The 125,608-nt window shown below is 40.5% G+C and overlaps 1 protein-coding gene across 6 annotated transcripts; it reads right to left on the bottom strand.

The window, feature by feature from the left end:
* Window positions 1–11,160: 11,160 nt before the first annotated feature.
* TNRC6C (trinucleotide repeat containing adaptor 6C) lies at window positions 11,161–120,980 on the bottom strand. 6 transcript variants are annotated; one of them, XM_074922294.1, is made up of 24 exons: window positions 120,761–120,979; window positions 100,866–100,965; window positions 99,930–99,951; window positions 70,324–70,647; window positions 49,626–52,211; window positions 41,818–42,027; window positions 40,458–40,624; window positions 39,693–39,797; window positions 39,163–39,243; window positions 38,466–38,523; window positions 38,110–38,255; window positions 31,369–31,542; window positions 29,961–30,107; window positions 29,413–29,535; window positions 28,272–28,355; window positions 27,721–27,952; window positions 25,829–25,996; window positions 24,509–24,700; window positions 24,237–24,380; window positions 21,483–21,599; window positions 18,914–19,108; window positions 17,439–17,509; window positions 16,558–16,697; window positions 11,161–12,788 (listed from the first exon to the last, which is right to left on the bottom strand). In XM_074922294.1, exons 2-24 carry the CDS (start codon window positions 100,926–100,928, stop codon window positions 12,428–12,430), a joined length of 5,910 nt encoding a protein of 1,969 aa, XP_074778395.1. In that variant the 5' UTR covers window positions 100,929–100,965; window positions 120,761–120,979; the 3' UTR covers window positions 11,161–12,427. The 6 variants fall into 6 exon arrangements, with proteins under 6 accessions (XP_074778395.1, XP_074778397.1, XP_074778396.1 ...); XM_074922296.1 differs by having other exon boundaries at window positions 31,369–31,518; XM_074922295.1 differs by having other exon boundaries at window positions 41,818–42,024.
* Between the last annotated feature and the right edge of the window lie 4,628 nt (window positions 120,981–125,608).

Genomic DNA, 125,608 nt, shown 5'->3' with positions numbered 1-125,608 from the left:
TGGGGTGGGGTTTTTTGGCCACTCTCATGAAATTCTGTTGCACGGGACTGCTGAGCCGGGGTTACAAACATCTGCCTCCCTTGAACACTGGAGTTAGCAAGCTTTGGTCATGAAGGGATTCTGGCAGGCCAAGACCCTCCTCAGATACCTTCTGCCCATGGCTATGTGCAGGATGAAGGGCAAGGGAGAGCAGCCAGGAGCCTGCCACCCTACAAGACACCATGTTTTGCTGCAGAAAGGTTGTAGCATAGCTGTAATAACAAAATGTGAATAAAGCAGTGTGGTAAGAGCCCCCGGTGCCTGTCACACAGGGCTGTCCTGCGAGGCAGTGTGAGCCAGTCCCCATTTTCTGCCCATGCTGGGGCTCACGCAGTGCTCCTCTTGCAACAGAGTAGGGCAAGATGTGACCCCACTGCAAATGTGCTGAGTGAGGTTAAAACCAGGCAGGTCCTATGTCCCATGGCCTGAGATGTGTGTGTCAACCTATGTTCAGCCTCTGATTTATCAGAAAAATGCAGCTGCGGGTACTCCCAGGGCAGCTGGGTCACACAGGGGTGCTAAAGCCCTGCTGAGGGTGAGAGCTGGCGTGGTACTTCTGTGCGTTGCTGTACAGTGTGATGTGGTGAAGAACTTAAACACCTGCAGCTCATTTTCTTTCAACAAGTGGCAACAGGTAAAAGGCTTTTCTTTCCCAAACACCAGTCGCAGCCACTGAACACCAACCACATAGCGCAGCGTGGGAAGCCGAGCCTGGGGAACCGCAGGCAAGAGCAGACGGAGCATGTGATAAACAGAACCGTGCACACAAAGGTTGGCTAGAGCTGGCCCTGCAAACATCCTGCAGGCACATGCCCAATGAGAGGAGCAAAATTTACCCTTCCTTCTGCTTCCCCTCGCAGGAGGAAAGGGCAGCTGGAGCTTGAGGGGAAAGCCTGGGGAGAGCAGGATCCATGCAAAAAGCCATCCGGGTCCGCCCCGGCTCAGCTCTGCCCTGAAGTGCTCAGTTGTCCCCAGCAGAGCTGTGGGGACAGAGGAGTTAAAGGTAACTCTGGGCACTTACATCCTGGACACTTCTCTTTGGGTCAGGGAACAGCTGATGAAGGGGCTCTCACCCCCAGAGCAGCTGCTTGAAGCCCCCCAGCAGGCAGGAGATGCAGCAGGTAGAGGGAAGGATGCCTGTGACCATGGCCTGGGGGGCTGAAGAGCTGTCTTCTCGTTAGCGGTGTGCTGGGGGCTGCTGCAACACCCCTGGGCACAGGGTCTGGGGAAAAGCCTCTGTCCTCAGTGAGCCACACACAGGCAGGAAAGCAGGACACGGCTGTCCCCAGAGTGGCATTCCAGGCAGCAGCAGCGCTTGCTCTCCCCATCCCATCTCTGGGACTGGAGAGGTTTCATTGCACTGGTCCTGTTAGTCCATTAGCTGTGGCTTGAGTTGGTTTTTCAGAGGTTGGGCTGTCATGTCCAGGGAAAAGAGATGTTCTGCTGGGCATGACAGTGGGACCAGGACATGGGGGTGACCAGGGACAGGCCACTCTCCCTTCCCAGGGCAGCTCTGTAAAATCACAGCCCCTCAGAAGCAGTGAGGTCTGTGCCAGGACACACACCTTTAGTGCTGCCCTGACTGGTGCTGAGGTATCTGGTGCTGCTTTTCTACAAAAAACATTGCACTGAACGTGCAGAACCAGGGGCTGCTCTTTCCATCCCCAAAACACCGGAAAGATTCTGAATGTCTTTCCACTGCAACTCTTTCCTTTCCCCTCTGCCTCCCCCTTCCCTCAGTTGGACCATTTTACTCCAGACTCACCTCCAGAGCAGACGCCAGCCCTGTCCCCGCGCTCGCACACGTCACCCCCCGGAGAAGGGCTCCGTGTGATCCCTCCTGTTCTGTTCCACATCATGTAGCACATCCCATCAAACTACTGCGAGATGCTCCTGCTTAATTTGTGTACACAAACAATCAGGGAGAATGAAGATGCTGCCTGCGAGAGCTGCACACCAGTGACAGCCGCGCTGGCCCGCGGGGGGGGCATCAGCTGCGAGCCCCTGATGTGCCTAATTGGTGCTGGCTGCTGCAGTTTGCTCCGGTCTTGATTGATGTAAAGCTGTGGCACAAACACTTAAACCAAGGACACCGAACGAGAAAGCAAACCATTTTAAAACGAAAAGTGGCACTTACTCTTTGAGGATATAATTAGCTGTATTTGTCTTTAGGGCCTTTTGCTAAGCGAGGCTCAGCACCGGGGAAAACAAGCCGACCTGCTAAGTGCTCTGGAAAGAGCAAACCTGCTGCCCTCACATCACATGAGTCCCATTAGGGCTCTCCCAGCCCGGCCCAGCAGTGGCCGGGGTTCAGCTGGCCCCACACTGGCCACTGGCTGTGGAGGGCTCAGGAACATCCTCGGTATTGCATCCTCCTGTGGATTTCAGTCTCATAAATACATATACAGGACATGGCGCCTGCTTTCCTCACTCACCTATGGCTTGCTCTATGCCAGCTCCGTGCAGTGTAGACCCTGGGAAACACTCCTTGCTCTATAGCTGTAACGACCTTCCAGCAACGCAGAGAGCCTCTTTCACCAGCACAACACAAACTCGACCTGAAGCTTTACTGACCTGCAGTGCTGGGTCCAGCTCTGCGGGCACCAACAGCAGAAGGACACGTACCTGCTCGAGCGGAGCCAGAGGAGGCCACAAAGATGCTCAGGGGGCTGGAGCACCCCCCTGTGAGGACAGGCTGAGAGAGTTGGGGGTTCAGCTGGAGAAGAGAAGGCTCTGGGGAGACCTTAGAGCGGCCTCCCAGGGCTGAAAGGGGCTACAGGAAAGGTGGGGAGGGAGTCTTTGGCAGGGAGTGCAGGGATAGGATGAGGGGTAATGGTTTTAAACTGAAAGAGGGCAGATTTAGATTAGATAAAAGGACAAAATTCTTCCCTGTGAGGGGGGTGAGGCCCTGGCACAGGTTGCCCAGAGAAGCTGTGGCTGCCCCCTCCCTGGCAGGGTTCAAGGCCAGGTTGGACGGGGCTTTGGGCAACCTGGGCTAGTGGAAGGTGTCCCTGCCCGGGGCAGGGGGGTGGGACCCAAACCATTCTAGAATTCTATGATACAGTAAAATCTCTTTCAAGCAAGGAACTTTTAAAAATCTATGGCTTAATTCAAACCGCTTTTGGGAGCGGAGCCTCCCCTTGCCCACGCGTGTGCGGTTCCCGTGGCACACACCGAGCTCCTGCTGCCCACCGGGACCGTGTCAAAGCCCCCGGGCAAGGGCCCCCCCGGGCAAGGGCCCCCCCGCCGGGCGCTGCCCCCCGCCCTGACCGCTCAGAGCAATTCCCTGCCACCATCTCGTGGGGGAAACTGGGAATTACAGCCGAGGACATTTTGTAAAAGGAAAGGGCTTTCTCCCATTTCCTACTGCAAGGAACGTTTGAAAAGCGATTCAAGGCGGCCCCCGTATTTTTGACGAGATGGGAGGGGGCAGACGGGACGAGCATTACTGCTGCTCCCCAGGGCTGCCCAAGTAATGCGCTTTATTTTGACCTGGTGCATAACAAACACAGGGGAATGCGGGCAAGACCAGCTAATACTTGCTTTGATTGATGCCCATGTGACTGAGAACTGTTCGGGCAAATGGTTCAGAAAAGGACTTGCCTGAGTTCTAGGCAGTGTCCAGCTTTTTCTGAGAAGAAATGTCAGTATATGGAACAGTATATATGAGAGAAAAATGTTAGTCTGCCACGCTTGGAAAGCACAGAGCTGCTCAGCATCAGTATTACTCTTCCTGTGAACTCTTTGGGGTGCCCAGGGCTCGCTTACGACCGACCCGACGTGCAGCTCCACTGCAGATTTCTGTCCGGGTAGAACAGATTGCAAGAGCTCAGGGATCTGCCCACCGCAGGACGTGAAGCATTTGCAAAGAGGATTTACAGTACTTTGCCTTTTAATTGACAGCTCAACCAATGGGACAAGTGTACAGAACTTTGCTTGATATAATACAAAAGCTTTACAAAATCAAAAGCCTCTTTTAGGAGCCTAGAGACCTGAGTTTGTGCCCTGCTGCTTTCCAGTGCTGAGTATCCAGACAGCCCTCAGGAAAAGACAATGTAAGCTCCTGAATGCTCATACGTTAATAAAACAGGGCTGCTTGCCCAGACGGGCAAAGAGAGGAAACGTGGGGTTTGTTGTCCTGGTATGAAGTTGTGTCACCAGCAGGGAAATGGCAGCGCCTCTCCCTGCCGAGCCTTGGGAACCCGGCCTGGCTCCCCGTGCGGAAGGAGCTGGGCAGAGGCTGGCTGTTCTGGCTAAGGGAAGGCCCAAAGCATCTCCAAAAGAGCAGGAATCTCCACTCTACACAGTGGCTTCCCAGATTTTCTCTGCTCATCCCTGTTAAGGCTCCGGCTCTTAACCACAGGGCAGTAAATTCCAGCATTGCCCGTGCCTCCAATGTCCCTTGCGTTACAGTCTTGTAACCAGTGGGGAGAAGCTGAGGTGCTGATAAGAGATTTCCTTGTTTTGCAGACCATGAACTTCTGGCCTCTGCCATGATGCAGAGTAAAAGACTGGATAAATCCTCTAACTTGGTATTTCCTCTCTCTCGGGTCCCATGTAGGACAGAAGTCGGACACACAACTGATGCCTCTCTGGTCCTACCACTGACTATGAAAACAGCAAAGCATTTTTAAGAATGCATCAACCACTTGTTATGCCAGGTGGAATACTGCCATTTAAATGCCCTGTATTGACAAGAACACTAAGAATAACCCCATTTGGAAAATGGGGTATTTGGCTGCCTAGCCTTGTTGAAGGTTCAGGTGGAAAAGGAGACTTCAGCCATTTCCCTCTAGGTTCGCTTCAGAAAAGTCTCCCTTTCTTCTCAGCTAGAGATGGTGCCCACAGTGGTAAATCTCCAACATCTTAGAATACCTGGATTCTATAAAACAGATAGAAAATCAGTGTTTGAACTATAAGGTGATAAAGATCACTATCTTTACTTGGAGGTGTCTGTACTAGAAGATGACACAACTTCTCACCTATGTACTGGATCTCATTACTCTCCGATATTTCTTCCCTTCCCTATTCCTCCTGCCCCCCCATCTAGGGACAACAACAAAACTTATTGACTTGCACTGTGTCTTAAATTTCATATTATGAAGGTTTAGCTCTTCATGCTTAATCTCCACTAAATGATAAACAAATAGTGTTTTGCTGGAGACAAAGTATTAAGCTTTATTCTGCATCAACCCCAGTTTTAATCTTTCATGGTCTGTGCTTGAAGGCAACACCAAGGGGTCTCCGAGGCCCCGTGCCAGGCTGGAGTCACTTTGCTGGTCCCAAGCACACCATGTCTTGCAGCTGTGTTTCAGGAAAGCCCCAGGAAAAGATATTTTTCAAAGATGCTAAAGCACCCTGGGGAAATGATTTTAAAACTGCTTCCAACTACTCTCCCATCCAGGTTATTGTGCAAGGCAGCAAAAGCTTAAAAAGCAGTTCAGAGAGACAGCACCAAAACATGTATTAGGCATACTAAATAAAGGATATGAGGCTAATGCATAAAGGATATGAAATAAAGGATATGAGACTAATGCAGTTAAGTTGGACATAGCTTTAAAACTGCCTTGCTATGTGCTTATGTTTACATATTGATGCTATAAAGAAAACCATCACTAAGCCAGAGCTATCAGGGAAAACCAATTTGCTGGGTTTTTGTTGGGCTTTGTTTTGTTTTGGTTTTAATTTGAGCAATTTCTAGCTATTTCAGAAATGAAACTCACCTTCAAATCAACTAGATCCTTGTACGCTTCCTTCTAGCCCTGCCCCTGGGCTCTCTGCCCTCCTCACCAGCTTGCCTTTCCACCACCTGTCTCCTACCTTTGATGCTGCACACTTGGACACGTTGGGAAAGTGCAACTCTCCCCCTCCTGGTAGGTTTTCGGAAACTATTCAGCAGTAAAAGCATCGCAAGGTAATCAGAGCTATTTGCTAATTACCACTCTCCTTACAAGCTGCTCCTTCTGACTGCATGATCACCTCAGAAAAGAGAGCAGCCAGGGCTGCTTAGCTAAGGGGACTAATGTCTGTCCCCTCTTCCCTATTTCAGATACTTTATGCTTGTTCTGAATCTCCCACGGAGCACAGGGATTATATTTCTAAGTTGTCAACCTACATACTTCACACTGGTAGAAGCTGCAGTTCTTTACCTGCAGAACAAACATCTTCTCTGCTTTTATCAAGTTTCCTGCCATCTGTAGGGAGAGAAGAGATGGGAAGGAGACAGACAAGTGTCAAAGAAAAGGCAAAAAAAAGTGGGTCCTTGAAATCAGATAAAATAATGAAAAATCTGGGTTTTTTTCCTGCTCTGGTGGGGTACAGACAGTAAAAAATAATTGTAAATGATGAATACTGTAGCAGAAACAAGGAGACCTACTGCAAAAATGCAAAGAGAATCTGCTCCTTTCCAACACTATCAGTAACAAAGGTCTTCAGTCTGCTGGAATACATTTTTTCAGTATAAATTAAGAATAAATTAAGATATATTAAGAAGTCAGCAAAGGATCCAGGAGATAAAACTACAGGGAAATTATAGAGGAAGCTGCCACAGTTTTGAATATTGTCAAGTCCACTCTCCCTGAACAAAACGAACATTTAAAACAATAAACTATTTCATTAACTCCGGACAGATGCAGGCAGCTAGAAGATGGGGGGTGAGGGGGTGGGAATTTCTCATCAAGAGTCAGCAGCCTCGCAGCTAGTTCAAGGCAAGCCACCTTTACTAATAATAGTATTTATTGAAAGCAAAGCAATCTTTCAACTTTGTGTGTTTTATAACATTTTAATAACCCTGAAATCATGACTGCACTGGGACCACGTTTTCATCAGAGAAAATTTACAAGCAACTTGTTTCCAATGCATCTGACAGTAAAAAACAAACACCGGGGGCACACACAGGACAAAGTGTCATATTCATTTCTAATGAAACATTTTCATTAGAGAGAAGAAAACGGTGGGAGCGCGAGGGATTTAAAATGGTCAACTTGACTGTCTTTGCACAGGCTGGATTGGCCGTTAGAGGATGGAGTCTGGCAACTTGCAGCAAGCAATAGTTAACCTGAGAGATTGGGTGTATCCGCTGGAGGAAGACACCTAAACCCCACTAGAACATGGGCACGTTAGTAGTCCGTCCTCCCTCAGGAAAGCTACAATGTGGATGAGTGTTGGAGGTGCCTCTCCCAAATTCCAAGAGCACGCGTGTATTACTGGAAGAGACCCCTCGGGAACGAGGGGGAATGTGAGAGGACAAAAGTTAGGCCGCTCCCATAGACGTTAAGGTTTCGTGGGTACGTTACCGCCTTCGAAGCAACGCAAGGACCTGGGTGAAACAGTCCAAGAGACCTGCAGGGAGCTAACATCGTCCTGTGCGGTCCGTGGACAGGCCCATGGTCTCCTTCGAAATCCCGCTAGAGAGAACACCATGAATCACAGACATTTCCAGACATTTACGGAGCTGTAGATTACCTTGGGGTTTTGCGGGGAACACCAGGCATCCGTACAGTTTACATACAGAGTTCGTTTGAGCTCGATAATCCGATTTTTCAGAACTCCCCTTCCCTGAAACTGGCTATGCAGGACTTGAGCAGAGATTGTACATTCAGCATCAATACAGTGATACAATTAGTACACCTGTCATTTGTACAATGCGTGAACTCTAACAGACATTTAGCAGCAGTTCATATACAATGTCAGGAGATGATCCTACAGGTCACCATGGCAATCTTTGATCTGGTACCACAGGTATGCTCCACACTATAGCTGCCCATAACCCAAATCCTAAAGGCTTTTTTCATTCCATTTCCAGACTCCTCCAACTCCAGTAATTCTTAACATATACAGATATCCATATACATTTTTTAATTAAAATGCTCCTTCACATACACAATCATATATTGAATTATCAAGAACAATAATATATTTCTGGAGCAGAATAGCAAAATGATCTGCTCTGCCAGTGCCACCCACAAACTAGACAAGTAACTAAGAAGAAGTTTGACAGTTTCAGACCACTTAGGAAAGAGAAATTCTCTTGGCCTAAAGACAGGGGAGCCATGCAGTGCAAGTGCCATGGAGGATACAGTAAATGCCATATACAGAAAAACACAAATTGTTAAAAATGTTATCTTGTAAAGATTCTGGAGCATAAGGAGAATCCTTATCATCAGGAGCTATCTTTACAATTTCAGAAATATCGGAGAGCATTAAAACACAGAAAGAGTATGACACTGAAAATAAAAAGAGAAACACAAACACTAAAAGATTGATATTGGCCAAAAGCAACATTTCCTTTAATACACCAGGGTGGATACTAAGTTTTAAGAGCACATCTGATTTACAAAAAGCCATCTCTGCCAACCTTATGGAAGACAAAAGCTCTTGTTAGCTAAAACATCTGACTCCATAATGGCCTTTGATGCCTAGGCAAACAAAACCCAGGGACACCGAAACTGAAAGCCCTCCTTCCTAAGGAAAAAAAATACAAACCCAACAACAACAACAAAAAAGGAATGAAAAGAAGGAAGGCAACTCTCTTCTAAGAGTTTCATTATAAACACCTGAGGGGAAAAAAAAAAAAAAAAGGAGATGAGAGGGGAAGCAGTTCACAGTAAAAAACAACTGTGGCAACAGCTGTGGTGCAACTTTGGGGCAGTATCAATAAAAAAATGAGCAGAACAGGCTTCAGACTGGATATTTCAGCTATTTGGTAACAGAACTTAGCCTACTTTTTAACTGTATCCTATCTGCCAGCAAACTGCAAACTCCCAAGAGTTGTTGGGGTCCCCCCGCCCCACGGGTTTTCCTTATGAAAAGCCCAGGTTTGACAGAGTCGCGACAGCACAGGGCTGCAGCCGCAGCGCAGGGAGGGTTGATGGGGCTCTGAACTGCTTTCTGAACCCAGTTCTTCACGTTAGTTCTATTCCTTCTCAAATGAATTAGTGGAATGAGTTTTGCTGTGCAGACTCGTACCTACCGGAGCCCTGGGGCAGAGCCGCTGTGCACCACGCTTTCAGCACGGCTCACCCCAGTGCCACCAGGAGGTGAAGAACTGGTTTGATGGAGGCAGGAGCAGAACGGGAGCTCGTCGTTAGACAAGGGAGATGGAGCAAGTTTGGGTCCCTCCACGAGCCTTCTGTGATTTGCCTCCTATGCCTAATGTTAGCCACTGTAAATATCCTCCTTAATTTCAAAATTTGAAAGGCCAAACATGAAAATACTTTGGTGTTTCGACCCTATTTACGGGCTATTTGCCCATCTCATAAAATTTAGTGGAACTGGCCATGTAGAACTAGAGACACCCAGATCCAGAAAATGGGAGGCTACGAGGTGACTGAATGCTAGAGCTAGAGAGGAGCCTTCAGCCTCGCAATAGTCCAAGTGTTAACAACTCATCTACTGCATAACTAAAGACATGAATAAATGAGAAAAACATAATTCTAACCAAAAAATGATTACTGCTTTTTATGCATCACTCTTTTGGATGCGATACACAAAGCGTTCATGGTACAAGCTTATGAAAATGCCATCACCAACAAGCACAAATCATGTGACTACACTTACAGGAGTGATTTGCCTGGCTGTACACTTAATTCTCATTAATATTGAAAAAGTTAAACTTCTTCCATGAAATACCTTAACAGATTTAACAATATATATATTTTTTTAGTATCCCCTGCACAAAAGAAAAGTACACATTATTTGAACAGCCAAGAAAAAACTGCAATTTATTAAGTTTCAAAGAATCTTCGTACTCTTGAAAGCAACTTTCGGTGCATGTTCTTTAACAATCACATTCTATGAGGAGAATAAACATTAAAAGCCACAATTGTTGTTTTTTTTTTTTTAAATCTCAGAGTTACAGACATCTTTAATTCAAAAGGAAAGGCCAAAAAAACCAAAACCCCAAAACAAAACCCCACCCACCCTTAAACAGAAATTTTCATTCCCAATTTTAAAATATCAGGAGTTTTTCTACAACTCAATGCTAAACTTCAGCATGGAAAATTGTATGTAAACACGCACATACACACATACATATTTTATATAAGCGTGTGTATATATATATAAAATATATATGTAGGAGGCGTGTAATGGCAATGAGATGCAATTACTCTGAGGAAAGGTTATTCAGCTAAATACACTACTAAAACTTGAGAAAAAAAAACAAGTCTTGAACCCAGTTTGTGCATAGTTCATGATCCTCTATAAAACCAGCTTTTGTTAATTTGCAATCTTGCAGGACCCTTTAAATCTGATAAAACCATTAAAAAGCTAATCTTAAAAAAAAAAAAAAAAAAAAAAAAAAAAAAGTAATGCACAAGTTTCCTGATCCAAGCAGGCAGGGAGCACAATGTTCATATAATTTTTAAAACATACTTGAAGTGTATGTTATTCCATTGTCTTTCTTCCTTTCAAAACAATCAAAAACATTGATCTTTTTTAAACATAAAGCGATTTTTTAATATATAAAGCACTCTTCAAACATCTATTTCTTTTGAGTCCATTATTTGGTAAATATGTAACTGCTACACATTAGATTAGGTATTTTCTTCTTTCTTACTGTCTTTTTTTATTTTATTTTGTTTTTTAATAATATCTTCAGTGCTAGGAGTTGGGTTTTAAAAATACATGAAATGGTGTGGAGTTGCTCCTCGGGAAACCCGGCTTTCCTGAGACATCTTCCACCATGTGCAAGATAGTGATCACAAAGTTTTCGCCACTTTGACGAAGAGGAGGAAAACAACAACAAAAATAGTACACAGCAATGGCCAAAGAAAAGAATAATACAACAACACTGTTCAATCCCAGAGCTCTGAAGTAGCATATCTTCATTCTGAAAATAGTTTTCTTTACGATGGAAGTCTTTTTTTTTTTTTTTTTTTTTTTTTAATTCCTTTTTTATTTTAAAGTTTGAATGAGAAAAAAAGGTCTGTAAACAGGTGGGAGCCAAAACTCCTGGCTCCTCCAAAAGCAGTCAAAACCTATGTCCAAGTGCTTGTTTCTGTTCCTGCTTGCAAGGGAACTATCAACTCTTTACAATTATCTATGGCCACAGTTCAACAAGAGTATTTTTTTTAAACTTTATATTCCGAATGGAAAAATGGTGCAATACTCCGGTAATAATTTTCTTGCATTAGTCCACAATAAAAAGCCGCTAAAGGTAGATATACATATTATTCTCCAGAGATACACACTGTAATTTTTAAAATGCGATAAGAGTCCTTGAGTAAACATTTACACGTGAATTGTCGCCGGCCCCTTCTATCAGTTTCTTTTTTTTTTTTTTTTTTTTTCATTTTTAACATTATAGGATTAGCTACAAGAAGGGCTGCGGACACTCAGTGCAAAGTTAGAAGCTAATAACAATTAAACATTTGACCAATGAGCAAATAAAAAGCATATACTGAATAAAAGGAAAAAATTCACACTTTTAGTTAAACCACACATGGGCACACACATACACGCACACACACATACACACAAGCACACTCACATACATACATCTGTTCCAACAAAAACATATAGTCTGAACGTTAAAAAAAATTCGTAGAGCCTGTTTTTTTGTGTACTGATGCCGACCTGGAAGTGTAATAATTAGACTTAAAAAGTGTTCACATTTTGTTATTGGCCTGCTGGATTCAAGTATTTGCATGTTGATATGTTTTTTTTTTTTGTCCTTTTTTTTTTTCTTTTTTGTGGTTTTTTTTTGTGTTTTTTGTTTACTTTTTATATTTTTGGGATTAAAAAAATGACATGAAAAAGTAATGAAACAAGGGTAATGTGCATAGGCAGATCCATGGGAGTAGTGGACACAGAGATACCCCAACCCTGCCCTCCCTCCCCCCCGCTCAACCTGTACAGTCAATAATTACCATTCAGATTCATTACTTTTCTGTACCAATGGTAAATATCACACTTCACCCTTTCTGATTACTGGGTCCGCCTCTGGTAATGTGCATAATAGTCACAGGCTCATTTTAAATAGGCTTTCATTTCCCCTTCCCCCCCCCAGTTGATAAAATAACCCTTTCCAGCCCAAATTCTGAAAAGTGCCCTTCATGATAGACCTATTCTAAGCAGCTTTTTATACTTTGTTTTGAAAATCACCATACAAACATAAAAAGACAACATAAAACAAAAAGCCATGAAAAAAATAAAACCTGTCATTAGCATGTGACACTGACCAAAAGTAGCCCATACTGTTTCATGAACAGTTCACAAGGACTTCTGCAGTTTCATATTCGATATTGGACAGAGGTACTAAAAAAGGGCTGCCAGTCTGATCTGTTAAAGCTGGATTCTTCATCAAGCCCGGGACTGGAAAGGGTTACAATTTTTATTTTTCCTTTAGTGCTGATGATTGTTATTTCCATTTTGTTTCTCTTGTTTCCTAGATGGACTCCCCACTGAGAAGATCACCCGGAAGAAGAGTATTCAAAGGTGTCGGGCTTCCGATAACTCTGCCGTCGTCGGTGCTCGGGGGTCCCCAAAGGCTGCTGGAGTACTGAGGCACCCCACCCCACAGCAGGTCGCTGCTCCCCTTGCCCCCCAGGCAGGGAGTGTTCCAGTGGCCGGCGTCGTTGCGCACCAAGCCATGAGAGCTGCTCGAGGAGCCCAGGCGCGTCTGGTTGGTTCCAGTGTTGGACTGCCAGCTGGAGGTGGGCGGCAGTGGCTGGCCTTGTGCTAAGAAACGGTTGACTTCTTCTTCACCAGCAAACTCGGCCAGGATGGTAGTGTTTCCCAGGACACACCTGAGGGCAAAAACAAAAGGTGCAGCGACATGAAACGAGGGGTGCAAAGGGCGCTGTTGGACATATCCCAGATGGATGTAAATCCATGTTCCCCCAAGCTGAACTGGAGGTGACGAGTTATGCCACACCTGCTCACTTTTAGCAATCCCAGTCTCTTAAACAAAGACTTTTCATGAAGTTCAATAAGGCCGAGTGCAAGGTCCTGCCCATGGGTCAGGGCAATCCCAAGCATAAATACAGGCTGGGTGATGAATCGATTGAGAGCAGCCCTGAGGAGAAGGACTTGGGGGGATTAGTGGATGGAAAACTGACTGTGAGTCAGCCAGAGAAAGCCAACTGTGTCCTGGGCTGTATTCAGAGCAGTGTGGCTGGCAGGGTGAGGGAGGGGATTGCACCCTTCCGCTCCGCTCTCATGAGACACCCCCCCCCACCCCCACAGTGCTGTGTCCAGCTCTGGGGGCACCAACAGCAGAGGAGGCCACAAAGATGCTCAGGGGCTGGAGCACCCCCTGTGAGGACAGGCTGAGAGAGTTGGGGGGTTCAGCTGGAGAAGAGAAGGCTCTGGGGAGGCCTTAGAGCGGCCTCCCAGGGCTGAAAGGGGCTACAGGAAAGGTGGAGAGGGAGTCTTGATCGGGGGTGTAGGATAGTACAAGGTGTTACGGTTTTGAACTGAAAAAGGGCAGATTTACATTAGATATTAGGAATAAATTCTTCCCTGTGAGGGTGGTGAGGCCCTGGCACAGGTTGCCCGGAGAAGCTGCGGCTGCCCCCTCCCTGGAAGGGTTCAAGGCCAGGTTGGACGGGGCTCTGGGCATCCTGGGTGAGTGGAAAGTGCCCCTTCCCACAGCATGGGGGTTGGACTAGATGATCTTTAAGGTCCCTTCCAACTCAAACTGTTCTATGATTCTCTGTCCTATCTTCTATTCAGCTTTCTACATCCATAGGTAAACACATAAAGCCCTATGTGTGGAAACCACCTCATTTAACTGACATGCATCATGGGAGACTGTAGTCTATTTAGGCATAAAGATATAAGCATACCAGCAGTATCAGTAACAAATAATGCAAATAAATTTATAATACACTTCCAAAACCTCTTCACATTAATTTGTCATCAAAGAATATATTACAGTATTTAAATCCTGCAACAGATTCAATCATTTGCTGTGTATTTTTAAATCAACTAATCAGGAAAAGAAGTCTCTCTCTGGGTTGGTTGGTGTTTTTTTGTTTGTTTGGGGTTTTTAAAAAAAATATAAATATATGAACAGAATAAAATTCAGACATCTTGCACCTCAGGATGTCTACAGCCACACACTTGATGGTAACTTTCTAGTTACAGCAAAGGCTGAAATGCTGTTTCTCAGTCTGTGCTCAAGCACCTGGTAACACTGCTTCCTTTCTCCACTTTTACTTCTGCATAAATGTTGTAGCTCTTCTTTCTGAGCACTGGGCAGTGGGATCTGTAGTAATTAAGGCACTTTGCTTCACTGAGAAGATACAAAATGTAGATCCAACAATGCATCATATAATGCAGCAAAGGGAAGCTCCAGACCATGAGGTCCTTTTTAAAATATTCTCAGAAGGCTTAGGAGACTCAGAAAAGTTAGAGAATCCTTTTTTCACATGTAACTTACAAATATGCTTTCATACCTTTAAAGGTCTTAACTCCATCACAATGCTTAACTCTTCAATGTACAGTTCAACTCTACTGCGCCTAATGCTTATTCCTGATTTTGTTTTAAAAATATTCTTGAAATGCACTGGTTGTGTTGGGAACATAGTCTCAGCATCTGTACTCCAAAAATTGATTTTTACTTCAATGCAACTCACCACTCATCCTGCAAAGTCGAAGATTTTGTCTTTCCTCCTCCCCCACCCTGTTTCCTGAAACCTCACTTTTTTAAATAGTATGCTTAAAATTAATTTCCTTTGTATATGTTTGACGAGAATAACTGCATGACTAATGCCATGGATGTAGACTTCTTCCAAGAACCTAATTTTATTTTCTTCTAGAATGCATTTTGCAACCCAAGATCTTTTAAAGAAGAATGGAAAATAAATCTACCTGGTACTGTGCCTAAACCTCCAGGTTCTCTGTGTTAGTTCAGTCTCACCGCTGCGTGGCATGTAAATCTGAACACAGACACGAACAAACAGCGCTTTCGTTGGAATACAACTGTGTTTACAATGGCCATTGCCCCTCACCACCTGACCACAGCCACTGGTTTGGAAGCACTCAGTCCACAAGCTGGGTTTGTGCAAATGCTCCTTGCTGAAAATCACTCCTCAAGAATTTCTACCTTTACTAAATATGTAAGCGAAGAGATCCAGAGTCTTTGAAAACTACTCATTCTTCATAAAATTTTAAATTATTTTCCAAAAAGTATTAATCATTGCTGCTCCTAATTTATACGCCAAAAAAACCCCTCATAACCAGAGATAGGGAATGTGAGCAAGCTATTCTCCTGTCAACCCAGATGGAATCTGAAACTTGGCTCTGCGATGTATTATTTTGCAGTGATCAAGTCGATGTAAACATTTATCTGTGAAACTGATAGTGGCTGATACCTCTTGGAACTCTAATACTGTCCTGTTGGCTTCCACAGATCCCATTGTGATTTACCACTGTCACCCTGCCAGCAAACCAAACAGAGAGAACTCGACCCTTTTCATTCAGGGAGGGCTGTCCTGTCCTTGCCAGCAGTGTAACTATAGTTATGCCACAACCTATTAAAAAAACAATTTAAACAGAGGCCTTCCAGATCACTGATATGCTAGGAAATTTACATTTACATATCTGAAATAAGCACTTATCTTTAAACTCATATATTAATTTTGCCTTTGGCATTGTTTCTTTTACTTGATGCCTGCATCTAAACTGATATAACTAAGATGGGTCAATTTTTCATCTCCAATTGCTCCAAATGCTGCTTTGGAATATTTAATTAAGGAATGGTCAACAGTTAAAAAAGCAACACAGGCATTAATATAATTATTATTACTACACTTTCTGTTAATCGATTTCACAATGGGAAAGTAGTTGCAACTTTACACATGGAGTAACCATTGCTCCTAAATTTCTAAGTATAGGGAAGGTAATCAGGCCAGTAGTACAGCTAGTTCCAGACAATGTTTCTGCTATGATCAGTATTTTTCTTTATACTCATGCTATAACCTGTTGAGAAAGAAAATTGCTTTCCAACTCTTAAGCACCTATGTATTCTTTTGAAACATGAGCATTCTTAATCCTCCCTCTATTGTCACTGATTTTATCTACGCCAGGTCTTGCATAGTATGTCAATTAGTCCCAAGGATTTAAAAACACCTAAAAAGCACATTTTGTTATCACACATTTCTTCAGTTTCTTTCATAACTCCTTTTAAAAAGGTGACCACCATTAACACGTTCATTATTTATCATCATTTAGTCCTTTCCGTTGCTCTTTAAAGCTAAAACCTTGTCTCATGTTCTCTCAGCTTCCTTTGGAATTCTTATCACACCTTACAAATTCTTTGCAACCTTATATGAGAAATCCTTACTGACCACATTAGTAATGACAAATCTAGTATCAAGTTTTGTAATGACCTCTTATTCAGTAGTATATGAGTATCTAGTCCTCAATTACTTTTTCTCTTTTATCATTACATAATTTTGAAAATCAGATTAAACTAGTGATCAGTTCCAAGTCCTAGTAAATAAATGCCTAAGAAAATAGTTTCTGAGATAAACCTGGGTTCATAACAAAGGAAAGAGAAAAGAAACGTACATATGCAGAGACTTCTGGGCCTTGGCTGCTTCTTCCTTGGAACTGTATCGGACCACAGCATTCCCTTGCGTCAGGTTCAAGTGGAATGTTATCAGAGGGCCATGTTGCAAACACAGTGTCCGCAGTGTGGAACCATCGATCTGGTAAGAGGGAAGGCAGGGAAATGGTTATCTGTATTTTTGTGATTTTACCTTAAATGCTTGTTAACTAAATAAGTTTTAAAAGCTAGAGAGTTAAGTACAGGTGAAAGGAAAAAAAAGTTTTTCTTCTGTAAGAATTTAATTACACGTTTATCAGTGTCTTCACTGAGTGAGACATCCTGTCTTTTTAAGGCTTCTCTACAGTCCAGTGCACAAAATTTCCCAATTTAGGTGATAGAAATTATCATTAGTCCACAAAAGTCCAGAAATAAGTCAAAGGAAAAACACACTGTTCACAAATATAACTAAATTTTCCCCAAGATAAAATTGGATGTCTACATTCAAGGCTTTGTGACTTATGTTTTTCTGTGAATGATACTAGTGGAGGACTAGAGGATTTGACAGACTTAGGAGAAGAACAACAAAAAAACCAAACCACCACCCACAGGAAAAGCAGATTTAGTATTTCTGTATCTGCTTTAAAAAACATCATTCACCTCCATACTTACACATACATAAATGATGCACACTGAATGACTCATTACAGTCTTAAAAGTTGATACTTGATTTGACAGCACTTTGAAAACTTAAAAAACTCCCTGTAGAAGACAGACACTTGTAATCAATACAGAATAATAATTTTCCCTTCAAACGAACCAAATGACCAAGGCTGATAAATGTTCTTATCTCTTAAATGTGACAAGTCTCTTTTCATAACTAGTTATGTACAATTCTATTTACCTGGGGTGTGAGGTTTCGAAGAACCAGCCAGCTGCTTGTTCTCCCTGAGCTGTCAGTACTCCATGCAGAACCTACAATACAAATTCCACAACAAAACATTTTATCATGGTGTGGAGAGCATGTTACAAGAAGAAAACTTATCTGGAATCACAACATACTAGCAAGCGTTACTGCTACTGAAAACAAATCCTACAGCGGTTTCCTCACGTCTTGATTTATTGTCATCTTTGGAATGAAAAGCTGCTGAGTGAAAACCTGCTTTTGTTACATTTAAAAGATCTGTGGCATTTTTCACGTTCCCACAATAACCATTAGAAAACTAGCAGATGCAGGTATGACACTGCAACAAACTGCATCTTCAAGTTACGTTAGAATTAATCTGGAAGACACATTTTAAAAGCAATTCAGATGTCCAAGCTCAGATTGCTGCTTGCTATTAAAGATTTTTACAGCACTGCAGCATTCTGCTATCTTGCCAATGATAGATTAATGCATATGACTTATTCAAAACATATTTCCGCACTGACAGTGTTCTGATTAAAGATACAAGGACATAACCAACAAAACCTGCTTCTTCAACTTCAGCCTGGTGTTTTACAATGAGAAACTGTACAAGCTTGGTATTTATGAGTGGCATTTGAGAAACCGCAGTACTTCTGTAGTCACAGGCGTGACCACACTCAGGCTCCAGGGGGAATCCTGGCATCAGCAATATCTGCCCACCAGGTGGGGTTTTGTGAAGAAAACAGAGACAAAATAAATGGCAAGAGGAGGGAAGAACGTTTAATTCTCAAGTAAGTGGAGGCAGATTAATAGTCAGCTTTATAAAATAGGTGTCATACTTTAGAAGCTGACAGTACTTCATAAACAACCATTTTATATATATATATATGTGTGCATATTTATATTGCCAGATCCATGGTTTCTCCTATTTATATTTAAACAACACAACACCACCTGAGAAAAGAGTCTGCATGAAAAAATTAAGACATTCCCTGATGGCCCTGCAATGCCATCAGGTCCTAAATGCTTCACATCTACGCTCCAAAAATGTGTTCCATATTACATTTCATGGGCTGATTCACTTATCTTGTACACAGATCATACCACAAAACAAGAAACACGTTTAAAATATATTTTTAGAAATTGAAGAAATGGAAAAAAAGTCCTAGTTGGAAATAATTTGGCAATTCCTATGTAAAACTGCTAATATGACCACCTGAAAGATGACAGCTTCATTTACAACTTATCCTAACTAAAATGAACAGACATGAACTTCATCCCCAAAGCAGACACAATCTGATGATCCTGAAGGTCTTTTCCACCCTAGATGATTCTTTGATTCTGTAATACTTGCATTAAACCTCAAGTTTCTGGAATCTAATACACAGCTATGGGGTGCCTCACAGAACAAAAGCAAACCATTATTAAAAAGGTGGCACTGCGGTGTTACAAAACACAGAAGTCAAGAGTACCAGAGGAGTAAGAGCTGGTCCAACCCAGGGGACTGGCACCCCATGTAGATGATGGCTTGGTGTTTGTTAAGCCTGGAGGTGGTCTCGTAGGAGCAGTAGTGTTTCTGGGTACCTTCCATAGTTCATGGGACAGAGAGGCTTGTGTGTGAGAGATTGGGCCAGAGGACCACGTAGACTTGATGTCTGACAATTTACCTGAAATAGAAAAACATAAATTTGTGTATTTTTAGTTAGCAACAACTGTTAAACCAAGTTGGATGGGTAATCATCAAGCTTCTGCTCTGACTATATTCTTCCAACTTTTCGGGAGAGAAAAGAATAGCATCCAGTGAGATAAATCCTCTGTCCCTTGAACCTACTTACCCTAGTATTTACACTTTCAAAGAATTTTGTATTTAATGAATCTCACACCTGATACATATACACTTCCTTTTTTAAAATCTCCTACTATTTTGCTTTCATGTAAAAGACAATACATGAAAAAAGACCAGGAAATTACTTAAGTATTTGAAATTGAATTTCATCAAAACTATAATGAAACACTTAAAGATTCTCTCTCTCAAAGGTTTAATAGAACTTAACCACTCTTTCTTACTCAAGTCATTTTATCTAATATAAAGTAAGCAGTGTATCAATACGTTCTTCTGATATATTATTAAAATTCCAAAGATCAAAGACCAACAAAAACTGTATTTCTGAATATTCAAAGTAACAGATACTCTTTTTTCCAAGTGTCTTTGAGAAAAAAGAAGTCTTCAGAACATTAGGCCAACGCACAACCTGTCACTCTTCGTAGCTTTTTACTGTTCAGCTTGTTATTTCCCTAAACAGTTTTTAAACTATTTTACTACAGTTTCTGCCAAATCAGAGTTTTATAAAATAATACAAAAACTAAGAACAACAGTTTAGCATTCAGAGTGGCAGACAAAATTGATTCCAACTATGGATACCACAACAAAATCCTTTATTCACCTTTAGACTTACACATCCCTGCCTTTCTTCCTTGTAGTACCAACATATGTGGAGAAATTTAAGAGTCCAATTTTCTTGGCACAACACAGTCCCATGGCTACTAACAGCAGCAGCACATTTGACTGGAATGGACAGTCACATCACTGCATCTTCTGCCAGAGCAAATGGTATTGTGATTATGCTGCCTTAATGCTTTAATGTTGATTGCAGACAGTAAGAAAATATTTGGTCTGACAAAGTCCAAGATGCAAAAGTCTTGTGATTTCTTTTTAAAACCAGATTTGAACTGGGAGATAAAGCTTATCCTGAATCAGTGCTTTGCATGAGGCAGACACTGAGGATTTTTTATTAGTCCTTAAAGCCAAATTTACCAGTCACCAAATCACAGCCTCAGTTATATACACACATGCATTCCTCAAATTGCCTCCACTTATTTGTATCATTTAACTCAATGTTTTTATACCGAATCGTAACAATTTAAGTGAAAGGGCAACCACTCTCCCATCTTCTTGCAAACTGTAGCAACAAAAATAATTTGACGATGATGACAAAGACATTAACAAGGGTAAAATTATGGGGAGGAATGGGAGAAAGTCTGAGTTTTACAACTCAGAGCAGCTCAGCCTGTGATGCAGCACATGATACATGCACATTACCACAGATTAGACGTTGCTATGTCACGACTTTTTATGGGGTTAACACAAAGATTAGATGACACTGCAAAAAAATAAAGAGCAAATAAAGCAGAAATGTACGCCAGATAAAAAAAGCAAGCCATTCCTTTCTTTTCCTTTCATTGGAGTAAACCATTTCAAACAAACCGTTTTTGTTTTGCATTTTTCAATACAACCTGGAGGCTGCAGCTTCATTTATTCAAAGTGAAAGGTTTTCATTGATTAGATATGAAAATGCTAATGCAATCCATACAACGGTTCCAACACATTTTTATAATGGGACAAACTGGATATTTAGGCAGCCAAGTTCACAAGCAGTTTCCATGATTTGCAGACAGAAATGCTCCAGAATGCTCATTAAAAAGAATGGGGTAATTATTTAGACCATCTACAAGCTCAGCCATATAGGGGAGCATCAGACTTTGGATTGACTTTTAGAAGACATTTAAAGAGCCCCCAAACCCAACCCCTCCACAGCCATGCAGAGTGCCTCCTTGAGGTACTACTACTGTTTTTCCTGAGCTGAAGATGGTTCACTTTTAACAGTGAGTTTATTAACAAAAATTTTCTACCAGCTCTCACTGGAAGGGTCTAGTAGGGGAGTTTCTACTGATGTCCTAGATAATAGAATATTTCTCCTCAAAGTTCCAATGGAAATGAGTCATTCAGAGATCTCGATGCCAATACAGAGTGACAGCATGTGGCACCATGTGGAATAAATATATTTTTCCTTAACACAGTTCCAGGAATACCATCCAACACTCACCACCAAAGAGCTGCCAGGAGAGCTGCCTACCTAACACAGGACTAAAAAAATATGCTTCTGTCTATAGTAGCACTACTGTAATAACTGGGAAAGCACTTTCTAGGGCCTTTTCTCAGAATGCAGAAGGATGTGAAAGTAGAAAGGCCATGTTTCGTACCTGCAATGCTAGGTGCGGATGCAATGCTGCTGAAAGAGCTACTGTAGCCGGAGGCACTAAGCGGCCAGGCACTCGATGAAGGCAGCGTGGCATTCTGAGATGATGTTGGGGATGACCCTGCAGAACCAGCAGAGAAGCAACTAAGAAAGATGGGCATATGATGTCTGGTGTGACATAAGCAAATCTATTATGTGAAAATACAAACCATGCAAGGCATTTTTCCTTAATCAGCCTGGTCTCTGAAGTCTAGGAATGAAATGTTATAGAAAGCATGATAAAGGAAGCAGAAGTCTTTAGTAGGAAAGAAAAGAAAGCTGGCACAGTAGCAAATGTACTAGCGCCTGTGCAGAAGATAAATTCTGCGTTTCCTTTAAGATACGTGACTCTCAAAAAATCAGCATTAAACTGTTTAGTCTCAAGGAACAGGCTTCATTTACAAAGGTGCTCTGGTGGCTGCCTTAAGCAATGGCAACTGTAGATGAGCATAGATGTATATGATAAACTAACCTCTTACCATGGGTGATTTGTCCTAAATTACTTGAGGTAAGCACTTCTCCTGCAACCTAATGCCCACAAACATTTTTAGATTTTTGCAGACTTTCAGTAAAGCACGGATATATTTTAGCAATCTCTTCTCAAACTGATAACATGAAATGAAATAGCTTGAAACCGTCGTGGTAAATCACTTACAATCTGAGGAGCTATCTAAGCATACGTACAATTTTCTTACTGGCAGCAAATGAAAGAAACTGAACATAAAATCAAATATCTTCTTTATAAAGACCAGAATAGCTGGAAGTATTCTCTCTAGATACCAACAAAATTAAGTGTGTACCCTAGGTGACTTATCATTCCTGACATACAGAGATGAACTGTGATACTGGAACATATTTAACTGACTAATAAAAACATATGTGAGTTCTTCGGAAAAGAGCGTTGTACTGAGGTAGAACGGAGTAAGTGAAAGGACAATCTCGTCCCTCAGCTCAACAAAAAACACAGGCTGTATTTTCAACTGGAACAGCAACCAACCAAACTTTACCTTATCCAGACTCACTGCACTCCAAAGGACACCAATGCAGACTCAGTCTCAAGCAAAATAACTCGGTATCAAGGCCTTCTCTGGAAATAATCTATTTCCCAGGTAGGAATTATATCAGATTCAAAGGCCCATATGCTCACAGAGCTGAAACGGTTCCTGGTGCCACATGGCTAAGACTTTCAGCTCATGGTGGCTGACCCTGCAACGCTTCATTAGCAAACAGTGTAAAGCAAAAATCAACCCAAAAGCTTAGGTTTTGTCTCTTTCTAAGTGTACAGTGCAAGGATGCTATACACTACTGTCTAAATGGAGATCAGCTCTGTTAATACAACCCGTGTACTTCAAGCTGCAGTATTCAGAACAGTCTTTTCCTGGCAGCATGTCATTAAAGCACCAATCTCATATGGAGCGGTACTGACAATAACAGGTATTTTACCTAGAAAAAAACACCTAGGTTATACAAGCATAAAGAAACAGGTTCAGCAACTACACTTTTTATTAAAATTATATTATTAACAAGATAAAAAGCTAATCAGGACCCCAACAGTCACTACTTTTCAAAAGGTTTTGGCTCTTGAGTGCCTGTTTACTTCTCACAGTAAAAGCTAGGCTTTTGACCTAAAGGGACTATTTCTTGGGTGCACCATACCTCAACTGTGACTAAATTATGTCTTTATGCTTTTCTTATTATAACTTCAAACCATCCAGGCTGCCTGCCCCTTGAAGTACATTTGGGTCATTAGAAGTTAATTCAACATTACTCATGCACACAAACACTTCATGTTTCAACTTAAAGATTGCTTTCTGGTAAGAGACAACTAAAATCATTCAAGACAATGAAAACCCTTGCTTCCTTTCCCTCATGTTTCACAGCCCTTTGCCTGAGTTAACAAGCCCAGAGCTGCAAACAATTTAGATTTACAATCTACACAGGTATCACAGATTTAACTACTAGAACAAAATCCACGTTTTTAATCCCGACAGGTCCTTCTTTACAACCTGATTACACTATTCCTGTGCATATTAAAGTGCTCTATCAGAGTGCAGATAACTTGCCCATCTTGGCACACTGATCACAATTAAGCCAAGCCACCTTTCCCTTGATCCAGTTTCAGTACATCTAGTTAACAAGTAGCATAGTCCCAATGGTTTTCTGTTTTAGAAAGGACCTTTTTAATTCTGGAGTAAGCACTGCCAAGACAAAAGCCATGGAAATGGCACTGGGAAATACTAGTTTGCTAGTCAATTCCCTATTCTTTTCTTTAATGATTTTGGGGATAAACAGCTCTGATTCATTTTGCTGATTGATCTTCTAACAGAGCTACAATAAATTAGTGCCTCAGCAACAACTGTGCAACTTTTGTATTCTGTCTTCTGAGTATTTCGCAAGGTGTCTGTAAGAGGTTAGTCAGTATGGAGAGAGAAATCTTGTTCAAAACAAATTATTACAGCTTACAAAAACTTCCAGTGACCACAGAAGTTTATATTACGTCTCCAATATAAAAATATTTACATTCCCATGGAAACCCAGAAACTTCTTAGTCCCGTATTTAAATCAAGTATTTCTGGATTTTCAGTGAAACTTAAGAGCAGAATAATTATTATATTAGGATTACACGCAAAAATATACTACATCTGTTAATATATGATGTCAACTTCCTTGGAAAGAAAATGAAAGTATACACAGATGTGAAGGTCATTTGTGTGTTTACCTCCACTCTTGAGAAGATAGCGATTAACATCCTGTATTGTGGTGTTTATAGTAGGCCCAGTTGGAACACTTCCAGGAGTAACATCGGGGTCATTTTCAGGATCAATATTCTGTAGTCCTTTCCATGGCACTCCTGGATGGAACTCTGTTTAAAATATAATAAAAAGAAGAATATATAAAGTTGTAATTCTCCAAAGTTCTTCTGTATTAGAAGGTATGAGGATTCAAGAAATAAAACCAACAATTTAACACAAATGCTTTGTATTTTGTTACCTGGTGGCCAGTTTATGCTGGAGCCATTGGAAATTTTATCACTATCGGTTTTGGCACGTGACCAGCTGTGAGGAACAGCTACAGGTGGACTGGCGGGTGACTCACTGTTTTGAATCAGATCATACCGGCCATAAGAGTCATCAATGGAGGACTTTCCCGGAGGACCAATACTTAAACCTCCAGGTATAGCACCTGTAATGAATGAAATGGAAAGGCTTTGTTTAGGAGTGGGACTAATATTGGGTATGGAATTTCATCAGTCCCTAGATTTTGTTATTATTTTCTTTTTTTCTTTCTGCATTACAAAGATAAAAAAGAAAATTAAAGTGTAAACACGTTAAAACAAAGCTTAACAGCTGCTGAAGCCTTACTAGGAATTACAGCTGAAGAGATACATTGCTGGTACAATCTAGACACTCAAGTTCAAGAAATTTGCATTACATTACTGCCAAGAAGAGACCAAGTAATTCAAATCATTACACTGATGGTAAACAGGAATTTGCTCAGACAGCATACTAAGGAATATCACTGCAGGCAAGCCCTCTTCTCACCCTTCTCTAGGTATTCATTGCTGATGGGATGGATGATTTGAAATGGCCATTCTCATGTTCCTACAAATTATCAAACAACAATTTGGCACAGGCAGTACAGGTACTTGCAGAATAAAAAACTATTGTAAAAGAAATAATTCACACTGCTCATAATAAAATCCAGGATACAATGAAGTTAACAGAGCACCATGTTCTAACAGAATAAACTTGGTACAGGAAATAGAGGAATAAACGACTCGGGATACTGGAGGTGTTAGGGATAAAGGTGTTCAAACAGATTAGCAATAACTTCTGGAAAAATACGAAGTTTGTGCTCCTAACTCCCAGGGTGGGTAATTATGTAATCCATCATGCCTTTATACAGGACTGACTGTGAAAGGTTGATGATGCTGGAAAAACTGTGGGAGAAAGCCAATGTAAAGTTTTTTTGGATTGCAGGTATGCAGATCTGGAGTAAGGGGAAGCCTGTGGGACTTGTTTTGCCAACACTAATGGCTTGTTTTACTTGAACTCCATGTTCTGAGCAACAAAATTTAGCAAATGAGAAAAAAACATTCCTACATTGCATGTAGGAAGTGATAGCAAAAGCTTCAGTGCATTGCTGAATGTGACTGCAGAAACCATCTTAAAAATATCACAGTCTCAAAGGGCACTTTGTACCAACCATTTATGAGCACTTACTGAAAATAGTAACATGAGAGAAAAATTACAATTGCAATATGACTCAAGTCTCAAAAAGCGAGACTGACAGAGATTAAACGCAACATACCGTGCTTGCTGGAGTTCTGGTCAAGCGAAGAAGCAGCACTAGACAGATTATCCATTGAGTTGGGGTGTGTCCACTGAGGAAGGCGAGACTGGGACTGAGAAGTGTCCTTCACTGACAAACCACCAGTAATGTCCATGTTATTTACATTCATGTTCGGGTTCAGTCCAGCTAAGGGGAAACAGGTCATTAGATATCCATAATATACTGGGGGGTTAAAAGATGTGTTTCAAAATCCAGCTAAAGAAATTACTAGACATCGATTCTCAGACATCTGTATGTATGTGTGCTAATTTACCATGCACATTTTCACCTGCTGTCAAGAATTTTTTGCTTTTATGGGAACACCAGTATAACTCCCATGTATTCAGAAAACGTTAAAACTGTGCTAAAAGGAAAAAAGATGTAGGGCTAACATTTCAATGCTGTCAGTACTTCTACTTGCCAATCTCCTCACTTGTTGCAGAAAAGGCATTCTGGAAGAACGCACTGGAATGCTACGTTTAAATCAGTGAACAATTTGCAGCATTCCACTGCCAAGCCAAAATATTCCTAATGTCTCACCAGCACGCCCCCACGATGTCTGCCATTTTACTTTGCTAACAACATTTTAAAAATCCCAAACAAAGCGACTGATTAAAAGGCCATACAAACAGCTGCTATTCATCAGAGCTGGTATTGTACTATTTGGGCATATAGTTTGTATACTCACAGCAAAATCATTCAGGCTATATCTAAGGAATAATTTTGACATGCTCTGTGACACGAATCTGGGTCCTTTTTGATATATAATCCTGAATGTTAGCAGATCACAGGAAGCTGAGATATGATAAGAACCTCTTAGACTTAGGCCTTTAATTCATCCATTCTTTTGCCTTCTGATGCTCCCTGCTATAACAGCTCACCATAGCAGTCAAAATTACCTTAACTGCTGCATGCTAGATAAAGCTTGACAATTCTATTGTATACAGTATAGAGCGTCACAAAGAGATTAAATTAATTCCTTTATGTCATAAATGAAGTCTGTAGCATACATCAAACAGTCACAGAAAACAGGTCTGAAAGGTTGTTCTGCTCACCCCGTCTCAAGGCTGAATCGATTATTTTGACATCAATCATATTTGACAGATCTATGTCTAACCTACCACAAAATGACTGGTGAAGATTTCAGAAACTTTCCAGATAATTTATTCCAATACTCTACTTTGCTTAAAGCAAATAAACGATCCTTAATATTTAACTAGATCTTATTTTATGAAACAAATGTTCATTACCTCTTGCATCAGCCACATGCAAGAAAACTTATTTGAAGCTATCTTTCACATTTTTGAAGATTCCTGCATGTCTCACGTCTTCTCTTTAGACTAAAGTGAGAAGAGGATTTCATTTTTTCCTTAGCAGCTATGTTTTTGAAGCATCTAATTGTCTGCACAACACTCTTTCTGCATTCCTTTAAACTGATCCATATCTTTCTTGAAATACTTACCAAAACTGATGCCTTACCAGTGCTGATTAGAGTGGAAAGATGACTTTGCACGACTTCCACATGATATGCCTACTTATCAGTATGATATCTGTGTATTTTATATTATTTTTAATATTATGCTGTTCATTCATGTTTAGTTCATAAATAGCACCATACATAGATAGCTAATTAAGCACATTTTCTGTTCTGGTATTTGCAGGCAGGTGAGCAAACACAGTTCACCTGAACAGCTACCAGATAGGCATGCAGTACTGTGATTTTGGTTTAGCATTTCCACATTACTGAATACACGTATCTTTTGTATTTCTGCATTTGTTATACTATGAAGCAAAATATTTAGATGCTGAATTCACATAATATACTCCCTCTGTCTTTTTCATATTGAACTGTTTTAATGCAGGACACTTACCAAGAGGGTAAGGAGCAAAGGTGTTCGGTGAAGACTGTTGCTCTTTGGTCTGCAGGTCAGGTAGGCCGGGAGCCTGGGGATGGGGTGAAAAGCTATCCATGGCTGATTTGCCTGCAGAGGGGTGCAAAGATAGATGTGGAGGGGGAGGCTGCTGCTTCATAAGCAGGGCCTGGGCCAGCTGGCGCTGGTGCTGCTGGATCTGCTGCTGCATGTTATTGATTGTACGTGCAACCTGGCAAGAAAAAGAATCAATAAATGCTCAATTGAACAAAAAGCCACTAGATTTCTTCTGCCTTTCTCTACAGTGAAATAACACAGTAGATATCTTCACAAATAAAAATTGACTGTATTAATTTGAAGAGGTTTCCTCCAATAACTGAATGCTGTGAAACAGCTTTATTACTCCAGCTCTTTCCTTTTCAATACTCAAGCCATGCACTACATTATTGTTTCTAAGGATGCTTTAGCCGCTTTGCTATAATGTAGTACAATCTCTTTAAGCTATTGAAACCAAACTCTAACGGGGAGATTGAACTGGCAGGCAAACCTACTTGCTGCTCCTGTTGTCTCATGGGTCCGGAAACATTACGCTGAGCCTGTAACATCTGCTGCTGGATTTGTAAACGTTGGTACGCCTACAAGACAGAAATGAGAGGTCAGAGGTCCAAACGTACACAGTAAGCCAAACAAGCGTGCTTGAACTGCTCTGGTACATTATGAAAAAGACAGAAAAGACCGAAACATTGGAGTTTTCTGAAAACAGACAATGAAGCAAAAGTAACAACTGTGTTACAAATGTATTTTATAATACATTTAAGTCCAGTTTTCAAGGTGTTTCTCTGAAACTCGTGAATTTAAAATCCAAAGCAGTTCTGTACAGATATTTTTCAAGTAGTTGGATACTGTTCAATTATTACCATGGCATGGCATCAATGCTGTGCTCCACTAAACTAGGAGACATAACCAGAAATGAATAATAGTATCAAATGCTGTTACTAATAAAAGAGTTTTGACCACCACATTAAGATCAGCAACTAAGGTAGTCTGTCATCCTCAATTTTATGTTTAACCCTAGCAAATACTGACTGTTAGCGGTACCTCTTTTAAAAATATTCTTAAAATCCAATTCAGTATTTTCATATACACACTCACATGATATATATATAAAATATTTGCAAGTATAGCAGAAGTACCAAACTTTTCATAAACAAGCAGTTCTTGTTACATATGTGTTTAACATACATTCCCTTAAGTACAGGAAATTTACCCTACACTTTATTTTTTAGTGAGGCAACTGAAGGAAGTTCTCCAGGTAACCCAGGTCACCAGCACTACCGAAATTTCTCTCTTGTTATGTTGTGACAAAAATCTCCCAGCTGTTCGTACGTTGGCAGGTAATACACAGATTAGTGCTGTCTGAGAATATACTGTTACTCATACCAGTACAAGGACAATTGAGTTTTCAGTTTCACTGATCAGCTGTAAAGAGTAATTACTCCACAAATGACTATAAAGCTTGAGGCAAAAAACATGAATTTGTTTCTTTAAAAAGAAATTCTACCAAAGAAATCAGCATCTGATTGTTTTAAAGATCTGTCATGTCCATTTAAAAATTTAGTTAGCCATTCTCTTATTTTATCTTCATGCTTTCAATTCTGATTTAGAGTTTATTTGCCATGTCTTTTAACTTACCAGCTGCAGCTGATAGAGCTGGTTCAACATCGTCATATGCTGAGGATTATTAATTGGCGAGGTTAACTGTGCAGGGCTGAGACCAATGTTTTTTGCTGCAAACTGCAAAAGCTGTGCTTGAACCTAAGGAAGAGCAGTGTATTTTAATTGTACATTTCCTTTTAACACTGGCAACTGTATAAGTCATTAATAAGACTCACAAGACGTTAGCTGGAACACATGAACTATCAAAAAATTAACAAGAGGCTCTAGAAATCTTAATAACCACACTCAAACATCCATTTATGGAAGAAGAGCTGAGAACAAACTTTCAACTCTCTAGAAACACTACTTTTGGCAAAAAGGAACACAAGAATGTGCCCAGATAACATACAGAATATACACACGAGAACCCCTTACCCATGTAACATGCTTACTGGCTAGTAAATACAGCAACACAGACCCAGACAGGCAACAGGAGCATGACAACAGAATGCATATGGAGAGAAGAGTGCACATGGAAGAGTTCCAGGGAAAAGGGAGACTCATGAGTGGAAGTGTCATCTAACCTGAGGGGATAGAAACTGAGGCACTTGAGCACGAAGACTAGGCTGGGATGAATTAAGAGGTTGCACTGGCGGTTGCTGCGGCTGTTGCATGGTCCTGGCTTGTGCTGCTCCGCTATTGCCAAACATACCCAGATTGCCACTCGGTATCTACAGCAGGGCAAGAAATACATTGGCATTTAAAGACATCACTCGACATACAGCCTGGAAGTTATTTACCTGTGCAGTCTTTATCCTCAGTGATTATGACAGGCATGGATAAAGAAACCAGTACATGCAGACTGTATTGACAATCAGGTTTAGAATCAGGCATGGCAAAGATCGTCATGTACCCAACATCCCAAACCTCCAAAACTTTGTACAGATGCCTGAACAAAGGGTGGCTGAAGTTGGAAGATTGCTTTCTATAAGGATGCATAACCCTAGAGGGTCACAAGATGAACAACAAAAAGTACTCGCCAAAAAGGTTTGTATTTGTGTAGCAAGGGACAGGAGAATGCAGTCATTAAACTCACAGCATCCTGTGATCCTTAAATTAACTAGGCAGTTTTGATACTTCAGTCATTTTACAAAACTACTGATAATGGACATGCTATTAGGGCAGTCTCCGGTTCTGAAAGATAAGCTTAACGGGCTGCAAGTGCTGGACAAGTAATGCCTTTAGAAAACTAACTTTAAAGGAATATACGTAATAAAAACCACCATAGAATGATATCTAGAGTTTTTCTGTGTTGTTATTTCTTATCTTTGATGGAACTTCAATTTCTATGGCAAAAATAACCTTTTCATAATCAGCAGTAGTTTATGGCCTCTCAGTCTCCTGTTTATCAATCTCCCCCTCCATCTCCTTGCCTTTTCCTTTCAGCATGCTCTACCCAAGGGCCAAAACATCCCTCTTGCCACAACGCTCTCTTTGACCAGAGGCGCTAGAAGCACAGTTGTTTTTTTACCACCTGTCAAAGCTATGAGTTGCCTTGACACTTACAGCAGGAATAAAAAAGCCCCCATCACTTCTCACCCATCTCATCACTGAGTAATTATGCCAACCAGGAAAGATGAATTAGAGTAATGCCTCTGCCTTAGAGTCTGTGACAATTAGCAACGCCTCAGAAAAAGAAACCTCACATCAATCAAGGCAGGGCTATACCAGGGTTCAGTGGTATAAATCCATAACACTACAGTCTCTTCTCAATGGATGCATGTAATTAGCAGGCTAATTACAACTAAGCAGTTGTTTTATGTCTTATAACGTGAAATGTTTACACAGCAGGTAACTTCTCTACTGATATTTCACGTGAACATGGATGCACTTTCAGTTTAAACCACCGTTTTCCCCTGGGGAGTGATGGGCACTAGCAGCAGAGTCCAAGAGAGCTGAAATTCAACTTGTGATCTCTCCCAACAGCCTTACCTGTCTAGAAGAATTCAAGTTTTGCATGCCCAGCCCTGAGGCAAGCCCGCCCAGGGTCTGATTAGGGAGTGCACTGTTTGAAAGGGGGAGCTTCAGGCTTGGTGAAGGCAAAAATGGTGAAGTAGTGGGCTCTTCCACTAGGCCGCCATCCTGATTGGAGAAAGAAAGGGTGAGCTGTGTGCAGTGCCCAGGAGCAGACAGCACACAAAACAGTGTCCCATGGAAATATAAAAGGGTATGGATGAATAAAAATATTTTTGAAAAAAAAAAAAGGTATGAGTAACAGGGAATGAAAAGTATGGAGTGAAGGGAGAAGAAAAAGAGAAATAGGATTAAGGTACTGTTTTTCTTTATTTTGTCACACTTAATCCACAACTGTACAATCACCCTCACCCACCTCTCCAGAAGGAGGGATTCTAGCAACAAATCGCAGAGCTATCATGCGGCCATCACCTCCTTAGATTTTCTCCTCTCTTCTCCACCAGATTGAAAAGTGGAAAGGGAAGAGAGACCCAGCACATTTCAGGGAAGTCTTCTGTTAGATTGCTGAACTCTCAGCAGCAGAGCACAGACATATGACATTCCACATACCACTTTTGCTAACCCAGAACTCGGGATCAGCTTATTTGACACCAGTCTGTACTTGGTTCCACATCATAGCTCTGCTCTTAAAAAAGCATTTTTGCATTAATCCCCCTTCCTAACTGAGACACATGAGCCTCTTTTAATATTCACATAGCACTGAGTTATTATTATCCACTATGAAACGCTACACCCTAACGCACCCAATGAACACAAAAATACTTAAAACCAACAATGATAATGTTGTCTGTGCAGCCTTCCTAGGAAAGTGATTAAGACACTGCCTGAATGTCCCCCAGGAGGAGGCAGACTTTAGCAAGATATAAGGGGCCCCCTCTGATAACTGGGGTGTAAGGAACCACAGTTGAACATGGATACAATGTACAGAAGGCAGCACCCGTGGGGGGCAAACAGCAAGGCAGAAAATAAAATAAATCATGTAATCCCCAGTCAAACAGGTAGATATCTAGCTAGTATTACAGTGGGGTACCAAGTTCTGTTTCAAACTGTGCTTTGATGTCTGGGAAGCCTGCGGCAAGCATGATCAAGTAACACTGTGTACAAAGTAGAGCTCCAAAAACGGGTAAAGTGAAAAATCTTTAATTTGCAATATGCTGGACTGGTGGTTTTTGGGCAATAGATTCACTGCAAAGAAAGGCTTTTAAACAGGTGAGGAGCTAGGTTATTTCAACCAATAAATTCAGTGCTCCAAAAGATTGTGAGATACCTATAAACCTCCTTTGTTAAAAAAGCAGCCCAGTCCACTAACCAGATACCCAAACAAATGACCTAACACAGCAAGCACACTCAGTAAATTTTGTGTTCTAAGTTAACCCTGCAAAATACATTTTCAACAGCTCTCCTTTGATGCAAAGAAAAAGTTTCTTTACTATCAGGCAAAGTGACACTTGACATGCTATCTGACTATCCTGAGGGGGACACTGACATTTTCTAATGATATCCCCAAGGCCTTTCAGCTCAAGATATTTTACATTCTACTGGACATCAGTCACACTCCACAAACAACTGCAGCTTGCATGACAGTAACAGGTTCAAGGATTTCTCCTTAGATCACAGACATATGTTTACAATTCTACCCTTCCCCCTTTAAAGTGAAAATAATTTCAAGCTTCATGCATGCTCTCTCCTTCAGATGCCATTGTTTCCTATGTGAACAGACCCATTGACCACGAGAGACCAATGCAATCCCTCCCTGCCCTCAAAATTTATTCAAGTCTAGTCTCATTGACATTGTTTTTTCTCATTTTGGAAATAAGCAGTGCCAGAGATGGTGGAGGACAAGCCACACTGAAGACTCGGGCATCTAATTTCCAGAACAGGCCGACCTGCTGCAAGGCCACCTTCACAAGTGTGTTGCTTGTCTGAACTGCAGCAAATGTGTTTTGTAGCAAGTTTATAACACATTGTCCACATTCACTTTGTCCTGGTTTTTTTTTTTTCATTTGACCTTTGGTAAGGTGCCAACTGTGCTGCACAAATCTGTGCTCTAAAGTGGAACTGAAATCAATTCATTTAACAAAGTATCTGAGTTGGTCAACATAAAGTACTCATCAGTCATTCTCAGCCTAGACTAAGGGATACCTTTACTGCTGACAATGGTTTGTGACCCATTATTTTTCAGGCTCCTTTATGTAATAATTGTTTCCTGAAGAGTAATCTTTTCTACCTAACCTTTCCTCTTCAGTGACTTCCTTACAAATTTATGTTATATTTCTCCCTCAGGCTAACCAATTAGACGAATCTCCTACATCTGAATCATCAAAATCATGCCAAATCCAGCACTGCTTTTAACTTTTTGAAGGCATTTGACAGAACTGTAAAATGCTACTGGTAGCAGTATTCCCTTCTACAGTTATCCAACACAAAGCACCACACTAGTGCCCAACAATGTATTACTTTTAGGACTTTGGAAAGTCTTTCACAACGGTCTCATGTACCAAATATAACAGAATGCAAGCAGCATTACTCAAAGACTTTTTAGCCCTGTGAGATACGGACAATTTAGCAGGGGACTCCTGGACACTTTGGCAATCGCCTGCCAACAACTGTCACTTCATGAATCAAAATGTCCCAACAGACAGATGCAAGACTGATTAATTTGCTAGAGGTCTTCATAGAAAGTCAGTTACAGAAGTAGTTAGTAGAAAATACACATTAATAACTTAGAATAGAAAAAACCCCCACTTTTCCAAAAGAGGATGTTAAAATAATAAAATCTCACCGCAAAGTAAGTTCTCTTCAAATCTGACAGGAGTTTGGTTCAGGCAAAAGAATCTTGCAGGAAATGCAGTACTCAAAGAAGTACTCATCATTGGTATTTTAAATTTTGAAAACATGGGCATATGAAAGAGGTTTCAAAATTTGGAAGTTCAAAAAAGAAACAATCACTGGATCACAGGAAGCAGAGATGGAGTAAAGAAAAATAATTTCAAGTCAACCTTAAAATTCTAGTGATCATCATCTAATTGCAAGACCTTCAAAAGTGTTTTTGCATAATGATAAAATATCCCATTTGTTATCCCAAAGACAAAAACCAGTCACACTCACCAGAGACAGCTGGCATCAGAATGCGAAGGATGAGGTTGGAAAAACACCAGCAAACACTATGTATGAATTATAACCAAGGAAAAAGCCTAGTCAGAATATTGATGAAAGAACATGACTGCAGCCAATGAGCATAAAGGCTCGTACACCTGGGTTTCTCAACAGTAGAGAGGAAGAGCTGATCAGTGAATAAGACACTAGTGGAAAGGAGACCTAATTCGAAAGGCGAGAATTTCACAGTCTCTTACATGCTCAAGAATTTGGGAGAAAATTTGGAAGCAATATCAACGCAAAGGAAGACAGGACTCTCTGCTGGCAGTAGGGAGAAACCATAAAATCCAGAGATAGAGAGCAGGAGGGATAACGAGTCTGCCATGGAACTAACAGAAGCCTCACAGAAGGCAAGCTTGAGCTAATGCCAAAGCAGGCTGATGTTACCTTTCTTCAGAGAGCTGACCTGACTTTTGATCACATACATCTAATACAATGTTCCAGAGTTCAACACTTGCATCCAATTATGATAAAAAATTAAGGGATGTCTCTGTACAGTTCAAGATTTTCAGTTAGGCAGTGGTCAGTGCAAGTCAGCAAATCACCACGTTTTTCTTCTGAGCTTAGTAGAATACTTGATAGATGCAGTGAGAATACACACCAAATTTGAGTCCCAGTACTCAGGAGTAGTACCCAAGACAAATCTCTACACTTTAAGGAAAGAACCTTCGAAGCCCCCTGGGCTTACTTCTGATAATTTTAAGTATGCTTCCAGGAAAAGCTTACGTGCTTTTCTTACAAATGTGATGGTTCCAGAAGACATCAGGTAACATCTTCAAGCAAACCTGATACCTAAATACAGTGTGCTCACCAGCCAGTGTAAGATTAAGTGGTTGAGATGACATATCAGGATACTGCTAGGCTGGATCTTTTATTTCCTTGAAGCCATTGGATTTTTCTCCTTTCTCTTGTTATGGTGTTACAAGGCAAAATTAACATCCTAAAAAAATAATACAATTAACAAAGCACTGAGTGACAAAGATTGACTCAGTGCAACACAGAATAAAGAGTATCTGCTGCAAGCGTGGAGGAACAAGTGAAAGCAAATATTCAAAGGTGATGTTCAGTTGCACAGACTGCTTACTAGTCCAGAGAGAACAGGATGTTCAATGGATCCAGAAGCAAATGTCAGAGCTGGAAACTCTCTCTCCTCAAATGCACAAGGTGGTTTTTTTTTTTAAAAAAAAGTAAGTTCTGGCTTTATTTGTCAGAGAAAATGCAAGAGAAAAATCACGGAGTCTCAACTCAGGTGAGCTGGAAGAATCAGCTGAGAAAGGAGTGGTAGCAGTGAGCACACTAACACAACTTATTGAAGACTCAAAGCCAAGCAAAAAGGATAATGGCTCGATAAGACACTAAGTAAAACATGGAACGCTGGGTGGATGCTTTGTGCAGCTGTACAGAGAGCTTGTTCACCGACCGAGGATGACCTAAGCAGGAAGCAAGACAGCTCCAGGCTCATGTTCTGAAAAAGTACCTCCAAGGGCAAAAAGGTTTTGGAGGAGTTACTCTAGCAGCCTGGGATGCAAACCTGGAGAAAGTTTTTCTTAGAGTAGGAACTGTATTTCTTTAATTCACTTAGCAAGATGCTCAACACTGTTAGCTAACAAATATAGTTTGGGGTTATTTCCTTTGTTATAGTAAAGTCACTGTGACAGATTATGCCTAGACTGACAGATTTTACTTGCTTTATGAATATTAATTATTTTAGTACTCCCTTCTCAATAGCTGCATTTAACATATGTTTCCATAATTATGCATCATGCTGAACATAATGCACCTCCTTCTCTGGCAATAACTTTACTGCTCAAGATATTGTTACCTTAGCAAAGAAAAGGTTAACTGGCATGCATGCATGAATTTTGTGACCTTCATCAGTAGAGAGATCTTTCAATTAACATATTCTATAAAGTTTGCCAGAAGCAAACAGATTTGCCATAGTTAAGAGTGAACTTTACATAGCAGGAAGAGAAAAAGAAGGAAGAAGAGCCAGGTTGAGCCTTACACTGTAGGAAACACAGATCCGTTTAGTCTGGTTTAAGAAACAACAACATAATGGACACCACATCATTCTGATAGAAGTAGGGAGCCCAGAAAGAACAAATGTTATTATTCTCCAAAAGCAGAAAAGCCGTTTTTAAATATATAATCTTTGCAGGAAGCTGCCCTAAGACTAGACTACGCAGCACTGTGGCAGCATTTGAACCATTACAAAAACTTCTGATACATAAGGACCCTCTAAAGGAAATTTTGTAGAGATGCTAATTTCTGCTTATTAATATAAATAACACATAATTATGGAAGATGCATTTATGTTTAATCAAATTAACTTGTTTATGATTTGCATCGTACCAGCACTAAAACTGAGCAAACTGTTTAGACTGTGATGACAGCAGAAATAGTAATAGCTGTTATTAAAAGGTCAGTATTTATCAGATGTCCTAGCATAGCACCACACTAATTTTCTTAATGGAACACCTAGGAACCTGTCACAACACAAACCATAACTTTAAGGATAACGCTGTAGTTAAGACTGTAAGAAAACACAGGGTGGAGGACTGGAAAGATAATAATTACTCAGGGTTGGCGAAGTTTTTAATACAGTGTGTTAACAAGACTAGATATCATTACTGTCTCACATCATGTAAATAGCTTATGTAAAATGAATTGGTTTCAGCACAGTTTGTGAAAAGTACGGATTTCTGCACTCAGAAACCACCACCTCCCATCTTTATGAACATTTCAAATAATCTGTGAAATAAAGAATGGCACCAGAAGATTGTTCTTTCCTTATTAATTCTGGGAGGAATTCTGAGGTGATTTGGTAGGTCTCTTTGTAGGACTTTTTGTCAGGTTGTAAATCTCATTTCCTACTGAAATCTGGCTGCATTTTTCCCCACATCCTTTTCTTTGGTCACTTTGATTCTTGGCCACCATGAACTTCCAAGGCCTTCTCCTCAATGGTGCTGGAAAATTTGTCATACATGATCACAGAAAAGGAAGTTCATTGAAGAAGCTATATATGACTCTGTGTGCCTACTCTTTGACTTAACAAAAATACCTCAGCTCCTCATTCCTATTTAAGTACTGAACTTCCACTGAAATATATAAGGAGCTCAAAACTGAAACAGCAATTAGAAGCCTAATTCTTGAAGATTTTGGCCTTAGTCCTGCCTGGTCATTAATTTGGGCAAAGGTCACTGACGCTCTGGACTTTTACAGAGTAAAAGGCTTTTTCTGTGCTCTGTTTCTTTGTTCTTCTCATTCCTAGTTCCATTGCATTACTGATTTCTTAGTAAGTTTTCTTTTCCAAGTGTAACACTGGGGCTGACCGTTGTTTATTTCTATGTGGGAATCAAATCATTGGTTCTTTCCACAAAGACTAAATTTCCCATGAGATTAAAACAGAAAAAGAATAAAGCAATATGTAATTATCCATCACATTTCTCTCTACAGCTTTCTAAACAGACAGTGGAAAATATCAGTATTTCTACACAGTGTACAATTCTGACTTGTGTATCACATTTGTATTTCTGAACTCACCTTGTCAAGGAAGGTGGGGCGGTCCATGGAAGACTCTTTGGAGATTGGTGGTGGGCGGCAGCCAAGGGGTTTGGTGACCATTCCATTATAGTCGGTCACTCCCATTCCACGCTTGTCCATTTCCACCTTCTTTTCCAGCAGAGCACCTTCACAGAAAGGGGAAATATATTGAAAAAGGTGATGCAAAGACAGTGAATTTGGCAACAGTAGTCCAAAGAAGTAGGTCTTGCTTACAAAAGCAAAAGCAAGAAAAGAAGTATTATCCAATTGATCTGGATAAGATCAAACTCTCAGAATCATGAATGGTTCCTGTGTTGCTTTAAAGAAAAAAACAATCTAGTTACACACATACTTACTCATGGCCTGATCGAGATTCATATTGTTGCTCTTCAAGGCCTCTTCCGCTGGCTCTCTCTGTCAAAAATATGGATTATGTTAAGAGAAGAAGTAATCATGCAAACTGAGAAAACAGGTATGTGTCTTAAATACTGGATTTAGTATTTACTCAGCTGCACAAATAATGGCTGTGCACATTTTTTTCTGCTCTTAGCAATCCCTACAATTCAGTTAGTTTCAGTTTGTCAAGGAAGTACCAGTTCTACAAGGTCAAATCATATTGTTCTGTTTAAATTACTTCCTGTTTTCTAGGGAGAATGTAAGTATCACTATGGCATGCCCTTCTCTTAAAAAAAAAAAAGGGGGGGGGAGATATACACTAATTTCACCTGTATAATAAGAAAAGGGGAACAGGAGTGGAATTATTACTGAAGTTCAAAGTAACAACTGTTGTTATAAAACACTGACGTTCAAAAACAAAAATCTATAAATGTCATTACACAAAGTCTATCACCAAGTAATCTCAGAGAGGACTCTACTAGCTTACAGTAGATTTCTGAAATTACAGTAAATGTCTAAATGCGGGTATCAGAACTACTTCCCAGCCTGACGAGGAGACTGAAGAGCTTTTTGTAGCTACAGTCTGAAACATCGGAAGTCAGAACCACAAGCTACAAAAGCTAAGCCCCAGGTGTGCCAGCTATGAGCACTACTCACAGGGAAGCCCATGTCTGTGAGCTGTTTTATCAGACGGTTCATGATCCAGGCCTCATCCTGCTTGCTAGATGTCTTCATGCCCTTAGTAAATAAATGGGAGATTCCATTAATGGTCTGGTTCCCACAGTCATATTAGTGAGATGTACATAAAATACGTGGTAAGTTTTTGTATTAATAATACATGCTACTGAAAGATGTATTAGTACATTAATTTAGAAAGTATTGAAGAACCCTCCGAACAACGTAACTACGATTCTCTTCCCCCACAAAGTGTATAAATTTTATCTCAGCTGAATAGGTGTTCAGTGTACTATTTAGTATTTGATTTGCTGACCACTGAATTAAAGCCACCTTTGAATTTACATATTTCATTTTAATCCTTGGCAGAAAAACATAACAAAATAAAAGTTTCTGAAATAGTACAAAACACTTCCTGAAAAACATTCCCAAAAACAAGTTTGCAACCTTGAAGTTAAGAATGTTACTCAGTGTATTTTCTTAAAAACAAACAAGAGCGTCTAGATAAACACCTTTAAAAGATCTCTGTGCAGCTTTTCTATCACAAAATCCTTAAGAAGTCTCTTCCTTTCAGTTCTCCAGAAAGTACCAAGGGACAAGCGTGGATTTGTTTTGGGCTGCGGACAGTACAAGAAACAACCATACTTGATCAAATCACTGGCCTAACTGTTGGCTAATGGAATAACAAACAAACTGGCTAAATGCATTCCCAATTCCTTTAAGATACAGCCTGGCCTTGTCCTGAAATAAAGGCTGTGCAATGGAAAACTTAACATAATTGTCTATGTTTTCGATTGAGCGCGGCATTAATACAAGTTTGCTTTTATCTCATACCAGTACACAACTTACAATTATCTGTTTGTTCCTCACAAACAGAAAATAGCTATTTATTGTTGAACCACTTCATCACAAACTATTGTTTGCTTTTCTACCACCACAGAAAGTCTCTGAAAGCCCCCTTAATACCTTTTCTGTTAATACATTATCATTTCTTTAGAACATGAACACTTATAAAACTTAGACAAAACAAAAGCAACAACAACAACAAAATTCCCGAAGCATCTGACATGCTTAAAGTCAAAGATCTCCCATTTTCCCCTGGAAACAAGGTAGGCTGTACTTGAACCACTGTAGTGGCAAGCTGTGTTTGTGTTCAGGTGTCAGAGGTTTAATTTAAGAGTTCAGGTGTAACGCAACAGGAAATCTGTAACAACTTATTCTAAAAATGTTATACTAATTCCACTCTTTTCTACACAGTATCCTTATTTTTGTCTTACCTTTTGAAGTCCTTTCTTCGGGGCGTTCCCCCAGGAATTACAGGAGGAGCTGCTCTCTTGTGAAGCAGTATTATTCCACATATCTCCTTCCTCATCTTCCCACTGACTAGTACTGAGATTCACTTCATCCCCACCACTGCCCCAGCCTTCTTGCATAGATTTTGAAGCTGGAGGGAATGAGGCAGAAGAAAAATCTTACTCAATTTCCTTCATATTTTACAGATATATCTTCTTATGCCATATCTAGTATGCTAACATTTGAGTATTTTCAAGAGACATAAAGGTTCATCAAGTAGCTTAATTGGCATTAAAGGGTAAGTACACCTTCTTTGAAGCCAGCAAAAAAGAAAAGTTCTCTGAATATTTTATAGAAAGAAAAAGTCCAGCAACAGCAAGTCTTGCTTTCTCCTGAACAAGTAAGATCTGTAGTCACGGTCATTCCAGTCTCCTAGGAACAAGGAACCAAAAGTATGACCACACACTTGCTATTTTGCTTTCAATGAATCTCATCGGTTTAGCTGCCACATTCTTTCAATGAACAAAACCAAATTTTGAGGTAATTAACAGTCAGAAACTCATTCCCATCTCAGAAGAATGGAATCTGAAAGGAGCACATGGGCTGCAGGGCACCCTTTACATTCAGTGACAAGATTGTGTCACCTCATTCTGTTTTATTCTGTTTACTCTGTTTTTAGGTTTTCTGGGCCTTTTAACTATCTGTCAGTGTAGCAGTTTGCAGAAGCAAAACTTAAAAGATTTCCACAGCCAAAACAGAAGTCTAAAACAAGCACTGTAGCCATTTAGAGATGGGAGGATTTTTATCAAATAACATTAGTTAGGAATCGTGAAGCAGCCAAGTAGTTCAGGATGTTCCTGAACCTGTGAACAGTTTTAGTAGCTGAAGAAGATATCTACTCCCTCAGTTTAACCGAACAGTGAGGTTACGTCATTCTCGTGTGTTGCTTTTCCTATCAGAATCAATCCTGTCTTGACTGAGCTCAGTTGTTTCTCTTCCCAACACAGGTTATTTTAGGCACCTAGGGTAAGTACTATTCACGCTCTTCTGCAGTTTCAGTTTCCTGCATCTCTACTATACTGCTTTCAAAATACACAAAAACACTCCAAATAGTACCTTTAAATTTACTGATTGATGTACTATATTCATTTTTTTGTATGAATTTGGTATCTGGAATATCAACATTTTGAGACAGCTAATGTAGTTTTAAGAATTAAATTATTAAGACAGTCTCTGATTCAAATGCACAGCAAACGAGAAGTGCTGTTTAGAAATAACGTCAGAAACACACACACTTTGCCTTTTTTCCCCAACCTCTTACGGCAGCCACATCCACGCACGTACCTGGTTTGCACAGTGCTGGGGCAGCAGCTGGAGCATTTGTTCTTCCATATGTCCCTGCTGACTCGGCAGGATTATCTCCCCACCCTGTACCACTGCTGGGGGGTTTCCCCCATGCTGAAGTGCCATTATCAACTGCAGCAGAAGGGGATGACGGCTCTCCCCAAGAAGCTTCGGTCTTTGTGTGGACAGTAGGCATTTCTCCCCAGCCTGCTGAAGCAAGGAGAAAGAGAGAAGAACAGTGATGAGAGGAAAGGGGTTTTTTGTCAATAATTTCAAAGACAGACATTTTAATAAAGTGTTATGCTTAAGTATATTTTTAAAAGTATATGCTTAAGCATATTTTTAAAAAATCCCTTTGATTTGGTCTCAGAAGTCTTTTTCTTAATTGAGTATTAAGGCCAAGTTGTCAAGACAGAAGGAGTGTTTTCAGCGTAGCCAGGAGCAGTCAGGCTGCCACAAAAGCACCAGAGCTGGCCCCAAGGGAGCCGTTCCTTACACAGCACACAAACAGGGCTCAGGGAGCACTGGCAGCACTGTGAGCTTTCAGGGGACCAGGACCCAAATCTGTGCTGGGCCTTGCTTCACTGAAAGATTTTAAGCTATTTTAACTGTTTCCAAACTATGAAATGTCTCTTCTCACAACCTACGAGCAAGATATTTGCTTGCTACCACTTTCAACGCAGGTTATATATGATGTATGCATTCCTTAAAGCTTTTATTACAGCTTGTGGTTTGTGTTCCCTACATACCCCTTCATCACTGAGCCTCTACTTTATAATAAATATGATTTTTAAGGAGAACTAGACAAGACTGCAATTAGAATCTACAGTCAAATCGTGAGGAACAGCAGGTAGAAGACATTGTTTTCCAACAGAATATTATTTTGACTCACTGAAAGACGTAAGCTACTATAAAGAAACGGTCTTAGTCTGGCTTGGCTTGAACATAATGCGCTTAAATCCATATGACACCGAATTTAGCACTGAAGTTGAACGTGCCAGAACAGCCATATAGCTTCTGCGTCCTAAAGAACAACATGGACCAACACAGCAAAATTGCAAATTGAATTTAAAACAACTGTTACCTCTTTAAAAAAGTTGTTTCTGAAGAGACAGATTTGGATCATAGATTGAGTTCAAGGTACTTTTTCAAAATATGCAAGACACAGGCAAGAAAACAACATTCTTGCCTAACAGGCAAGAAAACATTTTTACATCTACCCGATATTAACCTATTTTTCTACAGCTACCACAAAAAGCATTCCATTACATGATAACCCAGATCTCAACAAGTACAGCAGAATTCAGTCTGCTTAAAACTGCCACTGTTCATTAGCCTGCTAATTCAGGAATTTGTTCTCTTTTCACTGGAGATGAATATTATTAAGTCCGAGTATTTTATTTCGATCAACTATTGCCCTTCCAAATCTGCAACTTCTGGCAGCTCACAACATGGAACCAGATCCGGTAAGAAAGAAACTTTGTTTTGCTACTGCCCAAAAAAGACTGTAATCTCTGTTTTCAGCCAATTTTTGTAATTTAAGGACTAGATGTCTACTTTGCTGCAGCACTATTCCTTTTCTGCTCCCCAATGCTACTCAGGAAAGGTTTCAAAGAGCAGAAAAGTAACATTTTCTATACAAACTGACACCTAGAGTAGAGAGATGATGGCAAGGCAGTCATCACAGAAGAACTTAATATTAAGAGTGCCTTGAAATACATCAAACTAACTAAGCAATAGTGTTTCACTAAGCAACAATTCTTTGCAGAACTTACCGTCTTCAACAGAATTTCTATTACTAGAAACTGCAGGCAACATACACCACCAATAATAAGTCAAACACTGGCTAGCAGAGAAGAAAATTCCCTTCAAATAGATGGGCTCCTATCTGTCCACCGCTCTAGTGTTACCATATTACATATTTATTTCAGAGTCTGTTTCTTAAAGCAACTGCAGTTCTCTCAGATACTGATAAAAGTACATATGACATAAACCATATCCGAACTAAACCTACATGTCCAGGAACACGTAGCTTAATGGAGCTCCTTCGCTACCAGCAAGATTCACTGTGTTTTAAAACATACTCCTGAAACAACCTAAGATTTCACTGTTTCATTAAACCGATTTCCATCTGAAACAAAAATACTGTGTTCTAAGCTCTATCAACCTATCTTAAATTTCTAGTTATTTTGAAGTGTGTACAGAGAGAAACTCGCAGACACACACATGTATGTATATAATTGAACCTCTTCACATGAGAACTTCCTTGGCGTTGCACCTATGATCAAGATTTCTGCTTGTATCTTTAAGCCAACTTTATTTAAGGAACGCTTTATTTGAATTTCTGCCTCACTACTCAGGAGGCAAACTTGTCAGACAACTGTGTGTATTTAATCATATTGGCATCTGAAAAAGATTAACTGCAGGCAAATGAAACAGAAAACAAAACATCTCCAAAGCACCAACTAGAATACAAATACAGAGAGTGCCAAATACTAATATTTTTCCCTGAGTTCATGCAACCTATACTGGAAACTCTAATTCAATTTATGAAACCAACCTTAAAAAACAACTCATATCTTGAAAAGGCAAAGTGTGCTAGGCTGTAGAAGAGAAACTCAAACTGGTCCTTCTGTTGCTCTTTACTATAAATTCAACAACACTGATTAAAGACCACAGATGTGTAATGTCCAAGTTATTTTGAGTTAAGTGCTTTAAATGCGCTGAGCAGTAAATAATACGGGATTACAAATAATGAGGGAGCCAGCCTTTACTAAAAGAGACTACTCTCAAGAGCATAAAAGCAAATGAAACGCATCAACTCAAAGTTTTCAAAACTACCTTAACAGGTCAAATTAAGCGCAGGAAATTAGTAAATCAAACCTGAAAGCTGTTGGAGAAGTAACTTGTGCACTGCAATAATTAAATGGTACCTGAATTCCAAAGTACTTGTCAATTACAAACCTGTTTTCCTCTCTGTGTTAAGTACCTGCTGTCCTAACGTTACTATCTGTGCTACTTTTTTATGACTCCATATAACTATTTTAGAAACTTTAAAAGGTGAATAAAGTTACATTTTTGAATGAATGATGCAGAATTCTACAGGTGAAAGAAGACAATTACTTTGTATTCTCCAAAGGACTCTCTTTTTAAAACAATGTTTTTCCTCAGTTTTTAAAATAGCCAGTATGCTGCTGGACAGAGATGAAATACCAGTTCAAAGAGTAGTCCCAGCCACTTGCCCCTGCCAGAGTGATGCTTTCTAGTACTATCATATACCTTGCACTACAGGCAGCTCACAAATGGTGTTGCACTGGGTTCAATGAACACAAGAAGCTACTTTTAAGTTCCTTTACACAGCTGTTTGGGAGGAAAACATCTTCAAGGTGGTCTCAAAATCTGAACCTCCCTAACATTTCCAAAAATTCTGCTCAGAGAGAACTTACTATTTTCTTTAAGAAAATAATATGCATTTAGGCTTTCCTGCGAAAAATCACCATGCCTTAAAAACCACCCAGATTTGCATGAATGCTGTTTTGCAACAGAATGAGCTTCGTTAAAGGGTTCTTTGGCAAGAAAGTGAGGTTTTAATAGTGAAGTTTTTAAACACTGTTAGAATTGCAAGAAACAAAAAGATCACAGTGAGTAATAAACATGGACACATTGGCAGAGCTTTGTTTTATAGAAATAAAAACATAATTAACATTGGGCCACAGCCAACAGGAAATCCTCAAGGGAAAGTGAAATGTTAACTAAGCTGTGGCAGGATGCAGTTGTTTTCCCTCAAAATAACCCTATAGCCATTTGGATGGCAGAAATTGTTTTCCTTGAAGCTGTTTGGTCCGTGACAAATAGCAGAGCATATGACTACGAGGCAGGCAAACCTTAATATTAGTATCTTATGCAGATGAAAAAGGAAGAAATTAGGAAGAAAATATATTGTTTACTAAATCGTCACTAGTTAACAGAAAATAAATGGGGTGGGGTGGGGGGGGGGGTGAAAGGGAGGGTTATTTTAAGAGTCACCTGTAACACTTAACCTTTAAAGACTTAATTTTCTGAAAGGTATTTCAATTCATGCAGTGGAGTTCAATGCCTTCTTATATCGCTCAGCATTAGGGAAGCTCTCATTCGGCTTTCAGCAATGAGATCAACTTCATGTGAAAACAGAGGGCAGGTTTCTCAGTACCACCTGGCTGTCCCCCAGATTTTGGCTGTTTAGAGGGCTGAGCACCCACAACAGGAATTTAGATATTTCCATGAGCATCCTAAAGGAGCTCAAAGCTGATCTGGTTTCAAATCCACTCTGATGCAAGTTAAAAGTAAGGAAAACACATCACTTGCATTCTCCGTTTCACATAAATTACACACTATGAATGACACTTAAGGTGCCACTGAGACAATGGCACAGGATTATAAAAGGAACAGAGACACTTTCAGAGTTCAGGCAGGGTTCAGTTTTTAACAGCTTACGCTCCTTGCTCTCTAGGAACCACAAAGACCTTAATTTTCTACCTAAAATCTCCATAAGGAAGCCTACACTGTCTTTTGTTGATTCTTTTCTCAGCTGGAGGATAGGTGGTTGGAACCCTGCCAGGCTCTACCTAATGAGAACAGGACAGCATCAAGCCCACTCCTCAGCATTTGGTGGAAGGATCTGATCCGTTTGAGATCCAAAAATCTCTCTTTTAATCATCCCTGTTTGCATAATCTTTTCTCACTTCTTATTCCCCCGCATCGAAGTTGCAAGAGTTAAAAGTGCTAGTAAGAATTATGCACAAGTAATTTAGATAAAAGTTGAATCTAAATCAAAACAACTAGCTTTCTGCTCTTCTTTCTAAATAACTCACCAGTGGTTTGGAAGCAAGCTCCTATAACCAGAAAGGACAACATTTATCACATTATCTATCCCCCTCCTTTTTTTTTTTTTTTTTTCAACAGAAGAAACCCCTTAGAATATCATGCATTTTTATCAAGTGTGCACCAACATCTGTTTCCCATCCATAGTTTTAAAGTTCTGTATTCAAAGAATTTTTAGAACTTCTGGGGATGGGCGACAACTTGAATAACAAGACTGTAACTTGGCCTCCATTTCTAAACTAATGTAGTATAAACTTAAAACCCAAGAGGGACTGCTGCTCCTTTGGGAACAGCCAACTAGTGCTGTACAGCAAAATTAAAATCCACTTGTTTGCTTTCAGGATACGTGACTCTGCTGTCTTACAGCTACACCACACTTCCCTACTTATACAGGAACAGAATCCATAATTCCTTATTGATATTCCCTGAATAACTGGGAATCACAAAAATGATTGGCAAAGCACATTATGACCCGTGCAGAAGGCAAAATGCCAGTGGTAACTGCTTAGTTCAACAGCTGTAATATTTTAGATTAACCTTTAACCTGTGCCCTATGGCACAGCCTTTAATTATTCATGGCAATATTGTACATGGAAAACAACTGTTGTTGGATGAAATTTGGTTGTGGATTACAGAAGTCTCCTGGCTATAGGATTCTTGTCTCCCTTATTGTTGGCTATGCATTTCCATCCTCTACAGGACAGGGAACTGGAGTAAAAACCAAGGAGGTTAAACAGCATGACAACAAACTGCAAGCCCATGTCTGTCATAGGAAAGCTGTTCATTACTTGCTTCTCATCTTTTCACTGTCCCAAATGGGACACAATTTGTTGATGTTTTAAACCTGCGTAAATTTCCACAAAGACCAGCAGGATATATTGCTCTGCAGCTGCTATGTGCTGTATGCAGTCTCAAAAACTGGTCTCCTACACTCTGAATGGGGAAGCTAGTACATGTCATTTTAAATGACATTTTCTGTTCTCTGTAAGATAAGCACAAGACTAGTCCCTCTCAAACAGTCAAAATTAAAGATGGGCGCAACACATAAAGACACAGGGGACTGTCCCTAGCTTCCATTAGACAATAATTCTTCAAAATATTTCCATGTATGGCCTTTATATCTGTATCTATGTACACAACTGCAAGCATATGTAAGCAAAAATACACCACAAAAGACCTAACTTATGCCCTCTATAACTAGATCTAAATTTTAATATCAGAACTGCATTTTAAATTGTCTTCACTATCACTCAGTTCACCCTCTTTCTTGCACTCTGTCTTAAGTACATTCCAAGAGCTGTTTTTGCTTCTAGTATCTTTAGAATATTTCTAATTAACGTTTTTGCAAGATGCACAATAGTGTCATTTTAATCTAGTCAGCTTCAGTGGATGGTTACAAATTAATAAGCAGTTCTCTGACTGCATAAACATATTACTTCAAAGAAACTCTTCCTTTGCTAACATCTATTCTCCAGAGGAATCACTGTAGATGAACACCAGTTTTTAAATTCCATTTCCAAAACCTGAAGGACTCAAAACATAAGTTTTTCTCTGCAAGGTGTTAGATTATTTGAATAGCATTAACAATGCACTGCTGTATATGAACAGTTTTACAAGCACCAATGTCACCATCCAAAAATCAGCCTAATGAAAAAAAACACCCAATACCCCAACCAAAAACCAACCAAAACCCCACTATCATGGTATCTCCAATACAATTCAGAAATTGAATTGTCAGTTTCATAAGTTTTAAATATGGATGAAATAAGTTAAATGTAAACAAACTATAGATCATGTATGTCGGACTGACCAAGTACAAACCTATTTAAAGATTTATCTTTCTGCAGCACATGTTATTTTATCAAAATATGATACTCTCGACTGTTAAAATACTTGACCAGAGTAGGGAACATGAGCCTACTTATACACAGACATTACAGTAAGTTTCAATTATTTCAAAACATCAAAGAGAAAAATGATGGAAATAGGAGAAGTAGAACAAATCCCACTTGGAAAAAACCATGGTTAAAAATTCAATATTTAGCCATGACCAAGACGAAACAAAAACTTGGAGACAAAAATCAGATTAAGAATTTCAAAGAGCACTGTAAGATCAGATTTATTCTGAGAAGTCTGTGGTCACGATATAGAGCAGGGCTGCTACTAGGGGCTTCTATTTAAATACCTCCTCCCCTAGGCGTTTTTCTAATTTTTTTCTGCATTTTTATTCCTTGCTGCTTGTCTACAACTGTACCTTGTCTACAACTGTACCTTGTCTTTGAATTGAAAAATTCCTAGATGCCTAAAAACTTGTCTTTGGAACGTAGCTAAAGCTAGAATAACTTCTCCCAGCCACTCTGAATAGTAACATCTTTAATCAGTCCAGCTTTATGAGAATCACATACAAGTGCAGGATACTACCTGTTGCTTGAGACCTGAAGTATGGAAGAGAACCATTTCTTCATAAAAGGCAACAAACAGAAAACAGAGAAACAGCAACAGCCTAGATTCATGCAACCGTTAAAAAACACGTTGCCAAGAGATATGGCTGCAGAAAAGAAACAGATGCATGCTGTCTAAACAAGAACAAAGACTGAGCAGTGGTAACAGAAGACAAATAAGAGAAAAAAGGTTAGTAAAAAGACCCCAACTCTCAAATGGTTGAAATAAAAGAAGGTGTTAAAGAACTGTTGAAAAGCTGACAAAATATATAGGGATCAACAACCTATTTGAGCCTTTCTTAGATTCACTTGGACAGCTTGTGTCAGGTTCCATGGGTTCTGTCCTCAAGACAAGATTTTAACACTGCTTCACAGTAAATGAATAAACTTATCCTGTGACATAGATAGATGTTTTCTACATTTAATGTGTAACTACACACTGATCAGACCAGACAGCATTCAGTAATGAGTACTGGTATAAAGTATCTTATAAAACTATTTTCCTACCTGGACCAAGCAGCGGGGACCGGTTCGGCTGGGCACTTGACTGGTGCGATGGCTGAGGTTCAACCATATTTGTGTTGATAATGGTGCTAGTGGTGGTGGTATTGGTTGTGGTACTGCTCTGAATTATAGGATTATTTCTATCCCACATGTTTACAGTCTTGTTGTTGTTGTAATTTGGGTCGCCCCAAGCTGAGGTACCATCATCGATTTCCATCTTGCGGCGAATGGACGGTGGAGATGGCTCTTCCCAGCCAGTTGCCTCACAGTTCTCTTTTTGTTTGGCTGGCACTGGCCCACCAACCCACCCTGACCCCGTCTGTTTTACAGAAGCAGCTCCTCCCCAGTTACTCACATTGTTGTCCTGGGGTTTATTAGCCCAATTTTGTTGGGGGCCTGGCTTTAAAGATTCCCCCCAACTTGTACCTGTATTAGCCTTGCTGTTTGTGCCATTTCCCCACCCACTGGTCCCAGACCTTGTGGAATCATTCCAACCAGACCCTGATCTATTGTCAGAATCCCATCCAGATCCATTCTTCTTCCCCTCACCCAAGTGTCCAGGAACAGATGATGAATCTGTCCAATCTCCACCTCCTGAAGTCCAGCTTGGATTTGATTTCTGTCCATCTGCCCAGTTTTGAGATTTGGGTTTCTGAGGTTCACCCCAGGTAGGTGATTTGTCCTCCTGATTTGCGGTCCCACTCCAAGCGTGGCCGCTTTTGGCAGCAGCAGCATTATTAACAGTAGTAGAGCTTGCTGACTCTCCCCATCCCCCTGGGCCATTTGGTGCTTTGTTGTTATTGTCTCCCCAACCTGTATTTGTTGGAACAGCTGCTGGTGGAGAGTTGACCCACCCAGATACTGAAGAGGTATTTGTACTGTTCATGATGGACCCATCGTTCTTCCCCCCTGAGTTTGAAGATTGAGTAGCTGCACAACCCCAGGCCTCTGTTCCATTGTCATTCTTTCGTTCAGACCTTGGGGACTCTTCAAATTCCCAGGCAGTGTTTTGCTTTACAGGGGTCTGTCCCCACCCTGTATTGGACAGGACCCTGGGGTCAAGGTCATTTCTTGGTAACTGAACTTGCCCTTGGTCTATCATCCCTTTGTCTCTCCTCCTGCCCTCTCCAGCCCCTTCCCTCCCAGTACTGCCTTCATTTTGACTCCCACCGCTGTCGTTACTTCCTTCACTAGCTGTGGTGCCAGATGCTGCAGCTTTGGCCCAAGAGTTTATTTGTTCGCTGCCCTGCTGCATGGCAGGATTCGGACTGGTAACACTAGAGCTATCCCACCCTGTTGATCCTTTCCCGTTGATGTCGCTATTGGAATGCTGGTTTGGGGCCTTGCCCCATTCACCGTTCACACCGTTGCTGGTGTTACGGTTGGGGTGGCCCCAAGCTCCAGAATGCATACTACCACTGTTGCCACTGCCCCTGCCCCACGCTAGTACCCCAGGACCTGAAGGAGGCCCCGAATCCCATGCGCTTGCTCCGTTTCCTTCCTTTTGCACAGCACTGCTGGATCCATTTTGTTTAGCACTTAATGCTGAGTTCACAGTGTCTCCATTCCCCTGACTGAACCCAGAATTGCTGTTTCCTGTGGCAGGACTACCTGGGGACATCCCCCACACTGAACTGCCCATTCCTTCACCACTGCCCCCGCTGACTTGAGAAACTGATGTTCCATTAGCACCAGGAAGGCCTTGCAGGTGGGGCGGGATGATGGCCCCCATACCAACAGCCATCCCCCAGTTCGGCAGTCCATTTGTCTGCATTGCATTGATAGGGTTTGGTGAAGAGTTCATGGGGTTAGTGTTATTTGGTCCATCAGTGTTAAGGTTCTGAGGTTGTACGCTGAAAGACACATTCTGAGAAGTGGACGTTTGTGGTTCTGTGCTCTCTTGCGGCAGCAAGTTTCCCCAAGCACCTAAGGTGCCTGTTGGGTTCCCATTCTGGTTGCCCATGTTCTGACCTATGGCACTGACTGGACTGCAAATACTGGAAGGGTTGCCTGCTCCCACAGTTCCTTCATGTCCAAGTACAGGCCAGGCAGCCGGATTGGCATTAGGGTTAAGGTTAAGATTAATGCCAGCATTCGAGTTGGAAGCACCCCAGCAGTTCTGACTTCTACCATCTCCCATCATGTTGTCCATCTTTCCATCCCCACCACTGGCAGAGCAGTGAGCTAGGCCAGAGCTGGAGCCCGCAGCCACACCCCACACTCTGGCCGAGTTGCCGTTACCATTTGCTCCACCAGCTCCAAGGGCACTCTGGTTAGAAGTGCTTTGGACGAGTGCTCCGTTGGCGCCATTATTGCCATTAGTTTTCTTTGTATGTCCAGTGAAGTTGCCTTGGGCACTCCCTGTAGCCATGCTACTGTTCTCTGAGCCACAGTTGGAGGCAGAGTCAGTGTCTGTAGTACATTCTGAGGCAGACTCAGTCTCAGCTCCGGTAATGGAAGGCCACGCTTCCTTGTCAGTCCTGTCTATTATCACTTTATCCCAGCTGCAGTTGCCTTCACTCCTGAAAGCGGGCTGCTGTCCCCAGTGGGAATTCTCATAATGGTCTCCCAATCCACTGTGGCTGAGATCTGAAAGGATCCAACAAGTTTAAAAATGAGTCCACTGTTCAACCACTGCAAAAGCCCTCTATTAAGTGCTATTTTACATTGCTAGTTACAACACTGCATTCTTCTAAAATTTAGAGTACATTCTCTAACATAACACAGCAATTTTCCTCACTACAATAAAGCAAGATGCTCGTATTTAGGGTTTTTTTTGTGTTTTTTCTTTTTTCTTTTTTTTTTAATCTGGTGAAACTCTCAATTAAAATAATGGAACAATTCAGTTTTAGAACAGTAACAAAAGTGTTTTGTATCCCTTAGTATACTAGTAAAAACAATAAGCAGGCAATAAATAAGGATAGCAAATGCACTAATCTATGTGAAAAATCTAAAAAGCAAATTTGGAAAAAAATGCAGAAGAGTATGTAGCAGACTCTTACCATTTGTTTTGAGTCAATTCTCATTCTTCAGAGAAACACAAAGAAAGAGCATCCAATAAAAAATTTATCTTCCTGTCATTAGATACTACATACACACGCATGTCACAATTAAACACACTAAATTTATACTGCATTTAGGTTTTCAACCCTTCCTGTAAATAAACAAATACCGACACCAGCTTTACTATCCAGTGTCAATTATTTAAACACCACTACTGCAACTTACGTTTTAGCAGAGAACTTGGGCATTTCTAAGTAACAGAAAGTTTGATCAAGAAACTTCTCTCTTAAAGGATTCACATGTGGTTTAAACATTCTTTTGTGCTTCCACATACAGTTCAGTTTCCCCCCCTAACCAATGAAAATCAACATGTTGCACAGATACTCAGAAGACAATCTTTTCAGAGCACTGCCCACATCCTCAAACATATACGCTAAATCAAAAAATAAAACAAAAACTATTCAGTATCTAATTGCTTGCTTAAAAGGTTAAACTGAAAGACACGCTTCTCATGCTAAGAATTCAAGTTTAGTTCAAGTTTTTGCATTTAATTTCCATCCTGACTGCTCTCTACAAGATTTCTAGTACAGATTACTCCTTTTAGTTTCTGCTGATGGGAATTTTATAGGAAGTAATTCAGTCTGATCCTAGGAATACATACTAGAGATGATCTGCAGAAAGTTCCTCTTAACTGGTTGTCTAAATAAGGGAGAAAACTGCATATACTTAAGTTATAAATTTTGGATATAAATTATTTTTATTTGCTGTAAATCTGCAGAATCATGAGTTTCATTTTTTATTATTTGAATAAGAGTTATTTTGTGGGGGAAATGGATCTAACAAATCTCCCAAGTAAGCTGTTAACGGTGGATGCCTAATATCCATTAATTTATATCACAAATAGTTTGGTGTGATTAGCTCCTCTAATCTGCCAATTAGAGGTGTTCTAATACTGAAAAAAATTGTTCCAAGAATGAGAAAAAGCTTTCTCTCTCTTTGACAAAGTAGCCTTCTTCACACATTTCACCTGTAGCTCTTCAAGAAAGAGGGAGAATTTCTGGGTTGCCTCATGAAGATTTATCAAGATGAAGAAAGAACACAATAACGCAGGACAGATTGCCCTTTTTTTTTTTCTTTTTTTTTTTTTTTTAATTTAAATCAATTGAGGCAAAAGTATAGATGTTGGAGAAAGAAAGGGAAAAAATAGTCTTAGCTCATCACCTGTCTTCTCATGACGCCAGAAAAAGCTTAAGAGCTAAATAATTGATGTGCATATGACAAATCCGAAAGAGAATGTGAAAGGAGCCACTTGGATTTACGTGCATTCTCTCCCATATGTGCAGTTGCGAGAAAGGAAGAAAACATCTAAAGACAACTGGTTACATTACAGAGCTAAGGAAGCAGGTTGAAAATTTACCTGATAATCTAGGTTTACTACACAGGTGTTAAATAGAGACCAGAGTCCCAGATAAGACATGAAGGGAAAGGAAGACTGTGAAATGACTTAAAAAGGGTCAACAGGGTCAGAAAAATGAGCCAAGCAGCATTCTTAGCAGAGCAGGAATGAACAAAGAAAAAAAAGGCAGCAGCAGGCCAGGCCAGAAGATAAGAAGTTGAAGCAATGAAGGAATCAGATAACAGGAGAGATTTTTTTCCAACACTGTGGGTGGTGAGATTCAGCACTGCATTTCAGACATGACAGAAAGATTTAAAAGTGGCTTGAAATACACTGTTCCAATAAAAAGGTCTTGTCAAAGCCAAAACCTAAGCTACATGTGCAAGTGCCTGGGAGAACGATGGTGCTGCCCAAGGCAAGTCAGTCTCTGTGCAGGGCAGGTTTGTGAAGAAAGGATCAAGAGCACAGTGCAAGACATCTCAATGCTCACAAAAATGGCACCAAGACCTACAAGATGAGATGAAAGGGAGTTGCTTGTTTAATCATTTCTTTTGCTTTCTCCTCTCCCCTAAAGATGATGGTTAAAGCAATGCTCAAGTTTGAGAGCACTTAGACAACAGAAAGTAAAGGGAAGGGGTGGGAATGGAAGAGGAAGATGACAAAACAGCTTAGAAAGATTCCTGAGAGTAGGCAGCAAAATGGTTCATTAAATAAGATACTAGGATTTTGAAGAGCAGTCAGAGAAACAAGAAAAAAATAGTTATGAGGGGGAAGAACTACAAAAATCAAGAGATGTCCACACTAAATGTAGAAAATGGCCAAGTGCCTTAGCTTGGATAAGCACATCTACCCCAAAGAGTATCAAGTATGTTCAGCTTGGAAGCAGCACACACGCAGCTCAAACCCTTTCGTGCCTTTTTTTGCAACTCCACAGTTACTCCCTTTCATGTACCATCAGCATAGTTCCTCTTACTGAGGTTCAGATTATGCCCTCAGCAATAACCACTGACTAATCTGAAAGTGGTTACTTTGATAGGGATTACAATAATTCCATGTAGGTGACATAAAATAAGCAAGCCCTCTCTTGAGCAGCAGTGTACCCGTGTTGCGCCTTCCCTGTTCTGGAGTCAGTGGGACCATGCTGGTACCTTTCAAAAGTCATAGATTCAAAAAAAGAGCAAAACCAGATCTGCAATAACTTCACAGTGTCCAAATATTTACTGGAACAATTGGTTCTAACACTAAAGGCTGCTGCTATAAAGCCTGTAAGAAACAGGACAGATAAAATAAAGAGAATGAGAGAATGGGGGGGGGGGGGGGGGGGGGGGGGGGGGGGGGGGGGGGAAATCACAAAATAAACAGAAAGCTGCAAAAACTGTGACTTTGCTGCTGGACAAACATAACAGTTTGAGTACAGAACTGATGCTGAAAAGAGTAATTTTAATATTCTTGTCTAAAAGCAAATAACCAAAATACATTTCTCCATTTCCTCTAGACTGAGTTAATTCCTATAAATTAAATAACCAGTAGCACACTCCTACTTAATCCACAAGGACTTTAAACATTTAAGAAAAATAATGAAAGCAAAATATTTTATATGATTAAATATAGATTTTTTTGTTTGTTTTTCTTTTTAACACAGATTTCCTCCAACTTTCTAGGAAATCAACTCTTCACAGAAATTGTGAATATTTTCTTTTCAAAGCTGTTAAGACTGAAATGGGAAACCTATTAAAAAATTCTTAAGAATCAGTTCCTCTTTATTTATGCAAAGATCAGAAATAAAAGCACTGCAGTCCAGCAGAAGCATTTCTATCCTTCCTCCGTGAACTCAGCAAAGATTTTAAACAAAGCATCAGGAACAGGAGCCACGGGTATTTTACATTAGCCAATCCTAGTGCTGGTACACTGCAAAGTGAAATAACTTTTAAATTAATACTTTGTGTTTGAAAATCTTAAATATTCATCTTTTATAAAAGAACTTATGATTCCCTTGATTAACAAAATGTCTTCAGCAATCAGGAAGTAAAAATTAATCTAATACCACGAATAACAGCTCAAATTTGTTTTAAACAAACATAACTTCTATCAAACTGTAATCATATATGCTACCTGAAAAAAGCACAGCCTAGATCAGTGTTACCAATAAGCATGAGGGTTTGGTTGTGTTTATAAATGATATCCTTAATGGGATGGGAGGAGACTGCTGGTGTTATTACATACTGTACCCAACATACTTTACCAACTTCAGTTTAGCACTTATTAAAAATAGAAAACATTTTTGGCTATGTTTGATAATGAATATGAATAATTAGTTGCAAAATCAGTTTTAATGTTTAGACAGATTACAAATGTAAAGTATGAGTGGAGTGAAAGGGGCAAAGCTCTTGCATGCATTTCTTAGAAAAGCAAAATACTTTGCCTGCACAAGCAGTTCACTCAAAAACTTCAGTCCATCTCCTCTGAAAATGTAATTTACAATAATATTATTTCTTTTCATTTTTATTCAGCTGAGTTAAAAGTAACTGTAACCTCCATTGCAGTAATTAGTTCAAATGCTGCGCAGTAGAATTATGTACCCTGAACTATAATATAACACTCAGCTGATTTAGGAACCGAAGTATGGAGAAGGCACAAAGAGGCAAAACTTGGGATAAACTTTTAATGAAAACCACATTATTACTAAGTTTTGCTCATCCAATTTTAAATCAGATCTACTTGTGAGTCCCTCTCTTATTACTAGTTTTATTTTTCAGTTCATGTTAGTCAGCGTAACAACCACCAGATTCATTGGCTCGCCCTGTCCTGCCCAAAGGACAGATTACAGACAACATTGTTCTTCGCCTTGACATGCAGAAGAGAGAAAAATCCTAAAAGCCAGTGACAGTCCTACTGGGGATTTTTACTTGTCACACAAAGGTTAGTGATTCTGAGTGGGAAGTTGAGAAAAAGGGCAAATTACTTTCTCCCCCCAAAAGAAATAGTTTTTAATTCAACACCAGCAGAAGACTATATAAGGAATTTTTCTAAATCTAAATAAAATAGAAATTGCCAGAAAAAATTTTAAGTGCTAGACCAAATGTAGCCTAATTTTATAAGAGAAAAAGATAGCACAAGCATCTATTCTGAAGAACAAAATATAGTAAGTAGAAAATCTGGGAACTTTAGTGCTAATATTTCAGGTTACCTGCTACATCCAGCTTTATGCAAATGCTGAAACAGAGGACAAATTTGAAAACTGTCATCCATCTGAAGGCACTTACAAAGCTAACTTACAAGTCTCAAAGATATTAGGAAGCTGAAATCTTGAATAGCGTACATAATGTGGAAAGACAGAAAAGAGATGGAAGCATTGAATAAAGCAGCTTTATTTATTTTAAAACTAAACCATTGTTAAGTACACAAGTGGAAAAGCCTGTTATCCTGTTTTAATTTTCTGCACTACGACATTAAAATGTAGTTCCTTTGCTCTGATGCTGAAAGCTTTTAAATGCATTAAAACAAGCAAAAACAAACATTCTTCATTATTAGTAGAGATTCCACTAAATGCTACCTCTCCAAAACAAAAGCAGCAGTAGAAAACAGCAAATAACTGCATTTTTCTGCTCAGTGCAACATATCTTTAGCAAGCAGCTCACTGCGAAGACGCCATTTTATCAAACCTGAAATGCAGCCAAAAGCTTAGGACGCTGTGCTGCTGCTCTCTCTCTGAAATGTTATGTAATAAATTGATTTAGCAGAAGCAGATGCTATTTTCTCAGGGTTAGGGTTACTTTCTCTTTTTTTGGCTCTAAAAAGGGCTGATGGGTAATAAAATACCTGAAGAAAGGAGCCGCCCAACCATCCTAGGAGACGCTACATTGTGTGCAGAGCTGTTTCTACTCCTGCATCTACGTTCTCCAGGGCTCTCGGCTTCAATATGTCGGCTGTGTACAGTGTGAGCCTCATCCTGTAGAGCTGCCAAGAAAATCTCTCTGTGCAAGCGTGCGCCCAGACAACCTGCAAGCTCGGTCGGGCCTCGGCTGCACTGGCTATGGAAATGCCCTTTCCACGCACAGCCCTCCTCCCCCTTCCCCTCGCTCCGCTCCTTAACTCTAGGTGAAGGTATCAACAGAGTAGGATTTTTAAGCTTTGATTATCTAATTGCAGCTGACACTAAACCGATCTTCCTTCCTCTTTAAATTCTTACAACTGTCACAAAACATTTTCACTTCAGGACCCAGCTACAATTAGCACCCTAGCTGCTTTTCTCCCGATTTTGAAAGTCAGCCAAGAGAAGACGCGGGCGCTGCCGCCCGCCCGCACAGGCAGCAGCTCCTGCCTCCTGCTCGGCGTCCTGCTACCTGCCCCAACGCCAGCTCCTGCCTCCTGCCCGAATGTCAGCTCCTGCCCAGCGTCCTCCTGCCTGCCCCAACGCCAGCTCCTGCCTCCTGCCCAGCGTCCTCCTGCCTGCCCCAAAGCCAGCTCCTGCCTCCTGCCCAAACGTCAGCTCCTGCCCGGGTCCTGCTGCCTGCCCCAACGTCAGCTCCCACCACTTGGCAGGGGAGAGTCAGACCAAGTCCCAGATGTATATTGGTGTGCTGCCAAGCCCTTAATGACTTCTCTGCCTCTATCTAAAAAGATCTAAGTGACAAACATGAAAGCGTATTAATCAAAGGCGGTGCTGTTTATAAACGCAGGGAACAACTGCCCCAGACAATGCAGCGCGGATCGGGGCACGTTCTGCCTCCCGCAGCAAGGGGGAACGACCATCTTTAACCACCGCAGGCTGGAGAGCGCTGGTTCTCTTTAAGACATGAACACACAGAGTGTGAACAGAAGGGGGGGCAGCTTAACGTTTTCAGGACCTAAATATCAGCACAAATTCTGAGAACACACCTAGAGAACTTCTGTCGATGCATATATACAAATCTCAAACGATAATTTACACACAAAATTCCAGTATGTCTGATATGTTCCTTCACAATTATTTGCCTTTCTCACCCCTTTGCTCTTCCTCCTCCTCCCATCTGCCCCAAATACATATTAATTATGCAGTAAATGGAGCACGTTTTAAATTTGCTGTTTCAGTTCTTGTCAGGTGTTCATCTGAGCAGTTTCACCCTTCTGCACTGGATTGCACACAACTGATGTCTCTTTAAAGGTTTGGCTGCATTCTCAGAATTGCTGCCACTTCACTACCAAAGCACAATCGCTGCTGCTATTCTTGGCTCAAGAACTGTTCCACTAAAGTACTCCTGAAAATAGTTGGTTTCCTTCTGAAGACATTTGTTCTCTGTCTCTTTGCAATAGTCTCTGAATACTGGACGGGTTTAACCTCATTTTAAAAACAACAGATGAATGAAAATCAAATGTTTTGTTTTGTTTCCATTCAGAAAACTATTTCAAATGCAATTAGAAAACTAATCTTGAGAGTCAATTTTACAATAACTTTAAAGTCAAAATATTGTTGTGGATTATTACATTACTTCAGTATCAGCTATACATGATTGGAATTTTCATTAGTTTAAGTGATATGTCAAAATTGGAAGAGAACATAAGATACATTCCTATGTTCCTTGTATTTTTCTTAATAATAACATCAACTTTGTGTAATCAACTTTGGCTACAGGAGGCAGGAGCTTATAAAGGGCACCAAATGAAGGGGGCTGTGTTTACCAGACAGGGGTACATAGGAAGGCAATGCAGAACCCCAAAGAGAAGAGCCCACACCAAAGTTGGGGGGCAAAATAAAGCAGTTTCCACTGCAGCCCATGCTGGCAGAGAGCTACTGCTACCTTCCATGTGCTCTGTCTTGTAGGAACCTCAGCAGGTATATGTCTGATAAATTTTAAATCTTTATGCATACCTGAAGACTAAAAAAAGGGGATTTGAGAGGTTATGAAGACCACTCACCTGACCTAAGCAACTATTCCTGATATGCACTAAGTGACATTTGCCCATCCCACCAAGGAAGCCCTCCAAGCAACAGAGACTGCACGTTCCCAAGTGCTCTCACTTAAGATAGCTTTCATACTGGCATGCTTTCCCTAAATGTCTAACCTTAACCTTCCTTGTTGAAATTTAAGCCCATTATTTCTTATCTGATCCATCACAGTCATATAGAACATACCATTTTCTTCCTTGCAGCAGTCATTTAGGTATTTCTGCATTTCTAATTCCAGCCTTCCTTCCAACTCTACAGCTCCAATCCCTTCTCTCTGGAAGGCTTGTTTTCAAGATCTCTACTCATTCCTGTTGCATTCTGCTCTTCTTCCAGCAGGTTAAATTCATTCTGAAGGCACAGTACCACAATCTGGACTCAATATTCAGAGGCCTTATCAGAAGCACCTCATGGGAAGCAGTACTGTTTATATCCCTCAGTATGTATGTCATCTTTTCAACAGTATGACACCATTAATTTGGTTTACCCTGTGACCAATTCCAGATCCATTTTTGCAGCATGATACTCATGTAACCATATTTGTGTACAGAGCTGCTCTGGCCAAAACAAAGAACCTATACCTTTTCTTAGCCTCATATTCAATGACACTATTTTGTCACCACTATTCCATATTGCAATTTTGTCTTCCAGTTGCCTTGCACTCTTCTCCAGTTTAGGATCATTCAAAGAGTACAAATTGGCACTTTCACTCAGAACATTCTCATTCTGCCAGTCAGGACTGATCGCTACTCTATCTACAGCTTCCCCAGCAGCTATGACACGTCTTACCAGTTTCTTCCCACTTCTTTACACCACCATACGTTCATCATGAGAAAGGCTTCTGAGGCACTCTCAAAGGCTGTACAAAGTTGACTTCTAGGACATGATTTTCCCTCCCATTTTGCAGAGCCTGTCGCACTGCTGACAGGGAACTGCTCTCCTTCAGCACGACTGCTCTCCACAAACCCACATTGGTTCTGGCCGTACTTCTCTCTTGCAAAGTTCTAAATGTACAGAAATAGCTGCTCTGGTATTTTTTATAAGTATCATTCTAGCACACTACTCTGACTGATTTGTAATTCCTCAGTTTCTCCCTTCTCACCTTTTAACATCAGTTGTTTTATTTTCTGTTTTCTAGTTCTCACATTCTGAAAGAAAGCCAGAGGGCCAGATTGCTCCAACCCATCTTCAATGTAGTCTACTATGAATTTCATCATTTTCTGACAACTGGAGACATTTTATTTCCTTAAGTACTCTAACTCACTGTAGCCTTAGTTCTACATCAATCGTTAGGTTACAGATGAAGGGAAAAGGCATTTAAAGTATTCCTGATGCCATCTATCGATGGTCCTCCCTGCTGAACATCAGACCATTTCCACTGGCCTTCCTTTTACTACTAATGGGCTTATAGAAGTGTTATCTTTTTGTTCTTTTTTTTTTTTCTTAACAGCTACAAACAGCTTCTTTGTTTTTTGTTTCTTGTAATATCATACTTGTATCCTGAACTGTACAAATTCAGCTTTTCAATAATCTTCATATGATGTTACTCCCTTTCTGCTCTTCCCAAGGACTAAGTTCCTATTTCCTGGTCGCTTTGACCTTAGTAAGTTACTTTCTACCTTTTACAAGAACACCAGAGACAGGTCCTGCTATTCCGTCTCTTCACCTGCTCTGTCAGAGAACTGCCATCTGCACATTGTAACAACGTGCCAGACTCTTTGTCTCCTGACCCTTTTTCCCCACTGAGGCCTGGGCAGCCCATGTGTCTGGCTGTCACTAGAGCACAGCGTCTACAGTGAAGCTGAGGTAGGACATAGGTCTACAGATGCTAAAGCAAAAGCAGTGGCCTTTGAGTCATCAAGCTTTCACACAGCCCCACTCTTTGAAAGGACAGTGAAACTATAAAGGCACCTCAGTTATTTATCCTTTACAGATTTCTATTTTTCCTTCTCCCAGTGAAAAATTCTAATCACTGTCAAAAAGATTGGAAGCAGCAGATTTATTTTTCACAGCCTGCTGCCTGATGTCAGACAACATACACAATACAGAAAAATTCATTCCAAAGATTAGTTTACTGATGAGTTTTTAACATCATTTTTCATTCATAATGCCCATATTTGTGCTACACAGCAGTTGCTACTTCTCTATATTCAAAGCATTATATGGAGTTTTTGAAAATCGACATAGGAGACAACACCCTTTGCTAGGCAAGACTCACTTCTCACAAACTTTCCCATGACTGCATTTCAGGAAGTGTTCATTACTCAGGAGTACATCCAGACAGTACCTACTGGCCAGATCCCATCTCCACCTTAACTGCTGTATTATTGTCCTTGTACGATTTTTTTTTTTTAAAGAGGTCCTTTTGTCTAAACATATACTTGTCACTAGTGACTTTTGGTAGCACTGCCTGATTTCCAGGGATATGCACCCGACTGCAAGAACTACCAAATGCTACACAAAGCCCTGAGGAAAAAAAAAAGAAACATAATCACCACTCATACAACCTCTGATGGTACCTGAATATTCCTTTACAACAGTAATTTGATAAGACCATTGGCAAAATATTTAATCAAAACAAAATACTGATAATTTCCATATTTTTTAAAAAACAAATAGTGTAACATCACATTTGATCCCACTAATAGGAAAACTTTTTATATAGCCACATTGCGGAATCCTTGTGTGTAATGATGAGCTGTAGAGTGAACTGCTCTGCAAATTATGGCCAAACACACACCCAGTCAAGTGATGTAAAAATTGAAAACTGTTAGGACTTTTATTGCAGATAAGCATCATGTGCTTGCTACACACAGTTATCTTCTACAGAAGTAGTAGAAATAGCCAGTTCTGGTGTTTACAAAGAAACATCACCATGCTAGCTCCTTCATTCAAGATCAACAGCCAACTTGTGTCAGTGCCAGCAACAGATGCCCAGAGCCTGCAGAGGGGTCACAGAGCAGCAGGAGAGCACCTGAAGAGCAGCACAAAGGAACTTGAGCTGAGGGTCAGCTTCAACAGGGGCCCAAGTTCACTGCCTCTACGCAAACACACCTAACGTGGGGAACAAACAAGGGCAGGTAGAGATGTGCGTGCGCCTGCAGGGCTACAATCTTACTGGCATCAGAGACGTGGTGGGATGGCTCCTGTGATCCAAGGGGTGGCATGGAAGGGTACATGCTCTTTAGGAAGGGCAGGCAGAGGAGACGAGGAGGGGCATCTCCCTCCATGTCAGTGACCAGTGCATGGAGCTCTGCCTGGGGATGGGTGAGGAGCCAACAGAGAGCTTATGGGTCAGGACTAAAGGGAGAGCAGGGACTGGAGATGTTATAGTGGGTGTCTGCTACAGGACCCTGACCAGGAAGACCAAGCGGATGAAGCCCTCTATAGACAGATGGGAGCAGCCTCATGTTCACAAGCCCGGGTCCTCATGGGGGAATTCAACCCCCCTGGTATCTACTGGAGGGACAACACAGCAGGGCACAAACAATCCAGGAGACTCCTGGAATGCATTGAGGATAACTTCCTTCTCCAAGTGATAGAGGAGCCCATGAGGACAGGTTTTAAACTGGTATAAGGAATAAATTCTTCACTATGAGGGTGGTGAGGCCCTGGCACAGGTTGCCCAGAGAAGCTGTAGCTGCCCACTCCCTGGAAGGATTCAAGGTCAAGTTGAACAGGACTTTGGGCAACCTGGACTAGTGGAAGGTGTCCCTCCCTCCCTGTGGCAGGGGACTTGGAACTATATGATCTTTAAGGTCTATTGCTGACACAAGCCAGGATGCCATTGGCCTTCTTGGCCACCTGGGCACACTGCTGGCTCCTGTTCAGCCGGCTGTCAATCACCCCCCCAGGTCACTCTCTGACTGGCAGCTCTCCAGCCACTCCTGCCCAAGCCCTTAGCGCTGCTGGGGGTTGTTGTGGCCCAAGGGCAGCCCCCGGCACTTGGCCTTAGTGAAGCTCATGCAGTTGGGCTGAGCCCATCGCTCCAGCCTGGACAGATCTCTCTTACATATACATGCCTTACTACAGTCACCACAAAGTACAATAAGCTAAACTGGGCAATTGTTTAAACATGCATTTAGCTTCAAGGTCACTACTACTTGCCTAGATCTGATGAAACAACTATATATCAAAGCTTATCTGCGTTTTCCAGCTATATTGACTGCTTTTAGAAGAGATCTCTCTCCCTAAAACTTTTCTCCAAATCTGACTTTACAACTGTAGAAAACTGCTCTATTAGAAGGAACTCTAGCCCAGAGTTAAAGGATTGGATGTTTGAAAGAACTATTGTCAGACACAATTTTTACAGTAAGGTGGTTTTTTACTTTTATCTTGCTTCCTAAAAAAATTTATCAAAACCAAACTTAATACAAATTTATAAGAGTTTACCTGCCACACAACGGCATTCAACAACAACTGACTGGCGACAACACTCACTTCAACATGCATACACCATGTCACAAGCATGAATATGCAAGCTGCAGCTAAAGAAGCATGAAGTAAAACTTTCAGCTTCATAGGAAAGAAGAATCTGGCATCAGCCTACAGTAGGAAAATAAATCTCTAACTGCTGTCAAGTTCTCACTTCCCAGAAAACAACAGATAGAACAAATTAAAAGTGTAACTCTTCAGTGTCCACAATGCTTGTGTGTTCTCTCACTTCAACTACTGCATGAATTACTCGCTTTCATTTCTCTTTACACTTTGAAAACATGTGTTACAGATCTGTTCCACAAAATACTTTACTCGCCAATACAAAAGAAGTGCGGAAGTTTCATCATGACTTCTGCAGGACATAGTACATTTCGAGTTGATGGATGTTGGTTCTACATTGCTGAATTGCAGAAAAGTGAGAGGTATCTTCAAGAAAAACCTATTACTTCTTTTGATCTTTGTTCTTATAATCATCAAACACACAGTGGTTGCCTGGAGACTCCTGTACAAACTTCATGATTTGTAAAGAAACAAAGAAGGACATGCTATTTGTTATTTTTAAACTCCCATGGTAGTTTCCAGAAATTACCTCAATTCTTTCAGACCACATGGCAAAAGAGACATTCCATTAATGCATCGTATCTCAATAGAAGTTAAGTATTCACCACACTTATTGGAGTCGGCTGACAAAGTGGAGAGGGTAGAGATAAAAAACTCCACCTTTAAGTAAATAGTTTCATAATAGTTAACAATGAATTGAAGACTGTTTTAAGGGATAAGCTTTCTAAAATGTTTTATGCAATTTGAAATGTTATAATTTCTTCCCTTAACAGTTTGTCTAGATAATGGTTTATAGATTACCATAAAAGAGAAACAAAAAGTCACTACATACACAAGTCTATGGGACCAGATGGGATACACCCGAGGGTGCTGAAGGAGCTGGCTGGTGTGCTCACCAGGCCACTTTCCATCATTTATTAGTGGTCCTGGCTGAGCGGGGAGGTCCCGACAGACTGGAAATTAGCCAATGTGACGCCCATCTATAAGAAGGGTCAGAAGGATGATCTGGGAAATTACAGGCCTGTCAGCTTGACTTCAGTGCCCGGGAAGCTGATGGAGCAGCTCATCCCAAGTACCATCATACAACCAGATGCTCAGGCCCAGTCAGCATGGGTTTATGAAAGGCAGGTCCTGCTTGACAAACCTGATCTCCTCCTACAACAAGGTGACCTGCTTATTGGTGAGGGAAAGGCTGTCGATGTTGTCTACTTTAGTAAGGCCTTTGACACCATTTCCCATAGCATTCTCCTGGTGAAACTGGCTGCTCGCAGCTTGGATAGGGACACACTTTGCTGTGTAAAAAACTGGCTGGACGACCGGGCCCAGAGAGTTGTGGTGAAGAGAGTTAAATCCAGCTGGTGGCCGGTCACGAGTGGTGCCCCCCAGGGCTCGGTTTTGGGGCCACTCCTGTTTAACATCTTTATTGATGATCTAGACGTGGGGATGGAGTGCACCCTCAGTCAGTTTGCAGACGACACCAAGTTGGGTGGGAGTGTTGATCTGCTCGAGGGTAGGGAGGCTGCAGAGAGACCTGGACAGGCTGGAGCCATGGGCTGAGCCCAACTGCAGGAGCTTCACTAAGGCCAAGTGCCGGGCGCTGCCCTTGGGCCACAACAACCCCCAGCAGCGCTACAGGCTTGGGCAGGAGTGGCTGGAGAGCTGCCAGTCAGAGAGGGACCTGGGGGGGTGATTGACAGCCAGCTGAACAGGAGCCAGCAGTCTGCCCAGGGGGCCAAGAAGACCAATGGCATCCTGGCTTGTGTCAGAAACAGTGTGACCAGCAGACAGGGAAGGGATTTTACTCCTGTGCTCAGCACTGGTGAGGCTGCACCTCGATTACTGTGTTCAGTTTTGGGCCCCTCACTCCAAAAAGGCCATTGAATGACTCGAGCGTGTCCAGAGAAGGGCAACGAAGCTGGTGCAGGGTCTGGAGCACAGGTCTGATGGGGAGCGACTGAGGGAACTGGGGGGGTTTAGTCTGGAGAAGAGGAGGCTGAGGGGGGACCTCATCGCCCTCTGCAACTCCCTGAAAGGAGGGTGCAAAGAGCTGGGGATGAGCCTCTTTAACCAAGGAACAAGCACCAGGACAAGAGGGAATGGCCTCAAGTTGAGCCAGGAAAGGTTAAGACTAGATATTTACAGAAGGGGTTGTTGGGCGTTGGAATGGGCTGCCCAGGGCAGTGGTGGAGTCCCCATCCCTGGAGGTGTTCAAGAGTAGGGTCGACATAGTGCTGAGGGATCTGGTGTAGTTGGGAACTGTTCATGTTGGGTTGATGGTTGGACTGGATGATCTTCAAGGTTTTTTCCAACCTAGACAATTGTGTGATTCTGTGATACTCTCATCCACTTCACTGATACTTCCAAATGATAAAGCTGACAAATAATATATTAGTGGTCATTAATCCCACTTGCCTTACACTGGCAGAACATCCTTTTTAATTCATGACATTGCAGTTAGAGTTCTGATAAGTGCTTTGGATAGGCCAAGACAGTAGATAAGAGAGGCTGCTGATAAGAGAATAAAGAGATAAAATAGTGTGATTTTTACAGTGAAGAGGCTGGCAACATCTCTCCAACAGCTTTTGTTATACCCAGGTAGTTATAAATAGGGCCTGGAAGGAATGTCGTTGCATAATTTAAAGGTAACTACAAAGGAATATGACCCTATAAAAAAAAAGCTACAGACATGAATTTACATTAAGCATCCTCTGGATACAAGATGCTAGCATACAATGATCCTGTCTCTGATTAATACCAGGTCACCCATGAAAAGAAAGTTATTCACCATGAGTATAAAGAAGCCACATATGGAGCCTTGCTTGGGCAGAATCCAGCACAGGTCTAACAAGCTCTGGCTAGGCAATCGGGTTACCAGAGAGGGAGAAAGCCCTGAGCGCTGGTCTATTATTGACTGCCTCTAGACTTTGAAGATGTCTAGTGATGTTCAGGAAGTGATCACTCTTCTGCAATGTAGGTGCTGTTCACACAGATAAAATTTCTGTTTATATGTGGATTGGGTACCCACACTGATTGTTCTGGACAACTTTTTTTTTTCCTTCACTTCCACAGAGAACTTCTGCTTGCAAAGACTCTTTAGTAAATTAAATACCCAGGGAACCAGAGACAGACATTTAAAGGAATACAGTTCCTACCGATGATGAGAGCAAAAGAGGCAAAAAGTTTCCTTCTGACAAAGTCTTGCTCAGTGAGAATCACCATGTTTAAAATGCTCTGTTTTCACAAAATATGACGCAGTTGGAATTAAATTTCACGGAAAATTCGTAACTTAAGTGCTGCAGGTTTTCAGGATATAGAATCCCAAATTTTTTTCGTAGGCTAGTAATTATTAAAATCCTAGCAGCTGAGATGAAAAGGTTTTGGCCTTCCCTAAACACTCTTCTTCTTTGATCTTTATGCTCATCAAGGTGAAGACAAAGTCAGTATGCAGACCAAGTAAGATTGTCAATATATCTATATTCATGGCTACAAAGGTCCCTCAGGAGTGAGATATGATATACTCTTCTCTCCAACTCACAAAGCAACCAGGGACACAGCTGTCATCCCTTACAAACTGAGTTAGATTTGGGTTTTTTCCTCCTGTAACTAGTTAGTAAATGAACTGATGCTCCACCTGCTGGAAAGAGAACTAAATGATCTCTAGTATTCGGCAAGTTCTTTATATGAGGAAGATGCAGCCATTTGAGTCTCAAAACACAACCTCTTGCTGTCAGAAGACAAAAATGTAGTCAAGGATTTAGCTTGTCTAAGAGTCTCTTTCCTGCTCTAAGAACTGTACGCAGATTTTGCCAGTGTCTTTGAAAGCTTTTATCTTTACATACTAAAGAACAACCTGACAATTTTGACTCTATGCACTAATTGCTTTCATATACTTTTGCTAAGGGTTTGGTATGGGTTAACTTCTTTTGTGCAATAAGTAATATAATATGAAGCTGAAAAGCTGCTGCACTCCCTCTCATTTGTACTAGCTTTTACTGTATTATGAATTTGTCCAATGGTAACAGAAAAGTAGCAAAATAACTAAAAAAGCAAACTAAAACAGTATAAAACATCTGCTGATAGTTGCCAGGCTGACAAACTACAGAAACAAGTGCTTATTTTATACAGCAAGTTAAAACAACAATTGGGAAGAGAGGTCTAAAAACCTCAAGGTACAAATGCATCTGGCAAGATCAAAGTCAGACAGCTAGTACTGTACTCTTACAAGCTAGGTTCTTTTATGGATTATGTTATGATTTATGGTGGACTTCGTTTCATGATTTACAGTATGTTTCTTAAACATCAAACAAAGATGTTTCAGATACACCTATAATGATGCTTGGAAGAAGTCCAATACTGACCCTCAGACAGCCTGAGTCACTTAAGTTGGCCAGTCTGTCTCTACCATATAATAAGTACTAGATTTCTGAAAATAATAAACGTGTGTGTGTGTGTATATATATATATATATGTATGTATCTAACACACAACATTAGTTTGACAGTTAAACATCTCCAAATCAGAAAAGTCATAAATGTCATACACCAACCCTGCAGAACTGTAACTCGCAGAGAAGATGAAAATGCTGATCTAACTGGTGGGAACTGCTTATTTTCCATGTCACTAATGCCAAATACTCAAGAATACAGGTTCCCTACCTTAAAAAAATCCAACATTTTAAGTAAACAAACAATTGTTTGACTTTTCAGATTTGTATTTCTGGGGAGTAGCTGAATAATATTTTCAAATACATCTTGACAACCATAAAAGCTACAATTTCCGAGAGAGATGATTTGTCTTATCTAACTAAAACTTCTAAGGACAACACCAAGTAATTTTCTCTGCTGGAGTTCAGTTCAGCTGCAAGTACAGCAAAAATAGGGAAAGATTCACTAATGCCCAAAGGGGAAAAACTGCAGACAGTTCAGATCCAAATTTTGTGATGTTTGACAGCATTAATGAGTGATAATGAGCAACACTTGAGATCATACAGAAATTCAAGATATCAAAACCCCCCTTGTGACTTAGTTCAGATAACTTTTTCTAAGCCATAGATAAGTATCTTAGAACACTCCCTGCTTTGCCTAACACAACAGATATACAGCAGTGATGAAAAAGGTGATATACACCAATTACTGACTGAGTTCATCTCCACTCTTAAAGTTACACAATCTCTAGCATAAAAGGGCAAATAAGAAGAGAGCTGCTTCTTATTTTCTCATTAGCAGCTTCAGGGAAAAAAAGGTAGCTAAGAGACCTACTCCTCAATATGCTATTTCCAATAGCCAAAGGAAGCTCATGCCATCTATCTGCAAAGGATGGAATGAGGTGATAGAAAGGCCTAAAATACTCAACTTTTCCCAAAGTATTATTTTCCTAATATGAAAATAACAATTGAGAGAAGAAGCAAGTAAAGACATAGAAGAGTCACAACACAAGCAAAAGTTCCTATTTTTTATTTACATATAATTATACCCAAAAAATCTCTTTAAAGAACATTAGAAATGCCAAAATTATAGTAAAAAACCTGGAAATACCCAAATTAGCAATGCTTCTGTAAGAGTGAGTACTAAGAAATATTTACATTTCCTGAAAATCATATCTATTATAACTGCCAAAGAAACAGGAAAAAAACCTGGGAAAAGACCCCAGAAGCTTGAACATCTAAAATAAATAAGAAAAGCTTTTAGAATTGGATCTTAGAAATGACATCATATATTCTCTAAAAAAAAAAAAAAAAAGAGAAATAGTATATGCTTTGCTTTAAATCCTGTTATTTTAAGACAATTCTTAACATTCCTTAAGTTTCTGCAACACCTGTGCTAAGTGGAAGGCGTAACTACATAGAGAATGAGTTGATACCCTGACTGGGTTTCGATTCTTACCTGTTTGGGTCTTACTGGGATGATGCTGTCCACCCGCTCCTTGCGGAGGAGGACTCGCCCCTGCTTGCCCAGTACCTTGTGCTGGGCTGGTGCCGGTCAGAGTCCCAGTAGGCAGTGGCTGACCCCGCTTTAGGAGCTGCTTCTGTTCTTGCTGGCGGAAGCGTGGAGGCACCTCACGAGGCAGGTAACGGGACGCAGCTGGCTGCTGCCCATTAGCAGATGCACGCTTGCCATTGCTGCTGTTGGTAATAGTGCTGGTGGAAGTACTGGTACCGGTACCGGCAGGTTGGGGCTGGCTTAAACTGGTCTTAATAGGTTCTGGCACTACATAAAAAATACAAATAAAAAACAAAAAATGCTTTTAATATCAGAAAAGTTGGGGGAGTTTTCTTCTGTAAGTGAGCAAAGGGATGTTTCTCAGTCTCCCAAAAAAACAGCAGGCAAAACATGGACTATAAAATATGTAAAATATATTCTAAATAAAAAAGTGTTACAACCAGAACTCAGGGCTTGTTTACTATGTATGTAGCCTCCTAAATTGCTATATGAGAATCTTGAAATCTACATCTAAAAAACCTGATTTTATACAGCTGCAAAATTTATGTACCAGAATACAGCCGATAAAAGCTTCACAGCCAACTCTGCGAGAGCCTACACGTCTGTTTGTAACTGTACAAACCCCCCCTGGCCCTATCTCACACACTTCCCGCTTCCCAGGCTGCACCAGAAGTCAGCAGCACAACAGAGAAGCTGGTTACTATAAATATCTGGTACCAACTGCATGAGAAGAGAGCGTATAGGGTGAAGACTGAACAATCTGTATATGCACAACCAAGTTCGCATCAATACTCAAACGGCTCCCCCCCCCCCCCCCCCCCCCAAATGTATATGCCTATGTGTGAGTCTGGCTGTTCATACTAAATGTGATTTAGGAAAGTACAACACTTAAGAAAACACCGATTTCCTACCAACTCTACAACAGAGCAAGTGAAAACACTTCTTAGATTCTTTCACTTCCGGCATTTCTAAGACATCTTGGACTGTTGTCAAAAACAAGATGTCTAAGAACACTTACCCCAAAATGGTAAATAAAAGCCCAATAAATAAAAAAATAGCTATAAATAATTGTTATGCTCAAATAATGTTCAGAAAAATTAATTATTATAAGAAATGGTGGCACAGAGTACCTTTTTTGTTTTAAACTGGAAGAGTTATTAGGACACAGCTATGAAATTTGAACTTCAGAAGATTTAACTCAACTGAGGAGTGAGGGTGAGGTGTGTGTCCAGATAGTGAAAAGCTCTAACAAAAGCTTTCAAGTAAAGATTATTTTATGTTACTCCTGCTTTACCCAATCTGTAGACACACGTGCAAATACTCTGTACATAAAACAATGCATAGATGTTCCATGTATTGGGATTTTTTAAAAAAATATGCTTGCAGGCTATTTATTCAATAAATAATTTTCAAGTACTTAAAAAATATGCTGCTTATGTTTTCAAAGTGATTAGAACTGATCATAATTGGTTCCTTTCACTGTAAAGAGTGGATCACTTACACAACTCTTGTCATAACAAGTGTATTGGGGGGGGGATATTTTTTTAATCCAGTGTTTTACAAAAACACTAGGTTTTCATATGCCACTGAAGAGCACAGGAACCATCACTGCACTTTGCAGTGTTACATAACAATGCTTCTCTTCAGAACACTTCTCATTTCTAAACTGACACTGAAATGTAGTAACTGAAAAAAAATAAACCTCATTTCAATTTTACGCTAAGCTATACATTTGGAAGAACACAAGTGAATGGGCACGAGGGCAAATGAGCTTACACCATTCTTTTTCCAGGTATCACAAATGACTAAAGGAAAACTTTCTCGTCTGTAGTAAAGAAGCACTCAACTTCAGCTGCAAAATAGATTCCAATGTGTAAAGCATGAACATTATTTTAATCAAAATTAGCACTACTTTCAATGACAAAAAAGGTTTTATCTTTCACAGAGAGGTACTAATGCCCAGTATATGCAGAGCACAGCCGCTACAGGCACCAAACAGGCCAACCACACTAGGCCAAAAAGAACCCCTTAATATATCTTCTCTCTGATTTAATAAATGCATTGACCAGTCTGTAGGATAGGCCGAAGACATACATTTGTGACTAAATTTACACTGCATCAAAATAAATTTTTACAGTTATTTTCATGTCAGCATTTCCACACAAGAGTAACACAAGTTTTTCTTGAACCTTTCAAGTCTAAAACCTTTTAAACAATGTCTCAACTGTTCCTTTTCCATAGGTTTAGGCTCCCCTTTACTACCAGGACAAAGTACAATGTCATATAAATGCTACTGGAATCAAAACAGCATTAAGTTTTAAAATAAGGATAAATTCTGATTATTCTCTGCTTAACAGGCAATGTTTTTTGCCTACAGTATTTGAACCTTTTACTCCTTGCTGTAACAAGTCTTCTGTATGGTTTAAAACAGAAAGGAGGAGAAGAAAGAAGAGATGTGATGATTTAGTATGGAACAGAATGTTCATTTAAACTGCACAGTAAGCTACTGCACCCATCTAGAGCACCCACTGCCTTTTTAGTTCAGCAGTTTTTCAGTTTTGGATATGAGATTGCTACTATTAACATCAAATTACACTGCCTATAGGTATGAAAAAATGAATTATCAGGCTTCTAATGATCTCCCCCCAAAAATAGTTAAGAGACCAGAACCAACAGCTTATTCAGCACTCACACAAAGCTTTTGTTTTCTCATGGTCTTTACCTAAACCTTTGTATGAAGCATTTCAGGACACCTTGGTCTTCTACATTTGCACTGCAGGCAAACATTTGAAATGCCCCATGCTAGCCTTGCCAGAAACAAGCAGGCCAGACTCACCCCGGTCTGCAGCAGAATCTGCCCAGGCAGCATGGCTCAGCGAGCTGGGCAGTGCTGAGTCTCCTGGCGCAGGGATAGCAGGAGCAGGGCAGCGCCTGGCGGGAGCCACACCGGGTTATTCTGCTCACTTGGCAGCATCTGCCAGAGCTGCTCGGCCACCCAGAAAAAGCCTTTTGGGCTTCCTAAACAAGTATTCCTCCAGCTCATCACAAGCATGGCCAACAGGTGCAAAATGGCACCTCATCTCGTTACATACATGCTATAAAACCAGTACCCGGCCTCTCTCCAGGTTCACACATGAAAAACTGATTGACTTCCACAGCAGCAGCAATGAAGAGGCACCAAGGTGGTGTCAAGGGCAGTTTCAAAGCAAGCAGGGACTTGGACAAGCAAAAAAAATGCTAAGTTTGACAGCAACCATCAGCACTTTGCTTCTTCAAGACTTTTATTTTGGAAGCCTAAACAATTTCACCAATGCTTATTTCTGTAAAAAAAAAAAAAGTAACTTTGAATATAAAAAAAATTAAAAGTAGCAGTAACATCTGAAGAACAGAAAATAAAACCTTCTTTGCCTTTTCAAAATATACCAACAGCTTTGGAAACGAACAGTTTATCCTAACTCTGACAATTTAAAAAGTAGGTGAAAAATGTCACAAAATGCAGAATCATTAATTTCAAATATCAAATTTGCATATCCAACACGTATGTGAAAACTATTTTGTTTCCACAATATACATAAATCTGTCACCCACATGATAGAAAATATTACTTAGTTTTAATGGGTCTTTTTTTAAATTCTATTGACTTTACCATTCCAACTGGCCTTTAAAAAAATTGCAGTATAATCTATGAATTAAGTCGATCCTCTCATTGAGTAGTAGTCACTCTGGAGATGAATCTCTCCAGCTGTTTCAGAACAGCCCAGCACGGGAGGGCACACACAGCTGCTGTGCTCACCACCACTCCCCATCCCGCAGGTACCAAACGTGCCACACGGAAAATGCAGGCTCAGGCTCCCACTGCCCCTCAGCCCGGGTCTGGGAAGGCTGTGCCACCTCTGATGTGTGTACGCATGTATCTAAGTGCCTGCTGCCCCAAACTAAGCCAATTCCTGCTTAGTTTTGCTTCTTTTGATGAATTGAAAGGATAATTAAAATAGTAACACTTTCTATGACTTTGAGCAAAGCATGTATTTCCATTTCAATTAGGTGACTGAGAGCAGAAATGAGAAAATTAAGATATCTTGGGGTATTATTACTACTACTGCTACTGTTATTACAGCAATATAAGCATTTACTTACCACTACTACTGCTACTAACGTTATTACAAAGATGTAAGCATTTACAAACATTGAGATTTGGAGTACTCAATACTTCTGCAAAGAAGGAAGCTGTGACTTGCCCCTGGCCACAAGATTCAGAAAGAACACTCCAGACCCAGTTTGATCTACCAGCAGTGATACACCATTTCAGCCAGCAAGTTTCTCCAACTCAGATACCAGACAGCCCCACAACCCTTGTGCCAGCAGATCAGAGGGAGCACCAGGGAGAAGGAGGAGGAGGAGGAGAGGGAACGGGCAGGAGGCCGCAGCAGGGTGGGGATGAGGCCTGCTCCCCCACATTGCCACCTGACGCTGCTCCCCCAGCCAGCTCAGCTCTGGCCATCAACACTGCACACTACTCCAGGGTCCTGACGATCACTGAGGAAAGAAGGTTGGAAGAGACAGCTGCACAGCAAAGTAAGAAACAAGAGCCTTCTTCAATTCGCCTTTTTTTTAAAAAAAAAACTAAGAAATTATTTTTCCATGGAATTAAAAAAGCATACAAGAGAATTAAAACCATTAGCTGGCATAATGCCAATGGAGCTGATATGTGTCTGGCCCTAAAATTTTCTTAAGGAATACTAATTCATTGGAAACATATTTGAGAGAGCAAAGCAGGCTGCTTTTTAAAAAGCATTATATTCTCAGTAACTTTTATATATATAAATATAAATTGCATCTGATACTTCCAACCAGGCTTGCATACACATATATATATCTCACTAACCTAAGTCACAGAGTACACAGAAATTTTTGCTTTAATATAAATTAACAAAGCACTTCATCACAAAGGTGTGGCCAGAGAAACCCAATTTCAGTGTTAGAAACAATGTTTCCATCTAAATATCTGAGTCATAGATGAGAAGAAATGAACAAAGAAAATCAAAATATCAAACACATTGTACTTTAGAATAAAAACATTTCTGCATGTTCGTAATACTGTTTTTTTCACTAATCAACACAGAAATGTGGGGGGGGGGTATATATGAAAATCTCTTTGAAGATGAGTTAAATGGAAGCTCTTGCAAGAATACTGTGTATACAATCATGGTAACTGGAAAAATAACCATTTAATTACACTATTAACGGGAAATAAAGCAAGACGTGAACAACATCATAGCAATGGGCTTGATTCCCAAATTCCAAATTATCAGGCTAGAATTTAGCCTTCAAATTTAGACTTCAAATACAGCAATAATATTTGGATAATATATGTTACAAAGACAATACGACTACATTCTTTGAAAAAACTCAACACCTATTTATTAAAGTCATCTTCAGCAATGTTTAAGCAGCAATTTTCATTTGATATGCACTGTGAGAAACACCTACCGTTCAAAGTGTCTACGTGAGATTTCCTAATTATTAATTGTCATACGATATTCGCTCTAAGAAGTGTCTTTATAAACCATTTAGACATTCTCCTTCGTACAACGGATGTATTTTGAGATGATGACTATCCCTTGCAGAATGTACAAAGACATAATATTTTAGCAAGCTGCAGGCTAAAAGCAAACCAGACAGCAACCTTTTGCACGCTGCATGGCAGTGCCTGTGGTCAGCAGGGGCTGCCTGGAACACTGGTGCTCTGTGCACTATACATTTAATCAGCCCCAAGGGCCAACCTGCCAATCTATAGAGAGACCTTGCCAGTCCCTGAAGGAGCAGCCTGTCTACCCTTTCACCTGAAAGTAATACACTGTCACGGCTAATGTTATGTGGGCAGCTGCTTGAAATCCAGGAATTAGAATGTAGTCCTTATGGCTAAATTTGCTTTAAAATGAATGAGGAAAAGGATTCAATACAAAGCGGTTTTCATAACTAGCACATGATTAAAGAGCTAAAGCAAAAACATTTAAGTAGAAAGCCTCTTGCAAAAATACAATTAAAGGCGTAAAATAAAAGCCTTGAGATTGCTTGCTCTTAAGATGCTTGTGATGGGCATCTACTTATTCTACATTCTGAGAGCTGTACATATACTAAACAATGAGCTTGCTTGTAATAATTATCAGTACTTAATGGTATCTAAACTTCTTAATCCAATTTTACCCAAACAAATCCAATAATTACCCCATATGCTTTTTGATGATTACAATCTCGGGAATCCCAACTGCATAAAAAAGTGTTACAAGCAATTGTAGGTGGATTTTATTAATAGAATTAATAGGATCAGTATAACAGATTTCAATTACAACAATAGCTTTTAAGTACATTTCTATGACATAAGGAAAGAACATGCATAAATGAAAGAAACTGGTTAAGCCACATAATACTGATTTATGGCAGCTTTTTCCTTTCATTCACCTCATTAACATTTCTCTATATTTCAGCATCCCCCACTCCAGCTGTATAAAACTTGCATTTCTAAAGGCTTAAAGGACCAGACATTCCAGAAGAGAAACAGTTAAACCCAGAAATGCATTCTTGGCTGCTACTGTGACAGGATTTATTTACAGCTTCTATTAAACACAGCAGCTCCATTACAAAGTGCTGGATGTGAGAAGAATTTTTGATTATACAATGCCAATGCCTCACTGCGTTAAACATATCATGCCAGTGTATTATTTTTTTCCTTCAGCAATTCGTTCAGGTCATTGTTTGATGGGTTTATGAATTCATTACAGGAAACAGATGGATCCCATAATTCAGAGCTATTCTCCCAGCCAATCATATGGGCAATTTTTTTTCTCATCTTGCTCCCCCCTCCAAATCAACCTTAATGAAGCCACTTCCTCCATGTCCAATTCCCCGCACATACACACTGTAGCGACAACTGGTGCGTATTAAAGCAGCCTCCAAACACTGAATGCTTTCAAAATAAAGCTGAACAGGAGCACGCTCAGACACAGACACCCCTATGAAGTCAGACAGAAAGCCATGAACTTACCCAAGTCGGGCGAAGATAGCCAAACACGCAGGATTGTAGTGGGCAAAAATAGGTGCCCTGATTAGTAAGAAATCCCTTTGTATATGCTGGGAAAAGTCTTTCTTTAGGAAAAAATTGTTGCCCCCCCACCCCATCTACTTTCAAAGGATGAATTTTCATTTAGCAAATTACCTCCTTTGTCTACTAAGTGCTGGTATTTTTTTATCCACAGTGACATCTACTGGCAAAAGTAAAGGTATTTTAGTAAACTACTGCGTAAAAACCTACTTCCTAATGTTTCTATGCAAAAAGAGGTAATTTTCAGCCTTTTTTCTGTGCAATTTTCAAACTTCTCCTGAAAACAATTACCAAAAAGTTACAGTCTAAAGCCAAGAGAATCCTGAAATTAGTTTTCAGTAGAACTTATAATGGCTTTTAAAATTTAACCAGAAACTGCAGTTTGATGTTGAAGCCCACATTCAGGGTGAAAAGTAAGAATATATGCATGATTATGAGTTCAGAACTTTAACACCATTTATTTAAAAAAATGCTTCGATTTTGTAGTAATTCCTGGATATATAATTTATCTAATACTGAGAACAAATAAAGTCTTTTCCTGATTTAACTTTACTTCCCTGCTTCATTTGACCTCCTAACTGACCACAGTGCATCTTCTCCTGCTTTCTCTTCCAAAGGTTTCCCGATTCCTTCTCTTCACTTTTGTAAGATTTCCTGCCTCCTTCGTCAGTCTTTCAACACCTGACTTCTAAATCCTCTCACCATAACCCACCTTTCCTGACAGTGTCTACAGACTTCTCTCACTTCTACCAATTTAGACCTTCTAGACAGAACTTGGATTTTTTTGCCAGGAAATTTGAAGTCAGGCTAGGAATTAACAGGAAGCTTCAAGGTTCATGGAAAATCTCTAAATCAGTTAACTAGGATTTCTCAACCATTTTCAAAACCTCAATTTTGTGTAATTGAGTGGTAGGAGATAACCAAGGAAGTTCCCTCATCCTTGGCTCCAGTCTCCTCCTGTTTTAGGAGTGATGATGGTATATGGTGTGGTCATACAGCCAGTCTTGGCTTCACACCTCCAGAAACCAGCTTTAGCTCTTAATAATTACTATTGCTTATGTATTACCTAAACTACAACTAGTTAAAACTGTTTTAATGCATTGTTATACACTGTGTAACTGATCAGAACAACCAGAACTTACAACTCCAGAAACGAGAGAGAAATCAAAGCTCTGAATACACATCCACCCATCTGGAACTGCATCAGCTTATACTCAAATCACATTTTAAAACCAATTTTACAACAACAGGAGAAAGAACAGTTTTTTAAAATGGATTCTGCGAAAGACAGACATTTTATTCAAGAAATACCTACAGGTAAGGGCTTTCCTGCTTGTTCTGGAGTAGTTTTAAAGTCATGTTTATCAATATGTTAATTGGCTGACAGAGCTCTCCAAACATAAAGAAATGATTCTGGTTTTGCATGAGAAAGTATCTATGCTGGGGCGACTGCAACCCCACTCTGCAGCTCCCAGTCTGATCTGCTCATCTGAACACATTTCACAGGCTTCATCAAAATATAAGCATAATTTATTCTAAAACTATATTCAGACATATGATCACTGCATGAAATTAGCAGGTAACTACCCACCATAAATCAATATATATTAAACACTGAAATTTATTTTGTTATCTATTCAGTAGACTGCCGTTCAGTCAAAAATTAATTCCTAATTTTGATGCTGAGAAACTTCCTTTGAAAAGATGTCATCCAGGAATATTTTACAACCATCTGTGGGAAACCAGTATTTCATGAGGAAATCATAACAACTTACAGGGCCCACAGTGACAAGGCAGTTGCTAATTATCTTCCCAAGAGCGAGACTTCCACATTACCTCTCAGAAATCAACGGTTTTATTTTAATCTTCATCCCTGGATCTGCTAGAAGCATATAAATATTAAAGCAAGCTGGGAAGTGTATTCCATTTGATTGCATTTCACAATTTGTGAAGTACTAAACATCCTTCTGTTAAGCAGACACTGGTGTTAACAGTACCGTGGCTTGTTCAAAGCTCCCCGCTGTTGACTGTCCAGCTGGCAAACTAACCAGAACAGATAACCATTCAATTCACATTAAAGACTTTCCTTATGACCTCAGCAGATAGGTGGGAAAGGGAAGTAATGGCACTAAGGCACTGCTCTGCAAGCAGCTGCACATCTCAAGGAACCTCTGTGGACCTTCTACCAGATTTGATCAGGATCAGCCAGAAATTGTTAAAGCTAAATGGGGAGACTGAGACAGGAATACAACCCAGTCTCATAAGCCTCATTTCCTTAGGAAACTATGCCCAAAACATGTCCATAAAATGTACTTACTAGAGCATTTTTCCATAGTTTTATGTCAAGTGTCTCTAAAACTAAGAGTCCATACTATTTTTGCATAAGTTAATATTGACAAATTCTGTATCAACGAAGAAAAGAGCAGAAATCCAGGGAAAATTAATAGGAATTATCTGGAAGAATTAAACAAATCATAGCTTCATAAATCATGGAATAATGGAGAAATTTAAATATTTGAATTAATACATTTTAAACAGATACTGCCTCAGTTACTGATGGGAAAACATACAATATCCCCAGTGTCGGGGCCCGTATCTCTCTGCATGCATCAGGAGGTCATGCAAACAAGACCTCTCCAAATCACTACCACAAAAGTTTATGACCTGCTTTCTATTAGCCCTTGCACCTTCCCAGGTAATTCCAAATGCTTTCCACATACTAGCCTACACTCAACACTGTTGACTCTTACCCTTTGCTTTTACCTCTGCATCCTAGGGTCCTCCTGACAGTATAGGCATGTTTCAAGCTTTCCTTATTAAACCCACTGTTGCATCCTCTTGTCTTCCTAACTGCCCCTCTCCACAGCACCTCTCAGCCTAACTTCTGTCTCTGTAAACTGAGCTGTAAAACCTTGAGAGGTTTCTAATGGTATTTCCCTGGTTAAACCTTGGTGTCTTGATACACCTGCTGTATCAGAAACATTTGACATACCCACGCCTTCCTTGAATCTGTCCCTTGTTAGCTCTTAAAATCATCTTCTCATATTCCTTTTTTCTTCCTAATTCATTTATTTACAGGCATTATCCTCTTAACTGTTGGCTTTATGCAAAGGTCTGATGTAGGGAAACATTCAGGACTTCATCCACCACCTATTTTATTTTGGCTCCAGAGCAGCAGATCACAAATCCAGCCAACCCGTAACTCCTACGCTGACAGTCATTTGTTCCTCCCTCCACTCAAACCCAGTCATCTGCTTCAGTTCAAACAAATCCCACCTGTTTTCTCAGATTTTCCATCCATGTACCACCATCCAAAGCTCCTCCTATACATCTTAACTTCATAATGGTTTCTGACATGAAATTCTTACTTGATACTGTCATAAGCAAACTAGGGAAATGTGAGCTAAATGTAAAATTGGTTGAAATATTCACTGGGAGAATCAATGGTTTGCTGTCAAAACAGAAGTATGTTTTGGAATAGATTCCATGGGGACTTGGTCCGAGCCTATGCTGCTCAATATTTTCGTTAACAACTGGATGATGGACTAGAGAATATCCTTATTAAATCTGCAAACGACACCAAGCTAGGGAGAAAGAACATGGGGGTGATCAGATTGCTACATGATAGGATCAGAACTTCACAATGATAAATTGGAGAAGTGATGTGAAAAAGCAACAGCGATTCAATACAGAAAGTCACGTAGTTTGGCAAGAAAAATTAAATGCGGAACTGCCATCAGCTCATTCTCTCCCCCCCCCCCCCCCCCCCCCCCCCGTTCTGCAGAAAAAGATGGTAGTTCTAGCAATTGCAAACCCAAAGAGAAGTAAAAAGATCAGGCTACTGAAGACAAGTGTTGTAATGGAATAAATAACCAGCTATGAGGCTCAAAGTAACCCTTCTACTTCAGTCTGGCATCTTAAAAGCCTTCACTAAAGCAGCGCCCGGACCACGGTTGACCATCTCTCTTGAAGAAAGAGCTGGACCATCTGAAAAAAGGAAATGGGAATCTGAAAACATGAACTACCACAGCAGACAGAAGGCAAAGAAGCAATTCAGTCTAGAAGACAGTGGGTACACAAATCAAAAAAAGAAGAAAAGACAAAGGAAGAGTAGGAAATAATTTGCCCCATCCCACAGCAAATAAGACAAGGCTTGCTGGGTTTAAATAGCAGCAAGGGAGGTAAAGATTTACATTTCCAGCAATTACGATGATTAAGGATTATCTGCAGCCATGATACAGGCTTGGTGATCTTGTCTCAGGGCAAAAGGATAGAACAGACAACCTCTCAAGAATGTTGCTAGCATTATTTTCTACAAACGTACATGTAAAATGGAGCTCTAGGTCCATCTTATTCAGTTCTCCCACTTTCCTCAGCCACAACAAAGAAATCATTTTTCTCTCAGGTTGACAGTCATAGTACTCTCTGCAGCTTCTGCTCTTTTTTATATAAGTTTAAGATGTGGTCTTTCTTCATCAGTCCCACTTGTCTGGACCCTCTCCACTTTGTTCTTGATTAACATTAATGTGGAATGGTATCAATACCAAATGACATATCCCTCCACTACAAATAGGTTGGCATTCTGCCTGTACGCCCATCACAGCCCACCCTGCTGTGGAACTTCTGTGCAGCAAACAGACTTAACCCAACTCTACTGATAAAACCCTGTATCCACAAATTTTTCTCTTCATAACTGGAGAAGCTCCTAATAAAAACATAGATCCTTGCATACTTCAGAGTCAGATGCTAGATTTTGCTTCCCTTTCTGGAACAGCATCTACATTTTTGTTCTTTCAGATTTGTCAGCAGAGAGGGTGCCAAATACTCTTGAAAGATATTAAACCTATTTTGTGTGATTCAACATGTACTTTAAAGAGTTTACTTCAATCCCATTCTGTATTATTCAGGTTGGCTTCATGTGCAGCAGTCTCGTGAAGAATACTTACACTTCTAGCAGCTTTAGTATTTTCCTCACTGCTTTCCTCTGTGTTAGCACTGATTATCATTTTAATTTTAAATTCACAATTAATTAGTGGTGCCATTAAAAATGGTACTGCTAATTAGGTTGATAGGTTGTCATCAACAATAGATTGATAATGCAAAGCAAATGTGATGTTCTTTCACTGTAAGTCGAACTCACTCGTATTTATTGAATGCTCTGAGTGCACACACATGGGTTTACCACAGCGTAATTGATGAACAGAAATTGGACCATATACATCAGGCCTCAAACTTAAAAGTTCAAGCTACAAATCAAGATTCTGGGTAACAGAACAGTTAAATTGTCATAGTTACATTCCTTCAGGATGTGAACTGGTAACAGATGGTAACTTTCAAGACTTAACAATTCATCTGTTTTCTTTCAAGCGATAGTTCTCCAATTTACAGGCAATGTGAAGCTGCATTTATGAGTTCATGTAACTGAAATACCAGTATTAATCATGTACATCTCTCTACACACAGACTTGTCCAAATATGCATCCATTGTAAAGCAATGACAAATAAATACAGCTTGCTAGAAGCTGGTCTCTAGACTATATTTGTCCTGAAGCCTCTGACATTCCAGCACAGGCATATTTCATTCAACATGTCATCATATATTTAACTTTTAATTCAGACTCCTGTAAATTCGATTCCCACCTCCAGAACAGGACAGTACGCTGACATTAGAAACCCAACTTGACTATTAAAAAAGGAAAATAATGAAGCTACTGGAAGTTTTTAAACACTTGTGTTAATAACATTAAGAAACAACAGCACTAAGAACTGTTTAAAAAGGACAGAAAGGAGAAAAGAGTCACTGCTGAGATTAATTAGCCTGTGCAAGAAACTGCTACTCTACAGTGAAGTGGGAGGGCAGCTGTGAATGAAGAGAGGGATCACTCAGCTAAGTGTTTAGAAACATTTGCAGAGTTTTTTCCACATTTCTGATATAAAACTTTCCTACAAAGCAAGTTTGGCCCTCTTCACAGTTAAAAAATGCACAGCTTTTATTCCTTTCCAGAGTATTTTGAAACATCTAAACTCCACCAACTAATTTTAAAGAGACCCACTAGGCAAGCACACATTAAATTCTAGCCCACCAACAGGATACAAGAGTCTCACAACCTCAACAATTTGGTAACACAGTAAAGAACTATAGCATTTTACATATCAGGAACAAGACACAGGCACAACTTGTTGTTAAGGCTCCCTCCTCCTTCACCTCTGCTCTCACCCTCCAAGCCCTTCCTAAGTTTTACTCCAGGCAATGCAGCCCCATCAGTAACTAGACAATAAAAGAGTCAGAGAAGACAGGAAACAGCTTAAATTACACAATGCTAACACTATCATCACTGCAAGTACTAGTGAGAAAATCCAAGTATATAACAACAGATTAAATAACTTTCATACAGAGTCACATAAGAAGTCTGGGCAGAACCAGGAATTGAATCCTTTAACTGTAAGCAGACTGTGTGCATCTAATCTCATTAGACAATGTTTTACACACAGTTTTTATATTCAAAGGAATATTTTTTAAAACAAATTTACAAATGGTGCTAAGTCAGCACACTGGCAACTTTTTTTCTTAATTCAACAGGCCACTTCCAGGTGCAAACTGCACAGTAAATATTCTTTACAGTAGAAATCCACCTATTGTTAAACCATTCATACAAACATAAATATGAAAATTCACAGCAATGAATATGTTCATGAATAATCAACATTTAGGATAATCTCAGTGTTGATCGGTTTACTGCATACAAGAGCCTAAAATTTCATTTGCACCTTGAACAGTGATGCATCCACAGGTTACAGTTCACATGAACAAGACTTGAGACTTGTTTAAAACAATACATAAAGCAGGGCAATCTGGTGGATCACCATCTTGCAGATTAATATGTGGGTTTTGTATTTAAGTAAGCAGAGGCAAAAATCCTATTATAAACAAACCTGTGCCTTAGGAAGTGATTAATCCCTATACTGTGTCAAACAACCGCTGTTAGAATCAGCGCTTTTGCAGCAGAATCTGTTCAGAGCCAGGCAGACCCAGCTCACCCCACCAGGCTGCCGAGGTTTGAAAGATGCTGAAAGCATCTTAAAGAGAGTGAATCACAGCGTAAAGGCATCCCAGTTTCAAATACCTAAGTGGTTGGGTACTGTGAAGAGATCCACCATTCCTACCTTGGATTGCTTCTACAGAAATCTACTCAGCTGCGGTATGTGGCACACAGATTGTATCACAGCTAGAACACACACGCTGCACCCGTGGTGTGTACATGCAAGGCCCCTGGAGTTTCAGGCACCCCAGAGTACAGTCAGTGCTAGCATCCCACCCAGGACAACTGGAAATACTAACCATTCATGCTGTCAGGTATGACACCTCTTCTTCCACTCTGAAATTCAAGCTGTGAAGAAAGTAAGGACTCTGGCTATTTTACTGGAATGTCTGGAAATTACCAGTATGTATTTATGGATCAGTATCTGAACATGTGGATAGTGAGATCAACGTGTCCAGGACACATCAGATCTACCAGGCATGCAGGCAGCCTGCACCCATGGGATGCCTATGAAGCACACACACAACCATTTGTGTCAGATCCACACTGGGTCTGACGTAGCCTGGAGACATCAGATTCACTATACATTCACACAAATTTTTGCTCTAGAAACCAGAAATACAGCTTCTCCAATTATTTTATTTATGTTCTGGGGGTGGATGCAGGGGGAACAGGTTGCATTGTTATTTAACTCCTTTTAGATGCTTCTATGAAAGCATGGTGTCATCTGCTTGCAGACTACGAATCTGCTCATGAGATGATGTTTTTTACTTACACTGACTGTGCTGCTGAAATCATGAGACTACACATACATGTCAGCTAGAGCCCTGTGTAAACACAAAGCCTTGACTTCACTGTCATGTACGTTTATGGTACTGAATTAATATTTTATGTGCAATACTAAAATAGTATTTTGTGGGCAACCAGTAAAAGGCCTCTGAAATTTTGGCATAACCCTTCCAGTTCACGTTCCAACTCAAAAGAAGACTTAAGAGTATGTTTATAATGCAGTCCTGAAGGTAAGTGTAGTGATATCTGAGCTATCATTTTGAAACAGTCAGCATAAATAAGTGCAGTACTGCCAACAGAGAGTTCAGCATGGACCAGCTTCCCCTCCTCTCAGAACTGTGAAAGTATATTAAGCATTACCTAGAGAAACTATGTATGTGACCAACACAGTGAAAGCTAAACCTGAAATATTTTGGCCTTGGATTTTCAAAGTATAAATCCTTACTGGGCTAACTGAAGATGTGTTCATTTATATTTAACAAAATTATTTGGAGAATCAATGCTTTGAGCAAGTAGGTTCTTAAAAGCAAACAAAAACCATAGGGACATCGTTACACTTTAGAAGACTGTACCTACAAAATTCCATATATTTTACATCTAGAAAAATGCTTGGGGTTCTACATCCTATTTTGGATGCAGTTCCTAGTATTGGAAAGGCAAGCAGTCCTACGGAGATGTCATACTCTTGCCTTCAGAAATGAGCAGCAGAGAAAAATTTGAAGCCCAAAAATAAGAATGATCCCTTACTCAGATAAACCCAATTAAAGTCATGCTCTAGAGAAAAAACAAGCTACTGCTTAAGTCTGCAGACTGATCTAACAGGGGAGAAAAGAAAATATACCTAACTTAAAATGTGTATTTCTGTTCTTTTGATACTTCCTCTTAAAGCTAAACATGACATTTAATATGCAAATAGTGTTTTTCTGAATGAGTTCGCCAAAGACAGTCTCTTCACTGGAAGGTGGTGGGTTTTTTGAACTAAGAGTTCATCTACCCGATAGCAAAACTTGCAGGATCTGAAGCAAACTCTTCCTTTCAGATTCAACACAGAATCAGAAGCAAACTTCATTAATTCAGTTTAAGCTGAACAGATTTGTTTTTTTTTTAATGTCTCCAGTGCCACTGTGCATTAATGCTATATATGAATGACAGGATTTAAACTATTCAGAAACATGAAGAAAGTAGTTCCAGCAGTTTCCAGACCTCCTCCTTTTAAGATTCTTCAGGAAAATTTCCTAAATAAAAGGAAAGTAAAATCCGACGGGGATTCTGCAATCATTTCACTGCTGCCAAGATGAAGCCAAAAAAACCGCAGCTCAGTTCAATTTGTTGAACTCGGTCTGACAGAAAACCCCCTTTGTGAGAAGGGTAGAGCCGCAGCAGGTCTATTAATGACTGAGCATTCCTTAGGAAGCTTTTCACTATTCCTTGCAATGCAACCTTGGCATTGCTGAAGATTTAAGCAACCAAGTTCACTAAAAAGACCAGGACCAGAAAAAAGCAGGGAGCAGAGAGGATCCATCTGTCAGTGTTTATAGCCTAGCAGCAGTGGTGTCACCGTGCAAAGCAGGGCTGGTGTATTTGTTGTTTTAGATGACAGCTCTGGTTGATCAGGCTGTCACCATAGCAACTTTCACTAAGAACTCACAATGCACCCAAACGAACTCCGAGCTAAATTAACTTATTGCATGTCACCAGTGAGAAATGACTGTTCAGAGGTAATTTTCTGTACTAATATGTAATAGAGTTAACTCTCTAAATTGAATTAAATTAATTAAATGCCACTCCCAGTAAATCAGATTCTATTACATGAATGTTAAAAGAAATTAAAGATGTTTTAATAAAGATTACTAATAATAACTTAATATTATTACTTCATTTTAATTCAAAAATTCTGCTCAGTTTATTTTAGACACATGTCTTCTCCCCACTAGGAAGGAATACCTAATTACTCCACATACATTACACACATTTCACACACAGAAGTGCTTAGACTCATCCAAAAGAAGTAACACCAGCATTTTAAGGACTGTTCACCTGTGAAATATGGCTTGGTTTAATATGTGACATCCCAAGATTTTTCTTCCTCTCACACAGTTAAGCTTTTGATAAATTCTTGTGCTTTGAACAATTGTGTCTAGTTTCCAAGAGCAAAGAATGAGGAAAATACCATGCCTGTCTAGGCAGGCCACAAAAGTAACAGCTCTTTAAGGGCTTTACAGATCTACCTAACAATGTATTATTAACCTCACTTTTTAAAGTAGTTTCTTGCAATTTATAGTAGGATAGCTGGGAGGCAAGTCTAAAATGCCCCCAGTTCCCAGTGTAAATAAAGTGCAAGTTATAATTGCAAACTGATGGTATTAAAGCTGTCCCAATGACCCTGACTTAAAGATAAAGTCACATTAAAGACTCACCAAAATACTTCAGGCAAAACCGGGCCTTATCTACATTAATCATCTTTCAGAACTACAAACCATACGATTAGTTTTCAAACAGAAACTCTGTGTATATGTGAGAAGGCAGCAATTAACAGCAGGGGGAGCACACGGTATTTTCATATCTGCCACTGGCCCCTCAGATAACAATGACATCAGCCCAAGCACAAGGTTCAGTTCCAGTTCTGTTAAACACCCATAGAAAAGTCAATACTTCCATTAAAAGAATGTTAAGTATGTATTTTTAATTTTTTTCTCAATATCAATTAAAAACAGACATAAAAGCAAATGTGAAAAGCAAGCGACAATTCAAGCAGAACAAGGTAAGCTTTACAACATCCCACCTACGGTCCAGTGTCAGTAAAATGTGATTGTGGATTGAAGTGTTTTATTGTTACTATGCACCTAAGTTATTATCCAGAAATTTTAAGTTAGAACTTAAAAATTTTTTTTAAAGTCTTAGTAACTCTAATAAGGCACCAAATCACAAAGTCTTCATATTCAAAAATGTATTTAGTATTCAAGGACCAAACCAGAGAAATACTGTGCACAGTCATGGAATTGTCTTAGTGATCCTAACATTGCACAAAAATGTATCTGAACAGACAGGATATTATAAACCATGAAGAGATAGTGAGAACACTGTATCTAAGACAGTAATTTAGTATTTTAGAATCTTTAAAACATTTTCAAACTGAACTTTCAACTTGGTAAAAGTATTGCTACATACCTTCAAAACTCTCAAGAGTTTTAGTTCTGTGTCACTAAACCAAACCATGTTTATTCTCTATCCATCTCATTATTCATTTCCTGTTTAGAATAATATAATCAAACCACACATCTACAGGTGAAATTCTGGTGTGATTTCACTTTGATGCTCATGCCCCCACCATAACCAGCCACGACAGAAGGTCCTCTTCAAGGTGAACTGACTTTCATGGCAGAAGTCTCTTTCTTGAAGTGGGAATGACTTACAGGGCTTCCCAGTGAGATCTAAGCATCAACACAGTCCTTGTAACTACTCAAACTGAAAAAGGACAACGATCACAAACTCCACAGTGGAGTTTAGGAAGGATCTTTTCCCAGATGCCAAGAAAAGGCACCCTAAGTTATAGTATTGGAAGTCAAAAAACAAGTTTTTTGAAAAATCTATTCCAAGTAAGCCAGAAAGCGATCCCAGGTGACCACAGTGAGAAGTTGTGTTTTCCACTACAAGCCTCATTCACCTGCTGTAAGAGAAGAGAAACCTGACCTGGCTGAAAGATCAGCTGTCTTTTGAACTGGAAAACTGGAGGCTGCAGCAGCAAGCAGCAGCTAGACACTGAAAGATCACCTTAGAAAATTTAGTGGGGTTTGTATCTTTATTATACAATATAGGGGAAATTTGTCAAAGAGAAATATTGGACAGAGCTACAGACAGGCTCTGTACACTAAAAAGTACAACATAACAAAAAGGCAAACCAGATTTCTGAGAAGTACCATGAAGGAAAAATGAGGCAGATACATGGGTTCTGGAACTGGCTAGTCAACATGGGACAAAAAAGGTGAAGAGCATGGACCCACAGTCCAGTTAATCCCCTCTGGGAAGAAAGAGATAAACAACTGGGGCGGTTGAAGACGACCTCCCACTTTATTTCCCACAGTGACTGTTGGACAAGATTAGAAACAACTATATGACAAAGAATAAAAATTAAATCACTACTCTTGGAAGATGACAGATAGCAAGATATGAATTATGATGGAATCTGTGTCAGAAATACAGCATTAAATACATTATCTTCTGCCTATTTCACTCTGAAGTCTTTCTCTTGTTGAGGAGAGTCACTACTCAGATGCCAGAGTGAACAGAAGGGAAGGGCCTCCCTCATACATACATCAGAAAAGAATCAAAAATCCAGCAGGACAGCCTACCACCTCCAGCACAATCAGGAAATTTTCTCATCGTTTGTCAATCAGACCTAAACAACTGACAGTGGAAACTGTTGGAAAATTAAAGCAAATAATGTATTTAAATGTATACTTCAGAGGACTACCTGCAGAGAGGAAATGATTAACGAACATAAAGGAGAAAGGGGGAGAGCTGGAAGAAGAAACTCCACATTATCCATTCAAGATCCTTAGAGAATTAGAGAAGAGGGCATCTGAAATCTGGGAGCTTCTTAAATCAAGCTGAGTTCAGAGAGAGATAACTGAACAAGAAGAATCAGCAGCAGCACTGCTATGAAACGGCTGGGATTAAAGAGCTGTACAATGGAGTGAACCTGAAAAGCATAAAAAATAAGCCTTAGATTTTACTTGTAAACAGCAGTAGTAAGGTTATAGTAACACAGGTTAACTCAAAGGTTACTTAATAATCCTCCAATTACAGATAGTACATTTAAGAAAATAATTCTGAACTAACTGGAAGGACTTCCAAAGAAGAGAAACATAAATTATTATGGTTTGAAAACCAGCTTGAAAACACTAGCATGAGGAAAAACTGAATGGGCTCTTAAGTAAAAAAAGCGGATACACAAAAAGGCCCCTGCAGAGGAGGGGAAAGATCTGCTCTCAACATACTGGGCAAATCAGCCAAGAAAGAATGGGCTTAAATTATAGGAAAGACTATTCAGGCTGTGTACGAAGACAACTTTCCAACAATAACCAAAATGCCTTTCAAGAACATCTGTTGGGCCTGTCTGGCAGTGGGGAGATGGATAAGACAATCTTTTCTTGTGCATCTAAACAGATATATCTAATTCGACAATTCTAAGACTTTAGTGTGGCATTTGAGTCTTTAATGGAGTTGAAGACTTATCAGCTCTGGAGCCTTCAAAAAAGCACTCAGGTGCTTCAAAACAGAAGTTCATGAGAGCCTGTCTGGCCTTGGAAAGGTGAAAAGTCCAGCTCCATAAAGACTGCTGAAAAAAGAGACAGCAGAAGCAGCCAAATTGGAAATTATGTCGGAAACATTAGAAGCGTCCTGAAAGCAGGGCGGATCTTCAGAAAACTCTGTGATAAGACAGAGGAGAACTACTGTTAACATGGGAAGAGACAATCAAGGGCTTGAATCATGTTTCATGTTCAGCTGTTGCCCTTAGGCAAACAATAATAATAGTTGCTGACATGCTCAGGGCAGCTGAGGAGTGTCCAAAGCATTTAGTGAGGCTATTAAACGCAGGTCCCACAAGACTGCTTAGTATGGGCCACTGCTGCCATGCCACAAAGCTAGGGCAGATGCTTCAAAAGAAAATCACCTCCTCTCATGGTGATCTTGGACCTGCAATCACCCTCATGAGTAACTACCTCTTAGGATGCTAATGCACATTATGCTGCCTAAACCAGTTCAGGAATAACCTGAATGATCAGATGCACAATGCAAACCCAACCAGAACGCTTCAGAGAATTTACCAGAGCATGAGTTGGTTGAACAGACATTTTAAGTAGTCCTGAAGGATTTGTAAAGTATGGGCTACCACCTTTAACAACTCAGGAAAAGCATTAAAATAATCTAGCAAAACACAGGGAAGTCGAAGACGCAGCCTAGGTTTTCAGAGTAGAGGAATGTCAACACCAGATAATCAACAGAAGAACACAAGGTCCCTCAGGCCAAAGGCTTCACAAACAGTGTAAAAGAATCAAAACATGTTTTCATTTCCTTTGTTTTCCCAAGATAACCCTCTTCAGCATTTGTGGAGTAGCTACCCCAAGAGCGTGTACTAGTGTTACAGTACAAAGCTGGTTTCATCCTTCTCAAGGTAGGGATCAAGAAACATTAGAAAACTGGCATATATCTCAAAACAATCAGTACCAAACCGAGCCAGTACATTTCCTGAGGAACCGCTCTTCAAGCTTATGGTTTGCAGATCTTAACTGATACCGTATTCATATGTGATACAAGTCTCCAGGTAGTAAGATGACAATTTCATAATGGAAAGTGGTTGTCACACTGCAGGTAAATCAAAGCTGATAGGTTTCCATGGAGAAGGCATCACAACAGACAGCAGTTTCCAAAGAGGAATGACCTAAGTGAGACAATCCTCAAGGCAGACAAGAAACTGCCTTCATATATACATTTATTTGAAAGAAGGGTAAAAGCAAATGACAGACTTTAGTTCAGAAAGTAAAGGAGGACTACATTGATAAAACAGGTGAGTTATGATATAAAGCCACTTCCAAGAAAACAAATCTCAGAGTCTGCTAGGTAGATAAGAAAACCAAGAGATGCAGGGTAGGCGTTCCCGTCTGTTATTACCAGTAGATACAGAACATAGCAATGACATGTGAAAATGGAAAAATGCACAATTATTTATAATTGGAAAATAGTCGTTTGATGAGCAGACCAAGAGAAGAACAGAACATACACTGTTGTCTGAACTGCTGTGATGCCAGAAAGTATAGCAGTTTGACTGTTTCACAGTCTACATGCTTAAATACACTGCATTAGGCAATGCCCGTTACTGAAAAAGCAGTCTATTGCCGAGTATGAAAGCACACACTGTGGGCAGATAAATAACCATAAAACAGCATGCAGTTTGATCATAACTACCACTATTATCATTGTGTAGCTGTGTTAAAATTTATATTCTAGAATATACAGTTGTCAACAACTGTACTGGCAGTTGTTTTGTTTTTCAGAAAGCGAGCCAGGGATTTATCTGAGAGGCACTACCACCAAGGGGCACCCTGACAATTAAGTTCTCTAGATAAGAAAAGTCAAACTGGTGTTATCTAATTTGTTCTTATTCTCTCTTCACAGAGTACTCTTGTAGATATAATGTCCCAGGCTTGAAATTTATTCAACAACGGACAATGTAGAGAGACATCTGATGAAAGCATGTAGTCCTGCTGCCTTCAAGCAGGGTATCAACCCTTACAACATTTAAAGCACTTGAAAAATACCTTCAATCAACTGTCTAGTGTTTGAAAACTCCCATTTTCACCCAGTTTTAAAGCTAAATATATACAGGTCAGGGTGTCGCTACCCTCAATCTGGTAAGCCCTGATCATTTCCTAACTGAGGAAACTGAGGAATGACAAAACACATGGAAGACTAGAGCAATACTGTGTCTGTATTTATAAGCACATGCCTAAATTTGCATGATGGCAAACTACAACAGACTATCTCTAAGGAGATTAAAAACTACCTCTAAGGAGTACTAAGAATATCAAGGATCTCTGATTTGAGCTCTTACCTACTTTTCTATTCCCAGGTGAGGAATCTGCAAACCTTACAAGGCAGCCATGGGATTGAGATGGGACTGGAGATGCTTATTTGAGCAGTAAGAAGCAGCAGCGACTTCAGGCAAAGACATCAAAGCACTCTGCATCTCTTCAGGGGCCAGCTGTCCTGTAGATCCAGCTCAGTTCAGGAGCACATTAGGAAGAATATATCTCATGGTTTCAGTTTTATTTTCAAATAACCCTGGAGTTTTGTGTGTGCTTAAGAGAGAAATGTTTTTGCCAAAAACCTGTACTAACTACTTTGGTGCCTCATTGTCCGAAAAGAGTGTTTATTTGAAAGATAAAGAGTGTACAGTTTCACAGAAGACTTAAACCTTCAAAACTGTCAATCCTTGGTCACAGAGCTCAGTGTCCAGCTCTGACAAACCCTCTCTCCTGCAAAAAAAGACACCAATTCTCAGTGCCACAACTAATCTCTAGTTGAATGCCTTGGACTAGCAAACCAGCAAGATCAACAGAGGAAGTGCTTACAAAGCCAAATATAGCTTGTAGTTTAGCAAAGGTTATCCATACGCATACTTCTTACCTTAAATTTTTCTCCTTCACTTCATAATGGCAACGTTGATTTGAAATCATACTCATAATGTTGCTTACACTTGTGAGAGCAAAGAATGTATTAAATAGCACTGAACTACTGCCACCAGAAACTCAAGATGGCTTGTCACAGCCATCCCACCTGAAACAATAAGCAGGAAACCAAAGTTGTTTTCTGTGCTAGTTAACTCCAAGCCTTCCAGCTTATTCTTCTTGCTTTGTCTCCCTGAATATGCAAATTTCTCCTCCCTCCTGCTCTAATATTTCCTTTTTTTCTCCTCCTTTCCACCCAGTATTATGGCAGAGAATTTACAAATTATCTTCATACTCTGTTCTTTGCAGATTGTAAAATCATAATTACTTCTCTATCAGAGAAGTGATATCTTAGTATAAGAATAAATTCATGTTTAAAGACACTTATAATAGCAGAATACCACCACGATAACGTTTATCAAAAAGAAAACAGTTTTGTGTTATAAAGCCTTAACATACAGCAATAGGCTATCACTAGGATATCAAATGACTGCATATTAAGATCTAATTGAAGAACTTATTACAGCACTCCCCCCTCCTTCTGCAGTGATGATTTATGGCACGTTTTATCACTGCAATGTTCAGTAGTTTGGTACAAACACAGCATTTAACTAACAAGATGGCAGAGGCAGATATTCAAGCAAAAGCTATATATACTCACATGAGTCAGAGGTTATAAGTCTGTTGTAAATCATACCTGATTTGTAGGCTGAAACACGTTTCCTAATATTATGTAAAAACCTCTGCTGGTTCCTACAATAATATGACAAACTAGAAAAACTCAAAACTTAACTTTTCTTTTTTTTTTTTTAGAAGACTGATTGTGTTACAGTCATAATTCTACTTAAAATACTGATGAGATTCTCTAAAAAGTTTAGTTTTCCTTATTTCTTATGGAACCACCATTAAACCTCTTAACATCTACCACAGCCAGAACAAGCACATAATCAATGTACATAAAACTGCATTTCTGTATGAGCATAATTGAGAGTAGGTTACAGGAGGTAATTCACATCCAAATGAGTACAAGCAGAGAACATTATAACAGCCCATTTGGGCAGGGTAAGTAAAGAATCAATTCAAAACTATGCAAGCATCTACGTGGTTGATTTGGAAATTAAAATTCCTGGCTTTGAAGAAAGGTATGCCACATCCAAATAGGTATCTGACATTCAAACAGAAATGCCAGAGCAGGGGACAGAATCTCAGATCTTTTCATCCACTCTTTATTCTTTCAACTCCCATAATACAGTTGATGATATTCCTCCGAATAAAATATACAGTACTGCTTGTAGTATAAAAAAATGCTTTGCAAATTTTAAAAAGAATCTGAAGAAAGTATGCCAACATTTGCAACACCACAAATGACTTATCAAGCAACCACATACTGTTAAATACTTTCAGTTCTTTTAAGTATTCCAAAATAAAATGTAAAGTGTCTACCTTGATAGAATAATCTTTCAGTCTGCAGACAACCTTCCTGACTCTGCAAGTCGCATATCAAAATCATCATACGGTGGAGAGTCCCAAGACACACAGCACAGACAGCCTGGGGGAAGGGAAAGCTCCCCCAAACAGACCATAAGTGGAAGAGAATGATGCTTAGCTCAGGATCCATCCTACCACTTTAACGGTGGATGGGCAGAGCTGATGGGCTGCTGAATCACAGGAATATTGCAGATATTCCAGCTTCTGCAATCCTGCTTCATCCCATAAGCAGTGAGCTGAAGTTCCCATTTTCCCCTTGGAAAGACAAAATCTCTCTTCACAGTCCTGTGTCATGAAACATATTGAAGACAGACCTACAAGGATCATGAAGTTCAAAGATGCAGAGACTGGCCATTTCTGCTTAGAATCACAGAACCGTTTGGTTTGGGAGGGGCTTTGAAGATCATCTAGTTCCACCCCCCCTGCCCCGGGCAGGGACACCTTCCACCAGCCCAGGTTGCCCAAAGCCCCGTCCAACCTGGCCTTGAACCCTGCCAGGGAGGGGGCAGCCACAGCTTCTCTGGGCAACCTGTGCCAGAGTCTCATCACCGTCCCAGTAAGGAATTTCTTCCTTATATCTAATCTAAATCTGCCCTCTTTCAGTTTAAAACCATTACCCCTCATCCTATCCCTGCACCCCCTGACAAAGAGTCCCTCCCCAGCTTTCCTGTAGCCCCCTTTCAGCCCTGGGAGGCCGCTCTAAGGTCTCCCCGGAGCCTTCTCTTTTCTTCTCCAGGATGAACAACCCCAACACTCTCAGCCTGTCCTCACAGGGGAGGACTTTTCCCCCTTTAAACTCAAGGGAAATAATATTTTCTAGACTAACATTTCTAATCAAATATTGACCAAAATACTTTGTTAGACTAAAAATGATACATACTTAACACTTCTTACTTCTATGTTTGCAGATTTAATACTTACCTTCATTGTAGATAATGCTACAGAATGGACAGATACTTTGCCTTTTAACTACCACAGCAGATGTATGAATAACAAACCACTTACACTATTTTATACCAGCACTTAAACTTGGTTTTAGACAAAGTGCATAGAATTCAGCTCGGTAGGAGTAAAGCAGTCAAGGAATTGATCACCTGTGCTGACTATACCTGCAGCAAGATGGCCAGAAGAAAAGTAGGCAGCAAAATGCACTGATCTCACTGTATTCAGTGCGAGCATAGCTCTATCTAAAGGCCCCTGTAGCTATTAAGTAACAGCCATTTACCATACTAGTGACTATTTACAGTACAAAACTCTTACTGGTAGTTACTGCTGAATGTTTTCATTACAAAAGACTTTATACACAAAGTTTCTTTATCAAGTGCATATAAACTGGCAAGAGTTTACACATTTAAAATAAACACTAATAGGCTGTGCTCAATAGTCCTGTTCTCAAAAAAATTACCATAAAAGAACAGTAACATAGAAGTACAATGCACAGCAGGCAATAAAAGCATGTTCATTTCCCACCTCATCTAATTCTGCAGTGCTCCTCTCCAGCTGAACTGGAAGACTACTTTCATTTGTTTTCAAGTAATTGAGAAACATTTCAGCTACTTATCAGCTCTTCAATCCTTCTTCCTTTCACACATTCCTTAGAATTGTTGCCAACAGGGTATTTATAAAAGATTCAGCCTAACAAGAATACTCTGGCAAACAATGTTGCAGAAAAAAAATAGGAACTGAAGAAGCTGTTATGTAGAGAAGAATTAAAGAGTTGGATCCTTGTTTAAACAGAAAAAATAATTTAAGTTGTTTAAATAGACACAAGAGCTGTGTAAGGGAGTACTTCCTATCCCTGGATCAGCAACTCCAGAAGCAGCCACATACCTTTCCTCTCTTGGTGGAAATGTGTGTTTATTTTGGAAGGGTTTTGTGCTCCACATCACAAATGGAAACATTCAGCTCTGTCTGAGGCCTCAGAGCAATATTTAACTGACAACACACCATATACACACCCCCACAGGAAACCTCTTTCCTCCTTACTAGTTTCTCTTTCCTGAGGCCTCACCAGCAAGTGAACATGCAAGAGCCAGTATCATCTTACAGCGAGTTAGAACTACACACACAAAGTATATGAGTTAATTATTAGATAGGACAGTATATCCACATTTTCCATTGTGCTAGAGAAATGACAATCTTAAAAAAATTTAAAAGCACCTTGATCATAGTGTAGGTTTCTAGTACTGAATAAGCCAACCAAAAGGGCTAATCTTTCCTTATCAAGTTCCACTGTTTGACCCATCCTAGTTACTTCAAGAAAGTGCTGTCTCCTTCAAAAATACAACTGAGAGCAAGTAAGAAACATTCTCCAATCAGCAAACAAAAAGAAGCTGAAAAATCCTCCCGTATGCCATCTCTAGTTGTATAATTTCTTTTTCCCCATGACCCAGTGTAAACATCTCTCATTGCTATAGCAAGCCAGTTGCAGAACTGAATGATACATACATAAAATGAGGGAATTTTTTCTTCTAAATTACCACAAGAAACTACATTAAGTCACATTTATAAAGACCTTACCTACCAAAACCTGGATATAGTAACATTCTGCAAAAGGTTCAGCTCCAGCCTGGTTTTAATCTTTGATTTAATATATCCCATACACTGGCATGCAGTACCTGCTGCAGTCAATTCACCCTGTTTTACTGTGTTGTCCTGTCTTTACAACAAATTTAACTGCTGTGCCCCACATATGAAATAAATTAACTACTAAATTCCATGATAATCCCTGTGTTGCTTTTAGTTCTAGTAGCATTTGCCACTCAACCTTGAAAATGTATCAGAATAAAATACTTGGGTGCAGTACAGCATTACAGTTTACAGTCAACTTTGAAAATTCTATGAAAAAAAGAGTTGTCAATTTTTCCCCTCATTAATTTAGAATTAATACTTTCTATATTTTAACAAATTCCTGCTACCTATCATAAGCTTGTATACATCTCTCCTAGATAAATTAAGAGAACAGTATCATAAAGCAGAAATAAAACATTCCCATGGATCAACCTTAAAAGCAACTAGTAGTTGCCCACCAAAGGAAATTAAAAGAATGGTCACTCATATGACTAAACAGCCCCTAACCCCTGCACTGAACATGAACAGGAGAGGTTTGTTTGCTCTGAAGGCCAGGTCAACTCTTTCCAGTGAAGCCTAACTACAAAAAGGTGCATTACTGCTTCTAATAGATGAAACAATAAAAGCTAGAACTGCTTAATCTTTTATATAACTACCTTTATTTACTGTTGTCTTCTTCCCAATTTGTGTTTTATAGCCATAGTATATCATGCTTAAATACAAAGATAAGGGGGGGGTGTGTGTGTAGAAATCAGTGAAACAGAGTCCCTAAATTTGAAAGAAACAAACTCACAAGCATACCTGAAAACTGGAGTTATTATGCTACTTCTAAAAACTTAAACTTGACATTTTCAAGCAATTAAAAACAAAGCTGTCACAACAAAGACAGAAATAATAATATCCCACAGAGGAAAGTAGAAGGCACTGCGTTTCAATATTAACAGAAATGAAGAGGCACTGTATCACTTTGTGAAAATGAACTTAGTTACTTTGACAGCAAAAACATCTGCCATTGAATTATGACATTAAAAAGTCATTATAATACATTATAGAACAGTGAAACCTTTCCACACAGTAACGAGCTGATACAGAGAACAAAACACGTAATACTGTGGAAACAGAAATATTCCATTAGATAGAAATTGCTCTGATGTATCTTAATTCTGCATTTTTCAATGTACTTCAGATTTTGAAGGGCCTAGCTACCTCTGCTGCCTTCTTATCCTGAAAGCAAAATCCACTATTACAAACTACATGAGATCTTACAGGGCTTACAGGGATCAACAGAATTCGGACTAAAATTTTCTGATTTTGTACTTTCTACGTAATGAAAATTTGGAAAGAAAAGGACAGAGTTTCAATAAATTACTTGTTACAGTTTATTCATCATGTAACTTTATTTTTCTGAATTCAGTATTACTGAAGCAATTCTTAATTTCTGCTGTATAAATACATAAAAAGTGTTTCAAACATAAGTTGTTTTGTCAACCCCATATGTTAGTCTTGGCTCTTCTCTAATTCCCAGTCTTTGGGAATCTGTGAAGCTCTACTTGCCTGTCTGTCACCTAATTACCCAGCAATAAATAACTGCATATTAATTAGTTCAGAATCGTTCCACAGCCCTGAGTTCTGTGTGGTGCCATGCAAATCAAAGGACAGACGAGATAAAAGAACCATAAGCCAACAGTTGCAGAAGAGAGGCATTAGCTCGACTCTCTTCCTTACCTTTTTTAAGGCCACAGCTTCATTAACATTTCTCTCCTAGGGCACCTAGGAGAGTTCACTGCCCCAAAAAGGAGAATGCCTTGCTTATCTCTGCTGCTTCCTGGACCATGCTGCAAACCAGTTCAATTCACTTCGCAAGCAGAAAACCCACACAGAAAGAGGTGGGGGGAGAAACAGCTTTCTCTTAAGCTCAATTAATTTAGTTTACTCACTTAACTGAGTTGAATTGTGCATGCAGGGGGAGAGAGTTACCCTTTTTGGTGGCAATTAGTTGTGTCTGAAATAGATAACTACTAACAACTAAATGGAAAGCTACATCTGTCTTGACATTAGACAAAAAAGATGTCATACGTTGTGTTATGTTTCACAGAAATTTAATCCATACATTCTTGTCAAAAAGGTGTCATACGATACCCAGCAAGATAAGCAAAAGAAAAGTTTATGCTGAGAATCCCAACTCTCCTCAAAGCTTTACGAACAGAACTCTCCTAGTAAGATATACTCCCCCTATTAAAAAGACACAAAGAATTAAAAGTACAAGCACATCTTTTTTAAACAAACTTACAAAAATATCCAATGATTCACATAGAATAAATATGAATTTACCTTTGGTTTTTTGTTCAGCAGCCTGAAAAAAGAAAAAAACAAAACAAATCAAATACTTGTCAATATTCAAAATGATACCTAATAATTGTAGGCCTAACTTTTTGCAGAAATTGCTTACATAAATCAGGCACTAGTTCCAGCTAAGGTCTGGAGAATGTTATTTTAACTCCATGTATTAGGAATGTAAGAATCGCGACCCTTGTCTGACTTAAGCCAAAAGCAGATGCTGTGGAGAAAGTATAAAACCTTACAAGCAGCATGACAGTACCCCCCATCTACCCACCCAGCCTCTGTCACTCGAGGTTCAGAGGCTACCTGAACTAAGCAGTACATTTATGAACTGCCCACTCAACAGAATTAACTTGAATGAACTTGTGCAGTATACCCTTTGAATCCATCCACACTCTTAATTTACACAGATTAACTGCACATTTTGTGAAGACCAGCCTTTTTTTTTTTAAATCTGTTTGGAATCTACCCACTTTCTTTTTTATGATGCCTAAATTTACACTGAAAAAGACAGTGATCAATTCCAATCAACATCCTAAGGGCCATTTAAGACTAAAACTAACTACATAAATCCAGAAAACAAAGCAGGAGTATGTACACCACAGAAAACCCACAACAGCCTCAGAATCCAGTCACTTCAGTATCAGCTGAGAATAATCCTGTGAACTTTGCTTTGGCATTGATGAGGAACATTCACAAGACACAGCTGTGGGAGCAGTAACAATATTAGGGGATGGTAAGCAGCTTGGAAAGTGATAATGAACTAACACAACTGTTTTTGCAGAGATTTTCTGACTGCAAGCTCACTCGAAGTCGACAGGACTGCTCACCTGTGTCAGAATTATTCACAGAAGTAAAGGCTGCAGAATCAGTATCTGTACATTACACATAAAAGTGAGTATGTCATTTAAAACAACAGGAACAAACCTTTTTCTGAGCACCTTCCTTCTTTTTCTTTTCTTCCTGCTTTTTCTTTTTCTTTTCTTCCATCAAATGTTCCTCTTCTTGTGTTTCTTGTTCTTTCTCCCTGATAAGAATAAAGATTGGGGAGAGCTTTTCAGTAAGATGAAATTTATCTAGGAAGGTAAATTGCTAACTTCCTACACCTAGTGTCTAAAAAAGGCTGCTTCTAATGCTGTAATAAAAGCATTTAAAAACACCTGTTCAAAACTTGTGACCAATGACAAATAGTAGGCAATGAAAATTCAGAAAGAATAAATTTTATTTGGAACCTCTTTCTGCAATCACTCCAAAGTACTACTTTAATATTAGCACATTCTAGGGAAAGTTTAAAACTAAAAAAAAAAAAAGAAAAAAACACACCCAAACCAACAACAAAACCCAGGTAATTAATGCAAATTCTGTTAGCTTTAAACAGTTACAATTCACAATATACCTTAAAGATCATTATTTTCTAACTATTCTTTTTTTGATCAAACACATACTGTATTAATTTCTCATATGCATCAATTTTGTTCTCAAAGAGTTGTAAACTAAGCCCTAGATGAATTCTAATAATCGTATTTTATGTTCATCCTATAAAATTCGGCTTTAGAATTTGCATGAATACAAGCCAAGCCTGTTTTAGTAGCATCATGGTTAAAATTTAACGTAAATTGTCCCAAATCAAGAAGCAAATCTACTTAAAACCGCTCCATCTATGCTTCCTTTGTCCACCACGTTTATAACAATGAACCTCTCCATCATCCTTCCAAATAAGTATCAATAACTCATTTACTTCTCTATAACTATTTCTCTTCCTTACAGAAACAGAGAATACTCTGTTTCTGATGGGCTGAAACCATGACTATTATTATGACGTTCTCCAACTATTCAGAGATTACTTTCAGCCTCACTTATTATTGCTTTACATTTAACTTGCCAAAGCCTGCAGTCCCATTCCCCTACTCTCTTTTTTTTTTTTTTTTTTAAAGTTTTTGTTGTTGCTGTTAAAAAAGGCCTTTTTAGTTACAACACTCTTTGCTCCAATGTTTTATCACAACAGGTCTGCAGGTGATGGGGGGGGGGGAATGCTCTTTACCTAAAGGAGAAACAGATACTCTTCAGATTTTGCACATTGTGTCTTCAAACATTCCCCATGAAACATTTTGCCTTTTAACTGTTTCTTTTATTTTCATTTTAACAAGTTTGCACATTCTTCCATAGTTTCCCTTTTTATAGGAAAGGAATATTGTAGTCAATTGTTTGAGATTTTGGCTCTTGAAGGGTGTTCTGGTTTTTGGCTTTTTCACTTGCCTCAAAGTACTTCTTTTGGCCACTGCAGATACTTTAATGCGTACAGAGATCCTGCACAGTGCTCCAGACTAAACCAAAAGCAGCTTCCCTTTCCTTGTGTTACCCAAACCAATAAACATTACAGTAAGCAATTCAAAGGTCTAAACATAGGTGTTAGTGCCCTTTCAGACACTTTACAGCACTCAAGCTATTTACAGAAGTGACAGATATGGCAAGACCCAGAGTCTGGAATAGCAGCTGGAGGTCAGGCACATCTGGAAGTGCTCGGTGCACAACTAGAGGTCAGGACATCTAAAGCAGCATTAGATAGCTGTATTTTAAATACTGAACCACTTCCTGTCATAACCAAAAATTCATCACCTGCATGACTGCTCAACTTTATGTGAATTTCAAAGGGCCACCTTCCAAATATTCAAATCAACGTTTGAGAAACATTTCCTCTCAGGATTGCAGGTGGGTATTTGCACCACATACTTAACACTGTACTTAGAAAAAGGTACTTAAAATTGTAGTTTTAAATGGATTATTCTAGGACATTGCAAAAAGCAGTGACATTGCCAAAAGAAACTGAGTTGGAACTGTAACAGATTTTACTTTACTGCCCTTAGTTCTGGAGAACAGAAGTCCCCAGGATTTCAGTAACTACAAAGTAAAAACATCCAATCCCTTCATTTTCAGTGCTCCCTACCCGAGTCACATCAGTCTCTACGAAGTCCATGTCTTCAAGTGAACTCTCCCAAACTCTCAGACTATTGCCAAGGGAAGTTCTGGCCTTTCTTGTTTTTTTAAAGCAGGTGAATGAAACGAGTCAGTGCAAAATGAGAAACCTTTTGGTTTCCTCTTGCTAATACTTAAGAAAACCCATGACATTACAGCAATTCCAGAACACCACAATTACATTTAAATCTCTTTCAATAGTCGGTGCAGTATTAAAAAAACAAACAACCCACACCAACAAAAAAACAAACCACCACACCACCACCACTTTGCTTAATCTGCAGAGTTTTCTTAAGTATGTATTTCCCAACTTTCCTATTGGGCCTTTTTTTTTTTTTTTAAATAACAAGTTTCTTTCATAGAATCACAGAACACAGGGTTGGAAGTGACCTCAGGGATCATCTGGTCCAACCTTTATGGCAAAAGTGTGCTCTAGACAAGGTGGCCAACACCCTGTCCAGCCAAATCTTAAGAGTGTCCTATGTTGAGACCAACTTCCATCACTGTCAAAGTCTCATTACTTAGACTAGACTATGAACTTTATTTCCAGCATTTCTGTCCTCTAAAGGTAGTTCTGTTTTGACATTTCCCAAGCACCGTTATGTGTTCTTCCCTCCTGTATGGAGGTAATACACCATATCAGAGGATTTTCCAAATCAAAGAGCAAACATTTTGCTCCATTAAAAACACAATGTATTTTATCACCATATTATCATATCAATTATAGCATAAGAGGTAGAAGTGCCACTCCTAGAGGAAACCTGTTTGGGTTTTTTAAATTTTTTTTTCATTTCTAAGATTAAAATAGCCTCAGATTAACTCAGAAAATGATACTATAATTTTTAATGGAGTTCAATTTTCAAAACTGTTTTACATAATGACACTTCTGAATACATATGCTTAAAATAGAAATAAAGCTCCAATTGGTCTCTCAGATGGCAACTCTTCTGTCGCTTCTAGGCAGAAATTAGTCATCTAAGAGCAAAACAAAAGGAAAACAATAAAAACATTGCTATATAAAGTTTGATTACGTTGTCAAAGGCATGTGTTGCAGTTTTACTTCCTGAGTGACAATTTAATCTTTATTACAGGAAATACGCTAAAAAATTTATGAATACAAAGCCCACATGATTTAAACCAGAAGTGTCTTAGAATATACTTGTAGGAGTTTGCCTTTTTCATGTATATGGATCTGATATATCAGAATCATGGGGGATTTTTATGAGCAGAGAGCAAAGAGTTTTACTATAGCATCAAATGTTGGTTTTACAGATTGCAACCATTTTACTTAATCCAAACCTAAACCAAAGTTACCTTTAAAGTACACACACTTAAGGGCTCTCTCTGAATAGGAAAGCAAGACAAAATGCAGGTCACGGTCAGAACAATTTCAGAACTATGGTTATGTTCTGTAGGCTGACATTTTTTAAGCTGAGTGAGAACTTCATTTTTCTACTTGGTAGCAGACATTGAATTGCTTTCACATCTGAAGCCACAGCTGGTATTTTGAATTAGCACTGATGTGACACTCTAAATGGATTTTGCAATAAGCCTTTCAGACATATTCTGTTCTTACAACTTCAAGTAGAGTCTATTTGTGTTATCACATGCAAGATTATTGCCCGTACAGTTTTATAGTTCAGAGGTTCCTGCAATAGCTGAGGACTAAACAGAGACCTGTTTCTCTTGTCCCTCCATATGACACAGCTCCAAACCTAGATGCCTAAGGAATTTTGTTTGCATATTTTATGATGGTGAAGGCTTATTTATTTACATTGGAAAACTGCCTGGAATACTGCTTCAGAATAGCAATCTTAATTTTGGTCTACAGATGTCTTTGCCTGGCTTACCCCAATGAGAAAATAGCTCCCATACCTCAAATCTGGAACACCTTTTGTACCTTAAATTCACATCCTACTTTATGCTGGAAAATCTCCCTTTATAGTTGTGAAAGTTGCTGACAGAAATCCTACAAACTGCATTACAATTGATTAAGTACTGCTCCAGTTTTGACTTTGCCCACCATACAGCAGGGCATTATGCTTTTCTGCACACACTCTTTTCCTAACAATAATGATGAGAGGGAAAAATAATATTTAAACTAGAACAGTAAGGAACTGACAAATAATCACCTGAAGTATGCTGAGCATGCTTTTTGGCAAGAATTAACAGAGCCATGCAACATCACAGGCCATAACAGAGGGTACAGACAGCACAGACAGGAAACACAAAGTAACCAAGTTTGAAAAAAATCTAGGATCATACAGTTTCAAATAGAAATGGAGAAAATTACTATTTAAAAAGTTCAAGATGTGATTTTAAATGGTAAGAAAGAATTGGCTGAGATCGTGAAGGCAAAAAGCAGCTTGAAGGGTGGCAGTGAAATGGAATGAAAAAATTAACAAAATAAAGAACAGTGAATACTAGAAAGGCAGGCTTCAATTAATTCAGGACAAATGGAAAATACTGTCACATAGGAATAGGCAGGTGGTGTTTCTTGGACATCACCAAGAATTTGAACGACAATGTGGATACCCTAGTGTATAATGGAGGAATACTACATAAAGCAGGAGGTCACCATATCATCATCAGCCCTTGTTTTCATGACTACTGAAATAAACTAAAAATCCACATCTGCCTATAGCTAATTTTGTTTCCTGCTTCATCTCTACCCAGTCCAGCTCTGTGACCTTTTTAGAGTAAATACCAGCGAAGGCAAGTTGCTGGTGTGACTTTAAAAGTGCCAGCTTTTTTCCCTTGATATCTAGGCTCAGTCATTAATCAAGAGTCAAGCTGGTCCCTAATTATAAGCTCTCCAACCACCTCAAAAAAAGCAAGAAGCACATGAAACTAGGTCAAATAAATAAGATGGAATATGAAAAAAACCAGCATAAACTCATGGGGACAAAAATGGGGAAGGCCAACTATGTATTAGCACTGTGCATATGAAAAGTAGTAATAAATGAACCTTTAAGTCATTCATTAGTAAGCAAGAGGAAACATTAGTTTTGATACTCAGTGGGAAAGGGGGACTATTGACAGATGACCCTATGAGTGCTGAAGTGACAGTACTTCTCTTTCTGCTTTGGCCTTCACTGGAGAGGTCAGCTGGGAACAGATGGCCAACCACCCTCTGCACTGGTGCTGAGCCTGCAGATGACGACAGCTTCACAGAGGGATTTTGTAGCACCAGTCTCTGTGCAGGGAGGCTTTGCTCCAGGGGCAGCAAAGAGCCACCAACCAAGATGCTCCTGCCCCAGAGCCTCTGCCGCCACCACCACTGCAATGTTTTGGTCTGGCTTCCTCAGTCAAAAGGGCTGATGAACACAGCAGGAATCTCAAGACGTATTTGTTACATCCCTTTTCCTCAAATCTGGGAGGAAAGAATGATTCAACTTCTCAGGAAAACTTCCATGAACTGGCAGGCAAAAAAAAGAAAAAAAAAAAAAGGAGATGGAACTAAACGTTTTGCTACCAGTCCAAATAGGAAATCAGCCCAGCAAAAGCAAGAACTGCTTTAAAAGTCCCTAGAGATATCAGATGTTTTTCCACTGTCTGGGCCTGATGTAATTTACCATAAGAACAACTGTATCTAAGTCATTACAGATTACCTTAAAGAATCATCAGAAGATGGATGGCACTCCAGAAGACTAGCAAATGGCAAAGACTGTGCATATAACTTAAAAGAGGAAGGGATAAAACCATCAGTAACAGCTAAAAAGAAGGTGGGGGGGAGCCTGATTTTTTTTTCTTACAGCACAGTTGCAGGTGTTTTTGAAAAGGATGAAAGGGAGACAACAGAAGTAATTTTTTTTTTTTTTTCCAATAAACATGGAAAGTTTTGTTAATAAGAACATGGTTGATTTTTTTTTTCCTAAGAACAAGGTAGGGAATATAAGATAAATGAAATTACAATAAAATACCCACAAAACAAGTAACCTCAGCACTTCTTCCAACAAGGCAGAGAACCAATGGATTTTTGTTGCAGTACGCTAGATGTCCAGCAGCAGAATTTTTATTAACCACTTTGCTGCTGGAAAAATGCGTGCACTTACTAAGTTTCCAGACTATGTCAAGCCATGAGGCTGCAAAACAATTGAGGACAGACAGTATATTCAGAATAACTTGATAAACTTGAGATGCACAAAAAAAAAAGTGGAGCGCAATTCAGTGCGGAGGAGTGCAGGGTTACCGTGTTTGGCAGAAATAATATATATCAATACAGCATAGGGAACAACTGGCTCAACACCAGTTTTGGGGAGGAAAAAACCCAGGTGTTACAGCAGGTCTCAATCCAAAGGCACAGAAACAATCTCACAAATGGTCAGAAACTCATCAGCTGCTGTACTGTGTCCAGTTTGGGACTATCTACAGCAACAGAGATACAGGTCAACCAAAGAAAGTCCAGAAAACAGCAACAACAAGGATCAGGGAGCAAAAAAGCACAGGCCCTTGGAAAAAACTTCAGACTTGGATTCACTTATTCTAAAGAGACAGCAACCCCCTTATTTAAAATAGGTGATAGAGGTAGAGAAGAATGGAGCAATATCTTTCCATTTTAGCTGTGGTAAGTAGCACTGAATTTAAATTACAACAAAGGAGATTTGGATAAGGCATAAAGAAAAATCTTCCACACTGTAGCATTTTGAAAAAAAAACCAAACCACACTGACATTAAAGACATACCAAATCTTTATAAATATACATTCTGGGGAAAAGAACAGGAAAAAAAAGGCTAGACAGACTTGGTTTTATTAAGTAGTAGCACTGATACAAGGCCACATCAACTGCTGGACACAAAGACAATTAGACCAGAAACAGGAGGCCTCTACCCATTCACAAAGTAGAATTCTACAATATTCGTTCAAGGGAATTAATGGGGGGAAAGTCCTCAGCCATACTACTGTGGGCAAGGTAAGTCTGTGGATGAGTTGCATGTATAGGTGTGATCATGCAGCTTGAAACTAAACCCTGTAATTTGAAAATCTGGGTGCAAAATTTGTTTCTACAGGGAGTCATAAGTGAAGCTTGATGTGTGCTTTCGTTTGACCTCAATTTGTGATTTATTAATTCCATGCTTTAGGGTTTGTTGCTGTCAAATTATGCCCCTGTCCTGCACTTGTCACTCCTCAAAACATAATTTACCTTGACAGGTGAATTTCTTCCCTTCCTCTGAAACATCTAAACATCATCCACTGTTGACAACTGTAGGACTGGTACTCTGATGCTCCCACTATCTGATCAACTTACTTGAAGCAAGTAACACAAAACTGGGACAACAATCTGATTTCTGAAGTCACTTTAAAATTCCACGCAAGTTCCTGCACAGAAACAGGGCACTAATACTACCCTTGATGTTTTCTTTTACTGTACAATATAGTTTTGGCTCTAAATCTTCTTTGTGTGTTTTTCTTTATTTATTCGGTTTGTTACAGAGTACTGGTAGGTATCTTCAGGTCTATGATGCTCTGTGGACCCTTCTCCACTGCTGCCTGTAATCGTGGGGGCTTAGACTTGATCCCTCTGTGCTCCCTTCCAGGCTTTCTTTAAACCAGTTGACTAAGGTGCAAGACACGCACAGACAACTTCATTCGCAACTGAAATTTGTACAGGGGCAGAATGTAGGTGCCATTTAAAGGCCCCCAAGAACACTACAGCATTAGTTGAGAATGGGGTGTGAAAAGCAACAGATTCAAATAAAGTATCTTACTGGGACTACAGAGAGATTTTTGGTTGCCCAAGAGACTAAATTAATAATCCCGCTCTTACAATCTGTAAAATAAAAGTTCCAGAAAGAAGAATTAAAAAAGAGCACCTGTGTTACACACCTTGTCTCAAGGCTGCACCTCCAGCAGTAGTAAGTGGTGTTAGAAACATGCTGGTTTGGATTGTTGGTTAAAGAGCAATAAAATACTGGCAGGACCTCAAGGAGAGTACCAGCTGCTACTTACTGCAAGACCCAGGCTCTCAGTGGAAGTTTTCAATTCACCCCATGTTAACTTGTTGTGATCCTACTTTATGTACACATAGGGTAAAAAACCACTGAAGTATATTAGATTAGAACAAAAATAAAGCAGACTAGATAATGTCATTCAATGCAAGGTATTTTTAACAAACACACTGACCTAGACTTGTTTTAGCTTCTACTAGTTGATTACCAGTCACTAGAAATGCGGAAAAAGCCTTTATAAATTAATGATACAGATGAACTATTAAGTGGTAATTCAGACATCAGAAGTTTAGCAAGTCCATATTTGAGCGCTGCCCAAGTCCCAGTGAATGTTTGTAGGGTTTGGGGTTTTTTCGTTTTGTTCAGTTTCTCCCAGACTGTTAGCAGAGGGAGACAACATACTGATGAGAGTACTGGAGCACAAATGGGAATGTTTCAGATGTAGGTTACACCTTCATTACTAAGTAGCACAGACCAATAGGAGGGGATTTGCAGAGCAAAACCATCAGTGCAGGGGACTTGATAGCCACACTATTGCCATTTCAGGTGACTTTTTTGCTTGAGACTAGCTCCAGTCTGCTCCCATGCACTAAACACTCACTTGAAGAGGAAAAGCATTAACTGCACCCCTGGAGCACATCATCCAGTGAAGTTTTATTTAAAAGGAATCCAACTGTTGCACTCCAAGACCACTCCATGATGTCAATCAAAGCACAGCAGGTGAGGAAAATCAGAAGGTTTGCTTAAACGTGAAACTCCCAATCCAGATGAACACACTAGGGTGTAAAGCTGCTGTCACACAGGTACACCACCTCTTCTGTGAAGGTGTTGCTCTCCACACTGCAGGCCTATTAACAATATACAAGCTCCACTCTGGGGCAACTTAAGTAGTTACAGAAATCTGGGCATAGGCTAGAACACTGTACACAAAACCTCACCCTTGTATACATTTCAGGCATGAACCATATCAGAATTTGCTCCCTCGGCCTGCTGACGACACCCCAGCAGACCTCAAGTATCCTATCACATGCACCACTATGCAAGAACCAAGGACAAAAAAACCCCACACCCCCCAAAAAAAGCTTGCATTACATTCACCACTCAAAACAGGCTACAAACAGCAAGAAACATGCTATGAACACCTCTCCTCCCCCAGCAAACATGGACTGACTCCTCTCTTGGAAAATTAAGCTACAGACTGTGAACAGCACTGATAACTAGATTTACTTTCACAGCGCTGCCTCCCTCCCAGGCACGATGGTATTTACCAGCAGTTGATGTAGCATCTGGTCCAGAGCTCTTCCCCAGTCTTCCTGGGGCATAATACACAAAGGAAAACAGCTTTGGAATCCAGTAGCTCAGCAAGAGCACTGCATGTTTGTCTCTCTCCAGATACTATGTTTGCTATTTTGGGTTCTGCAATACCTCAGCCAAGAAGAGCCCTGTGCCAACAGAGACAAAGCCCCACACTAACAAATAGTTCTACTAAATATCACCAATTAACTGACCTAGAAGCAGAAACAACAAGGACAAGTTTCTGGCTCTAATTATTTAGCTGGACTTGAGGATATGTCAGAGGAGCACTGCTTCCTGGGGATACTGGGAAGTAGGAGGCCAGGAAATCAGAAGAGGAGCTCCACAGGATGTTTTGCCACACAGCACAGCCCCCGGGCTGGCTGAGAGCTGACTGCTCCCAGGGACGGAGGCTGGAGGAGCTGGTCAGCGTGTTGCCTGAACCACAGTAACAGGGTCAGGAGGGACAACGCATGCTGCAGGACAGACAGCTGGGAACGTTGCTTCTGTGTAGGTACCCTTCACACCCTCCAAGCAAATGCAGCCAAGTTTTTTTGCTTCTTTGTTAAAAGACATGAAAATTAAGTTTGCATAACCAAAATGATGTGCTATTTCGTCTGTAGGGATTTCCAACACCCCTAGTCGTCCTTTCACTGCTTCCATCGCAGTCACATGCCAGCACTCAGATATTTCCGAGCTCAATCACTTTGTTATCAGCAGATGAAAACACATTCAACTGCCTTATATTGCAGGAGCTGAAGACTGGGCTGGTACTCTCACACAGGGTCAAGGTAGACAACACAACCTACACGATCAAAAATTAGGCAGCAGATGTTTATGATGCTGCTTTTGTGCTTATTCTGGGGAAAAGGTGGTGCCAACACACCTTCAACGAGACACCGAGCTTACAGCAGCCATAGCCACACACGTCCACAGCCACATCCAGGAGTGACTTCAGTGCAATTAGGCCTGGGAAATACCTCCTCCTGAGGTAGAGTTCCTGCCACGGGCACAGTAGAAAAATGCACATGCACTTTCCTCGCTCCTATCCACAAACAGGGAAACTGTACCAGACAAGTCTAAGAATAACAACAACACATGCCAGCAATGAACACAGTGAGTAGCAGCAGATGTGTTACCAGACATGCATGTGTCACTCAACTTAAAATACAGACCTGCCTATCTGAGATGACCTCCTGAGGTCCCTTCCAGCCTGAGCTTTCCTATGATGTTAAAATTGTTTCACAGATGTGTGGCAGAAGCCTGCAGAAACCAGCCTCTAGGAAGATGGCATCCTATACAGGGAACAGGCCTCTCATCTCACATACAGAGATCTCCAGGTGTCACCGCAGAAGGCACAAGCGGTGGGGAGGTGCAAGGGCACTGCTGCAGCCCCAGGAGGCTCATGGAGCAAGACCTGGATGAGGGAGGAAAAGGACAGTGGCCTCACAGGGAGGATGTGTCTCAGGATCTAGAGTTAGAAAAAAAAATGATGACACTATTTCTCATGCTGTAGCACTCAGAGCAGTACTGCCCAGTACACACCCTGCCAGCACCACCAGCAAGCAGTACAGAGTAAAAGCAAGTGAACAGCATCTACAAGGTACAAGTAAGCCAGGCTAGCGTGTCCTGGGTGTAAAGAATGAGATGCTCTCTACACTGCCCACAGACTGCCTTGGAAAGCTTAAGTTCCACTACATGGGTGTATACCGCCTTACTATACTTGCTCCCAGATAAACACAGGTTAGGTGAATGCACAGCTCCTGACTTAAGAAGACAAGGTAAGATGAAAAAAGGGAAACAGATGTCAACAGAACTCCTTGTTGTAGAAACCGTAAGGGAAATAAATGTAAAGGAAACAAAGACTAAGACTTAAGTTTTTGTAAAATGTTTATTCTTTTAAAATGTTTCAGAATATACAAACCCATCATTTCCTTCCTTTAGATTTGCTGGGTGAGCTCATTGAACATTCAAGTTGTTGTCTTCAAGTTTTCCAAATACCATTCTATTTAAAGGCACTGTGAATAGGGAATTCAAATTATCAAATGAATGAAAGAAGAATTCTTAGCAGGAACCCTGGTGAGCTAATCAAGAGTCACAATAAAATGTCAGGGGTCCTGGAATTCTCTGCAGGAGGTTAACACCAAATTTGATCCGAGTCAAGGAAGACAAAAACATACTACAGACTAATAAACTGTACTAAAAGTTGTGCATTGCAAATATGTTAAAGTTTAAACACAAATGAAGAAAATCTACTGAATTGTTTTGTGCATTTTTTATACAGTCTTTGTGTTTTAACTATAAAAATCAAAACACTGCCCACCATGATCACTGCATTCAACTTAAAGATAATACATTTGAAGCAATTTACGTTTTGTTCCACCGCATCTTCAGCTGCAATGCTGTTTTGAAAATTTATATAGCAACACAGCTCAAGAGAGGTAAGAAACCCATACATTAGTCTGTACCGATCTTTAGGCTAGAAACTGAAACCCCAAAATTCAGAAAAAGACTTACTCTATCACCCAAATTAAAGAAACAGAAAGGTCCAAGCTAGCACCTATCCCTCCAAAAATCTACCAGAGTTTAAAAGATTAACTCTGCATTGCTGAAAAGGTAATCCTTATTTCCATTAAGTTCACCAAGTTTCAAAGTTCTCTGTTCCTCCACTTTCCATAGTAAAAGCATCTGGAGGCTAATTCCTGCCAATAATAAATTAGAATATCAGAGCCACCATCAGAATGGGCCATCATCCATTTTTCAACTTAGCAAATGAATAGCGTCTCCATGGGGGAGGAGAGACAGGGTGGGGGGAGAGATGGGGAAAGGAAATAGCCATAAACGATCTTCCGGGACAGGAAAACCAGCTGCAGTAAATAGCACTTTGGAAATCAATTTATGGTCATTTATGATCTTAGTAATAACTACTTTATGCCTTCAGTTAGTCTATGAAATGCCCGGGGGAGTAAATATTCTCAGAAACATATCCAAAATGTCTCCAAGTATGTTATCTGATCAGTAAAAACAGACAGAATTCCAGAAAGATCAGCTCTTGCTTGTCTGGATGCTGATAGAGGGACAGGGAATGGACCGGGGTGGGGGAAATCACAATTTCAATGCAGCTGGACTATCAGAGTGTTACAATATCATCCAGATAAAATAATTATATTGATCAGTCTGGATATTTTCTTCAAAAGCATAGGGTTTTGTTGTCACTGCCAATATTTCATCTAGAAATTTGTGAAGAACATTTCATCTTCACAAATGCAAGAAAAAAAATGAAAACTGAGGTATTTTTTTAAGCAAATCATTATATAAGTATCCATCCAATAACACAACCATCGCTTTATTCACTTATGCCACATAAGCATGGTAGCACGTTAGTCAAACCATCACACACGTATAAAGACTGCCATCACAAAACATAATGTTGGTGCCCAGCAAGACTTAACTTGGGTCATTCTTTTCAAAAGTGAAGGACTTCTAAAAAGTTTGACTAGTAGAAATAGTAAAAATTACACATTCACCAAGCTCCACTATGTCCCACATAATAACATTTTTCACCTGAAACAGTGCTATTTATACAAAGACTCTCCTCCTCAGTAGCAGCAATTCTATTGCTGTGACAGACCAAATTTAGTTCCACACCTGGATGAGACAGCTATATTTTATGATGAACATACTAGGAAATATTAAATAGCATTTAGACTGCTACCACCAGGCTCTTCTTATCAGAAGATGCTGCATTTTCCATATTAATTTATTATTTAAAGGCTTAAGAAGATAAACATATACCTCTTTATAGGCAACATCAGCCAATGTAATGCAAAGAGAAACCAGTCTCATAAGCAGGAAAATGAAGAGGTATGTTACAAACGGATGTGATCTGCACTCTTATGCCAACAGGTTATTTTTAACTAACAGCAAATTATAGCATCACAAAACAAGAATGAGGTACAATACTGTGCAGTTGCAGCATTTCAGCCATGACACCATAAAGAGAGACGCACTATTACATTTGCAGACACGTAACAACTTTCATTTACATAGCCAGGGAGTAAGGAGCAAACTTTCAAGTGAAGCATCCGTTTCAAAGTTGAAAATGTGGAAAAAAATTGAGACAGTGCAAACATTGGAAGCAATTCTCCTATGTTAAATAAGCTTGTGTAATCGATTAAAAACATTGAGAGGAAAGTTGAGACCTACAGATAGAAAGAATGATGTTAGCAGAGGGGTAACGATGAATCCTACACCAGACTGGCTTTGGCAATACACTGTGTAAAGAGTCTTACTCGATTTACACACACATCATTAGGCTATGCCTGCAGTGCTAGTGAAGTTTTTAACTTCACATTTCATGTGAAACACCATCTTCAAGGTTATTATGAACATACACTGAGTTCAAAAACCTTACAAGACCACTTTCTACGGTGGTCTATTAATGACCTTGTAAGAAAACACAGTAAAATGGCAGTCAGAACATTATGCATCTGTGCAGTTGATTTTTTTTTTTTCTTTACATTCTCACTGAACTGATTCTTTTTCCTAGAATGGTTTGTGATAAAGCACTGGGCTGATGCTCTTTTGTTTACCAGCATCCAGCTATTGTTTCAAAACAAGTATCTCCATTGTCAGCACCAATGATGTTAGCATCAGCCATGAAAACATTATGAATTCTGAAGAACTAAAAGACCCAAGAGTCCGAGACTAGAGTATGACTGAAAAGCAGACTGACACAATGTAGAGATCTGGCTGAGCTTAAAATAGACTTGGCAGAAGTCAGTTTGAACTAACAATCGATATGTGTACATACTGACCACCCAGAAAGGTATCCAAGCCACTGCGAGTACTCTGTATCCCTCAAACAAAACAAGAAGCTCTTCCACTTCTCATCTGGATATCTTGCAGATGCAGTACGAGAGAGAAAACTGTAAACTTCAAGCAGACAGCTAACAGACAGAACACAGGGACAGGAAAAAAGGAATAGGAAGGAAAACGGCACATCTAAGAAAAAACAGATATGCCATTCTAGGAGATTTTTCTTGACCAAGATCATAACAAAGGCACTGCCCACTATCCCTTCATAAAGTCACCACAGGAAAACAGCACAGACCCCATTAACAAGAAGCTAGGGGGAAAAAAACCGAAATGGATCTGCCTCGGGAAAACGCCCATAGGCAGACACTAAATACTCCACAGCCCAGGGTGGTTTTTTCACTTGTGGTGGAAGGGGGGTGGGTGTTATTCTTTCCTAAATGAGCCTATAGCTGGTAGTTGCATGATAACTATTGAGACCTATAAACATATTTTTCTCTGGGGCTTAATTGCCACAAAGGATGCCAATCGATTTGACAAGTCAATTTTTCTTTCAAATTAAAAAAAAAAATCACATTCTCTAGTAATTCAGATCTTACTGCTAAAAAAGCCCAAACAGCCGAGGGATAAATATTAGCTATTTTTAATACAAAGCAATAAGCAATTGTTAACATTTCTTATAAGCGAGCTTCTAACACAGTTTCCTGATTGAAATCTAAGTAAATGTACATCTAGTTTGCAATTTTTTAAATGGATGTACATTTCAAAACACAGAAAAAGCAAGCTGCAGATAGCTGTTTATTACAAATGACTTCCACCTCCGTAGCCCTCAAAGGCAAACTATAAAGCTGTGTGCAAAGCTAGACAATCTGGGCATCCAGCCATAAAACATCACTGCTGCAGCACAGATAACTGTTCTCACTCTCAAGCCATCCTTGGCTGTAAACCCACAGGGAAGAGCTCCAGAAAGCAGACCGCACTACCGTCAGAGCTTCTAATATTTTATGAGTTTGAATTACAACTACATTCAAGACCTCAACACTGAAAAATTAGTGCTGATTCACATCCAGGGCTAAGACCAAAACTAACTCAGATTTTGATGCGTGATACCCCCAACCATGAGACTTAAGAACAGCTAGTTATTTTACAGATGTCTTCACTAAAATAAGTCTTTTATTTGGATGAAGAGATAAGTTACATAAAAAAAAAAAGACAAAAGAATCAGGCGCGTATTTTAAAGTCCTGCTGCACTTTCTGCAAGTGATACAATCTTTGATGCTCCTTAAGATTGTGCTCTAATTATTCTGTGCAAGAATGTACAGTTTTTTAATTATGATCAAATTCAGACATTTTTATCTTGCGCAGAAGATTTTAAAACATATTAGGGACAAGATAGAAAGCTGCACAAATAAAGTTTCAGGAAACACAGTTATAACTGTGTATGGGAATCCACAGTGAAGTTAATCACGATTAAGCAATGATAAAATAAGCATAAGTACATCTACATCTGGTAGTTAAGATGTAAAACTAAGCCGTGCTTTTGGTAGACAATTTTCATAAATAGCTCAGATTCCTAAAGGAAGATCAAATAATACTTTGATTCCTCTGCTTTCATACATTAAGAATAACCATCTTTCATTTTACCACTAGCATTTACCAGCGAAGAGACTGTGCAGAGCGCATAGATCATTTAGTAATGCAATTTACTGTCACTTCTAGATCATCTCCCCATTCAATAAAGTATACTTCTCTTCTAAATACTATTTGCCCTGGCGGATATCTTCATAATACAGCTGAAAACCTCAAGCCATTATCACTAGAAGGCATCAGCTGATCCTAAATTGGCTAGACTGCAGCATCACAGGCATTTAAGAGGTTTCCTTATCATTCATCTTTAATACTAAGGGATCGACAGGCTCCTACCTGCAGCTTCTAGGCCAAAGGGAAACCTTCTAATGGTATTACCATTATCTTGTAATCTGAATTTTAAACAATTAAAACAATAGCACTTTTGTGTTGCACATCTATACTGTAACCAAAGATGATAAATTTTTCATCAGTTCTCATGTTCAAAGTCTTATATAAAGGCACTGATTTTTTTTTTTTTTTAAAAAAAAGAGAAGCAATATGCAGTCTACGTTTAACTTGCTGTATCTTCAAAGAGAAGCACCACAGTAATAGGCATTGAGATACAAGGAATCGACAGAGGATATTTTGTTTACTTTGGAAAGGTTTGACCATTTTATTTTTAAATCTGCAGTTCTCCTGGTCAATACTATCTAGCAATTCTTTCCAAATGAAAGACTCTTTTTACTAAAGCAAAGGATGGCTCCACCCCTGACCTCCTCCTTCAGCTTGTTTTGGAAAGGGGCCAGATGACAGCATTTGGAAAAGCGCATGTTTATCTCGGCAAGGCCAGCTGCTAAGTTAACATATTACCCGTTCCCACATACACCAGTCTTGGTTAAGTCTTAACAGCTAAAACTGAAAGTAAACGCTGCTATTGGGCTTTTAATAACAAACTTAACACGAAAGAGAAAAGGTGTCTACATCACATACAGCATCTGAAGGGACTGTAAAAGCACAGGTCATTTTGAGTTAACAGCAGGCAGTAAATCCCTTACATGAATAAAATTTCCTGGCCTTCCTGAATGAAGTGAATGAAAAACAGAAAAATACGAGGTTTTATTTCTACACTAATTTAAAGCGATACTTTCTATAAGGTTGCCATTTAGCAACAGTTTGCTTGAAGACACAAAGAGATCACAGCCCCTGCTTGACAAAACCTTTAACTTCCCCCTGTTTTATTGTTACTCCAGCTCGGCACGGTATGGAACTTGGGAGCTTTGAGAACTTCAACAAAAAAATCTTCAGGTTAAAAGTACTTTTATGCCCAATTATGTTATTTGTCATACTAAGGAAATTTCATCCTATTATTTTTCCAAGTCTTAAAAAGCTTCTTCAAACAAAAAATGATAGAATTACCTTCCCTTAAACATCAGCAAAAGATCACAAGTGTCGTCAAAAGCATCGCTTGTTATTTTAACAGGAAAGACAAACCCCGGATACAAACAAACAAAAAAATTAAACCGGAGAGAGGTGGATTTTTCATTCATCCCAGCAAGCTTCAACAGGCTTTGCAATGGCAGATGAGGTGAATCTCATCCCATTCACAGGTGATCAGAGGCAGATTTCTAAAGATGCAAAGATGCCAGGTCAAGAGGGTGAACCTTTAAATTACCAAAAATGCTTCTTAACAACCAAGACCCAAGGGCAGCACCCCAGAGTAAATGCCACTATGCTTTGTACTAGCACAGAAATGGCACAGACCAATGCTCCCCACAAGTACATTCCCAGTAAGAGAGACTAACGCCCTGCATCAATGAAAGCCTAATTACAAAATAATCCATGTACTGTAACAGCATACATAAACCAACCGTATGTAATACACCACTCAGCTCAAGTCGGCTTTTAGTCTGATGCATACCGATAGTTAAATTTGTCAACAGGAGAATCCACACATACAGTGAACAGAAACATTAATAAATCCTAAGTATTTTATACTGCAATCCAGAAGGGCTCGAAATAAAAAGCCTGCCCTGGGTTTTTTTTCACTACTACAAACCAAATATTTCGTCAACAGTACCGAATACTGCCCAAAATACAGCCCCTGTTAATCCGCACGTTTCCAAGCGCTGCTGCCAGGCCCCCGCCGTTCCCCCGGTGGCGGCACCTGCTCACCGAGGGCTGAACCCAGACCTTGTCCTTTTCAGAAACCACAGGCCAGCCAGCCAACTTCAAGCCAGAAAAGGTATGTTCTCCTTTGAAGATAAGGACAAAGCGACGCGAGGCATTATTACACTACTGCCAGTCCCTTTAAACAGTCGTGGCCACTAAGAAAAGTTGAAATGACTCTGATTTACTATAGCTTTCTTCATAAGACTCAGTAGTCAAGAGATTCAGAAGCAGCAAGGTTACAACACCCGTGCACAACGCAGCCTCTGGAATCTCACCCTCAAAACGCAACATTAGTCCTACAAATCAAAGAACAAGTCTCCCACTGGTTAAAGCAGCTTTTCTCGCTAGTTGTATATAAGTCTGACATTGATGCTTTAATGTCCTGGAAATAACTCCAAAAGCCGGAGCTGAAGGAACGCGCATCCGGGGGCAGGTCCTCAGCACACCATTTTGAGTTCACACATAACACCCTGAAGTAGCCAGACAGATATCCGAGGGCTTTCTGAATTTGAGGAAACACAATTATGGAAAACTATGGGATTTGCTAAGCACGGGTTGCACCCACCACAAGTCACCTACTACTTTCCTTGGAAAACAGGGGGAAGCAGTGAGAATCGGTGTGTACCCCTCCACTACCTTCCTGAAACGATAAAAAAAAAGTAACATCCGACAGAAAACTGCATTTTAATTCTCGGTCGCAAGTGAATCCAAAAAACCCACCTACCGTATGTAATTAGGGCAAGATTTTAAAGACTTTACTTTCTTCCCAAGAGCAGTGCAAATGTTCTCCTGCTCCTCTACCCTAGCATTGTCCTCAGGTCCACACAGCACCGCCGACATCCACCTGATTTAGAGCTCTGCATCATCGAGCAGCCCACTAACAGCGGGATTTATTGGATTTTTAATTACCTTAACTGGCCTAATGTCCAGAGCAAATTTCAGTATATAAATTAGCGAAAATTCGTCAGATACATACACATGCATACGAGAGGAAAAATAAGCAACAGACGCGGGTATGGTGTACTAAAAATTATGTCTAAATTTAAACTGGCTGTTATACTAATTGAATAAGTATCTTCCCACAGATACACTCGAGTTGTAGCAGAAAATAATGTAGCCACAAAGTAAGACTAGCAGTATTATATTTAATGGGCAAAGAGAAAAAAAATCCAAACAATTGAGTTCAATAAATCCCATAATTGGACCTTCGACTAATTACATATTAAGAAGATTAACCTTTGACACAAACTTGTGATACAAAGAAGATTCAAACAATTAATAAACTTCCAGCGTTTCAAGATTTCTCAGGTTAACAGCTGAACCCTCCCCATTTTCTTCCCCTTCAGCGTCGCAGTTAAAACCTGAACTCTGTTCAATACTCTCTCCCACTGGACGACATTTCACGTTCAGACGAAGCTCGCTCTCTCTGAATACTCAGGAGAAAATTACAGTAGATCCCCATAATCTCATTACATGGGGGGAGAGAGGGAAAAAAAAAAAACAAAACCAAAACCACAAAACAAAAACCCAACAGATTTGGAGATCTTAACTTTTAACGAAAAGCAGCTACGAAGGACAGAGCTGGAGCCTCATCTACTCCCCCACCAGAGCAGCACTGCTGACCATACCCACACCACTCATTTTCCAGACTCAGGATCCTTTCCAACACGCTCTGCAATATTTTCACACGTGTGAAGTTATAAAGCACGACCGTGTAGACGGTCATGTCTGCAACAGAAGCAGTCTTAACGTTTAAGTGGTACGACATATTCACAAATGGTACTTCTGTTCGCTATTTTGCACACAAAAGCTATTTGAACTGGGAAAAGGTGGAAATACTGAATTCTAGCATGTAAAAAAACCATGCACAAGTTGTTTAAACAAACAAAAAAATATATCTGATAAAAATAAATGGGTTTTGAAATGTTTAGGGGTGTTACTTGCTTCACTGACTAACCAGCAGTAAAAAAAAATAATCGGGTTGTGAGAAAAGGAGGAGGTATGCACTGGCTTCTACCATGCCCTGATTGAGAGAGGCTATTACCCCTTCTTACCTTTTAGTCTTTTCTTTATGGGGCTCTTTGGCAGCTTTCGATTCAGTCTTGCTGTAAGGAAACGAGTATTTTGTCTAGCGTGTAGGGGTCTTTCTGACGTGTTCCTTTCTTATTTTAATGCTTCTTTTTTTTTTTTTTTTGTAAGTGTACCCGTAATTTCACGAATCTGAATACGAAAAAATCTCACACGGCCAAAAAAATTAAGTTTTTTTGTTGTCGTCGTTTACCCCCCTCAAAAAAAAAAAAAAGTCTGCCACACAGGAGAAGAAAAAAACAACAGATCAACAGGAAAACACTATCCAAGTAGAAAAGCAAAGAGCTTCAGTGTTATCCAGCCCAGAGGAGAAGTGCAGCAAAAGCAGGTCCAATTCCAAAACAAGCTTTTGATTTCCAGTGAAGCAAAAAAAAAAAAAACAAAACCAAGACAAAATACACCTTAAAGTCCCCAGCTAAATTTCTGCACGAGTGTGTCTTAAATACAAGTTTGCTTTTATGTGTTGCAGCAAAACCCACGAAAGCCAGGATTTGGAGTTGATCGGGATGAGTTCTCGTGTGTGTGTCTTGATGGGTTCTCAGTCCACATGGAGGAGCATCTGAGGGTTTTTTAAAAAGTGCAAATTAAAAAGAGAAACTGGGACCCAGAAAATAGTTTTAAGATGGATCCTCCTCTTTTGGGAAAAAAAAAGAAAAAAACAAAAAAACCCCAAACACCACCACGGAGCCACGGGGGGATCCGGAGTCTCACATGGGGCTCCGGGCAGGAGGAGGATCCCGCCGAGTCTCTCGCTCCGGGGAGATCCGAGAAGGGCGGAGGATCCGCAGCAGTCTCTCACGGGAGGAGGATCCGCGGCTCTCGCAGGGCCCCAGCGGAGCGATCCCGCAGCCTCTCTCCGGCGGGAGGAGGATCCAGCAGCCGCTCTCGCAGGAAGGAGAGAGCGCGGGGAGGGGAGCCGGGTAGGAGGATCCTGCAAAGTCTTTCACGGGGAGGGGGGGGGGAAGGGGAGGGGGGGGGCGCGACGGGGGGGAGTGGGGAAACCCAACAGTCTGTCTGCCTCGCTCGTACAGGGGATCCGGGGGCAGGAGGAGAGAGATCCCGCGGGCTCGCTCCGTCTCCTCCGGAGGGATCCGGACGGGGCCTCCGGGCGAGGGGGGGGTGGGGGGGGTGGGTGAGCGGCGGGAGGCTGCGGCAGCGGGGCCCCTCGCCGGGGAGAAGGGGGGGGGGAAGGGGGGAGGCAGGGACCCGGGCGCCCGAGCCCCCGGGGGGGAGGCGGGGAGCGGGGGGAGGCCGGGGGCCGAGGCGGCAGCGTCTCCCCAGGGGGCTGCAGCAGCGCCTCGGGCAGAGTCGGTCAGTCAGCCGGGCTCGCTGGCGGAGGCTGGGCTGGGGGGGGGCCGCAGCGCCTATCTCCGTCTCTCCCGCTCGCTCTCGCCTCGTCCGCTCGCAGGCAGGCGGTGCCAGGCTCAGTGCTGCCGGGCCGGTCCCCCGCTCCTCCGCGCCGCCGCCACCGCTGCCGCCGCCGCCGCCACGGACGCCGCCGCCGCCGTCCTCAGGAGCAGAGCTGCTGCCACCGCGGCCATTTTGTTGCTAACTGACAGAGCCCCGCCAGGCAGCGCGAGACCGCGGGGAGGCTTCGCCGCGCGCTCCCCCCTCCCCTCCCCGCGCTGACCTCAAACAGGAAGTCTGCCCCCTCCCCCTCCCCGCCCCCGCCCCTCCGGCCCGCGCGCGGCCACGTGACAGGGGAGCCCCCGCCACATGCAAATGAGCGAGGCGGCCGCAGCCAAACAGCGGCAAGGCCGCGCGCTCGCGGCCCCGCCCCCTCGCCCCCCCCTACTCCCTCCCCCCGCGGCGGCGCGCGCCGTTCCGGGGCCCGCGCTCAGCCCGCGCGCCGCGGGGGGGGGTGTCGGGAGCGCGGCCCGTCCCGCGCCAGCAACCCCCGCGCTGCAGCAGCCCCGGCGGGGCGGGGAAAGGGGAAGGGTCGGTCCGTGTGGGAACCACGGTCCCGCTGCACCCCGCGGTGCCGCCGGCCTGAGCGCTCCCCGCAGCCCCCAGAACAGTCCGAACGGTCCAGCTGTGTGGGCGCGCTGGCACGTGCGTGACACCGGCGGCACAGCTGCGCGCACCTCCCAGCACACACACACACACCTGTGCGCGCGCACCCGCCGGTACCTGCACACGCCGGGAGCGCCCGGTTTGGGCCGTCCCTGTGGCCATGGGTAGGGCCCAGCCCTCCGCCACCGCTCCCTAACGGCCCCGCAAGCGCCCTGGGTCAGGCTGGCCCCAGGCAGCGCTTGGCCCCTCAGAGGGGATGCCCCCACCCCTCAAAAAAAATTAATCGCAGCGTTTTAAATGAACTTGCGGCTAACCGAGCCGAGGGAGCCGCTAGGAATTGTGTAGCTAGGAGAGGGGAGGTGGAAATGCAGCATTTCAGAGGGACCGGTTTACCCCCCACAATAACCATGTTAACTAGGTGCAGGTTTGAGGAGAACGTCAGGATCTATTCTCAAAGTACTGCAAGAAGCGTGGAATGCAAAAATGAGTCATTTTTGCTAAAAGTTGTTGCGTCTAGGTCTTTCAGCAGATCCTCTCTGGTTCTCTCTCCTCTCCTGCTTCCTCTCCCTCTTCTGCAGTGAACGTTTTGGGAACTGCAAGGAAATCTAAAGCCTGAATCTTTATTTGCGCAGGCCATTCCACTTAAATATTAATTGAATGTGGGTTACCGAGCAGGGCGTTTACTACTGCAAGTGGGATGACACACAGCAGGAGACAGGGGAAAATAGGAGAAGTACAGGCCCAATGTGATTTCTGTTCAGATTTCTGATGCCATGACCCAAAGCCAGTCTACCAGCTCCAGCGCCTGGGCAAGCGGCAGCAGGAGCCCGGAGTCCCTTGACCACTGGAGGGAGCCCATATTGTGCCAGAATTCAACAGAAATAATACGTGGAAGACAAAAAATTAATAAAATATGAAATATCAGATCACTGTAGTCAGAACAAAGTGTCTTCTCCAGGTCAGACCATGATCTATAGATATGCAAAATGTTATAAAAATCAGATTTAAATGTTCCATTGTACTTCATCAGCACAAAGAAAGGAAAAATTATTAGGAACAGGGCTTTTTCTTCCCACGTTTTGAATGTCAGTCTGGCACCTTTTACTGGGAGTGAATTTATACATCATGATGGTGGCAGACCTGGATTAGGGTGAAAAGGCCCTTGTGCTCCTTTGGTTTGTGCAATCCCATGAGCAGTGCCCATGGTGCTGCAGAAGTCACCAGAGCTCCCTGCTTGCTCTTCTTACTGAAATGTAGGTCAGCACCTACCAACTCCTTCCCACAAAGACCGCCCCAGAGAAGCAGGAGGTTGCCACACTGCTTCTTTCGAAAGAGATTCTGCTCTTCTGATAAGCCAACAACCCCAAAGAAGCAGAACAGATAAAGCCTTTTTCGCCTGTGTGTGGGACAAGCATCCTCATGCTCATAATGTACCTACAAGAGGCTGCCCTAGACCAAAAACTCTGCTTGGCAATTGCACAGAGGAATGTTCCTGGTCAAATGTGGCCCTAAATTATGTGTTGTGAATGTGCAAGTATTTGTAATTCCAAACACACTTTTAACACACAAATATTTCCAAGAATGGCTGGCTCCGCAGAATGATGCCAAGTTGCTGGAGACCCTGAAATGTCAAAATGGAATAAAACTGAAAGTGATTTGTGTACTAATATGTTTTCTTGGCCCTGGCAAAATTACCATAAAAAGCATGATGTAGCCTCAGCCACACAGACACAGAGAGCCTGTTGTGTTTGATACCCATGTTTTACTGTCTGTAGTGGGTAAAAATGCATTGTAGTAAACCGTTCCTTTCTTACCTAAGCTCTTTCACCATTAAATACAGGGCTTAATCCAATGCAAATTTGATTTCTTTTTCCCCTCTATGTTGGTCTCCCTCTGGGGTTTTGCCTCCCTGATCCCTCGGCTGTGCTCCTGGGGAGCTTGCAGAGATCCCGGGCACATTTGCACCCGCAGTGTCATAGGCTGAGGCTTTGCAGTAGCTGGTGACTGCTGGGACCATGCAGGGTACATCTGGCCCCTAATAGCCCCCTCGGCCTGAGCTGAGCCACCGCCACAGGACCCCAGTGGGACGCTTCTCCTGGAGCTTTGTTTTCCAGAGCTGCTCCAGCATGGGAGCCATCGCTTCGGGCATCTGCTGCTGCCTTTGAACTCTCTCCTTCCCCCCAGCGCTCAGGTAGTCTTTTTTTGTCACACATGAGTAAGAACAGATGTGAGCTAGTGGGAAAGGAAGGAAAAGGGACATACGATGCCAGAGGTTCATTGCTCGCCAAGGAGGAAGAATTCCTGTGCTTGCACCGGTGCCTTGTAAACCTCAAATTTCCCGATACACCCATGTCCTGGGGAAAGGGCTGTGACCAAAATGTTCACAGGGGGCTGGACGTGTTGAATGGATGGGTATGAGCACAAAGACCCAGGCGCTCACACAGATATGGTGTTTTCTTTGCTGCAAATGACAAAGCTAAGCTAAGCAGAGGTCTTCACACATTCAGGGCTGTGTTGGGATGGCTTAACCACACCAAGGCAAAGTATTCCTCCAATGTATGCTTTACACCTCTTGCTTAATTTTCTGTGATCCAACCGAGTACAAAAGTGGGTCAAAATAGTCACCAGACACTTCTTACCAAGCAATAATGAGCACACAGAAAATTAATCTCAAAGCTTGACACCAGCATAGCTGTGCTTTAATGACAAATGCAACCTCATGCGTTAAGGAGGCTCCAGTGTCTGATGATGAACACGATTTCCTAGAGCCCACACAAGGTGAACCTACCCCTCAAAAGCCC

Source organism: Athene noctua, chromosome 18 (assembly GCF_965140245.1).
Source record: "Athene noctua chromosome 18, bAthNoc1.hap1.1, whole genome shotgun sequence".
In the NCBI taxonomy this organism is placed as follows: Eukaryota; Metazoa; Chordata; class Aves; order Strigiformes; family Strigidae; genus Athene; species Athene noctua.
The sequence above is the reverse complement of the archived record's forward strand: the minus strand, read 5'-3'. Positions and strand labels throughout refer to the sequence as shown.

Bases quoted from the DNA above. Each gene is read 5' to 3' on its own strand.
- TNRC6C (XM_074922294.1), bottom strand. From the start codon at position 100,928: ATGGAAGAAAAGAAAAAGAAAAAGCAGGAAGAAAAGAAAAAGAAGGAA. The intron at 39,798-40,457 runs GTAAGACAAAAA...TACTGTCCGCAG, and splicing joins CGAAGAAAGGACTTCAAAAG to CCCAAAACAAATCCACGCTT. The intron at 24,381-24,508 runs GTAACAAAATAC...TATTTTAAACAG, and splicing joins CAGCATAAACTGGCCACCAG to AGTTCCATCCAGGAGTGCCA.